Here is a 144,179-nt window from a genome sequence, read left to right as displayed (position 1 = left end):
TAGCAGAGACTGTGAAACAGTCCTTGAAATCAAGAAGGTACTGTTGGCAGCATGCTCACAACTGGGTGGTCCAGCTGTTTCTTGGCCATAGTTTGTTGGTGACCATTCATGCAGACAGCTTGTTGCTTGCCATGTCACCATAGAATAACCTTACCCTCCTATCCCCTTTCCTGTCCCGACTACAGCACTAAACAGCAATCTTCCACAAGTGCACACAGTCTTCTTTCTTCTCCTTTCCTGCTGCCCCCGCCCCTGCCCCACCCTGCCCTGCTCCCCATCTAACCTCCTGACTGCACCACTCATCTCTACTATAAGGTGAGTAGCAACATCCTTTTCATAAAATTGTCAATATACCATCCTGGATTTTGCGTTGTTAAATACAGATGAGCAGCTCATTACCTCAAAAATACTTTCTGGCTCATCTTGATAAATGGTAGGGGTTGGCAAGAGGCATGTCAGTCTTTACAAAAGAAACATTATCTGCTCTGAAGTTGTCTACATGTTCCAGTCTTGAAATTACAAATATTATGTATGTGAAATCCACTTGGCCTGGAAAATTTTACACTGATCTTCTTGAAGACCACTTTGGAAAGCAGGCAATTGGCTGGGTCACATTGACATGTATCGATCAGGCAAATATTTTAAGCGCAGGAAAAACTGATTTTCTACATTTTTGAAGATCATGAAGAAATCTGTGATAGGTAAAACAACCAAAGTAAATTATTTCTGTGTTTCATAACCATAGAAGGGATACACACTATTTTCTTACTAACAGCTACTTACCATTGATCATGTACCTCAGTGGCTGCAAGAAAACTTAAACGCAATGTGTGCTAGAATAGTCCAGTTTTTCATAAAGTCACGAATTGTGAGGAGTTTGTTACGCATATAAGGTACTCAGATAGAAGTAGCCTACTTGACGTAAGGCCATTTGTCATTAAGGTTGTCATGTAGGCTACAGTTATATATCACTTTTTCAAACTTGTTCATCTTTAATCTGAAAAGCCCATATTGCAGGAGTATAACCAGACACGCTGAGGGATTGATATTGTGTAATTTGTCATCAAATTTTGAGCAGCCTAATTTGTGTGACAATCAAATGATTGAAAACATTCTGAAAATTATTCTATGTTGCAACAAATATCTTACTGGTGTAATAAAAAATACACAGCAGGCATTCAGTCAAAAGGTAGCAAGAAGAGAGAGCTGGAAACTTTAAAAAAGTGACAAACCTTTTTAATATGTCTATTCCAGTAGTATTGCTACAGAACTGAAACACTTTCAGTATCAGTGCAGCAAACTGCGATGTGAAGAGAGCAGATTGTGGAAAGGATCAGTTTGCATGATTGATTGTCTAATAGTACTGTGTTGTGAATAATTTTCTAGTTTTGACTTCATTCATTCATACATAAATACAACTATAAAGAGAAATACATCTTTGTTTATCTTCTGATTGTTCCTATACCATTCGACTGATTGCAGTGAAGCTCATAAGCTTGAACAAATTGAGCTCATGCCTTCAAAAGTTTGTCAGGATAATGGTTTGTAGGCACGTGGTGGAAGATGTCCTGGATGTGGTAAAGTTGGAATTTATTAAAGAAAATAAAATGAAATGGCAATTATGACAGAAGCAAGGATTGTCTATGTATGTCAGCAAAGCCATTAATTATGAGTGGTCAGTAAGGAGCAGACAAATGAACAAAAAACATCATTCACTCTTCGTTGTACATTTTTTGTTTCAATCTCTCATATGCAGGATAGCTTCAATGTATTGCTCAAAGTAAGATGTGCAACGAGTGCTTTGTATTATATGTGATTCTGAATAAGAGAAGACTTGATAACAGCATTAACTATTTTCTCCTTGGGGTCACCTGCCTGCATCTACAATTGAAATGTGAGAGGAAGTCCACGGTCCTATTTCGTAAGATAAACAGAAGTATAAGAGCTTTCAGAAGATGACATAATTAAAATAAAAAGAAAAGGGATGCAAGGTAAAGTGAAGGAAGACTATCACAATTTCGTACTCACAGATCATTTACTAATAATGCAATTGTACTATCCATTAATTTATTCCATTACTATTATTCTTATAATAAAACTGGTGAGATAAGTGCCACTACGTCAGGCCACCAATTGTAAGTAGGGTTTGTAAACTATTGTTATAGAAAGAGATTTCTATAACTAATCATCTGTATTTTCTGTTTACATGAATCACAATGGGGAGCAAGTAAACCAAAAAGGAAGAAAATTTTGGAGAGAAATAAGAATTGGACCCAGGTTACGTAAAATTTTCCATAGTAAGCCGTTTTGTTTGGCATAGCAAAGATAGGATGGCTTTGCAAGTTGCTTTTTTGCTTAGGCTTGGTAGCGCCTCTTTTGATGTCGGTATATAGCTTTCCTTTATTATTCCCTTTCCTGAATTTTATTGTTGAAAATTTACCAGAATTTTCCAGTGTTGTGCATGTTGTCAGTAAAACAAAGAATTGCGACACAATAGTTTGCATATCATAATAGATTTAAAACAGGATTTGACACAGTGTAAATTACAATTAAGTGCAATAATTAGCATATGAAATTTTAGCATTTTTTGTGAAATTTTTATTTTTGCATATTCATACATGGCAGAAAAATGTCCATTGTTGATAGCAATAAAGAAAACACACTCGGCTGAGGTGGTATAGAATTGTGCAAACAAACAATTGAAGTTCAGGTGCCATGCATGTCTACTGCAAAAAGTAGGTTAGAGATGAGTGTTCCAGGTATGACAAATGATAGCGACATTCCACAGCAGAATAATCTTTACTACACAATCTTTACAATTGACAAGACAATGTCACACAGCTCCCAGAATCTCATACTGCATTCAAATGAGACATAGAAATCTACAAATACGAATTTTGACAACACGTTACAAAGCTGACAGTAACCACAGTAGTATAACTGATGGACTGCTATGACAGTTATCACCTATCATAAACATGAAATCAGATAATGTGCACACCAATTTTAGTGATACGGAACAAGATACAAATACTGAAATTGATAATTTGACACAGGATGTGAACACAGTAAAACACCAACAAAAGCGTTACATAAGATCTAAATACAATGAAACAAGAACAAAAACAAGTATTTGCGAGTCACAGTCCCACAGAAGTTCAACGACTTAGCCAAGATTTTTCACAATGAAATTGACGAACTATTGAATGATACGAAAGACAAGCAAAGCTGCTTTCTGAAGTTAACAATAATATTACAGAGTTAAAACAGAAGGTAGATTCTTTCAATGACCATCATGACTAGTAGAGCAACAGGTAAAGAAAATTGCAGATGTAAAGATGTATATCGAAGCAACACAAAATGAGTTGTGCTCGACAGTAAAAAAGTTACCCGTGTTGTTAAACAAAATAAACAAACTATGAAGGTGAACCTCTAGCTTATAACATTCTTAACTACTTGTAATAATGGGGTTGTTCAGTTACTCATAATCTGCCGCAGTCGACGTCCTGAGTACATTGATAGTCACTGTAAATTAACTACTGGAGAGTTAATACAGTTCAGTCTTGTGTTAAGTTTAATCATTTTTATTATACTTTCAAAACAAAATCAAAGTATTACTGCATTAGCCTACAATACTTAAAATACAAAAGGAGCAGCTACATGCTCATTGATCAAAAACCAAAACCAGACTGACCTACATTGCCAACATGTCTGTAATTAGTTATACTTTCTTAACAATCCCAAACAATCCTCAGCATCGTTTAAAATGATTATTTGATTAATTAACAATTAAAACTCTCGTCCTAAAACAAATGACACATTTCAATGATTACCTAGATTCTTCTATATTAACCACATGAGCGAATTCTAGTCTCTCTATTAATTGCATCATTTATGAACACTTAGGTATCAAATGTTAACGATACACTTGTTATATTTACTAACTACAGAAGAATCATACCATACAAAATGTTCCTACCAATTAACAGACTTCTACACAATAGTAACCGACTGTAAGTTATACATAGATGTAGTAGAACAAGCTATTCAGAAAAAATAAAATGAAATAGGGAGCAAGGTAAACATTAACCACTAACCTATAATCCGTGGAAGGCAGGATTGGCAATCTTTTAGAAGAAAATGTTATCAGATCTCGCAATATGCATGTAAATAAGACACAGGTTACGAAGCACACAACAACCTGTTGGTATTCATCCACAAATGAAGTCATATAGCAGATACCAGAGACAGTTGTATAGTGCAAAATATAAACTTAACCACAACTCCAACAACTGAGCAATTACAAACTGGAATTACAGGTAACTACAATAACAACATATACATGACCAAAAATGCCACATGTCTATCAACAACTTTTGCAGATGAAGGTTTGCTGAGACATCGACAGTTTTTTACATTCACTACCAAAGGAAAAAGAAAGAATCGGGTAGTATTTATCAGTGCTTTTCATCATGTATTTCCATGCAACTGGACAGAAACACAGAAAATCAGATTTGTTGTGGGATATACATGGGGTTATGTACTTTCATGGGCAACTGAAATGGCCAAACATTGCGGCACTTGCATACAATTTGAATGAGCTTTCCTCAACAAATACTGGTCTGAGGCAGATAAGACAGACTTGGACACAAGGTTTTCAACGCCACATCATTCATTGGCAAGCAAGGTAGTCGACACGAATACTTTGAACAATACCTAAGCAAGATACACTACTGGATGAACCCAATATCACAGGTAGACATATTAAAAATTTGAAAAGTCATTTACCATGGCACATCAGAGAAAAATTAGTCACAATGTCAGAGGCTGACACTGCAAGACCTGTTCTGAATAGAGCAACAGAAAATCGGACCCAACAGCATAGGTACATAAATCAGGCCATGGAACGTGATCTAAACACACAGCAGTGATGGTATGCACAACAGTACAGTTACATACTCAGAAGCAATGAATACGGGAATGGAAAATACAAAAGCTTTAAAAGAAATTTAGAAAACAGGAGTAATTTCAATACATGATCAAATCAGAATTCTCCATCACAAGGCCATACGCTCAATACAAACAAACAGTCAGCCACAGCAGTGGCCGACATGTGCCAACGACATGCCTTATGCTGTACAACAGCCAACTTATGGACAGCTAAGTAACGGCACAGCAGTTTCTACTAATAACACGAGCTCTCACAAAGAAACATCATGAGCAGCCAACAACACAAACTGGCACTCCAGATAATTGAGTCACACTAAGCTGTTGGGAAACCCCAACATGTCGTTGTTAAGCACCAGCTATTGACTTCTCTGGGTGTGGGGGCAAAGGAAAACTACAAACTGGTTTCATAAGATTTGATAAATGAGGCAATGTCAAGGATGATCTGTATCAGCATGAGTTAGACACAATGAATAATACGCAGGAAGAACAAGTACAAGCAATTATTAAGCTTAAAATATTAATATTGACACACAGTTAATTTTAGATACAGTTTCATATACAAACCTAATGTCAAAATCATTTTTTCTGTGAATCGAAGAAGGGAGGCCAATTTCCAAAATACCCTGTCCAAAATTGCAAGGTGTGAACTGCTACAGCCAGTAAGACTAAATTGCTGACACATCAGGCACTTATCCCATTACAAATTGAACATTTTACATACAAGTGCAAATTTCTTGTAATTCACAAGCTTATAGTTGTCATATTGGCACGGACACGTTTAGAACATACAAAACACAGATTGACATAGGTAATGGTAAATACCACTTTTATGTATAGATTAGATTTTTTCTGTTGATTTAATCAAAACACTTTGATAAAAGTAACAAAACACACCAGATTCAAATGTAATAGTACAATATTCGTTTCCAAATGCGAATTTTACAAATTTGATCCCAAATGAGAAGCAAACACTGATGTTAGTAACGAAATGGTAGAGCAGACACTGTGTAAATCACAGATGCAGTATGCAGATGTTTTCAGTAAGAAGCCTGGAGTAATCAAACACTATGAATATAAATTTGTTTATCCACATGAAATATTTTGTGTAATGTAATATCCTATTCCATGGGCAAAATGAGAGGCAGTAAGGGAAGAGATCAATTATATGATTAAATGGGAAATTATGTACTCCTCGTTTTCGCCCTATTGGAGTCCTGTATTGCCATTAATTAAACCAGATGGGTCTGTAAGTTTAGTTCTCGATGCTAGAGGTATCAATAAGATTTTAGTAACAGTGTGCGTGAGACCAGACATCTTGGACAAACAGCTTTTAAAGTATTACAATACAAAATATGTTGGGGGTTGGCAGGAGAGCCAACACCGGGTTACTAGAGGAGGCCAAAAGGCACGCGTTTTAGCTCACGCAGGCTGGTGCGAGGTCTGGAACAGGACAAGGAAATTAGACTTTAGAAAAAATGGACATAGCTGGTGGAATACTTAACTATAATCCATAAATGGTGAACATCGCTCTTGACTGTAGATTATTCACAATATCAATAGTAACTGAACATGGCGCCATGCTAGGCCATAGCAAATGACGTAGCTGAAGGCTATGCCATCTTCTCGGCAAATGAGAGCGTATTTAGTCAGTGAACCATCTCTAGCAAAGCCGGTTGTACAACTGGGGCGAGTGCTAGGAAGTCTCTCTACACCTGCCACCTGCCGTGTGGCGGCGCTCGGTCTGCAATCACTGATAGTGGCGGCACGCGGGTCCGACGTATACTGACGGACCGTGGCCAGTTTAAAGGCTACCACCTAGCAAGTGTGGTGTCTGGCGGTGACACCACATTCCTCCCCCGCAAATCGGCGGACGGTTGTGGCATAAGGCTTCCACCCGCCATGGGGAGGACCCCATGTTGACATATGCGACGAGGTTGGGAGCCTAACAACAGGCGAGGCTGTGCCACCCGCACCCTACCATTCAGACCGCGGGGAGCTAGGAAACGCCTGAAAACCTGCTCCAGGGTGCACGCCAACATGCGGTGTATGCGCCCGCAGAGAGACAGGAGGGGCCGAAGGGTCGACCTCCATTGGGCCAGGGCACCCGACGGGTGAAGACGACATAGGGTCTGGAGCGGGCAAGAGTTCCATGTCGGAGGACAACTGGTCACGGGAAGCGATCGGCGGCGCTTGACCCAGGGAGGCACCCGGCGGTTGCAGCGACGCGTCGACTGCGGGCGTCGCCGGCGGGTGAACAGGCAGCTGCGGCAGCAGCGTGTCGCCATTGGGTAAAATGGAAGGCAGCGTTGGTAACACCTGGGGCTGAGGTGAGCCAGTAAATGGGTCCCCAGGGCACTGACCGGACGGCACCGTCGCTAAAAGCGGACGGGGAGCGGCAGATCCCGTATGACAACAGAGGCGCAGCTGAATGATATGCCGACGCACCTCACCAGAGGCTCCCAAAACCAGATACATAGCGCGGCCGAGGCAGCAGAGAATGCGACCTTTGAGCCAATGCCGTGAACCCTGATAGTGGCGGTAGTAGACAACATCACGTGGGGCAAAAGCAGGTGTCTGCCGCTGCACGGGAACCTGATGCGTCAGATGTAGCAAAGACATCAAGGTTCGATGAGGGCGACTGTGGAGCAACTCAGCCGGCGAGCGACCATCTCGGGGCTGAGAGTGATACGAGGACAAAAAGAGCAATAACGCATCCTCCAGAGAATGTGACTCTTTCAACGTAAACATCTGTGAATTGAAAATCCTGACAAATTGTTCATGGCACCATTTGACTGCGGCAAAAACGGCGCAAACGTCAGATGTTGCATTCCATTGGCCTTGCAGAATGACTGAAATTCTGCGGACATGAATTGTGGGCCATTGTCGGAAATAATAGTCTGTGGAAGACCTTCAATGCAAAAGATAGCAGATAACACCTGGATGGTGGCAGATGATGTCCTGCAAGACATCCGGACAACAAAAGGAAAATTCCTGAATGAATCTATCACAACCAACCATCGAGCATTCCAGAATGGACCAGCAAAATCAATGTGTAAGCATTGCCAAGGGGAAGTGGCTTTTGGCCATGCAAAGAATTTCCGTGGTGGTGGTGATTGTTGTTCGGCACACACCCTGCAAGAAGAGCACATATTTGTAATCGCAGCATCGATTCCGAACTAAGTACAGTGCTGACGAGCAAGTTGTTTCGTTTTCACTATACCCCCATGTCCTTGGTGGAGAAGCTGTAAGACAGAGGACTGTAACGAACGTGGGACCACGACCCTGGACTGATCATTATCAGAACGCAACAGCAAAACACCACGTCCTACAAAAAGTCTCTCCTGGTGAGCAAAAAATCGGTGAACCAACGGATCCCCGATCCGTGACTTTGACAAGGGCCATTGCGTAGCAACAAAACGCAGAACGGTAGCAAGGACAGGGTCGGCAGCTGTGGCTGTTGCTACACGACGAAAATCAATCGGAAACGATTCGACCAATCAATGAACATGCAAGCAAGTTCGGAGGAATCGAATGCTCTATCCTCAGCAACAGGCAAACGGGACAACGCGTCGGCGTTTCCATGCTTAGCAGTGGACCGATACAAGATATCGTAGTGGTACTGCGAGAGGAAAATAGACCAGCGAATGAATTTCTGCACTGTACGTGGAGGTACAGGCTTGGTCGGATGAAAAAGCGATGTCAAAGGTTTGTGGTCTGTGATGATGGTAAAGTGACGACCATACAAGGAATCATGAAATTTTGTAACACCAAATACGAGAGCCAATGCTTCTTTCTCGATCTGTGAATAATTTCGTTGCTCAGACGAGAGCAATTTGGACGCAAAGGCAATAGGGCGATCGTGCGATCCATCTCTGTGCGCAAGCACAGCAGCGATCCCGAAATCCGATGCATCCACCATCAACAAAAGGGGCTTCCGGGGATCGAGTGGCGTAAGGCAAGTATTGGAATGCAACGCCGATTTCAACTGGCGAAAGGCGCGTTCGCATTCCGTCATCCAGACGAACGGAACACCTTTACGGCGTAAGCGATGAAGTGGAGCTGAAATGGAAGAGGCCTGTCGAACATAGCAATGATAATTGTTAATTTTTGCCAGCACACTCTGTAGCTGCTTCAAATTCTGCGGCGAAGGCAAGTCTTGTATGGCACGGAGGTGCTCGGGACTGGGATATATGCCTTGGGCATTGAGTACATGTCCCAGGTATGGTAAGTCACGAGCAGAAAACTCATATTTGTCCTTCCGCAAGCGAAGACCATTTTGTTGCAAGACCTGAAATAATGTTCTGAGATTGGCTAAATGTTCTTCTTCTGTCTTTCCGGAGATCACAATATCATCCAGATAGTTTGCTGCAGTAGGGACCGACGCACAAACAGTTTGTAGATATTGCTGAAACAATGCAGGGGCGGATGCACACCCGAATGGCAGTCGTTTGAATCGATACAAACCAAGACGCGTGTTAACCACCAAAACGCGCTGGGATTCTTCGTCCACCAGTATTTGCAAGTACGCATCTGCTAGGTCCAACTTCGAAAAATATTTACCCGGGCACAGTTTGTCAAAAAGATCCGCTGGGCGGGGTAAAGGAAACGTTGCAGTCACTAGTTGTGGATTCACTGTTGCCGTGAAGTCCACACAAAGTCTCAATTTTCCCTAAGGATTTGGCAAAATTACTAAGGGTGATGCCCAGAGAGAAGTCTGCACACGTTCAATTACACCTTGTGTTTCAAAACTGTGTAATGTTTTTCCGACCTCATCACGCAATGCGTGGGGAACATTGCGCACTCTGAAAAATTTCGGTTGAGCATTGACTTTCAGTTCCAAATGTGCTTTATAGTTCATAGCGCAACCAAGGCCCGGTGCAAAAATGTCTGCAAATTCTTCACATAGACAAGAAACACTGTCGGAAGTCACTGTCTGGTTCACTGATATGACCTGATTTACCATAGACCAGTTAAACAACTGAAATAAATCGAAACCAAACAAGTTCACTGCAGAAGAAGAACGAAGGACGTAAAATGACACAAGTTTTGTTTGTCCTTTGTATGTTTCTAGAAGGCTGCACTGTCATAACACAGGGATCTTGTGAGCTGAATAGCTAGTTAACTTAACAGATGCAGCATGCAACGGAGCTGTGCCCAGCAGTTTGTAAGTGTCTTAATTGATCAGTGAAACTGCAGCCCTGGTATCGAGCTGGAATGGTTTCACTTTGCCGTTAATGTCCAAGTCCACAAAAAGTTTATTGTCCTGCTGACGACAAGAGCGACTGTCTCATGCAACGTGAACTGACACTGGTACAAAATCACTTGTGACTTTACGGGATTTCTGACGATGTCGACCCACACTATTTGTGGGACGAACAGTCACTGTTAGAGAGAGTGGCACTGGGTGGAGTGGAATGAACTATATGAATTTCCATGGGCGAAGTTTCGCGAGCCGGAGTATCCATGGTTCGATTCCGATTCCAGCGCAAAGCAAAGGGCCTGGAACGGTTTTGAGCGTCCGATCTGAGCTTTTTCTGGCAAACACTTTGAACATGTCCTTTTTTATTACAGTAAAAGCAAATAGCTTGGCGTGACGGGCAATTCTCACGCGAATGTCTAGTAGCACACCGCGGGCATGATTTTAGCACTGCATTTGCTTGCCGGCGCGGTACAAGTGGCTGAGAGCCCGGTGGCAGCGGCGCGGCTGGGCGCGAGGTTTTGTTTACTGTTCCATGCAGCTCGTCCGGCGGGCCGGTTAACCTGACACACGGGTGGCGAAGTTTCAAATGATTCCTGAGCAAAGTCAAGTGTGTCCTGCTAATCCAATATGTCCATCACTTGTTGAAGGGAGGGATTGACTAGTTTCAAAATCTGTTCCCTTATACGAACATCAGAAACGTTCTGCGCAATTGCGTCACGTACCATAGAATCTGAATAAGGGAGTCCACATTGACACTCAAAAGCACAATCCCTAGTAAGGCCTTGCAAGGTTGCAACCCACTCCCGATTAGTCTGACCTGCCATTCGTTTTGTACGAAAGAAGGTATACCGTTGGGCAACTACATTGACTGATTGTTTGAAATATGCATCTAAGGCAGACAAAATTTCGTCATAGGACAGAGTTGCTACGTCGTGTCGGGGAAATAATTTCACTATCACAAAGTACGTGGTCACCCCGACGGAAGATAACAAAAAAGGCTGCCGCTCGTTACCTTGAATTCTGTAGGCGGCGAGATGGAATCCAAATTGGCGTGACCGCTCAGTCCAGCTTTCCAGTGCAGCATCAAAGTTGCACGAAAAGTTGGTGCAACTGCGTGTTGTGGCTTCGTTAGCGGTGGAGCGGCGGCTGCCGCATCGTTTTGCATCGCACGTTGACCCTGGACGAGCTGTCCAAGAGCATCCAGTAATGCCTGCGTCTGCTGATTCTGTAAGCGATAAAATTCGGACAGTACATCTGGAGATGGTGGCGAAGCCATCACACAAGTAAATCAGGGCAGTACAGTTACGAACGCAGTATTGTCTCGTCGCCAATGTTGTGGGTAGCAGGAGACCCAACACCGGATTACTAGAGGAAGCCAAACGGCATGCGTTTTAGCTCATGCAGGCTGGCGTGAGGTCTGGAACAGGACAAGGAAATTAGACTTTAGAAAAAATGGACGTAGCTGGTGGAATACTTAACTTTAATCCATAAATGGTGAACGTCGCTCTTGACTGTACATTATTCACAATATCAATTGTAACTGAACATGGCACCTTGCTAGGACGTAGCAAATGACGTAGCTGAAGGCTATGCTAACTATCGTCTCGGCAAATGAGAGCGTATTTTGTCAGTGAACCATCGCTAGCAAATTCGGTTGTACAACTGGGGCGAGTGCTAGGAAGTCTCTCTAGACCTGCCGTGTGGCGGCGTTCGGTCTGCAATCACTGATAGTGGCGACACGCGAGTCCAACGTATACTAACGGACCGCGGCTGATTTAAAGGCTACCATGTAGCAAGTGTGGTGTCTGGCGGTGACACCACAAAATGCTTAAGTATACTCAACCTCAAGGTGTCCTAATGGCAAACAAAGCTCCACAAAGAAAGTCGATAAGATACAGCATTTGTTTGTGGTGGCAGTAGGTATGAATTCTGTGTTCTACCTTTTGGACTGAACGTCAGTGCAGGCATGTTTATATTGGCACTCGACCAGGTCTTAGTACCAGAATTGCTTAACAAAGTCACTGTTTATGTGGACAACATGCTAATAGCCACACTCGGTTGGTTAGAACATATCAGGCTGACTGAACAGGTACTTGAACGATTTCCAGATTACGGAGTAACAGCCAATTTAAGAATGTCTAAAATTGGTAAGGAACAAGTCAAAATTTTTAGGACATGTTGTGCCAGAACAAGCTTTATTACCTGATCTGAAAAAACTTCATGCCATATGCAATTTTCCAGCTCCAAAGAATAAAAAACAACTAAAAGGTTATTTAGGGCTAGTATCCTGGCCTTGGGTATGGGATGATAAGTGTCAGTAGGAATTTAATAATATTAAGCAGGCATAAATTTATGCAAACATTATTAGCCACCCTTACACGGCTAATAACTTTTGTCTACGCACAGATACATAATCACAGGGACTGGGGGCATGCTTGTTCCAGATGTGAGAAGAAGGTGAAGAAGTACCCATGGTCATAAGTTTTGGTAGTTGAACATTATCAGAAGCAGAAAGACCATGCTCTGTGGCAGACTTGGAAATTTTAGCTGTAATATGGGCATTTAAAAAGTTTGAATATTTTTTGTGGGGTAAAAATATCAAAGTTTGCTGTGATCGTCAGTAACTGTCATTTCTTTTAACATGCAAACAGTTGCACCATAGATTAGCTAGGTGGTGTCTATATTCACAAGAATTCGCTTTCAGGATCATTTATATTAAAGGATGTTGTTGCAGATGCCTAGGTTACTACAAGATTTTGAGGAATTTAGTGAATTAACAGAGCAAGATAAAGAAATTAAAAATGTTATAAAGGCAAGGTACAACACAACCGTATGATTACCATAAGTCTTGTAAGCAAATAAAAATTATACAACAGCAAGACCGGAGATGGAGCAATGTCATGAAAAACCTTAAGCAAGATGAAGTTGGGAAGGTAAGTAAATGGTATCGGGAATACAAGGAGCAGACAAATGAACAAAAAACATCATTCACTTATCTTTTTACATGATTTTATTTCACTCTCTTCTATGTAGAAGTATGGTCGAGATGTATTGCTCAAAGTATGACATGCTACAAGTGTTGTGTATTAGATGTGATTCTGAATAAGAGAAGAGTTAATAACAGTACAGTATTAAGTATTTTTTTTTTTTTTGAAGTGAAGTGGAGCCAAGTTGGGAGGATTTCCTTCATCTTGAGAGGCACTGGTGTCCTTGGAGTCAGCTGTCTGCATCTACAATTGATATGTAAGAGAGCAAGTCCATGGTCCTATTTCGTAAGATTAACAGAAGTAAGAACTTTCAGAAGATGACAAATATACATATATATAGTGACAGAAGTGAAGGAATAATAGCACTATTTCATACACACAGTTCATTTACTAATAATGCAATTGTACTATCCTTTAATTTTTTCGATATTAATTATATGTCATTTATTATTATTACCTCTTTCTTTTCTCAGACGTAATGTCTGGTCAAAAATGGAAAGTGATGCGGACCTTGATCAAGTATGACTTCCTTTTAACTGTATGGTATATGTTATAGTGCATTTAGGAACTTTTGGGTAATTGAACATGTATCAATAATTACGGATTTCTGTAGTTGTATATATAAGTTTGGATGTAGCTGTATTGCATTGAGGTACTGGTGGATATTGTGTGGTATGACTCCTGTAGTTGATAGTATAATTGGTATAAAGTCAACTTTATCCTCATGCCACATGTCCTTGACTTCCTCAGCCAGTTGGATGTATTTTTCAATTTTTTCTCCTGTTTTCTTTTGTATATATGTTGTATTGGGTATGGATATTTCGATTAGTTGTGTTAATTTCTTCTTTTTATTGGTGAGTATGATGTCAGGTTTGTTATGTGGTGTTGTTTTATCTGTTATAATGGTTCTGTTCCAGTATAATTTGTATTCATCATTCTCCAGTACATTTTGTGGTGCATACTTATATGTGGGAACGTGTTGTTTTATAAGTTTATGTTGTAAGGTAAGCTGTTGATGTATTATTTTTGCTACATTGTCATGTCTTCTAGGGTATTCTGTAGTTGCTAGTATTGTACATCCACTTGTGATATAATCTACTGTTTCTATTTGTTGTTTGCAAAGTCTGCATTTATCTGTTGTGGTATTGGGATCTTTAATAATATGCTTGCTGTAATATCTGGTGTTTATTGTATGATCCTGTATTGCAATCATGAATCCTTCTGTCTCACTGTATATAGTGCCTTTTCTTAGCCATGTGTTGGATGCGTCTTGATTGATGTGTGGCTGTGTTAGATGATATGGGTGCTTCCCATGTTGTTTTTCTTTTTCCAATTTACTTTCTTCGTATCTGTTGATGTTATGTGATCTAAACGGTTGTAGAAATGGTTATGATATTGCAGTGGTGTAGCCGATGTATTTATATGAGTGATTGCTTTGTGTATTTTGCTAGTTTCTGCTTGTTCTATAAAGGATTTTCTTAAATTGTCTACCTGTCCATTATGTAGGTTTCTTATGTCGAGAAATCCCCTTCCTCCTTCCTTTCTGCTTAATGTGAATCTTTCTGTTGCTGAATGTATGTGATGTATTCTATATTTGTGACATTGTGATCGTGTAAGTGTACTCCAGATGAGTAGGTCAATATCGGTATAGCATAGGTATTTATAGCTTTTGTCTTGTTTCTTGCTGTCAATTCTGTTTTCAGTATTTTTGTTAGTCTTTGTCTATATTCATCTTTTAGTTCTTCCTTAATATTTGTATTATCTATCCCTACTTTTTGGTCTGTATCCTAGATATTTATAGGCTTCTGTTTTTTCCATCGCTTCTATGCAGTCGCTCTGGTTATTGAATATGTAATCTTCTTGTTTAGTGTGTTTTCCCTTGACAATGCTATTTTTCTTACATTTGTCTGTTCCAAAAGCCATATTTATATCATTGCTGAATACTTGTGTTATCTTTAGTAATTGGTTGAGTTGTTGATTTGTTGCTGCCAATAGTTTTAGATCATCCATGTGTAGCAAATGTGTGATTTTGTGTGGGTATGTTCCAGTAATATTGTATCCATAATTTGTATTATTTAGCAGGTTGGATAGTGGGTTCAGAGCAAGGCAGAACCAGAAAGGACTAAATGAGTCTCCTCGGTATATTCCACGCTTAATCTGTATTGGCTGTGATGTGATATTATTTGAATTTGTTTGGATATTAAGTGTGGTTTTCCAATTTTTCATTACTATGTTTAGGAACTGTACCAATTTAGGATCTACTTTGTATATTTCCAATATTTGTAGTAACCATGAGTGGGGTACACTATCAAAAGCTTTTTGGTAATCAATGTATGCGTAGTGTAGTGACCTTTGTTTAGTTTTAGCTTGATATGTCACCTCTGCATCTATTATCAGTTGCTCTTTACATTCTCTTGCTCCTTTACAACAGGCTTTTTGTTCTTCATTTATAATTTTGTTCTGTGTTGTATGTGTCATTAATTTCTGTGTAATGACTGAAGTTAATATTTTGTAGACTGTTGGTAGGCATGTTATGGGGCAATATTTAGTTGGGTTTGCTGTGTCTGCTTGATCTTTAGGTTTCATATAAGTTATTCCATGTGCAAGTGTATCAGGGAATGTGTATGGGTCTGCAATGTAACTGTTAAATAATTTAGTTAGATGTGAATGTGTTGAGGAGAACTTCTTTAGCCAGAAATTTGCTATTTCATCTTTTCCAGGGGCTTTCCAATTGTGAGTAGAATTAATTGCTTGGGTGACTTCATGTTGCAAAATTATCACTTCAGGCATTTGTGGTATCGTCTTGTATGTGTCTGTTTCTGCTTGTATCCACCATGCATGCCTGTTATGTTGTACCGGGTTTGACCATATGTTGCTCCAGAAGTGTTCCATGTCTGTTATGTTTGGTGGATTGTCTATTTTAATGTGTGTGTTATCTATTGTCTGGTAAAATTTCTTTTGGTTTGTGTTGAATGTTTGGTTTTGTTTCCTTCTATTTTCACTTTTTTTGTATCTTCTAAGTCGTTTGGCCAATGCTTGTAATTTCTGCTTCTTTTCATCTAATTGCTCTATCGCTTCTTGTTGTGAGATTTTACCTAACCTTTTTAGTTCTTTTTTCTGACATTTCATTTCTTATAAATTGTGTTAGCTGTCCAATGTCTTTTCTCAGTTTTTCTATTCTGATCTGTAGCCTGTGTTGCCATGCTGGTTTTGTGGGTTTCTTCTGTGTGTTGGTTAGTTCTGATCTCTGCCTAGTGTGTATATTTAGTGTAGTGAGTGCTCCTATATAAACCAGTAGTTGTAACTCTTTTATAGTTGTGTTTTCATTTATTTTGTTGTGTATGATTGTGTTGATAGTTTTTATTGTTGTTTCAACTTGTGGGTTATTTGGTGGTCTATGCAAGAATGGTCTAATGTCTGTATTTGTGTCTTTGTATTCTATATATGTCAGCTGAAATTTTTCTTCTATATCTAACATGTGTCACTTCGTGTTCTATTTGTGCTTGTTCTGGTGGCTGTCTTAAGATTTCGTTTTCCTCTGATTGTTTAATTGATGCGTGTTGTTCTTTGTTTGTTTGCTCTGGGATATTTGAGTCCATTACTGTATTTTCTTCTTCTTCTGATTGCACATTACTTTCTTCCAGTATTTGTTGTACTTGTTGTTTGATGTTTTCTAATTCTGACTTGGGTATCCTGTTATTTTTGATTATGACACGGATCTGATCAGCTAGTCATTGTTCTGTTAAAAATTTTAATTCTGGGTATCTGGTTATAAATGTTGTGTATACTTGTGATCTGTATCCAGTTGTGTTGGTTCCTAGGTTTGTTGCTTGGTAATAACAGAACATGAGGTGTCGATTAACTTCATCTGACCATCTCATCCACTATCTTTGTTTTTCTGCTAGGGTGGTTGCAGGAAGCATATCCTGCAAAACACCTCTATTTGTATTTAAATCATTTTCCAGTTGGCTAGCAGTGTTGTTACCATTGTGGGCAGGCATAGGATTGAAGCGTCGTCCCCGATCATGACGGCGCTTGTCCGAGGCTTCTTTAGTTCTGTCCTGAACCAACTAAGCAAACTAAAAGGGGGGTTAGCCCTATTAGTGGTTTGTTCTTCTCGTCGCCTTTTACGACTGGCAGAACATACCGGAGGCCTATTCTTTTCCCGGGCCTCCTCGGGGTTTATTATTACTATTATTATTATTATTATTCAACAACCACTTAAAACCCATAGCAATAGGAATGATGAGGTGGTGACACGGAAAGTTAACTCAGATGCATTTGAAGCAATTTCAGTCAAATGAAATATATCCATAACTGATTATATGTATAAGAATATTGTCCAGGTATCATAATCCACTCTCTGTTAGGAAAGTCATTGAGTGTGTGAAGATGTGGCACTGAGAAATATGATAATGATAAGTTACACATTAACTAGCAGAATAAGCCATTGCAAGCTGCTAGTGCAAATTATACTAATGACAAACAGTGACAGGTGAGAAGTATCAGCTCTGGAAAAAGCATCTCTGCTACTTCTCAGATGGTCAGTCTACTGTTATTACCTACTGCTAAACACAAAGTATTTATGTAACTTTACATACGGCCAGCACTTACTTCAAGAGGTGGATAGAATCGCATAAAAATAAAAGCAATGAAACTATTCTGGCTTTTGGAACTATTAGCTGCTACCATTAGTAGGAGAGATTGATAGACTGAAGAAAGTCTTAAAGGAATTGTAGGCCCAGTATGAAAGACAACCACATGTGGTTATGGTAAGGGTAGGCAGCGATGAAGGGGGAGACGCCAGAGAGAGTACAAGGTGAAACATAGTATACTGGCAAGCGCTGTGTCTGCTTCAGAACAGAGATGAGGGCAGAGTGAGAAGTAAGAAGGACAAGAAAAATGGATGGTGAGTGGAAAGTAGGCATAGTGAAATAAAGTGGGAGTAAATGGATGTGAAGTCTAGGAGGTTGCTGGGATCTGAGTATGTTGGATGGTGAGGTTATGAACAAAACCATATTTGTGTTTCTTGAACTGTTTTTGTGTATTACTTGGTTATTACACATTTCTTTACAGAATGACAAGAAAATTACAAAATATTTGAGAGCATCCTAAAACATTCAGGAAATGTAAAAATGTGAAATAGAGCTGTGGAATTTCCATTTGGTCATTGCCAATGATATATACTTGCAAAAATGTGTAATATTTGTTTGGCAATGGTATTATCTCACTCCTTGACACTTCCCCAATAACTGAAAACAGAGGGATGTTCTTCACTGATCATGTAAGTAACACAAAATGATGCCCTTTCAAAGGAAGTATTGCATGCTCTCATATTTTGTAGAAAATGTTCTGACATGGGATTAAGTGGTATCATAATGGAATGTTCCATCTGCGAAACTATAATTTCCGCATCTCCTTTTGATTTCTCATACACTAATATTCTGCTCCTGTGCTTGGGATTGATGCCTTTTATGAACTTAACTCATTGTAACTATACATATTATGTCTCATAATGTTGTTTCTTCAGCAGTTTCTGTGTGTCAGCTTGCTGAGTGTCTCACTTGATCCTCTTTCCTAATTTCATTTCGTTCATCTGTTTTCTCTCAGCCCGTTCATTCTCTTAGGTTGTGAATCTAAACACACTTCTCACTCATGATTTGTTTCATTTATTCACTGCTCTGTTTCTTTCCTGTCAGTTCACCACAGGCAGTATCTTCTCCACTGTTACATAACAGCATCCGGATAAATGTTAATCTTGCATAACACACTAAAATGCCACTTACTACACAGCCCACTATCTTAAACAATCCACTTCCGCTTATCATTATTTAATTTTCACTTTCCCTTGATTCACCATAATAGACTTCCAAAAATACAGTAACACAGTGAGAGAATACAAGATTTTCTGTGGTGTTATCAGTAATAATCCTGAGTAAAATTACTGGACCGATCAGAAAGTTCCTTCCCATCATAGATCATAGAATATAAATGAACCATGACAAACTTCATTTTTGTGAGAAGAGGGGTATCATCATTGTCTCGAGAAATAAAGGTACTTCTATTTGAAATGATGGTTTCTTTGGATATTCGTACCATCCATGATTATACAAGAGGGAAAGAAAAAAAAAATGGTTCAACAATAGGAGGCCAAATGTTCTGGATGTCACAAGGGGTGTAGTGCAAAGCTTCTTGTTTGTCAAGTGGCCTTTTGTATGTGTCCACTCTATATGCATATTCCACGATATATGTTGTAGCTGGAAAAGACTTAGCCACACTCAAGTATCAAAGTGAAAATCACCTTGGAGCAGTCAGTACACAGTTAGTTAGGAAGACACTGTTAGTATTCTCTTCTCTCATGTATTCTAAATTGTTCAATACACACATAGGGAGGGAACAGCATCATGTACAATGACAGTTCATCAACATCAGAGCAATTAAAAGAAGCAGACAGACATCCCTGCTGCCAGACTTCACCCAACAATGAATTGAGAAAATTACAGTTTAATTAGTGGCGTGCATGATAAGATGTCCTGTGAAATTTTACTAAATGCCTTCTATGAAACCTACTGAGAAAAGATGGTTTGGAACCCCACTCATTATGCCAATATATTGGATCTAATGGCAACAAGTAGATCTGACCCCTTTGAGGATATTCGCATCAAAAATTGTCTCAGTGACCATGATGCACTTGTGGCAACAATGATTAACAAAGAACAACTAAAAAAAGCAGAAAGATTTATATATGTCCTGTAAACTACATAAAAAATCAGTAGGAAACAGAGATTAATGCATAATAGTTTAATAAGTCACAGCTGCAAAATACTAATGTGAATTCTTTACAGACGAATTGACCTCGGTGAAGATCAGTTTGGATTCCGTACAAAGGTTGGGACATGTGAGGCAATACTTACCCTACGACTTATCTTAGAAGAAAGATTAAGGAAAGGGAAACCTACGTTTCTAGCATTTGCAGAGATGAATACACTAAGCAGATTCAGAAGGATGTAGGCTGCAGTAGGTACTTGGAGATGAAGAGGCTTGCACAGGATAGAGTAGCATGGAGAGCTGCATCAAACCAGTCTCAGGACTGAAGACCACAACAACAACAGGTGTAAAACAAAGCATAGGGCTATAGATAGTGAGATACAGAATGAAACGTATTTGGCTGTGTAGAGGGCAATGTGTGAAGCCTTCAGTGTCATAAGAGAATACTGACCTGTCATCTTTCACAGAACCCAAAGAAATTCTGGCACCAAAGTTAGTGTCGAGTCGCTAGTGAATGAGACAGGAATTGAAACTGAGGGAAGAAAAGCAAAAGCTGAAACACTTAACTCTGCAAATGTTCCTTTGCAAATGAAAAGAGGAGTGAAATAAGTATTAGTGTCAGTGATGTTGAGAAAAAGCTGAAATCATTAAGAATGAACAAGGATCCTGGGCTCAATGGAATCCCTGTTGGATTCTATACTGAATTTTCAGATTATTTCCTGCCCCCCCCCCCCCCCCCCCCCCCCCGCCCACCTGTTGCCCCACACCTCTCTTCTTACTACAATCTATTGTAGATCACTCAAACAAGTAACAGTGCCCAGTTTCTGGAAAAATGCACTTGGCACACCCACGTACAAGAAGGGAGGTAAAAATGATCTACAATACTACCAACCAGTATCCTTGACATCAATTTGTAGTAGAATCTTTGAATATATTTGAAGCTCAAACGTAATGAGATATCTTGAACAGGATGATCCCTTCAATGTAACCAGCAAGTCTTCTTTTTCTTCTGTAGTGGTCAATCCAAGGATTGGTTTGCAACAGCTACAATGACAGCTTGTCTCCATTCTGTGTGTCTTTCAGCTTTTCTCTTCATTTCTTTATAGGTGTTACATCCCACATCTTTCGCGATTTGATCCATGTACCTCAGCCGTGGTCTTCCTCTTGGTCTTTTTCCCTCGACATATCCCTCTATGATTGTGTTCAGGAGTCCTTTATGTCTTAATAGAAGGCCTGTAAATTGCACTCTCCTTTTAACAATGAAACTCAAGAAGCTTATCTTCTAACCTGCTCTTTCCAGAACCACTTCGTTTGTGACCTTGTTGATCCATTTTATTTTGAGCATGCGTCTATAGCACCACATTTCAAAAGAATTTAGCTTCTGGTCTTCCTCTGTCCCGAGAGTCGATGTTTCACACCCATAGCATGCCACACTCCACACATATGATTTCAAAAATATTTTCCTGATTTCAAAGCTGATGCTCTTAGATGTTAATATGTTTTTCTTCTTGTTAAAAGCAGCCTGTGCTTTAACTATTCTACTTTCACTTCTGCCTTGCTCCTTCCATCCCTGGTAATATTACTGCCCAGATAAGTAAATTTATCAACTTGTTCAAGCAGTTCATTGCCTACATGAACTTGGACTTTCACTTGATCTTTTTTGTCGCATGCTATTACTTTTGTTTTGCTTTATTAATTCTCATATTATATTTTTCCCCCTTAACTTTATCCATTCTATTCAGTAGAACTACAAGATCTTCATTACTTTCAGCTAGGACAGCTACATCATCGGAATATCTTATCATATCTATTCGTTTGCCATGAATTACTACACCTGTCTGTGAATTTTCCCTTACTTTTTTCGGCGCGTCTTCAATGTATAGGTTAAATATAACAGGGGATAGTGCGCAACCTTCTCGGACACCTTCCCGTATCTGCACCACTTCCTTTTTTGTCCGTCCACGGATAACTGCTGTCTCGTTTTTGTACAGGTTCCATATAATTTTTCTACCTTTATAGTCTGTTCCTACTTTTTTGAGTACCTTGTAATCCACCCACACGAATTTTAATGATAAATGAAATAGGAGCCAAATGTAAACTCCCCAAAATAATAATAATTAAATGAATTTTAAATAATATTGTAACCTCTGAACAAAATTGGCTCCCATTTATAGTCTGTGTGCAGAAATGCATTCACATTTAATGTTACCACAAAAATTCTATTCTCATTTAATGTCAAGTTCGAAACAGAAAAATTCCTAAACACCAAAATAATAAAAAAGTTTTGTAACCTTTTGAATTTTATGAGGACAGCGGCGCTGACCTTCGGCCCTGTATTCCGAATAACAAAAGCAAAAATTCTTACCTCAATAAAACTGCAAATATATCTGCTCCTAATTAGTCATTTTTCGACACAGCTTTGTGCAATGCTGGCGTATATTTTTTTCTGATTCTTGGAAGGAATGATCATGCATTGGAAATATTATTTAAATTGAAGTGAATGCTTTTCTTTAAAAAAGTCACTTTATATTATGAAAATTATTATTGGGGCATTTTTTGAACAAATTAAATTACAATTAACATACATTACTAATTATGCGCAAGGCTGCTTCTTTACCTTCTACAACAATACGCATCCTCCAGAATCCTGACCAGAGTCACGAGCAGAGCACACAGCCGACGCATGCTGACTCCCGCCGACTCACGCAGACTACACCAGACTACTACTGTCGACTCGCGCAGTCAAGCGCAGACTAGCGACAAGCAACAACTAACGATAAACTACTCTCTGGTCAGAGATTCTGTCATGGCTCGCCCATCGCCAGCAAACCATACGTCTTACATAACAATCCCATGGGGGGGGCAAAAATTTGGCAGCGATGGTGAGTCAATTGGACTTGCCATGAGCAACAAATTTTTCTTAATGAACTAGCTTTACAATCACAGAATATGTACATATATGTAAGTGCAAAACGTGAAATAAAATATAGTGCACATGCACTGAGTACAGAACATATCAGGCAATGACAAAATGTATACACAATTAGTACAAAATATATTAACAAATGACAAAAGTGCACACGCACTGTAGTTCAGAATATATCAGCAAATCACAAAAATGTATATGCAATGAATACAAATCATGTTCACAAAATTACGAAAGTGCACACGCACAAAATGTATAGAACATATCACAAAATGTATACGTAATGAGTACATATCATATTAACAAATGGCATAAAGTGCACACGCACTGTAAAACTCTTTATCATTTTTAGGACAACTAATCTTGTTAACAAATGAAATGAAGTGCACACGCACTGTACATGTCTCTATCATTTTAAAAGAATTTAAACGCATTGTATAAGTGTTTATCATTTTACAAGAACTAGGAAAGGAATGGGAAGGATTGCGTCATGGTTGTAGCACTTTAGGTTGCACGCAGTTGCACTGAAAGTCCATATCCTTCTATAGAAACACAACACCAAGTGAGACAATCTGTAGTTCTTTTCCTTGAAGTATTAATCAGTGTAGGGAAGACACTGAAATGTCGTAGTAATATTCTATGCTATCATTTTGGTAGTACACTAGGTACACCAAACAGTGGAACCATAATAACATTTCCATCACTCAAGGTGGTGGACAGCATGTCGTATCAACACCATGTTCTTGTAAAGTACACCAACATCGTATAAGTGCAAAAACCAAATATAGTGCTCCATGATCATGAGGATAGACAGGACAAACGGATATTGCAGTAATTTCTGGTGATTAGGTAAAAAGGTAAAGGACATTAAGTCACATAGTAGACTTCATTGAGAGTTACACTAGTCTAACAACTGAGTTGAGTAATTGGTGGCACTCATCGCCCAGTTACTGAACATTTCTGTACCATGTATTACAGAATAATGTTCATAAATCATCTGTCTACAGAGAACATTGGCACTCATTCCCCAGTTGCAAACCATCAGAAGTCATCAATCAAAACAGTAGCTAATGAATGGCATAGTATGAACATAATTCACTTAATTATAGTAATCATTGACACCATAGGTCATCTTATTACAGTAATCAGTGGCATTCATTGGCCAGTTACAAAGCATTTTTTTTTTTTTGTCATGCATTACTCAGAAGTCATCATTCAAAATGAGTTAATTATTGGCATAGCATTTGTACATAATTAATCTAATTATAGTAATCATTGGCACCATAGGTCATCTTATTACAGTAATCAGTCGCATTCGTTGGCCAGTTACAAAGCATTTCCTTTTTTTTATGCATTATTCAGAAGTGATCATTCAAAATGAGTTAATTATTGGCATAGCATTTATACATAATTAATCTAATTATAGTAATCATTGGCATCATAGGTCATCTTATTACACTAATCAATGGCATTCATTGGCCAGTTACAATGCATTTTTTTATGCATTACTCAGAACTGATCATTCAAAATGAGTTAATTACTGGCATAGCATTTATATGTAATTAATCTAATTATAGTAATCATTGGCATCATAGGTCATCTTATTACAGTAATCAGTCGCATTCATTGGCCGGTTACAAAGCATTTTTTTAATGCATTCTTCAGAAGTGATTATTCAAAATGAGTTAATTATGGGAACGGCATTTATAGAGTATAACAAAAATATTATTTACAGAAATTATGCGCATAGTATTTAAGCATTATTACAAAGCATCATTCAGTATTATTAGCAATGTATTGCGTTAGGATCGATAATTAATTACTGGGGGATAACAATATTTGCTTTGGAGTTTTGCTGCAAATGAAAATGTGTAACGTCATTCGTCATGAGTCAGCTGTAGCAAGTTTATAAAACAAGTAGAGTATATGTGATCACATTCATAAATGACGAAGGTTTAATGAACAACTGCTTATAGCATATTAATTTCATGAATAATTTCTCCTGCAAAATATACAAAATGGATTATTAAACTGAAAGAAGAAACGCATATTATGCTGAAAAGTAGTGAACTTCGAATTAACAGGTAGTGAAATGTGTATAAAAAATATGTATGTTCTCTAGCTGTCCTTTCCAAAACCTTCAGTCATCATACCATGCGATATAAGACATACTGTCAAAACGAACTGCAACAAATACTTAAATAACTACATAGCAATTCTTAACTAACAGTAAATATATAAACTTCATCATTATCCTCATCTGTAAAGAAAAACTTCATTATTCATATTACCATAACTCCATTATTATCATCACCTGTAAAGAAAAACTTCATTATCCATAGTAGGATATTCTTCATCATTATTCATCATCATTCATTATCATCCGCAAAAAAGTCACTTCATTATTCATTATACAACTATTCCTTATTTTTAGCATATTTCATCACTAAAACTGAGATGTGTAGTTTTGTCTGACAGCCTGCATCAATCGCCTCGTATTCTGAAAGAAAAAATTAGTTAAGACTGCTATCATACGATGTGTATAGTATATTCTTGTTAATGCTTGTTAATTCTGATCCATTTACTCTTCGTCACGAGGTATTGCATTTTCTTTCGTTCATTCCGAAGGTCAAATTCCCATTTCTGTTTAATTTATTTCTTTTACACGTTATTTCTTTCTGAAAATGATGAACAAAGATTAATGTCTTGCATTTAAATCATATACCCACTAAATAAAACTGGTTTATAGTAACATAATTGAGCATACAGCATGGCATGACAGAAAACGTAATATGTCAAAAACATCGACAGTGTTCAGAAGCAAGAATGTACCCAGTGTAACACAATGTAGCAGCAAAAAAAAAGTAAAGTAGTCACGATGTTGAGATATCATATGGCAAAAACGTTAAAGTCAACTGGTGTTTGTTATATCTTAAATATTTCATAGTGCATACAAACAAAACGGGAAAACAATCATACATGAAAAATGGAAAATATGCACGGTGTGATGTGTAACGACAAGGAGCGCGACCTGCTAACCTTACCTTGCCGGGCACTTGCCAAGAAAAAATACGATAATCATCAGTAAGTGTTCACATAGATGTAATTGCATAAGTGGTCAAAAAACATTAGGAAATCGCATTACAGTGTGATAAATCATAAAGTATGTTCATTCAATAAAAGGTTTGATGTTCAACATGTGGTAGTTCCCTTTGGTTTTTCTGGTTCTCAAAGTTTCGGCGTGTACTACATTGGGGTGAGGAATGCTGCGAATCCGATATGGACCTGCGTATAGAAGCTCAAATTTACTGCATCTACTCTTTCTTCTGTTGGATAAATAGTGCGTACGTACTAATATCTTCTGTCCAATGTGAAAGTTACGGCGTGTACAAACCTGTTTTTGCTGTCTTCTCCGGCGCTCTGCGGCACGTTTGATGTTGTTCAGGGCAATGTCAATTATTTCATGGTGTCGTAGTCGACGAGATGTAGGAAAGGTTACTAATTCTTTAATTTTGTTAGGTGGTTCAACATTTTTCAGTATAACAGACGGAGATAGCATAGATGATTCATTTGGTATGGAACTAATTACATCTTGGAATGAGAGTATGTGTGTGTCCCAACCAATATGTTTTTTATGGCAGTATATTCTACACAGTTTACGAATTCCTTTCATTAATCGTTCACAAGGGTTCGAAGAAGCATGGTACCTGGATATATAGATCGGGTAAATGTTTCTAGCTCGTAACATACGTGTCCATATAGCAGATCGAAACTGTGGTACATTGTCGGAAATTACTTTCAACACATGCCCTACATGAAATAGAAAATGTTTTACAAATGCTTTCGAAACAGTTTTAGCTGTAGCTTTGCGTAACAGAGTGAAGGTAACAAATTTTGAAGTGAGTTCAACAGCGACAAAGATGTAGCAAAAACCTGGGAATCGGACCAAAAATGTCTACAGCGGCCATATGTCTCAATTTAACGGGTACAATGGGATGTAACGGAGGAATATGTGAAGTCGTATCTGACTTAGCTTTCTGGCAGATTTTACATGACGCTAAAACTCGTCGAATACGTTTCTCCATGTTGGTAAAATAACAGTTCTGTCTCAGAATAAGAAAACTTTTTCTGGCTCCGTAATGTGCGTAACTTAAATGAGTAAAACAGATTAATTTGTTAACAAGTTCGTCAGGAATGCATAATAACCAATTGTTGCTGTCAGGATGAGAGCGGCGAAACAGAATGTCATTGCGTACAGTGTAATGGTTTCTAATGGTAACATTATTCCTATCTTGCCAAAGGTGTTTAATTTCTTTCCACACGTTGTCTTTGTTCTGCTCTTGTACTATGTCTTGTAATGACGACGAAATGAAATTTTCAAATGCAACTTGTTGAATGTACATGACGCTGAAATTTACTTTGCAGAAGTTGGTTGCGATGTCTTGCTAATTGTTGCTGAGAGAACGGGATAGTGCGTCTGCTACAATATTTTGTGTACCGGGAATGTGAACAACTGTAAAATTAAATTCTTGTAAATAAAGTTTCCATCTACTTAATCTGTCGTGTGTAAATTTAGCGGAAAGTAAAACTGTATAGCTCTATGATCTGTGTAAACGGTAGTGTGTCTTCCATAAAGAAAATGCCTAAATCTGGTAAAAGCCCATACAACACATAATGTTTCAAGTTCTGTAACAGAATAATTTCGCTCAGCAGGTGACAGAATGCGACTTGCAAAAGTGATGTTTTTAATTACTGTACAACCATCTTCTTCAATTTCCTGAAAAATATGTACACCTAAAGCGGTGTTAGAACTGTCGGTGGCAATGGAAAAATTTCTGGTAAGATCTGGGTGCGATAAAAGTGGTGCATTCAACAAGGCTTCTTTCAGGTTTACAAATTCAGAATGTGCTTGCCCATCCCAGGACCAAATAGTGTTTTTACCTGTCAATTGACATAATCTAGGGGTGTCTAAAGCAGAGTAATGAATAAATTTACGAAAAAGTTAATTAAACCCAAAAAACTGCGTAGTTGTTTCTTCGTCGTAGGAACAGTAATGTCACGTAGAGCTTGAAGTTTTTCCGGGTCAGGCGTAATGCCCTCTGCTGAAATTACATGTCCAAGAAATTTTATAGAAGTTTTACCGAAGTGCGATTTACTGACATTAACTGTGAGTCCTTGTGCACGAAAAGTTTGCAACAGTCGTTCAAGAATCAGATTGTGTTCAGACCAGTTAGCTTCTGCAATAAGAATGTCGTCTACGTACATTGTGATTCTGTCTTTAAGTTCTGTCGGAAGTATTGTATTCAAACCGCGAATAAATGCTGCTGAAGAAATAGTTAAACCGAATGGTAATTTACAAAATTGATAACAGTCACCAAATCAGAGAAATGCTGTGTACTTTCTGGAGTTCGGATGGAGCTGAATTTGCCAAAATCCCGATTTCAAATCTAATGTGGAATAAATAGCAGTACCATGAAATTTCTGTAGAAGTTCTTCTAGTGTCTGTGGGCGATCTGTTTCATTAATAATAATGTCATTGATGTGACGCGAAGTGAGCCATCCTTTTTCTTAACAATATGGAGTGGGTTTATGTAAGGACTAACTGCCGGTTCAATAATTCCTTGCTCAAGCATAGCTTGCAATTCTTTCTTAACTTGTTCTCTATGAATGTATGGAATCGGATAGTGCTTGGCTTTAAATGTGTCGTGCTGTTTAACTAGAAATTCATACATAAAACCGGACATAGTACCAGGAACGTTGTCAAAAACTGGAGCTTACTGTAAAAGAATTTTGTGTAGTTGCGTGCGTTCGTCGTCTGTATTTGCACAGCTCTCTTTAACTTTATCAGAAACCGTCTCTATAACGTCATAGTCGGCTTCGTCTGGAGTATTATAGTTGTGTACGTACGTATCTGTGAACAATGTGGAATTACAGTCTATGTTACGTGATGTGGAAATGACCTCTGTCCGATTAATTGTTTGTTCTTCCGCAGATAAAGAGTGCTGAAATTCTAAAGCTAGTTGTAAATTTTCATCATTCAACATTAAATAGGAATTTTGAAAGTCAATAATGGCATCGTGTTGTACCAGAAAATTCGTACCTAAAATAATGTCTGCCGTCAATAACGGAATAATGCAAAAATTTGAGTGAAATGTATGACCTGCAATACAAAATGATAAATGTGTCTGTAATTTTACATCTACTCCTTTACTCGATACTGCTCCTTTTACTTTCGTTTTGCCTAATGGTAACGTAGGATAGGTATTCTCTTTGTTACACTCGTTGAAAGTTTCTTCATTTATAACTGACATAGGTGATCCAGAATCTATTACTGCTGAAAATTTCGATGATCCAATTTTAACTTCGATGACAGGGTGTGAAATGGTTTTTGGAACAACTGGTCTTTCCTGCAAAAGAGTGTCTCGGATATCGTCAAAAGTAATAACATTTTCGTGAACAAGATTCTGTGTATCTGAAGTATTGCTTACGTTGCTGGAAGATGCAACCTGTACTGTATCTAGTCAAATTCTATCTGACGTGTTATTATTTTCAGGAGGATGCTGTGGCATTTCGACTATTTGAACTGTTCTGTTATTTCTGCCAGACGTATTACGCTCTGGATGTTACCTACTGTCTGGTTCATTCATGATAATATGTTGTTGCTGATGTTCTTGCTGCTGATAAGACCGACTGTTATTAAACGTACGCTGAAAATTGTGCTCATTATTTTTACGTCTGTCATGATAGTCATCTCTATACGGTGCATTGCGATACGAATTGAAATCGTGTGTTTTCTGTACATACTGATTTCCTCGTTGCTGTGTGTTACTATTTGTTGGAGCTGACGCTATACGCGTACGCGGCGAAACATTAAAGCTTGGTTGACCTTGTGCATTACATTGTTGGTTAGGTATGCTAACCGGTTGGTTTTGTTGCTGTTGTTGGGAAAAACCTCTACTGTTAGCAAAATGTGGTTCCTGTTGCTGATAATTTTGACGATTCTGATAATTAAAATTTTGGCTGTTACTAAAATTCTGGTGGTTGTCGTTCCTGAAGCGTCTGTTACCTTTACTATTGAAATTGCGTGGCTCATCGTAATTGCTGTATGTTTGTTGACTTTGGTTATTATATGAAAAATTTTTGTTTGTAAAGGAATAATCCGATTGCTGCACTTCCAAAAGCTGTAACAGGTCTCTGAATGCAGAAATATTTTCTTTCTGCTGACCCATTAAAAGTGACACTCTTAACGATTGTGGTAATTTAGAAATACATAATTGAATAAGTGCAGATTCACTGTATGGTTCACTTAAGTACTGGTTTTGTTGGACCAAATGTTCAAAAAATTGCGTGACACTGGGAAAATTTGAGTTCTCATAATTCGGTAAGCTAATTAATTTATCCTTAATTCCGCTCTGTGTCGTCTTTAACCAATACGCTGACAGAAAAGCATTCTGAAATTCTTCTACCGAATAGCATTGTCCCGCGATCGGTCTCATACGAGTTGCCGGTTCGCCTTCCAAAAAAACTGCAAATAAATTCAAGTTTGTGCGTTACAGGCCAAGTCGGTGTTAAAGCAAAGCTAAATTGTTGTATCCAATCCAAGGGGTGGATCTGTGTTCTGTCATTTTTAAATACTTTAAATTTTCTCACTGATAGAAAACGTTTGTAATCAAAATTATCGTCTCTGTACATCTGAACAGGTTCACGATTATATGAGAATCTATTTGCCTGTGACTGTTCGAAATCTAGGTCACGTACTCTCTGTAAATTAACCAAATTATGTTGGCTGTGTGAGTCTGACAAATGTTCGGAATGTGCCGTGTGCTGTGACGTGTTATTGACTTAAACATTTTTCATCTCTGTCACTTCTTGCTGTAAAGTTGACAATTTTCTACGTAATGTATTATTGGACGAATCTATCTCACTGATCGTTTGCTGTAGATTTTGAAATTCAGGTGTTTGATTAAATGAAATCGGAGAAGTATCGTCTGATTTGCTGTCATTATTACTTTCGATAACATCAATACGACTGGCCAATTCACCATATTTTTCAGTCAGTATTTTTACCTGATCATCGTTTTTAGTGTCACAAGCATTAATTTGTTTTTGTATTTTACCTGTGGTTTCGTTCAATTTTTTAACGTCAGCTTTGATGACATCGGAATCCTGTGTTAGTTTTAATTGTTCGAGTCTGTCTGTCACTGTCTGAAAGTCTACTGTGTGTGTGTCTGTTTTTGATTTAAGATCGGAAATTTCATCACGCAATTCGGTGTTCAACTGTTTAATAGTATTAATTTCGTCTGATACTGTAGCAATATTGTTGTCTACGTATGTTTTTGCTTTCGTAAACAATTTACGTTTATCTTCCTGTCTCTGTGCAGTAATTGTTTCCATGACTTGTCGCTTTACTTTATTCTGTTCCTGTATAAATTTACGGAAACGCGTTTCACTGTTTTGCAGGTGATGATTAAAACGATCGTCAATTTGACTGTTCTGTTGGTCGAATTTCGCGTCTACTTTTGCATCCAGTGTGCGCGAAAGTTCTGCTGTCATTAATTTAAACTCGTCGCGTAACTGTGTTGCTTTCTCAGAGCATTGTTTACCGACTGCACTAATTTCGTCTCTAAGTGATTCTGTTGCAGCTGTTTGCAAACCCCTTAATTCTTGAGCAACAGATCTAATTTCTTCACTACTTTTCCTAGCACAAGCCTCAATTTCCTCACGTATTTGTTCTTTAGTATCATGACATTGTGCGGCAACAGCTGTAATCTGTTCACTAAGCTGTCTGGAATTGTTGTCTAATTTTTCATTAAGGCTGTCTTGTTTTTCATTAATTTGTTGTTTGAGACTTTCATTATTTTCATTAAGTTGTTGTTTGAGACTTTCACTAAGTTGTTTGTGGTTGTTGTCTTGTCTTTTTTTTCTTTCTTTTTTTCATCTATACTCCGCGAGCCACCTTACGGTGTGTGGCGGAGGGTACTTATTGTACCACTATCTGATCCCCCCTTCCCTGTTCCATTCACGAATTGTGCGTGGGAAGAACGACTGCTTGTAAGTCTCCATATTTGCTCTGATTTCTCGGATCTTTTCGTTGTGATCATTACGCGAGATATATGTGGGCGGTAGTAATATGTTGCCCATCTCTTCCCGGAATGTGCTCTCTCGTAATTTCGATAATAAACCTCTCTGTATTGCGTAACGCCTTTCTTGAAGTGTCCGCCACTGGAGCTTGTTCAGCATCTCCGTAACGCTCTCGCGCTGACTAAATGTCCCCATGACGAATAGCGCTGCTTTTCGCTGGATCATGTCTATCTCTTCTATTAATCCAACCTGGTAAGGGTCCCATACTGATGAGCAATACTCAAGAATCGGACGAACTGTTTGGAATTGCTGTATATTTTTTTATTAAGTTGTTTGAAATTTTCACTAAATTGTACCAATAATGCCATAACTTGATCCATGCCAATATTAGATACTGTATTCTCTGTGCTGTGTGCTGGTGTACCTGCAATTGTTACGATTTGTGTAACCATTTGGTTATTCTGTGATTCTCGAAAAGGTTTCCCAATCGGATGTGCACTGTTAGTCACTACCTCGGAATCAAATAAATCTGACGTATTTTGATTACACTGTTCATTTTCGTTAGAAAAAATTTGTCTGTTCGTTACGTAAATTTTGCAAACTGGGTGTGTCAAACTGGGCAGCGTTCATTGTATCGGAACGCGCCGCGTCGTCAATTGTTAAATTAACAGAGGACACAATTGAATTTGTTTGCTCATTATCAACATTAAAATCACAATTAGTGGTCGGTACGCACTGATTGTCTGGAAATGGAGAATTGTCCTCATTACACTGAGTGTCGCAAGTACTATCGGTCAAATTATTCGAGTTGGCTATTTCGCTCATTGCACATCGCGATGTACTGTTAACAGTTTTTCGCGGCATTTTTCACAAAAAATCAAAATTAAGCACAAATGAAACAAGGACAATGCAAAACGCAGCAAACACAAATACAAGAAAGAGCAACAAATTGCCGATGATCTGTGAAAGAAAAAGTGACAAATTAGTAAATGCGTTGCGCCAGATGCAAACTACGTTTAAATAAATAAGAGCAGATATATGACTGCTTCTCAGAAGTTTCACAAAGAAATACGATCCTGGTCCGGATGTCGCAACGTGTAACCTCCCCACACGAATTTTAATGATAAATGAAAATTGAAATGGAGCCAAATGTAAACACCCCAAAATAATAATAATTAAATGAATTTTAAATAATATTGTAACCTCTGAACAAAATTGGCTCCCATTTATAGTCTGTGTGCAGAAATGCCTTCACATTTAATGTTACCACAAAAATTCTATTCTCATTTAATGTCAAGTTCGAAACAGAAAAATTCCTAAACACCAAAATAATAAAAAAGTTTTGTAACCTGATGAAATTTATGAGGACAGCGGCGCTGACCTTCGGCCCTGTATTCCGAATAACAAAAGCAAAAATTCTTACCTCAATAAAACTGCAATTATATCTGCTCTTAATTAGTCATTTTTCGACACAGCTTCGTGCAATGCTGGCGTATATTTTTTTCTGATTCTTGGAAGGAATGATCATGCATTGGAAATATTATTTAAATTGAAGTGAATGCTTTTCTTTAAAAAAGTTACTTTATATTATGAAAATTATTATTGGGGCATTTTTTTGAACAAATTAAATTACAATTAACATACATTATTAATTATGCGCAAGGCTGCCTCTTTACCTTCTACAACAATACTCTTCCTCCAGATTCCTGACCAGAGTCGCGAGCAGAGCACACAGCCGACGCATGCCGACTCCCGCCGACTCACGCAGACTACACCAGACTACTACTGTCGACTCGCGCAGTCAAGCGCAGACTAGCGACAAGCAACAACTAACGATAAACTACTATCTGGTCAGAGATTCTGTCATGTCTCGCCCATCGCCGGCAAACCATGTCTTACAATCTCAAACATCTTATCCCATTTAACATTATCAAAGGCTTTCTCTGCTTCTCTGGTTCCTCTATCTTTCCGGAATCCGAACTGGTCTTCGGAGAGTGTAGCTTCGACTTTTTGTTCTATGCGTTTTAAGGTAATTGAAGTTACTATTTTAGAGGCGTGAGTAACTAGGCTGAGCGTCCTATAATTTTCACGTAGCATTTGCTTATTTGGAATGGGGATCTTAATTTTTATCTCAAAGTCTGTAGGAATTTTACCCTGCTCGTACATGTTAAAACCAAGATTATACAACTCCTGATTCAATTTTGCTCCTCCAGATTTCAGAAGTTCTGCTGGGATATTGTCTATACCAGGCGATTTGTTGTTTTTCAATTTTTTCAGAGCTAGTTCAAACTCTTCCTTTAACATAGGTTCACCTATGTTGTGTGCATCTACTTCTGTTTCTTCTTCCATGATGTTTTCAGACTGTTCTGGTCGCTGCACAGTTTTCCTATATATTGTTTCCATCTTCTTGCAACTTCATATCATCGTCATCCAACATATTGCCATTTTCATCCATCACAGCCCTACACTTGTTTCTTCTGTCTCCAGAGAAATGTCTCACACATTTAAAGGCCTTGTCAATATTTCCCTTTCTCATGTTGTCCTCAACTGAAATACAGAGATCTGTTGATTCTGTTCCCTCTTCACAGAACTTTTTAATTTCCTTCTTTCTTCCATCATACTTAGTAGGTCATTAGTGATCCATTCCTTTCCTTTTCTCTGTCCTTTCTTTTCCTATTACTTCTTCTGCTGCTCCTAAAATACCAGTTTTTATTTTTTCCCAGCTGCTTTGGATGTCATTGTAGCCCTCTGTATTTGTTTTCTTGTGATCCACACCCTCTGCAAATTGCCAGTGTCTATCCTTAGTGGTTTAGGCAGGTCGGTGATGAGTCAGTGAATCAGTCTTCCCTATTTCATGCCCTTAGTGGCTGAATTCCCAAAAATAGTGACAGACCTATTATTTTCATTTCGAACCGAGAAGTGTAGTGGGACGAAATTAAGCGTCACCCATCCACCAATGTCAGCCCAGTTTGCAGGTGACTATAAGTTTAATTTAGTTTTGTTTATGTATTTTTCTTAATATTTGTAATAGCTGTGAATTATCTAAAAGTTTTGTATTTTTTTATGTGTTTCATGTACGGAGAGGGCGGCGCAACGAACGGAGACAGCATCTTCGTTGCCGCGACCAGAGAGGAAATTGCTGGCCGCTATACGTCGCGGGTCGACAGCCAAGGAGCAACAGAAGATCCTGGAACCGAGTTGTTGCGTCGTGCTTCTAAAAATTAAAAATGAATTTTTGTACTCTTTTTGTACGACAATGACGTCATATAGAGCGTAATCTTATTGAAAAGTCAGTCATTGGTTGTCAACGGTCAAGTTCACATCTATATGTGTGGGAAGCTAATAAAATAGTGTATGCTACTAAAGTTGAAACACGTGTTCTGAGGATTTATTTATGAAGAATTATTTGAACGGATTAATAATATATTTGACAAGATTATTGATTCTGACAGCGTTCATCGAAACTTTGAATCTCAAAAGTTTATTTAATGTGTGATTCTGATATCGATTAGATCAAGATAACGTGTGTCAATATAATTTCTGAGGAGAAACAAACGAAATTTAAATCGAAAAAGTTTATGAAAACCAATTGGCCCAAGTGATGTAATTCTTTGCATACGACTCAACTGATGTTTTACAGTTTCGTTCAAGAACCATTCTATGACAATTTAAAAAGAATATAAATCATTTTGAAGTGGGTTGTAACTGACGTAGGTGACGAAGTCTGCATATGGTCATATGTCAAATGAAAATCATTTAAACAAATCTATACGTCGTTACACTACACCGTGGCGACCTTAGAAACAGGACTTGTGTGCAACTAAGGCACACAGGTACGAAACAAAACATCAAGAGTCCTTCGGAAGTCAACGCGAGTTTTCGTGGAGCCTTCACCAGCCAGCGGCGACTTCGTGGGTGTGGGCATCTGACGGAGCGCGTCCAAGCAGTACGGTCACGCAGTTGTTCCACGAGAAGGCGCATCTGTTGGGCAGCAGCTGAACGCTGCAAACCCCGACAACCTTTTTTCTCCCTAAACTAATAGGCCCAGTACGTCAGCTGCGGGGCGTTCCTCCGGCTGGTATTAGAGGCGTTGCTGAGGGCTTCGCCTGTCTACGGCGGTGCCGGGCGTGGTTGCAGCCAGTGACGTTTCCGGTGTTCGACTCAGCGTCCTGCCGGTTGCGGAAGCGGGGTCGCAGAATCTCAGCGGCTGCATCGACGGCTGTTACATCTGCAGCCCATAGCAGCACACTGATCATCGAGAACTACAAATTACAATATTAAGTGTCCGGTGAGTTTGTTTCAAGTTGGAAGTGGAGTGTTGTATATAGGGAGTGTGCTTTTATAGGATTGTTGATTACAAGTCTGCGTGTGTAAATAGTTAATATCTTACAATAATGACGGGAAGTGAAACGTCAGACAAAGAGCAATCTATGTCCGATAGGAGCATGAGATCCCTTTTTAGGGTGATCGCTAAATTAAAACAATCTAACGGGCATTTTCTAGCTGAATTAAAACAGTCTAACGAAGAATCTGCTGCTAGATTAAAAGAGGAACTAAAACAGGAATTAAAACAGTCTAACGAAGAATCTACTGCTAGATTAAAACAGTCTAACGAAGAATCTACTGCTAGATTAAAAGAGGAACTAAAACAGGAATTAAAACAGTCTAACGAGGAATCTACCGCTAGATTAAAAGGGGAACTAGAAAAATCTGCAGACAGGTTACAGGAACATCTTAATGAAACCAGTCGAGAATTAAGTGATAAAATAGAGTCTTCTAAAGTTGAAATGCAGGAAAAATTAGTAGGACTTAGTAATAAGATTGCTGATAATTGTAAAAGGTTAGAAGAACATATCCAAGAATCGCGCGAGGAAAAAGCTCGCATGCGAAACGATATTACTGACTTAACCGAGAGACTAGATAGTGTCACTATCTTAGTTGTAAATGAAATACAGAAAAATAACGATATGTTACGAGATGAATTTTCTATGCAAACAGAAACTGTTCGTAGAGAATTATTGGAATCTATTAAAGAGGTCTCTACCAAACCTGTAGAGATTTCTTCAATAGACAATGTAGAATTAGAGACATTAACTCATCAAGTAGAAAAAGATCATACCGAAATCGAAAACATGAAATTTTTAATTACTGAAATATGCAGTAACCTTGAGACTGCCAAAGATAATAACATTGACGAAGGTACAGAGCGTTCACATCTTGAACACAGTGAAGAATCGATATTAGCTAATCGCGTATCCAATACAGAAATGCGAATACAGGAAATTACTAAACGGTTATCGGAATTAGATAATAATGCAAACATTTCAAGTAGTAGAAGCAATAACGTAATCAGAGACAACAGTCGTATCGAATTTGCTAGCTCGGACGACAACAATATGAATAAAGAAATCACGGCAAGCCAATCCGATGCAACTCCGTCTCTGCAATCTAAACAAAATCCGACTATTTCTCTCGCAGAATGTTTGGATGACATAACGACAAATTCAAATGTAGCAAGTCGATTTCCTGTATTCAAACCAGGAGGCGAACTTCACCCTATAATCTTTATAAAAGCTTTTGAAACATCATTATCTCCTAAATGGAGTAATGAAAAACGCATTCAATTTGTAATAGGACATTTAGAAGCAGAAGCTGCGGAATGGGCAGTACTGCATAGAACTGAATTTAGGGACTGGGATGATTTTGTTAAGCAGTTTAGACAAAATTATTGGTCAAGAGGAAAACAACACCACTTAACTTTAGAGTTGTTAAACCCTCCTCCATATTCTAAACGGTGGGGAGGTTATAGGAATTATTTTGAATGGCATTTAAACCGTGCTAAAGTAATTGAAGAACCAATTATTGAAAGTCATTTAATACGAGTCCTAATTAGTAGGTTACCGTATTATGTAAAGGAAAGAATGATAGAAAGAGAATGGTCACAGCCGTGCGAATTGTTAGGATATTTAGAGCAGTTAGATATACTTAATAGAGAAGGGGAAGACGAGAAGTTTAGATTTTGTAGAAATGACAATCCTCGAAATAATAATAATTCAGAACAACGAAAAGCTAACAACAACAATCATAGCCGGTTTTGTTATATAAAACGTCAATCTAAAGATAAAGAGAGCCAACAAAATCGTGGTAATAACTCTAAAGTGCGGAAATTACACAATAACGATCATGAAATAAATCATCCTCAAGTAATTAATGAAGGTCAAGTGGTAGGTGACGTTATCATAGAAAGTTCGGAAAACTAGTAAAGTCCTTTAGTACGGGTCAACTAAAGGGAACTGTTAGTCAAGATTATATAAGACCCAATTGCAATTTATCATTAAGCTGCCAAAAGGACGGTGACTGGCAACAAGATTTACTTCAGGAAGACAATCAGATAAGGGAGAATATAACTTATAAACCCGTTATTAAAGGTTATATTAAAGATACCGAAGTAAATATTTTATCTAAAGAATTGTTTCAGCTTAAAAGAAAATATTGGAATTTCCCAACCTTACCTGTAACTGGGGTGAAAATTATAGGAGTTACTGGTAAAAGAAGTCAAAATATTACTGAGGAAGTTTATTTAACTTTTGAAATTGCTAAACAATTAATTGCTCAATCTGTACTCGTCGTAGCCAACTTAAATGTGGCCATAATTTTAGGTATAGATTGGTTGTGTAAATATAAAGCTATATTAGATTTTAAAGACTCTTCCTTAACTATCCATAAGGAGGCATGCGCTTTTAAAGTGAGGTTTTCTAATAATCAAGTACCTGAAAATTGCTACGAATCCTTACAGATTAAGTACGCACCGACCATGAACCTATTAACAGATTTTAGTGATCTTGAGTATGCAGTATACCAATGTCAGGCTAGTAATAGTATCGAAACCGAAGTGAAAGAAAAATGTTATTCTACGAATTGTCTATCCGAACAAGAAAAGGAAGAGTTGGAATTTTTGTTGTTAGAATTTAGAGCCGTCTTCTCAGATGAACCGGGGAGAATTAAGGATTACGTTTGTAAACTTAAGATTAATGATCAAAAACCATTCTTTAAGAAACCTTATCCCATTCCAGTACAATTCAAAGAACCGTCTAGTAGAGAAATAAGTAAGATGCTAGAACAAAACATTATCGAACGATCATGTAGCGCTTTTAACAGTCCGTTGTGGGTAGTTAAGAAAGCTACTGGTGGGGTACGACTTGTTCTGGATGCCCGTGAATTAAATAAAATTATAGAGATGGAAAGAGACAGACCTATTCCTATGGAGGACGTACTTCTTAAGATTGCTGGTTCTCGTTATATGAGTACAATGGATCTAACCGCCGGCTACCATCAAGTAACATTACACCCGGATTCACGGCAATATACGGCTTTTCTTTTTGAAGGCAGATCATATCAGTTCCAAGTTTTACCTTTTGGACTTAATATATCAGTGTCAACTTTCATTAGGGCATTAGATTCTGCTTTGGGTCAGCAATTGTTACAAAAGATTATTTTATATGTAGATGATATTTTGGTAGCTACTAAAACGTGGGAGGAACACGTAACGATATTACGGGAATTGTTAAACCGTTTAATTGACAGAGGAATTACTTTAAAATTATCTAAGTCTTACTTCAGAAAGGAGGAAGTGAGATTTTTGGGGCATATAGTGGACAGTAAAGGTATTAGGCCAGACCCAGCACGTATTGAAGCTATTGCTCGATGCCCGAGTCCTAGAAATCGGAAACGACTGAAATCGTTCTTAGGAATGGTAGGATTTCTGAGAAGATTTCTTCCAGGGCAGGATATTGTTAACCCTAAATTACTAGATTTATTGAAAGAGAAGTCAGTATGGCTCTGGGGACAAGAGGAAGAGGAAGTTTTTAATAAGATAAAAGGAGCGTTAACCGAAGCCAAAATGTTATACCACCCAGATTTCAATCAGGACTTTTGTATGTGTACGGATGCCTCTGATTATGGTGTGTCTTGTGTAATATTCCAAGGTGATCTGACCAATGAAAAGGGATTATATCGGCCTATTGGATTCGCTAGTCGAAATTCAAATAAACATGAAAGGAATTATTTTGTATCCGAGAAGGAAGCTCTCGCAGTGGTATGGGGTTTTCAACGATTTAGAGGATTATTAATGGGAAGAAAAACAATTGTATATACTGATCATCAGGCTTTAATCTTTTTGAACAATTGTCGGTTACTTCACCGTAGGCTATTACGTTGGGTATTATGCTTGCAAGAATTTCAGTACGAAATTAGGTATATAAAAGGATCTCAGAATGTAGTTTCGGATGCTTTGTCGAGGCTTCCCGTAGGAATGGAGAATATTAATATTGCAGAAGAACCAGGAACAAATTACCATGTTTATTTCCTTTTAACTAAGGAGAACGAACGTAAGGTTAAACGGATAGTAACTGCTATTAGATGCAATCAAAGAAATGATTATCAATATAGGGACCTTATACAAAACCTTGATAATGGGGACGAAACAGTTAACACCCGGGGCGTGTGGTTATATTTTAACGACTTGTTGTATTGGAAAGCACAGAGGGAACACCAAAGATGGAAAATCTGCATTCCGAAAACTGTTGTGTACGAGTTAATTACTTATGTTCATGAAGGTTACGGGCATTTTGGAATTCATAAATGTATTAAACATCTAATGAAGTATTATTATTTCAAAAATATGTCCCGTATTGTGAGAAGTATTATTAGGGCTTGTGAAACCTGTCAAAAGGTTAAAGTTAATAACAAATCTAAGCGTTATAAATTATATGCTGTAATTCCTCGAGGTCTGTGGGATCTACTGTCATTAGATTTTTTCGGCCCTCTGCCTCGTAGTTCAGGAGGATTAACTTATGTGTTTGTTGTAATGGAATGTTGGTCCAAACATGTGAAGCTATATACTTTGAAACGAGCGAATACAGCAAGCGTTATACGCTGCCTCACCCGAAATCAGCTACAATTGAGCGCAGCCATTAACGCTATTGATCAATGGTGCGGTTTATTGGTAAATGCTGAATAATCAGTGATTAACATTAGAATTACTTTTAAATGTTAATGCATATAGTAAAGTTGCAGGAAAGGTTTAATATATATATATATATATATATATATATATATATATATATATATATATATATATATATATGTGTGTGTGTGTGTGTGTGTGTGTGTGTGTGTGTGTGTGTGTTAGTAGTAATACAGTGCCTGAAGGAGATTCGATAAGTGACTGTCTTATGTTCAAATAAATGGCTCTGAGCACTATGGGACTTATCATCTGAGGTAATCAGTCCCCTAGAACTTAGAGCTACTTAAACCTAATTAACCTAAGGACATCACACACATGACCGAGGCAGGATTCGAACCTGCGACCGTAGTGGTCGCGCGCCTCCAAACTGTAGCGCCTAGAAGCACTCAGCCTCTCCGGCCGGCGATTGTCTTATGTTAGCCGCCATCTTAGTGAAATATTGCAGCGGCAGTTTCAAACTGAATTTTTAAACAGACATAAATCTCGATCGACGTTATTGCGATAATAATTCTGTATTGGTGGCCCAGAACCCACTCAGAGGTAATAAATTTCACTTAGATTGTGAATAATCTTTAACTGTAGAGTAAACAGTATCTTACGTGATAAAAATTGTTCTATGCTTATGTATGAAGCCAGGTTATTTCGTAACAACTTTCATGAAATGCTTTTATGAGGAAATAATACGTTAGTGTTGTGCGCATGTGGTATTGTGTGTCAAAACTGTTCATTCCGCTTAAAGAAAAGTGTTGCCACCTCGAATAAGAGTAGCGGTAAATTGGACAGACGAGCTGCAACTAGTAACGAGACTGTTACGCAACGTGTGAGGTAGCGGGGGAGTCGTGGCGCCCAGGAAATATTCAGAGTTCAGAGTGGGCGGCCACCCCTCTGGCCGCTCGGCAGAGACGAGGTCGTTAGCATCCACGTGGTGGCTCACAACGGCCGGACCGCGTGGTCCATCCAGCACGTGGCTGGGAGTTCCTCGGTGACGCTGTGCGCCGGGAGGGCCAAAGATGGCGGACTTTGTGATACCTTAATGGCAGACGTTTCACAGTTCGTATGCAAATTAATAGTAACCAGATGAATTATGATACATCAAAAAGAAACAGGTGCATTACTATTATTTGCACGACGATTCTGATGGTGTAATCAGATTTTCCACTCATTTATTAGTTTTAAGTTTAGTATCTGGCGGTAAATTATACAAGTAACACAGAGCAACGAATTTCCAAAATATAAACGCTTCATCCGATTTTGTCAATCGCTGTGTCTGTAGGACGCTATTAGTGTAAACCTAAGTTGGTATGAATTACAGGCAGGTAGCTTAAATAGTACTTGAGTTATTGGAGGACAAAATGGCCGATTACTGTCGATCGCGTCAGGCCATAAGTACTCCCCAGTTACACGAAAAAAGCAGTAGCAGCATGCTTGTAAATATATTTATTCATCTATGTCTTTGTTTATATCCGATATATACTATTTATGAAGAAATAGGTTAAATATTTACTGTGTTTAGAAAGCACAGTAACATTAGGCTATTGGCCTACTTTTGTTTCTATTCCTTTGATATATGTTTATTTAATTTGTTTATGTTTACAATAATGTGTGTTAGAGCATGTTTATGGTCCAGCTGTAGGAATATTTATTTAATTTAAAGTTATTTAAATGTAACTTTAGTATTTCGAATATGTTTCGTTATGTTTGTGAGTGTACGTTGGCTTGGGGACATGGAGGGAGCGCTCTAGCCAATCACAGCGCTCGTTACTAAGAGAGGCGGATGTAGGCTGGGGAAGAGTATCATTTCCGGAGAGGACACGGGGGAGTACGGCAGAGGACACGAAGAGTGCTGGACGCACTGTAGCAAGAGAGGCTTGGAGAGAGTGGAGCGGTTTGCGCGTGGTCACCGCAGATAGAAATACTTTGGGGTGTCGACTTGTGCTCATGTGAGATTTCCGTGGCTTCTACAGTTCTACAGTAGTCTACGTAGTGTGCGTTTAGAAGTGAATATCTCGCAAGCTGTGTTGTTGTTCATAACTAACTACGTGCTGTAGGAATCTATTGTTTCCCTGTTCATCATCATCAGTTATCTGCTATATTAGCAGCTCCTTTGCCTCCCCATTTTCTGCGATCCATTGCTTCCTTCTTAAGGCTTCTGTATGTTGTACCGTCCATCATGTCATCCAGTATCTGGAATCTCTTCCTTCCTCGCTTCCTTTTCCCTTCTACATAACCTTCTAAAACTGTTTTTATCATTCCGGCATTCTTTCTTAATATATGCCTAATCAAATTTCTTTTTTTTTCTCTTTATTACATCTGTCTTTTCTCTCCCACTCTTCTTAGTACCTCTTCATTTTTTACTTTGTCCGTCCAACTTATTCTTTCAATCCTCCGCCATGTCCAGTTCTCAAAAGCCTCCAGCCTTTCTCTGTCTTTTTTCCTCACAGTCCATGTTTCAGCGCCATATAGAAGAACACTCCATACAAGACATTTTATGAGTCTCTTTCGTGTTCTCTGTCCAGACGCTGCAGCAAATTCTCTTTTCTTATAAAACGCCTTTTTTGCAATCGCTATCCTTGTTTTAATTTCTGTGGTGCACTTCTAGTCGGTGTCTATCCTGCTTCCAAGATACTTAAAATTTTGCACCTGTTCTAGTATTTTTCCATTCAGCATAATTTTTATTTCCTTATTTCCTCCTAGTGCCAATACTTTAGTTTTCTTTATCTTAATTTTCATTCCATATTTTTTTCCGTTAGTTTCAATGGTGTCCAGCAAATCCTGTAATTCTTTTTCCCCTGTGGCTAGAAGGACCATGTCAAACACACTACTCTTCTTCCAGCAATTTCTACTCCTTTGTCATCTAATGAGCGTAGCTCAATCATATTTTCCAGGTAGAGTTTGAAAAGAGTATGTGATAGACAGCATCCTTGTCTTACTCCTTTTCCTAGTCTGATCTAGTTTGTACGTTCTCCTCTCACTTTAACTGAAACTTTTTGAATAAGATATAATGATTTTATAAGTCTTCCGGTTTTCCAGTCCACTCTCTTTTCCCTCATTATAGTCGCCAGCTTGTCCCAAACCACATTTTCAAATGCCTTTTCTAGATCGATGAAGAACATATATAGGTCTCTTCCTTTTTCAATAAACCTTTCTCCCAAGATTAGTAGGAGCCCTATTGCATCTCTGGTGCCCGTATTCCGTCTAAAGCCAAACTGCTCCTCGCCAAGATTCTCCTCCATTACTAATTTTATTAATTATTCTTAACATCACTTTGGCTGCATGTGAAATGAGGCTGATTGTCCTGTGCTCGCTGCATTTCTTGGTACCTTGTTTTTTAGGTAATGGAATCATTACTGGTGTCAGAAAGTCCTCAGGCCATTCACCACTGTCATATATTTTATTACATAACCTCAACATTTCTCCCGGTATTGTATCTGTACCTACCGCTTTGCCATTTTTCATTGCAGCTATGGCAGACTTTACTTCTTCCATTATGATGGTTGGTCCTTTCCCTGTTATTCAACTTATATTTTATTTAATTGCTGGACCATCGACACCTATAAGTGTTTTTCAGAAATATGCCACATTCTCAAAATTACTTCTACTATCGTACTCATCATTTACAGTCGTTAAGATAGTACCTGCAGATTTTATTTAATTGCAATCTTTCATTTGTAAATTTATATGTTACATTCATAATTTGCAACTGCCGAGTGATAGAAACCTTCGACCATTCGATTCGTGTGTGTGTTCTTATCGTATACTGTCGACTCAGCAGTATTTGGCCTGAAATGCGGCAGCTAGGTATCGCAGCCCCTGGACAACGAAACCAGCCAAAACTTTTAGTATTTCAACATTGAGTTGGAGGGTACGTAGTTAGGGGCCACACCATCATTCATTTTCTTATTGTTTGAAAGCACGCAAACAGTACCAAAGATTGCTAAAAATCCTTACTCTTGTATTGTTGAGATTATTTAATGTGCATGTAGCTTGTTTGCTGGTCCTATAACATCACTTTTGTGCACGAACTTAGTGCCATTTACACTGCCTGACTGACAACATTCCTACACTATCTCAGGTCGAGATTTCTTTAACAAAATAAAGATTATTAGCCGGGAGAAGCAGCGATTAAATAGAACCTCATGTTACGCTAATGATAAGTAACTGGCTTTTTTGTAGTCTTGCCCAAAATTATACAATACCAATCTACCACGACACACCACAACTCCCTACATCCATCAGAGTGGAAATGTTCGGTTCTGAAAGTCACGACCATATAAATTACATTCCGGTGGTGGACTGTCTTACCGAAAGATGACGTTCGGCTGAAGGGGAAGAAACTGAGGGACAGCAAAGTGCTCGAGCTTGTCCTGATAAACGATTACTGTTCCTGTTTACTCGATTAACAAAAATGGTCCAGTAGTGCTGCATTTCATCAACACACACCCCATACTCATCTCTTCACTGTCTCTGACATGTACCCGAAAACAGCCGGCGTTTTACGAACCCGTGATGCGAATGATGTGCCAATTAACCTCCTCACTTCCTCAGAGAAGACGACGTTTCCTAGATAGCTGCGGTTTTGGCCCATCCAGTCCAACAAATCAGTAGCAAATTCATGGCGAAGGTGCAATTCGTTCCGCTTCAATATTTGTACAATTTGAACTTCGTAAGTTTGCATACGAAATCGTTCGTGCAGCACCTTGCGAACTGTTGTGTGAGGGATATTTAGCACTCGAGATTCTCGACGAATTGATGTTGATGGGCTTCTTTTGAAGGTCTCTCTGATCTCTTCTACCATTTCATGTGCGTTTTCTGCCTAATCTGACGGTTTACACCATCATGTTCTGGCCTAATCGTCTTAACTCCCTTTGAAATTTACGTAAGAAATTTCTTTGGACATCAGAGGGTGATTTCGTTTCCGCTTACCGCGCCACGCATTTGGCTTTTTCCTGAGGTGTAGTCAGTTCTTGAGTATGACTGAGCACCTGAAACAAAACAAATCGTTAAGGAAAATACCAGACAAGTGCGAGTAGAAGTTACGCTTTGAGGGTTCCACGTAAGCTTAATTATGTATGTAGATAATAAAATATAATAATGTTTGTAACCCTGTGCAGATATACATTTACAGGCGCCGGTGCCTATAACTTTGACGCACTGTAGCGTCGTTGAATGACTTTTCAGGATATGGTTTACTGTGTACAGCTTCATTTACTAAGTCCCCTCTATAACCTCTACAGATGTGTAACATGAACTGTGAATCACTTGGAGGGTATTTATTGATCACCAGTGATAGTTTGTGTAAAACTTCAGCAATCTGCTTTTCAGATTTATGCAACCTTAAAAGTTTGGGTTGAAGTACCTTATCTAAGCAATGACAGAGTCGCGGTCCCTCTATGCAAGCCATGATCAGCGCAATGCAGAGCTTCATCATTATACAGTGAATAAAACTGACGTTACTGACAGTTACAAGAAATATGCGATAGCGATTTTAAAAGTATTGTTGAACATAACTACGGTTTAGGGCCACCTCATGTCATACTGATTAATGCACTACATAGTGTAATAAACACGTTTCATTACTGAGTAAAGTAATTAACTATACGCTAGAGTAAAGTAGTTTATTGCTAGTATTTGCCAGGAAGTAGGTTAACTTATACTTGTCTGCTTTTCTAGTACATACTATTTTCTTCGTATCCTATTACAAACGTTTATCATGTTGAAGCAAAGCTTAATGCAGTACTGCCTTACGTACGCTCGGATGAGCAAACCTCCATAATTACGAAAAGGTGAGGTATAGAAGGCAATACAGGTGCTACGTCAGATACAGCAGTTCGTACGACGTCTAATCTGCTAATTGAATCATCGACGGCGCACGTTATTTGTGACTTTCTCTACCAGAAGCACATTTTACGCAACATGTAAAGTATTAGACAAGATTTGCGTTGTGATTGCATTATAAACTGAAGTCTCATTTAGTAGAAGTGCCTTAGAGGCCCTCATATCATGACATCCATCCACTTCCGTATCACTTTCATTACGCTCACAATTACGTTTTCCTCTCCGACCCGTTCCCTGTTCATTCGTTTGCTTCCTTGTAAATCCCAATAATAACTGACATGCATCTCTCCATTGCTGGCTGCACAAACCGTAGCTTTTTTACGACCTTAACATTAACTGTCCAAAGTGAAGACTGCTGACTTGCATTGATTCTAAACTTTCCTTATCTTACAGTTAATGTAATTGATTATTTGTCTTCTTTCATCCGAAATGTGATACTAATAATTCTAAAGTTTTCAGCGAGCCAAACGCTATCTACAACTTGTACAGTTATAAACAGTTCGAAGACGTGAAAAGGGGGCACTGGTAGAGAATGGAGTGAAATAGGTGTGCAGCCTGTCCGCAATGTCATTCGATCTGAACGTTGGGCAAGCAGTCAATGAAACCAAAAACAAATTTAGAAAGGAATTAAAATTCACGGGGGAGAAATAAAATCTTCGAGATTTACCGATGATACTGTAATTCTTTACTTTTTATCACAAAACGATCTTATGTGACAAAATTTTCTTTTTTCTGAAAACACGATATTCAAAGTCAAAAAAATAAAAATACCGTAGTCCAACGTTTACAAAGCAGGAATGTATATTATTAATACGTCTAACGTGAGAAGTTTCCCATCTTCCACGTTATCTTGTTTTTTAAAGCTAATGATTTACCTTTAATTATTTCTTCGCCACTCACTTCTCTTTCTCTTCCGGGCCTTTGCAGAGGAAATATGTAAGTTTCTTGTACTATCCCTTACGAAATAATTTGTGATCAGATGACATACCCTGTACCTTATATGAAATAATATTTCCTGCAGTAGATTTAATATTTATCTTCACAGAGACCCTTTTCAAAAGGTTCGAGAGGAACTTTTCCTTCCACAAATGATTCGAGCTTTATGTGTTTTATTTTGTTAATTAATCTCTGGAATTCTGGCTACTTTAATTCCTACACTGTTTCGGTGTAGGAAGTTTGTTAAACTTTCATGGTCGAGTGTCATTAAACAATGACGGCAAACAGCCAAAAGATGTGGGCGTGAAACTTTATCATATGTTTCTTTCATCGATGGCCACTATTAATGGTACGTTTTATTATTTTCAGAGTACGACGAGTTGATTGCAGGTGGTGTTAATGCCTATTATAGGACACAAAGAAAATCCCATCGCCATTGGAATGTGCCTTCTTGACGCGACTTTGATTCATTCGCATTTCGTAACGTAATTTCGCGGAGGATTGTTCCACTGCAGAATTTTCTCTACCGACAGGGCACCTTCCAATTCTCGGAGATCGCAAAGGATTTGAAATGTAAGTTGAATGGAATGGATAGCGTATTGCGTAGACGTTGTGAATATCACCAAAGTAAGACAAGGGAAATGAACCGCAGTTGGATGAAATCAAGTGATGCTGAGAGAAATAGAAATTAGATTAAGAAATGAGACACTAATAATAGGAGATGGGTTTTGCTCTTTGGACAGCAAAATAACTAATGATGGCTGAAGTAGAGAGGATATAAATTGCAAACTGCCAATATCAATTAAAAACCTTTCTTAAAATTGTAAATACGTTACCATGCAACGTAAATTTCGATGTCAGGGACTATTTTCTGAAAGTATTTGCCTGGAGTGTAGGCCTGTAGGGAATTGGAACATGAATGAGAAATAGGTCATCAGACAAGAAGAGAATAGAAGCTTCTGAGATGTGGTGCTTCAGTAGAATGTAATTCGATGAGAAGAAGCTATTTTATGTTTCCTTCAATCGAGTACGGTAATGAAAAGATATTTTCCATCCAGAGAGCTGCAGATTAATCGGCTGCTTTTGCAGTTCTTTCCCCATTCATAATTTCTGTTTGTAACTGTTTTCACCATTGGTTACTGAAAGAGTATTCGCCTTGACAAAGATGGCGTTAAGAGTTTGACAATGACAGGTGTACCGACGTTGATCATACACTATGAATCATTTGTGTATCTTTTAGTTTCGTGACTTTTTTAAGTCTTTTGACGCTACCGACTTTTTCTGAAAGTTATTTTATGTTTTGTTTTCTAGTTTAAAAAGACAGACGCATCTGATGATACTCTCACAAATCTAAGCCGGTCATAAAGTAAAGCAAAAATATTGCTTTAAAAGACTGTTTTGAATTTTAAAAATTTCAAACCTTAGATCACTGTATACTCAATGCGACTTTTTTTTATGCTACGTAATTTGCCTCTAAGATGTTTGGTTAATAACATAAAAAAGAATAATCTACAGAAGAGAAAAATTAGGAATTCGGTTTACGATTTTGGCAAAGTCTATAAGACTTTTCCTTAAATTTTGTTGCTGAAATTACGTACTGCAACGTAGGTTACCGCTCAATCTGTGGCTGATTAGCTAGCAGAAATGCTAATTTACCATCTAGGTGTTTAAGTTTTTATTAAAAAATAAAAGATAAGCTTCGCTACAGCAGTATGACCACTCTTGTAACCACACTGCGTGTTTTACATCACTATGACAACCGATGGCAGCAAATTGTGTTGTTAAAAGTAGTCCAGCTCCCTAGAATTGCATTTACTCTTTTGCTTGTTTGTAAGGAACCTGCTACGTGCGGCCCTGTAACGCTAATATGAACCTACCATGCACGTAAGCCATCACACATCAATTATTTATTGGCTGTTGCTCGTAATCTATATTGCACCACAAAAAAGCGTCCAACTCAAAATTTTCTCTTGCAACGATATCAGCGGCATTATGACCTGCAATTTCAGTGGGAATCGGGAAACTCCCGGACGCTGATAAAACTTTGGCAAATATCATCACGTATGTAATTGAAATACTGACATTTTCCTGGTGTGGGAATTACTTATGTTGGAACTTTATGACACGACGAAGTGATGTCATCTGATAATACTCTCTAAACACAAGACTTTGACATTTTCCTGTTATACTTCATGGCTTACAGAGCGAGAAATGATTATCAAGCTTCATATCTACCCTTAACAAATCTACCCTAGTTAGGTAATACAGTACAGGATTATTAAATTATCTGCAGGAGATTTTTTTTTATCCAGTAGTTAAGTTAATTTATTCATTTTCCAACTACTTTCATTCTTTCGAATATTAACTTATGTTACCACAATGTGGAAACATGTGTGATTAAGGGAGAAGAGAGTACACGAGGAAGAAGGCATAAAACTTAAAGCAACAGAAAGTCAAATTAAACTGCTTTCACAGTACAGATATTACAGGAGCATGCCAACTGATAACCGGATGAGTGAAGAATGAACAATTTCAAGGTTTAGTCAGTTAAATCTTCCATACATCATTTGAACGAAACTCTTATCGAAATCATGTAGAACGAGTCACTTTACGGGCTATATATACATGATTAGTGTTAACATTAATGAACACATTATTTTTTCAGTACATCTCATTCAACTACACATAAAACACGTTTTATTTTATTTATTTTTTAACTGGCTACCAGTTTTTAAGTATAAATTCGTCAGTTGAATAGAAGGAGTTGACCAACAGAAATGATTTTAAGTTAGATTTAAAACCTGCTTTGTTTCCAGAAAGACATTTTATGATACTGGGTTAGGAACAAAAAAAACGTATAATAAAAGCTGTTTCACCCTCTAGTGCTGTAGGTATCGACATCAATCACCTTCTCAAATTGTGGTGGATTATTTTTGACGAATAGCGAATATATTTTAGCGAATATATGTACTGTGATTGCGCAGTTAAAATGCCTTCCTTCTTGAAGAGGTACCTAAATAATGTAGGTAGAATAACACCACATATTATTCTTACCGTTTGCTGTTGTAAAATCAATGCCTTATCTATAAGTGATGGGCTAGTGCAGAAAATTGTTCCATAACGCATCACTCAGTGGGAAAATGCAAAATATGGTAGGAGCTTTCCTCATTTGTTTCCAAGATTAACAATCATACGATGAGGAAAAGTAGCTGAACTTAGTTATTTGAGAAGCTCAATAATACGCTTATTCCAGTTCAAGTTTTCACCAAAGAACTTGGGGCATTCTAAGCTATTTACTGTTCTACAATTTTTTGTATAAAGCTATTCGCTGTGCAGAACTTAATGCAATGTGTGTCTTTTTCTTTTTTTGAAACTTTATGGAGAAACACTTGATAATTCCTTGCAAAATATCATTTACACCACTTCTGTTGCTTTCTCTCCAATGACACTTATTATAACACTAGTATCGTCTGCAAATAGTATCAATTCTGTCTGTTGAATGTTAAGTGGAAAGTCATTCACATTTATAAAATATAGGAGTGTATCCAAAATTGAACTCTGTGGGATTCCCTTTGTGCTGGCTCCTCAATCACTAAAATTTTCTATTGTTTCAACATTGTTGGTATTATTGTGCACAACATTTCGCTTTCTGTTTGTTAAGTACGATTCAAACCAATTATGTATAAAAACATCAGTTCCATTGTAGTGGCAAGGCAAGGTTTGAAGAAAAAAATATGTTTATTATGCATCAAACTGGGTTTAGGGGTAAAGAAAAGTCTACAAAGAGTACCCATTGCATTTGGTAAATGTTAAGTGGAAGGTCATTCACATATATAAGAAGTAGGACTGCATCCAAAATTGAACCCTGTGGGATTCCCTTTGTGCTGTCCCCCAATCACAAAAATTTTCTATCCTTCCAACACTGAATTATTCTGCACAACATTTTGCACTCTATTTGTTAAGTATGAATCAAACCAGCTGTGTGTAAGAGCATCATTTCCATTGTAGTGGCAAGGCAAGATTGGAAGCAAAAGTTATGCTTGTTATTGCAGCAAACTGAAATTAGTGGTAAAGAAATTTGTTGATTAAATGCTTCATGTGGAGTGCTTTTGTGTACGGCTGTTGGACATCGAAAACGATAAATAAATTAAAAACTGAAGCATTTGAGACGCGATTTTGGAGTAGAAGAGAGAAAATAAAATGCGTGGATAAATTGTAGAACACTAAAGTACTGGAAATGGCAAAGGAGTCAAGAACTCTCTTAAATACAGTTAAGAAAAGGAAAGCTGAACGGGTAGGACACACTGTAAGGAAACAGCCTGTCAAACGTACAGTGGCAGGACAGGAGAAAATAGGAAGAAGGTTGAAGAAGGACGAAGGATGAGGAAGGATGAAGCGAAAAGAGGAAGATACCATGAAACGAAGCAGTTGGTTTGGAACGGACAGCAGCGGTGTTAGGAACCTTCCAATGGGAAGAAGATCTTATGATGACGATGAGCTTTAGATAGGTCATCTTCGCTTCAAACATTTGTGATGTAATCTCCAGAAAAAGCTAATTAACTAAAGTGCAATCATAGTTCTTTCAAATTAAGTTTGCACTAAGGGTATTTCGGTAGGTAGGGCGCAGCACGTTATCTCGACTGAAGTAACTGCAGGCGTCTTCCACCCTTTCTGTTAATGCATATGACATATGGAAGTTTGGGGTCTGGCACGGAGCAGTGCGCGGGTAGCCTAATGGTAAGGCGACCGCTCGCGATAAGCGGAAAATCCAGGTTCGAGTGCCGGGCCGACACAAATTTTTACAGTCGTCATTCCATTATACAGGTGGGAATACGTTTCATGTCCTCCTGTTAATGTTGTTGGGCGAAAAAGCGTAAGCGTGTTTGAGACTGTCGAACCTTTCGAGAAACAAAAGAGGAGACAGCGAAGAGGAAATAAATCGCACAACCACTAGGAGGCAGAGTCGCTTCGAAGAAGCAATCCGATCTGCAAACCTTCAAAGCTTATCACTTACTGAGTAATGTCAGGGTCGTCCTTAGTGTGTCAGAGGAAAATGTTCCGAGTGTATCAGCTGCGTTACGCTGTCAGGATCTGGAACGCTGCTTCCCCACTAGGACAATATCATGGTATCTTAGTGAAATTGCGTGCTTATGGAATATCGTCTCAGTTATGTGACTGGATTTATGGTTTCCTGTCAGAGAGGTCACAGTTTGTAGTAATTGACGGAAAGTCATCGAGTAGAACAGAAGTGATTTCTGGCGTTCCCCAGGGCAGTGTTATAAGCTCTTTCCTCTTCCTTATCTATACTAAACGATTTGGGAAACAATTTGAGCAGCCGCCTTCGGTTCTTTGCAGATGACGCTGTCGTTTATCGACTAGTAAAATCATCAGAAGATAAAAACAAACTGCAAAACGATTTAGAAGAAATATCGAAATGCTGCGAAAAGTGGCAGTTGACCTTAAATAACGAAAAGTGTGAGGTCATCCACATGAGTACTAGAAGAAACTCGTTAAACTTCGGTTACACGATAAATCAGTCTAATCTAAAAGCCGTAAATTCAACTAAGTACCTAGGTATTACAATTACCAACAGCTGAAATTGGATGGATTGGATTAGGGAAGGACGGGGAAGGAAGTCGAGCGTGCCCTTTCAAAGGAACCATCCCGGCATTTGCCTGGAGCGATTTAGGGAAACCACGGTAAGCCTAAATCAGGATAGGCGGAAGCAGGATAAAAACGTAAATTTGAAGGAACACATAGAAAATTGTGGGGAAGGCTAACCAAAGACTGCGTTTTATTGGCAGGACACTTAGAAAATGTAACAGACCTACTAAGGAGAGTGCATACCCTACGCTTGCCCGTCCTCTTTTAGAATACTGCTGCGCGGTATAGAGTCCTTACCAGATACGACTGATGGAATACGTCGAAAAAGTTCAAAGAAAGGCAGCATGTTTTGTATTATCGCGAAATATGGGAGAAAGTGTCACAGAAATGATACAAGATTTGGGCTGGACATCATTAAAAGAAAGGCGTTTTTCGTTGCGACGGAATCTTCTCACGAAATTCCAATCACCAACTTTCACCTAAGAACGCGAAAATATTTTTTTGACACCGACCTACATAGGGAGGAACGATCACCACGATAAAATATGGGAAATCAGAGCTCGTACGGAAAGATATAGGTGCTCATTCTTTCCGCGCACTAAACGAGATTGGAATAATAGAGAATTGTGAAGGTGGTTCGATGAACCCTCTGCCAGGCACTTCAATGTGATTAGCAGAGTATCCGTGTCGATGTGATGTAGACTCACAAGTATGAGCAAAAAGTTTTTAAGAAAACTAAAAATTGTGAGATTCATGTGTCCAGTAATTGGTTCTAAACGTTCTTTTCAGTCATATCAGCCCGTGGTAAAAGTTGGTATTGGTGCATTACGTGAACCATTTCTCGCATGCTAGAAAATGTGGCAAGCGTAGTAGAATTACAGCTGAGCAATAAAGCTAAATAATTTGTGGCATTCACGTCGTAAGGTTTTGACTCCGTTAGTGTCGTCTACGTATCACATATTTATATATTTCTTCGATCGAAGATGTTGAAGTAAATAATCCACAAATTGAATCAAGAGCAACTGCGAAGATGAATACTAGTAATTTAAAAGCAGATCCCCTTCGATTATTTTATACAGGACTGTCTTTTGCTCTAGACTGTACAACAATTAGGTTGCTTTCCGAAATAATATGACGTCTCCATTTTTAGCAGTCGTATAAAAACTTCCTCTCAACGAAAGACACATATGTTAAGATCGAAATGTTATGCAGAAAACTTTAACAAACAAGCAATCCACAAAATTATAAACCTATCTCATTAAAATCTATTTATTGTAGGATTTTGGAACGTATGGTCATAGATACCTTGAAGAAAAGTCTGTTGACACACATCTGACAAGAATTAAGAAAAGGCGTTCTTCAAATGGTTCAAATGGCTCTGAGCACTATGGAACTTAACTTTTGAGGTCATCAGTCCCCTAGAACTTAGAACTACTTAAACCTAACTAACCTAAGGGCACCACACACATGACCGAGGCAGGATTCGAACCTGCGACCATAGCGGTCGCGCGGTTCCAGACTGTAGCGTCTAGAACCGCTCGGCCACTGCGGCCGGCCAAAAGCATTCAGGTGAAACGCAACTGTCTATTCACCCCAACTAGTGAATGTTTTTGACTTAGTGCACCGGAATAATTCCTTCAATAACTTACAGAATCGAGTAACATTTTTATAAAGACATGGCAGTTCACAAAGAGCGACCGTGTTAATATCCTGTGAAACTGCCTTAATATCACGAGCTGTTGCCACCACTTGTTTGTCGAAAACATAGTATTCAAGGACATTCTGTGATGATTTTTGTGACTTCCAGGAATGGTGGAGAAGAGGACATGTTTCAGTCTTTGAGGTAACAGACCCTGGTCCCAAAACGATTGGGTCAAGAGTTATAAGTGAAAATCTTTCTGGTACCTCTGACAGTGGAATACATATACCTTTACTATTTTAACAAAGATTTTAGCCTAAATATCAAAAAAATGGTTCAAATGGCTCTGAGCACTATGGGACTTAACATCTATGGTCATCAGTCCCCTAGAACTTAGAACTACTTAAACCTAACTAACCTAAGCACAGCACACAACACCCAGCCATCACGAGGCAGAGAAAATCCCTGACCCCGCCGGGAATCGAACCCGGGAACCCGGGCGTGGGAAGCGAGAACGCTACCGCACGACCACGAGATGCGGGCTACTAAATATCTTTTTAAGGTACTTATTGGCTCGTAAATACTTTATAAAATCCATGACACACCAATTCTGATTTTATTTATATTTTATTCTGACAGGTTTCTGACATAAACTGTGTTCACAGCACTGTACGAAACACAAAAGAAAAATCGTGTCAAATATACGAAGGAAATGGCCTAAGAGCTCACAAGATTATTTCGAATGTAACAGCATTTTAGTTGAAACTTCCTGGCAGATTAAAACTGTGTGCCCGACCGAGACTCGAACTCGGGACCTTTGCATTTCGCGGGCAAGTGCTCTACCAACTGAGCTACCGAAGCACGACTCACGCCCGGTACTCACAGCTTTACTTCTGCCAGTACCTCGTCTCCTGTGAGTACCGGGCGTGAGTCGTGCTTCGGTAGCTCAGTTGGTAGAGTACTTGCCCGCGAAAGGCAAAGGTCCCGAGTTCGAGTCTCGGTCGGGCACACAGTTTTAATCTGCCAGGAAGTTTCATATCAGCGCACACTCCGCTGCAGAGTGAAAATCTCATTCTGGAAACATCCCCCAGGCTGTGGCTAAGCCATGTCTCCGCAATATCCTTTCTTTCAGGAGTGCTAGTTCTGCAAGGTTCGCAGGAGAGCTTCTGTAAAGTTTGGAAGGTAGGAGACGAGGTACTGCAAGAAGTAAAGCTGTGAGTACCGAGCGTGAGTCGTGCTTCTGTAGCTCAGTTGGTAAAGCACTTGCCGGCGAAAGGCAAAGGTCCCGAGTTCGAGTCTCGGTCGGGCACACAGTTTTAATCTGCCAGGAAGTTTCATGTCAGCGCACACTCCGCTGAAGAGTGAAAATCTCATTCTGGAAGCATTTTAGTTGATGATGTGTTATGAAGTATACCACAGCTAATATGCTTGTGATGCTGGTTCTCACTCGGTTAACCCCTTAAATGGTCATACCTTACTATTGATCCTCATAAATTAATGAACGTAATATTCTCTGATTGCCTTAGATGTAGGTATGTTGACTTTTGTTTAAGTGACAAATATGGTGATTGAGGGTACTTAAATTTTATTGCTCTATGTGTAGGTTTGCTAATTTCTAGCGTTGCATGTCAGCATGAAATAATTAATTACACTCTATGTTATCCTAAGCTATTATTTTTATATTTTACACTTAGCAAATTGTATTTGTGCTTCATTTTCGTAATTTTTTTTGTGAAAAAGACATCGTTGTTAAGGCACTCTTGACAGAAACATTATGACAATCCTTTGTATCCTTGAAAGTTCTCACTTATGATTTTGTGAACTTATACTGTTGATTTGGTATGCTATTAGTATATCACTTCTGAAGGATTTGATCCTAATTATGCCATGGGATATCCCACTACCGGTTCCCATCTGTTCTCATAGTTTTTCATGAATTTGACAATGCCAGTTTCTGATAACCTTTCTGTAAACGTATCAGATATTGGATTTAATAATTTCTGTGTTGCTGGATGGTACATTTTTCCATAAAAATACGTAAACTGAAATAATACCTTTAAGAAATATATGTGGGCACGGATTGGATATTTGCAGTATGTTATTTACCTAATTCTAAATGGTTCAAATGGCCCTGAGCACTATGGGACTGAGGTCATCAGTCCCCTAGAACTTAGAACTACTTAAAACTAACTAAGGACATCACACACATCTATACCCGAGGCAGGATTCGAACCTGCGACCGTAGCGATCGCGCGGTTCCACACTGAAGCGCCTAGAACCGCTCAGCCACACCGGCCGGCTACCTAATTCTGAGAAGTTTATATTTTATTGTAAAGATGGGCCCCTTTAGTCTTTACGTTAAAGAATGTTGATATCGTGCGTAAAAAAACACTTACGTAATATAATTTCAATTTTTATTACTTTGTTTTCTTCAAGATTTTTGCCTGGAATACAGTTTTGTTGCGAGATGTATGATTAGTGTTATCTTCGTCCTGGCTACAAATGTATTACCTTTGTAGTCCTTAATCTTCGTGTTGTTTACTATAAGTTTTGGCCCTCTACTGTATCGTTTTGGTTCTCTTCAGTTTGTTGCTCTTCACAGTGATATCATACTTGTAATGTTGGAAGTGAACGATACTTTTAGTATTTACATGTAATGTTAGCTGCAGATTAATTTTTCGATGTAAGTAATTTTTCTGTTGTTACACTCGAAATAATCTCGTGACCTTGTAGGTCATTTCCTTCCTGCAATTGAAACGATTTTTGTTTCGTATTTCATACAGGACCATGAACATGGTTCATGGCCGAAACCGGTCTTAATAAAATATAAATAAATTCCACATTTGTGTATCATGACTTTTTTGGGGAGAATTGTAGGGTAGACAGTTTTCAGTGGTGGTAGTATGGACCAAAACATGAAAATAAGTTTGTTAAACATGGGCTCTGAAATATATACCTGAGGAGCTATATCGTTCATCTTCTACTGAACAAGTGTTCATAGCTCTTAGGGTATGCATTTTAGAATCCTTGTTTCCTCACACCTTTGGATATGCTGTCAATATTTTGCAGTTCGTTTTGATCGTGTGTAGAATTAAACAAATTTTGAAAGAAGGAGTTTAATGTAAGATATCTAAGAGTGTTGCTCAGATGTTCCTAAATTATTTATAAATATCAAAAATAGGAAAGGGTCAGTCAAATGTCATTGGGGAACGTCAAATGTAACTTAGATTCTGCTTGATAAGCTTCCATTTGCAAATAAATAGTGTTACCCTTCTGACAAGAAATCACGTTTTCAGTCAGGGGTGCGAAAAAACGTATGGGGTGAATGAATTTCTTTCCTACACTACTTTACAAAATGTGTTTAACTAGAATAAAGAGTCATGTGGCTGTATTAATGGTTATTATTGCGTAGCTTAGTGGATGATTCACTAATAAGCTTAGGCTCCTAACTAGTTACCAAGTAATAAAGAAAACGAATGCTGTAACTTCGAAGAACCTCTCCAATTTATTGCATAATTTGGTAGTTTTGTGCTACCACTACATAGGGAAGAGAGAGTCACAGATATGGTAAGAGTACTGGCATGGTAGTGACAAAAAAATGAAGGCATTTATCTTTGCCTATAAATCTTTGTATGAAATTTCAGTCAACCACTTTCTGTTTCCAATGTCAAAATACTTTTCCGACAAACACTTATGCAGCAAGGAGGGACAATAATAGTGTAATAAGAGAAATCAGGGTTCGCAAGAATGATTTAGGTGGTCACTCCTTCCACGTGATTTTCGACAATGGAACGGAATAGATATAATTCCAACACCTGCAAGCAAGTGCGACTTGCAGAGCAGTCATGTAGCTTTAATTATATCACAGGTCAACTTGTGATGTAAAACTCATTAGGCATTGTGCAACATGAAACATGACTGAATTGCATTCACAATGCTACAAGAAAAACTATGTTCAAATTACGCGTATTCCACTTCTTTTCTTTTCTAGGACAACAGTACAAACGATGAGTTTTATTTTCAAATCCATAACTGATACATACCTCACACAGCAGTTCGCACTGCAACGGCTTGAAGAATGTTTAACACGATATTCCATACTGCAGTTCACTTCATAACTCCTTGAGGGATGTATGGCATATTCCAGCACAATAACGCAATAGCCCAAACTGCGGTTCGCACCACGCCCCCTCATGGAATGTGTGGCATAATCCAGCAGTATAATGCAGTTACCCACAATGCAGTTCGCACCATACCATCTTGTAGAATGTGTGTAAATTCCAGCAGTATAACATAACAGCCCACACTGCAGTGCACACCACAACGCCTTTTGAATTGCATGCCATATTCCAGCAGTATAACACAATACCTCACACTGAGTTCGCAGCCCAACACTCTGAGGAAAGTATGTGAATTATGACCATTCCTTCTGGGACACCTGTGTTGCAAACTGTAGATTCTGTCGCCCTTTTTTAAGCTCTTGCTATGAAACGCTTATCTTTTCATCTTACCATCTTATTTATTTATTTCACATGTTACATTACATTGTAATACCACATCTGTGAATTTTAGATTAACAAAAATAAGACAACTCAGCTCATACAAATACAAAATAAGATTACATCAAGACTTATCAGTTTACTTGGTTCAAATGGCTCTGAGTACTATGTGACTTAACATCTGAGGTCATCAGTCTCCTGGAACTTAGAACTACTTAACCCTAACTAACCTAAGGACATCACACACATCCATGCCCGAGGCAGGATTCGAGCCTGCGACCGTAGCGGTCGCGCGGTTCCGGACAGTAGCGCCTAGAACCGCTCAGACACATCGGGCGGCTGTCGTACTTTGTTACTATCCTGAAACTTTCTATGCTGATAGCGAAAAGCCCACGGCCGGTTATCAGTTTACCGAAATGTCAAATTATATTTGCTTGTACAGATCTTCATCTTATGACTCCCAATCTGTTAGCCATCTAGCATACATTCAGGGTTTTAAAGATATGTATGAAATTACAATTGGTACCAAAGAGCATCAATACCACTGAGAATCTTATTGAATTACAAAAGTTGTGAAAGTATGAATTTACGAACTAAGTCTGGTTTATTGATCGGCCGTCGTTCACGCTTTTCAGTTATTTACTTTCTGATAGTGTCCTCTCTGTCGTAAAATTACTGCAGTCTAAAAGCATGTGGTCAATATTTTGGTTGTTTCCTCCATTACAGGCGCACAGTACGTCATCAATTATTTTGCACCATTTACAAGAGAGTTTTAGTTTTCCATTACCCGGTAAGGTGACTGCAAAGTTCGCTGGCACGAAGTCGGTGAACCAAAACATCCCAAAGGTGTTCGGTAGATTCAGGACTCTGTGCAAGCCAGTCAATTCCAGAGATGTTATTGTCGCGTAACCACTAAGCCACAGGCTGCGCATTATGAGCAGATGCTTGATTCAAAATTGTTAAGGCTTTCGTGGCCACTTGTTGACAAACTGCCTATAGGCTTCTGTCTCGGGTTCTTCGGCCGACGTTCATCTAATGATTTTACTGTCGTTTCGCCAGCACGAGTGCCTGTATGCAGTATGCCAGTATGCAGTTCACCACCGGCAATGGGGGGTGAAGCTTTGACAATGCCAGCCACTCGTGCTGGCGAAACGACAGTAAAATCATTAGAAGAACGTCGGCCGAAGAACCCGAGGCAGAAGCCAATCAGCAGTTTGTCAGGTGCTTCATTTGTTGAAAGATACAATCGCCATCCCCGAATTTCTCTTCAACAGTGGGAAGCAAGATGGTGCTTAAAACATCAGTGTAGGCCTGTGCTGCGATGGTGCCACGCCAAACAACAAGGGGTGCAAGCCCCCTCCATGAAAAACACGACCACACCACAACACGACCGCCTCCGAATTTTACTGTTGGCACTACGCACGCTGGCATATGACGTTCACCAGGTATTCGCGATGTTCACACCCTGCCCTCGGATCGCCACATTGTGTACCGTTATTCGTCACTCCACACAACGTTTTTCCACTAATCTTCTTACACCAAGCGTAAGGTGTTATGTGTGGCTTATCAGCATCCGCTCGACCATGAAACTCAGGTTTTCTCATCTCCCGCCTAATTGTGGATCTGATGCAGTTTGGAATTCTTGTGTGACGGTCTGGATAGATGTCTGCCTATTCTTCATTTCGACCCTCTTCAACCGTCGGCGGTCTCTGTCAGTCAACAGACGAGGTCGACCTCTACGCTTTTGTGCTGTACGTGTCCCTTCACGTTACCACTTCACTATCACATCGGAAACAGTGGACCTAGGGACGTTTAGGACTGTGGAGATCTCGCGTACAGATCTATGACACAAGTGATACCCAGTTGCCTGACCACGTTCGAAGTCCGTGAGATCCGCGGAGCGCCCTATTCTGCTCTCTGACGATGTCTAATGACTACTGAGGTCGCAGATATGGAGTACGTGGCAGTAGTTGGCAGCAAAATGCACCTAATATGAAAAACGTATGTTTTTGAGGGTGTTCGGACACTTTTTATCACATAGTGTATGTGATGTAACAGACCAAGGAATACTCATTGAACTAAACTATACCACACCAGGCATACCACCAGAGCCAAGTGCGTTACACGTTTATAAATACTCCGAGTAATAAGTTCGTTTATTCACATGTGCGCGTTGCGCATACAGCGCAAGCTGTGGCTGCTCTACATCGCTGGCAACGGGTTCTACACAACGCTGGTGACTACTTTCAAGGACACTAACAGGTGTAACAGGTGTAACTCTTTTGCATCCGTTGTGAAAAAATAGTTGCCACTATTTATGTTCCAGCCCTCGTATTTTGCTTTAACATGGTGATGCATGCGGTAACTTCTTACGATTTTTTTGTAATATGGTGATGTATGGAGCAAATCGTTACAATTTTTCCCGGACATGGTGACGTATGAGATGATTTGTTATGGTTTGGCCGTAACATTTCGATGTATGGAGCACTTTTTTTAGAATTTTGCTGTGACATGGCGACGTACATGTAGTCTACACTGCATTATCAGCAGAAGATGAAACATTGTGTACTGCAAGATAATGTCAGTACCCCAAGATATGGTCACCATAAAGTATAGGGGAATATGGCATCAGTTATAGGCATCCTAAGACGAGTTTTTGACCAATAATGCATACAGTTTGGACCTGAGAATAACATTGTTTACTTCGGCACAAAGATAAACCTTTTCCTGTTGACAAGCGTAAGTACAAGTTAGATTAACAATAGTGCTACATGTATTTTGCAGTGGTATAGAACAAATCATTACATATTTTGATGAATAAGACAGACAACTTTGGTTTCTTTAATGTGTGGTATGAAGATCAAACTAGCTCATGGATATGTTCAAGTGCTACTTAAGCACTTATTGAGATTAACAGTGCCACTATCCTTGCCATATGGATTTTTAGTGCTACAGAACAGTAACTTACAGCAGTAGTGAATGTGTGGCGTTTGTGTTTTACATTCTAAATCTTTGTATATTTTGATAACTAATTTCTGATAAGTAATCTCATTTTGGTGTAAAGACAGAAGTGTAATTTGTAACAAGAGCTCTGTAATTATACCTACGTACTACAATACACAAACTGTATGTGTTTTGTACTTATCTTTATGTATTTTGATAAATAATTCTATTTTGGTGCAAAGATAACATTTTCAAGATATCCAACGTTCCTATCTGTGAGGAAGCTTGTTCCATTATCGTCTTTGGCCATGTTGTACTGTGTTTACAATCGTGTTTCATGTATTATGAAGTTATCCTTGCATATTATGAAACTATGTACTCGAAGTGCCACAATACATTAAACATCTCAACAAAACAGTTCTTTTAGTGTGGGTTATTGTTATAAACAGTTTGAAAATGTGGCATCGGTGTATAGATCACATGTGGTACCTAAGCACTATTGTGTTCAAGATCAGAACGTAATTAAAGAACCTATATTATCTAGTTAGTAGGTTTTTCTAGAGTAAAACATGATATGTTTTCTTCTTCCCCCATAAAATACTCGTAGTACTTGGTGAGGTGAAACATTACTGAAAAACTTCTAAGAACATCAGGTGACGATAGTTCTATCAATGTACATGCAGTAAAATATAGTCTCAAGTAAGTCAATGATCGAAATGCCAGCACATTTTACATACCGGGTCAAATATTTTAGAGACTAACTCAAGCCTCTCTACAAAAAATGGGACACCACAGATGTCAGTAACTACTGGCCAGTCTCCTTGCTTACAGCATTTTCCAGAATTGTTCAGAAAGTAATGTACTCAAGAGTGGTTAGCCATCTCAACAGAAATGGGATACTTAGTAAATCACAGTTCAGATTTCAAAAATGCTGTTCTACTGAGACAGAAACATACAATTTCACTGCCCACATAGTAGAGTCTTTAAATAATAAAATGTCACCAATAGCAATTTTCTGTGACTTATCCAAATATTTTGATTATGCAAACCATGAGATTATGTTACAGAAATTACAATTCTATGGTATAAATGGAACAGCAAATGAGTGTTTTAAGTCATATCCAAAGAGCAGGAACCAAAACGTTTCTTTACATGGCTTAAGTGATTTAAGGAAGTTTCCCACTTCATCTAACTGGAGTGAAATTATATTAGATGTGCCACACAGTTCGATCATGGGTCCCCATCTGTTCTTGATATACGTGAATCACCTCCCTTCTTGTCTGAAACAAGAAACTAATCTGTCATTGTTTGCTGATGATTCATGCATCATTATGAATCCAGTAAAAGAAACTGCAAAAGGAAATGATACAAATAATGTCTTTGGAAAAGTTATTAATTGGTTTTTTGTGAATGGGCTTGGTCTGAACATCGAAAAAGGTAGCACATCCAATTTTCTCCTGCAAGGAGTACAGTTTCTTCAATAAATATATCAACAGAAGTCAGTAGCCAGGGTAGAGCATACTAAGTTTTTTGGTGTACATATAGATGAGAGCCTTGAATGGAAAATTCATATTTTGGGTCTCCTAAAACGACTAGGTTCAGCAACTTTTGCAATCAGAATAATTGCAAATTAGTAAGCTAACATATTTTGCATACTTTCACTCTGTGATGTCATATGGAATAATATTTTGGAGAAACTCAACATGTAGGCAAAAAGTATTGACTGCTCAGTAGAAAATGCTTTGAATAATATATGGGGCTCGTAGTTGCACATCTTCTAGGCATCTGTTTAAAAGATTAGGAATTCTTACAATGGTCTCACAATACATTTAATCAGTAATGAAACTCGTTCTGAACAACTTGGACCAGTTTCAAAACAACAGTGACATTCATGATTACAATACCATAAGAAAGAAAGATTTACACTGTCCTCTACTTAATCTACCTTTGACACAGAAAAACGTAAATATATGCTGCTGCAAAACTTTTTGATAAATTACCAAATGAGATAAAGTGTCTGACAGACAGCAGTAACAGTTTCTAAAATAAACTGAAATCTTGTCTCTTTCACCACTCCTCCTATACCATAGATGAATTCTTGAACACGAATAAATAAATCTATAGTTATAATATGCGCACTTTGTTCCATTTATGGGAATGAGCTAGGCAATAAATATTTTAAGCTTAAAGGAAAGAAACTTCTTTCTTGTGTGCATTTCTTATGCACTTGACACATTATGCATTGTAACAGCGACTGTGAAATTGATCACTGGAACACTTAACATACTAATATGACAAACAGATTGCAAACTTGCCATAAATACTGTGTGCGTTATTGATGTAGTTTTTAATACATATTTTAGGTATGCCAATACTCTTAGTTTCACTCTTAACATTTTTGATGGACGTTTTAAATGTGAAAATATCATTTTGACTCTTGACATAGGCACAGTGTGTGTTTTTATCTTCTTTACTGCTAAAATTATTCTTGGTCATGTTTATTTCTGTGCATAGTGCCATTTAAGCATAAGACGAAACGTCAGCAGCTTGCTTAGCATCTTATTTAAGTAGAGCACATGTGTTTTGTAGAGTTATACATACATGTACAGGTGGAAATTATGTAAGTTGGAGACTACATGTTTTCAGAGATATTTTAGACATAAAAGTTACACATTGTGTCTATGACATAAATATTGTGTTGCTGATGGATTCTTCACATATGTGTTAGATGTGGAATTACTGTAAGTTACGCCCTTTATGTATTTTAGATGTGGAAAAAACATTGTGAGACCTGACTGACGCATTCACTGTGTGTGTGTGTGTGTGTGTGTGTGTGTGTGTGTGTGTGTTGCTGTCATATATTTTGACATACATTTTAGATGTGGAATGAAAATTGTAACACTTGACATAAAAACTGTGTGCATTGTGTGTGTGTGTGTGTGTGTGTGTGTGTGTGTGTGTGTGTGTGTGTGTGCATCCTCGTGTGTGCTTACATATTTTTGATAAATAATAGGTACAATTTGATATGAATATATTTAATTTGAGGGCTCCATAACGCCTTACATCAAGTGTGGTACAACAGATTGAACTAGGTTTGTTGACAGATGGTGAGTAACCTTAAAGTTAGATCACTAGCGCCAAGATGAAGATGTATTGTCAATATCTTTATATTCTTTCTGGTAATTAATCGAATGCTTTTGATCATGAGACAAAATTCAACTTGTTTGGATACTTCTGAGCATTGCATTAAATCTGTTCCAATAAATTTTCAGCATGGTCCCATTGTACATAATTCAGATGAAATTTACACATTTTAGATACATAATTTGGATGTCGAAATACTTACTATTAAGTAACACCCTTTACACGTTTTCAGTAAATAAGTCTTATCGTTTGGGCACTTTTGAACAGGGTGCAAAATTCAGATCGTTTGTATACTTTTGAACATGGAATCATAATGACTGGCAGAGAAGTTGTTGTTTTCATCGCCTTAGATTTTCTTGTAATTTCCCACAAGCGCAATTGAGCTAGTTCTGCATATTGCAATTTTTTGAAATTCCCGTCTCGCCTTTTTGTGTTTTTTAATTACCTGCCATGCCATATTGCAGTTTTATTGAATTTCCCATAATGCCACTAAGTATTTTTGAATTTCCTACTACTGCTATCTCATATTTTTTGGCGATTTCAGTACCGGCTATTGGTGGTTGCTTGAGCTGTTGAACAACTTTGCCACAGCCATTCAACTGTCAGTGCTTGGTTAAATGGTTAAATGATATGAAGATTGGCTATGAATTATAATGGGTGATTCATGTTAATGAATATCATGGAACCAATGTTTGCTCACACAGATCCCGTGAAGTTCTTATGTTTACTCATCATAATTCAATTCTCCAGGCTGTAGTGTCTAATTACTTGTAATCTGTTTACAAGTGAGCTCTCTGATACTTTGTTTCCCTCCAGGTGACTGCTGTTACAGAGTTATTTTCTTCTTATGGTTGTAATAGATGAAGTGGGGGACTTGTCAAAGGAAAGGTTGACCAACATTTAAATTTATTCTGATTAGTAAGGCATTCTTCTTATTTCTTTGGTGTTTTGTCCATATGTGACATTTTAATAACGCAGTAACGCTGTTGACTCGAAATAACTTTCATGTCATGTACCTTATATTAGAGATGACCACTGACGACGGTGCTGTGCACAAATATGCATAGCATGCGATTTTTGATGCAGCAATGATGACGTATCCGTGCTTGTAACTTAGCCAACTACTGTGTTTGCTTAACACTGCATCTGATGTCGTTGTAGTACGTTCATGTAGCTCTCTTACCTTAGTATGGTGTGTTGTTGTATTTTTAGATGCGCTTGACAATGGGCAGTCCCAGAACTAGTGGTTGAAATAACATCCTTCTTCAAATAGTATGGGGTTGTTTGATGTGAGGTAGCATCATGTTACCTGAGGACTTGTTTGTATGGAAGACAATGAAATGAAGTCATTGGCGATGGTTATGAGGATATTGCGATTTTCCAGCTGCTAGAAGAAGAGCACTGAGCCATTAGATGAGTGATTGTGATTTGATGATGGGTGAGAGTAGGCCCATATTTGGTTAATTGAGATCAGTAAAAGGAAAGACACTGATAGCCTAATAATGATAAACAAAATACATTACCTAATACTGATCATGATGAGATGTAACCCAGTATGAGTGGAAACATTATTTTACTTTCAAAATGTTAGGAGTTGCACTATGAATTGATTGTTTTGAAGTTGTAAGGCACATGAATTAGTTGAGATGAAGCGAGGCTAGCGAGAATATTAGTGATCAGTATTGTTTTTGAAGACAGGGAAAAGGCAGAAGCTGGAGCACTGAGAAAATGTATAAATTGTAAAGGTTCCTTGCTCTGTCACTTAGATAAATGATCACCCACTGTGAGCCACCACTTAATATACCAACATGTAGATAGAAGACAAGTGAAGGTTTTCAATGTTTTAATGACTGCAGTATTGTGGTAAATTGCTCGGACCAAGTTTGCTTCTTCGTTGAATATGAGATAGATTACTGAAATTTCAAGTGTTTAATTAATGATTTGAAATGAAAGGTGATGATAGATATTTTCCAGACCTTGATTATTTTCCTGGTACTTATTTTCACAGTGATCTGAATTTTTATAAAAGCTGTACCAACCAGCAGTCGCACATGTCAAATTGCGTTCCTCCATTTACCAGCTGTATAAGAATTGGGTGTATTGAAATGATAATGCTATAATTTTGTATGTTTATGTGTAAGTAATATTTTTTTTCTTTTTAGCTGTGTAGCTTGATTTCTATGGCTTTCAAAATATAGATGATACATGCGTCACCTATGTGTGGTGTTATGATATAAATTATTTTGTTACTAAGAACACATTTTGTTGACATACCCAGCGAGTACTATGGTACTCTTCTATCGCTTGACACTCTCTTACAGGTGGTGACTTTTTTATGTATGCTCTGAGCTCAATGATTGTTTTCTTCCTGACAGATCGAGGAATGACATCTGATTACAGCTATTTTTAGACATAATCACCGTTTCTGTCGATGCATTTTTGTAGATGCTGTGGCAGTTTTTGTATGCCCATGTCATACCAGCTCGCCGCCATCCTATTCAGAAAGTTATGAACCTGTTCTTTCACCTTGTCGTCGGAGTTGAATGGCTTTCCGGCCAAATATTCGTTTAACCTAGGGAACAGGTGATAGTCACTGGGCGCCAAGTCAGAACTATAGGGTGGGTGGGTGATTATATTTCACTGAAACTGTTGCAGGAGAGCACCGGTTTGCCAAGTGATGTGTGGGAGGACGTAGTCATGGAGAATGTGTACACCCTTGCTGAACATTCCTCTTCTCCGGTTCTGAATTGCCCGTCTGAGTTTTTTTCAGAGTCTCACAGTACCTTTCAGCATAAATATGGTCCCAGTGATTCAGCTCCGACGACGAGGTGAAAGAAGAGGTCCATAACTTTCTGAACAGCGTCTACAAGAAAGCATCGACAGAAATGGTGACTATGTCGAAAAATAGCTAAATGTTCAAGCCGTAAACAGATGTAAACCATTGTAGAAATAAACAGGTCTACGTAAAAAATAGGAGACCTTACTTTTGGGATTACTCTCGTAACCTTTAATCGTTGGCTGATGGACTGCCATGCGATTCGGTTTAGCATGGTCTTTGCATGCTACTGACTTATCATCTGCTGCACATCACTCAATGGCCCACCCAACGCCATTCTCCACATCCATAATTGGGGGCATCTTCTGTCATAATAACCCCAACAGTCCCTGTGATGTGTCAGTGTGTACGATCAAGTGTGTGTTGAGTGTGCAAGGTAAGTATCCCTCTCTTTCTTAGAAAAACGTTTTGATGCTAGGATGCTATATATTCGATATACGACTTTAAACTGAATTATAGCAAACAGTTTTTCCATCAAGTTATCGTATCTCAAACACTGACTTAAAATTATCAACGTAGTTTCCGTTTTACTTAAAATTCCAGTTTGCCATTCTTATCTTAAGGTTGTTCCTAGGCTATTTCAAGCACTGCCTTGAAATTAGCAGCAGATTTTTCTTTCTTTAGTATTTCCGACGTATCTTGATTCTTCAAAAGATAAGAATGGCGCTTGCCAAGTTGCTGGAATGTCGTACACAACATAAAAACGTAAAAGGTTTCACACAATTTATTTTTAAATGAGAGAGGAAGGGACGAAGTGCGTCTACTTTTCGAATCGAACCACTAACCAGCTGAAGCAGGTCAGGCTTTTACACCTTCCTCAACACACTACTGACTAATTGTCTCCGCTTCCCTGTACCTCTCATTCTGCAATGATATTAATTTCTCCGGACTCAGCAGTTAAAATGAAAAACATCCACAGGTACAACTTCTTCAGACATGTGTAAAATGCACCTCTTTCAGATTAAAAAAAAAAAAAAAACACTCCGTCTTCAGGCCACGGGTGGCCTACGGGGACCATCCGACCGCCGTGTCATCCACCAAGGAGGATGCGGATAGGAGGGGCGTGGGGTCAGAACACCGCTCTCCCGGTCGTTATGATGCTATTCTTGACCGAAGCCGCTACTATTCGGTCGAGTAGTTCCTCAATTAGCATCACGAGGCTGAGTGCACCCCGATAAATGGCAACAGCGCATGGTGGCCAGATGGTCACCCATCCAAGTGCCATCCACGCCCAACAGCGCTTAACTTCGGTGATCTCACGGGAACCAGTGTATCCATTGCGGCAAGGCCATTGCTCCTTTCAGATAACATCAGTAAATTAAGATAAAAAAATACTTACGTACACTAAGGTGACAAACGTCATGCGGTAGAAATATGCACATATACATTTGGCTGTAGTATAGCGTTCACGAGGTATAAAAGGACAGTGTACTGGCGGAGCTGTCATTTGTACTCAGGCGATTCGTATGGTTTCCGACGTGATTAGGGGGCGCGACGGTTATTAACAGACTCTGAAAGCCGAATGACTTCACTTAACGACCTAGAGCAGCGGCGATTGTGTAGAGTTGTCACTACTAACACACAACCAGGGCTGCGTGACATAACCTCAGAAATCAATGTGAGATCTACGACGAATGGACCAGTTACGATAGCGTGGCTAAAAGTGTTAATGGGCTATGGCAGCAGACGGCCGACCCACGTGCCCTTGGTAAAAGCACGCTTCTCCTGGGCTTTTGGGTATATCAGTTGGATCCTAGACGACTAGAAAACTGTAGCCTTGTCAGATGAGTCCCGGTTTCAGTTGGTAAGAGCTGATGGTGGGATTACAGTGTGGCCCAATTCTCACGAACCCATGGACACACGTTGTCAACAAGGCACTAGACAAGGTGGTGGTGCCCCCAAAATGGTGTGGGCTATGTTTACAAGGAATGAACTGGGTCCTCTAGTCTAACTGAACTCATCATTAACTGGAAATGGTCATGTTCGGCTACTTGGAGGCCACTTACAACCGTACTTGGCCCTCATGTCCCCAAACAATGATGCACAGTGTCACCGGGCCAGAACTGTTCGCGATTGGTTTGAAGAACATTCTGGACAATTCGAGCCTATGATTTGGCCACCTAGATCGCCCGACACGAATCCCATTGAACATTTGTTGGACATAATTGAAAGGTCAGTGCGTACACAAAATCCTGCAGCGGTAATACACTTGCAAATATGGACTGTTATAGAGACAGTTGTTGTTGTTTTGGTCTTCAGTCCAGAAACAGGTTAGATTCAGCTCTCCATGCTACTCTATTCTGTGCAACCATGTTCCATCATCCTTATGAATCTGCTTAACGTTTTCATCTCTTGGTCTCCCTCCACGCTGCCGTCCAATACTAACTGGTGATCCCTTGATGCCTCAGAGCATGTCCTACCTACCGATCCTTTCATCTAGTCAAATTGTGCCACAAATTCCTCTCCCCAATTCCGTTCAGCACTTCCTCATTAATTACGTGATCCACCCCTTTAATCTTCAACATTCTTCTATAGCACCACATTTGGAAAGCTTCTATTCTCTTCTTGTCTAAACTATTTATCATCCATGTCTCATTTTCATGGCTGCACTCCATACAAATACTACCAGAAAAGACTTCCTCACACTTAAAACTGTACTCGATGTTAAGAAACTTCTTTTCTTCAGAAACGCATTCCTTGTCATTGCCAGTCTACATTTTATATTCTCTCAACGTCGACCATCATCAGTGGTTATTTTGCTTCCCAAATAGCAAAACTCATGTACTCGTATAAGTGTCTCATTTCCTAATGTAATTCCCTCATCATCACCTGATTTAATTCAACTACATTCCATTATCCTCGATTTGCTTTTGTTGATGTTCATCTTATATCCTCCTTTCAAGACACTGTTCAGTTCAACTGCTCTTCCAGGTCCTTTGCTCTCTCCAACAGAATTACAATGTCATCGGTAGACCTATGGCGGTATGGCTCAGTATTCCTGCGGGGACTTCAAACGACTTGTTGAGTCCATGCCAGGTCGTGTGGCTGCATTATATCGAGAAAAAGGAGGCCCGATACGGTGTTAGAAGGTATCCCATGATTTTTTTCATATCAGTGCAACCAGGCACGCAAAGAATAATTTCGTTTCAAGTTGGATTTTCATGTCACACAACATTTATAAGAAACTGCCAGAAAAGGGTAATTTCTAGACAGTCGAAGACAGAATCTCAGGTTTCTCCATATACAGTGAGAGAAAGCAGATGAGCCATGACCGGGCAATCAGTTATTTACAAAGCCTCAATGAAATTTTAAACGTAAGATAAACATAGGCGTGCGTTAAAAGCTTCGCAAGAATCTGCAGAAAGGACGAAGTTCTTGTAAGTGTATACTAAGAGTAGATTCTGTTGCCTTCACTTTATAGAACGGCACTTAAAGTAATTCGTGGTTAACATTAAGTACTTGTACTATCTTCGTCTTTGACATAGTCTAATATCAGAAAATTTTTCTTGTTTAATTTGTGGAGTGCACGTTAATAAAGTATATAGTCTAAATCTTTCACCTGTTGGGTAGAAGAAATAGAGACTTACATCTTATTTTCATATAGATTTAATTTTATTTATTAATTATTTAATGTCATTGCAGAAATGAAGATCATATTAGAAAATAGGGAAGCAGTTTTACATGAATCACAGTAATTTTGTCAAACCAGCTAGCTTCTACATTGATAACTTATGACAGGGTTTAGCACAACGAAGACAATCCTTGGAAAAAAAAACACTCTTGGAGATTACAATGTGGATTCCGCAGCCGCAGCCTGTACATTGACTCTCTTTGCCAGATTTCTCTCGGCAGATGAACACAATTCTTGCCCTGGACCGATGACATCGGGGTTCCACCGTGCTAGTAGTCTCTCCCTGAGCAGAGGGAGAGTTGCACTGTTGCAAACGAATAAAACGAAAAGCAGTGGACCCTGTACCATCGTAGCTATATGGACATAGTACACGTACTGCGCTATGCCTTGTGCCTGGTGGAAGCCAATTCTAATAATCGTGCCTATGCCACTTAAAGTGACAGTCTTAGCTGACATGTAAAGAATTAGTGTCTTTGAGTCAAACGTCTCTTTACTATAAATTTTGAGCTGCCGCATGGAATTACGAGTACGTCGGTACATGTATCCCACCAGTCCAAGACAAACAATATTGTAAGCTACTGACAGAGAAATTGCGACGATGAATATTATACGACTGTGAAACAGGTAATATTCGCTCGTTCTTTCCAAAGCAATGGTTGCCACCAGTACTATGCTCCAGGGTATTAGCGAACACAACAGCTGACGGCGGAATATCTTCCTTACTTCAGCACGTTCTAGGTCGCTAGGAAGCCTAAGGTGACGAACGCATGCGTACATTTGGTAGCAGAATGAGTTGAGCCAGATACAGTTCAGAAGAGTTAGTGCGCTATCAATCTGCACCGTCGTAGATAAGTCAGGGACACCTGCCATACGATACAAGACCTCAGAAAACAAGATCTGGACCATACCTGTTATCTGAAAGGACAAGAATATCTTTCCGGGCAAGTTACGTAAATTGGGAAGGTACACGTACACTGCAGCAGTCAAAAATCGGAAGAGAATATTCACTGCTACAAATGTTATTTCTAAAGGTTCTAAGCCCTCGATTTTAAAATCCTTGTACTTCAAGGTGCCACTGTTTAGACTGTCTTTGTAGCTCAGTATTCTGTTTGTCGGCTTGTCTTTGCCCTGTATATAATATCCACAGTTTGGTGAGTACCAACCACGGTGGTCCATGGGGGCGCGACATGCCTCGAGATAACTTGTGGAAGCAAAATCGCGACACTTTAGCAGGAGAATAGCCCTGCAAACAGAGCAGACGGCGTCGGTTTCGTTGAGTTGCGGACAGGGTTGGTCGTCAGGACCACCGAAAACGCAGCGGGCATCGCGCACAGACTGAATCGTACTGAAGGGGACATCCTGACAAATGCTGATCGAGCTGACAGTCATCCAGGCGAAGAGGCAGAGGTTGACGTTGGCCCTCTGCGTGTAGGCCAGGTAGCTGGTGACGGGTATGTGGGGCGACCCCTGCGACAGGTCGTGCCACAGCTGCACACGGCACTGCTTGCGCCGCTTAATGGTTTCCGGAGGCAGGTCTTCCAGTGGGCACATGGGGTGGTCCAGGGCGTTGGCCAACAGCTGCATGCAGCCAGTGTCCACGGACAGCGTAGCGTTGCTTTTGTCCTCCAGCTGCCACTCCTCGCCTGCAAGATCAATGACAGCAGTTGGGTGGTGGTTCTCGTCGTACGCTGAATGTGCCACAAATGCGGACAACTTTCCACCATAAACGGTTATCGTATTATGCATGTCGCTACCAAACAATCCCATGTATGAGTATCTCAACAAAGCACGTCATTCTTACACTGCCAGCTGGTGTGAATTGAATAAGTGTTCTTCAGTATTCTCAGATACTTACGATGATTATATGAAGCTGGTATCTGTTCCCGAAAGAACAGTTACCACTGATGACCGTGCAGCTTCTCTAGAATAAAATGATAATTAAATAGAAACCCTTAGCTGTCGATAGGTGTTGTTGATATACATCAATGGGGACACCTGAAGATATGTGCTCTGACCAGGAGTCAAACCCGGGATGTCCAGCTTACATTGCAGATGCTCTATCCGTTTGAGCCACCGAGGGCACAGAGGATAGTGCGAATGCAGGGACGTATCCCTTGGACGCTTCCCGTGAGACCCATATTCCCAACTGTCCACAACCTACATTCGTAGTGTTCCTAATATGAGGGTCACTCCAAATGAAATGCACACTACTTTTTTAAAAATCCATCTTTTATTCTACATGTCTGAAAGTTCCACAGTGTGTAGATACATTCTTTAGGAACAATATTTTCATTTCTCTACATAATTTACATCCCTCTCAACTGTCTTACGTCATCTTGGAACCAGCGCCTATATACCCGCACGGTAAAATCCTGGACCAACCTGTTGGAGCCACTGCTTGACAGCGTGCACAAGGGAGTCATCATCTTCAAACCTTGTTCTACGAAGAGAGTCTTTCAGTTTCCCAAAGAGGTGATAGTCACATGGAGCCAGGTCAGGACTGTAGGGCGGGTGTTTCAGTGTTGTCTATCTGAGGTTTGTGATCGCTTCCATGGTTTTTTGACTGATATGTGGCCGTGCATTGTCGTGTAACAGCAAAACATACTGCTTTTTCAGATGTGGTCGAACACGACTCAGTCGAGCTTGAATTTTCTACTGTGTCGTCACATGCATCAGAAGTTATGGTGGTTCCTCTTTGCATGATGTCCACAAGCAAGAGTCCTTCGGAATCGAAAAACACCGTAGCGAAAATTTTCTACAAGAAGGTGTGGTTTTAAATTTATTTTTCTTGGGCGAATTTACATCATGCCACTCCAATGATTGCCTCTTGGTCTCTGGTGAAAAATGAGGGAGCCATTTTTCATCACATGTCACAATTCTTCCAAGAAATTCATCTCCACCACTCTCGTACTGTTCCAAAAGTTCGCTGCATAGTGTTTTTCTTGTTTCATTGTGAGCCACTGTCAACATCCTGGGAACCCACGTGGCACAAATCTTTTTTAACGGCAACACTCAGTATTGTGCAAACACTTCCTTCCCTTATCCCAACGTAGCGTGACAATTCGTTCACTGTGATGGGTCTGTCAGCAGTCACCAATTCGTTAACTCTCTGCACATTGTCTGGAGTGTGTACAGTAATAGGCCTGCCGCTGCGAGGACAATCCTCAATGTTGCCGTGCCGGCTTTCATCACCTAACCTGTTTGCCCACCGACTAACTGTACTGCGATCGACAGCAGCATCTCCATACACCTTTTTCAACCTCTTGTGGATGTTTCCCACTGTCTCGTTTTCACAGCACAGGAGTTCTATGGCAGTACGTCGCTTCTGACGAACGGCAAATGTAGCAGCCATCTTGAAGACATGCTGTGACGGCGCCACTCACGGGAACAGGTTGAACTAAGTTTGAAAACAAGAGGGAAGGATGTATCTACACACTGTAAAACTTTCACACATGCAGAATGATAACTGTATTTTTACAAAAATAGTGTGCATTTCTTTTGGAGTGACCCTCGTAGATATTTGCCCATTCAGTGGTATCTGTTCTTTCGGGAACAAATACCATCTTCACAGTTAAAGGCTACCTGGCCATTGACCTCCTTCTGTGCGAATGCGCACACTTTGGCCGAACTCTTTCGGGACTTGTCAGCTTAGGCTGGCGCGAGTAATGAGTGAATGGGCAAATACCTATTAGGAACACTACGAATGTAGGTTGTGGACTGTTGGGACTGTGGGTCTCACAGGAAGCGTGCAAGGGATAAGTCCCTGCAGTCGCACTCTCCCCTGTGCCCTCGGTGGCTCAGATGGACAGAGCGTCTGCCATGTAATCAGGAGGTCACGGGTTCGAATGCTGGTCAGGCCACACATTTTCAGCTGTCCCCATTGATGTATATCAACAACACCTGTCGGCAGCTAAGGGTTTAGATTTAATTGTCAATTCACTTGGGTTGAAGTTGTTGTTTGTTGTATTTTGTTACTATCCTGTAACTTTCTATGCTGACAGTGAAAAGGTGACCATTTTTAAATTAAATTTAATTACAGTGTGGTTATATATATGTAGACTAAAGAATCAACTTGCTTAAAATAATGAAGGGTAATCATTCAATCACTAAAAAGAAGGAAACTAATCGTCCACATACTTTGAGCTATAATTTTGTACCGCCATTTTTGCTCCATTCTTCACAGCTGCAACTGCTAGTTTCAACAATCAATTCTAATTACTCTGCAGTCCTCTTCTAAACTTTACAGCACTTATTAATTCGTACTCTTTCAATATTAATATTTGTTAACATGTCATTTAATGTTTGGAATAAATCATAAATTATTCATGTTTTGTAGTAATAAGCAACATCCTTTGTTTCGTAAATGGCCTCAAAAACTGTAGCTGGTAAGAAAATTACAAGCACAATTGGTGCACGTTCGTATTCAAATACTATCACAGAAAAGCTTGCAGAAACTCTTGAACTGACAAGGGCTGTCGAAATCACGTGTTGTTGTTGTTGTGGTCTTCAGTCCAGAGACTGGTTTGATGCAGCTCTCCATGCTACTCTATCCTGTGCAAGCTTCTTCATCTCCCAGTACCTACTGCAACTTACATCCTTCTGAATCTGTTTAGTATACTCATCTCTTGGTCTCCCTCTACGATTTTTACCCTCCACGCTTCCCTCCAATACTAAATTGGTCATCCCTTGATGTCTCAGATCATGACCTACCAACCGATCCCTTCTTCTAGTCATGTTGTGCCACAATCTCCTCTTCTCTCCAATTCTATTCAGTACCTCCTCATTAGTTATGTGATGTACCCATCGAACCTTCAGCATTCTTCGGTAGCACCACATTTCAAAAGCTTCTATTCTCTTATTGTCTAAACTATTTATCGTCCACGTTTCACTTCCATACATGGCTACACTAAATACAAATATTTTCAGAAAAGACTTCCTGACAAATCTATACTCGGTGTTAACAAATTTCTCTTCTTCAGAAACGCTTTCCTTGCCATTGCCAGTCTACATTTTATATTCTCTCTATTTCGACCACCATCAGTTATTTTGCTTCCCAAGTAGCAAAACTCATTTACTCCTTTAAGTGTCTCATTTCCTAATGTAATTCCCTCAGCATCACCCGATTTAATTTGACTACATTCCATTATCCTCGTTTTCCTTTTGTTGATGTTCATCTTATATCCTCCTTTCAAGACACTGTTCAGTTCAACTGCTCTTCCCGGTCCTTTGCTGTCTCTGACAGAATTACAATGTCATCGGCCAACCTCAATGTTTTTATTTCTTCTCCATGGATTTTAATTCCTACTCCGAATTTTTCTTTTGTTTCCTTTACTGCTTGCTCAATAAACAGATTGAATAAAGTCGGGGATAGGCTACAACCCTCTCTCACTCCCTCCCCAACCACTGCTTCCTTTTCATGCCCCTCGACCCTTTTAACTGCCATCTGATTTCTGTACAAATGGTAAATAGCCTTTCGCTCAATGTATTTGACCCCTGACATATTCAGATTTTGAAAGAGAGTATTCCAGTCAACATTGTCAAAAGCTTTCTCTAAGTCTACAAATGCTAGAAACGTAGGTTTGCCTTTTCTTAATCTATTTTCTAAGATAAGTCGTATGGTCAGTATTGCCTCACGTGTTCCAAAATTTCTACGGAATCCAAACTGATCTTCCCCGAGGTCGACTTCTACCAGTTTTTCCATTCATCTGTAAAGAATTCGTGTTAGTATTTTGCAGCTGTGACTTATTAAACTGATAGTTCGGTAATTTTCACATCTGTCAACACCTGCTTTCTTTGGGATTGGAATTATTATATTCTTCGTAAAGTCTGAGGGTGTTTCGCCTGTCTCATACATCTTCTTCACTAGATGGTAGAGTTCTGTTACTTCAGAAGCCCATAGGGAGTTGTAAATGCCCAGAGTAGTCTAATAGGGCACAGGTTAAATTATAAATTATTCGTAAAAGCGCTGCACACGAAAAAGTATGGTCGCCCTACAGTGTCCTCAGTACAAGATGAGCTTGCGTTTTTACACCACACTGAAGCTGTCAGCCATTTCGCATTTCCTATGGATATATGATTTGAGGTCCATTCTTAAGAACTACGAGGGTTGGAACTTTAATAGAAGCAAATATTTATTTACAACTTACACAAAGCAGACACATGTTTCCAAGTTCTCCTGTCCTTGTGTATAACCCCTTGCCAGCAATGTGGAAGTCGTAGGGCACATGCAGCAGCGCCAGATGTGTTGATACACCGAGTGGGGTGGTCTAATTCCTGACGAATCTCTGTGACAGTTCTGAAACGAATGCCATAAAGAGGTTCCTTCATCTCAGGAATCAAGCCCCATCGATCGACCAAATCAGTCGCAAGCTGTGCGACACGAGACCGGACATTCTCCTGCAAAATGATGGGCGGACCTGTGCAGAAAGTGTAGCCGCTTCTTTGTCTAAGCTGTTCATTTTTGAAACACAGCCTGCAATCCACCACAGTCCCAGCCTTAAGCCCTTGTGATTTCCACTTGATTCCTAACATGAAGGAAGCACTACTTGGCAATCGTTTCAGACCTGTTACAGAGATTCGGGAAGTAGACCGCTCCTCTCGAACTATCAACACAACTGGCGCTGCTAAAACTATCCAACAAATTTCCACATCACTGACAACTGGTTACACACAATTCTAGCGACTACTCTGAAGGACCGTAAAGCTTTGAAACATTTAACAAGTTTGTTTGTGTGTACATCCTCCGCAGCAAGCACATAACCACTTATTTTGTAAATAAAACTGCCTTGTCCTGCTGCTAGTTACTTTATTTATCCCAGACGCGTTTCGCCTTCTCCTGTTCTAAGGCGTCTTCTGTGGGATCTATGACGACACAGTTTTGTTAGTTTCAGATTATTAAACAGATAACTTCGTAATTTATTGTAAAAAAAAGTAATTACCTGCGATTTGCTGATCTGCATTTCCTCACATCTAGTATGGAGATCGCACTACCACTTTTATCACTGCCGTATAATCACATCTTTGTGTTCTCGCCTTCCACAAACTGTTCACCATGTTTCTCACTCTTTTTCGTGGTGGAATATTGTTCTTTTGCCACTCGATACAACTATTTCGAGGTACACTGTTTTTCACAACGTAAATATTGCGATTCCATTACGTGTTTCATCTTCTTTGGTATGATTACCTATTTGTAGCCAACCTAACGAGGTATGTGTTCGAGACTAACTTCTATTTACGATGTTTATACCGTGTGTGTGTGTGTATGAGTGAGAGAGACTTTATAACTCACATACAGTCGCTGAGTGCATCCACTTTCCGAATGGAAGGTAATCTGAGAATTGAGGTAATTACTTCTACTGCAAGGGATCGTGGCAGAAAGACAAAACTCTCAATTAAAGCCGGAAAATTTCGACTGAGAAAATAAATGACCATCAAGAGAGACGGCAGAAACAGAAGTAACAAATGAAACTGGCAAAAGAGATCAGAGCGGTTCTAGGCGCTTGTCTGGAACCGCGCTACCGTTACGGTCGCAGGTTCGAATTTTGCCTCGGGCATGAATGTGTGTGGTGTCCTTAGGTTAGTTAGGTTTAAGTAGTTCTAAATTCAAGGGGCCTGATGACCTCAGATGTTAAGTCCCATAGTGCTCGGAGCCATTTATACCATTTGAAAAGAGGTCAGAGCAATTAACAATCCAGAAGTGACATCACCTAGCGATGTCGATATTAAAATAGTACTAGGTGACGAAACCAAAGTCATTATTGTGTCGTCAGGGACTGGAAGTCGATCAGGCTGGCACAGAAACAAAAGTTCATGATCTAAACAAATGTTAATAGAGGTGATTATTTGTCAACTACGATGAATTATACCTTAGCGATTTCCGTTTAAAAATGGTACTCGATGACGAAACCAGAGTCACTATTGTGTCGTCAGCAACTCGCTATCGACCAGGTTGGCTAAAGAAACAAAGGTGTGTGATCTAAAAATTGCTTGTAGGGGGCCGACCGAAGTGGCCGTGCGGTTAAAGGCGCTGCAGTCTGGAACCGCAAGACCGCTACAGTCGCAGGTTCGAATCCTGCCTCGGGCATGGATGTTTGTGATGTCCTTAGGTTAGTTAGGCTTAACTAGTTCTAAGTTCTAGGGGACTAATGACCTCAGCAGTTGAGTCCCATAGTGCTTAGAGCCATTTGAACCATTTTGTTAATAGGGATGATTATTTATCAACTACGGTGAACTATACCTCGGTGCGGTTGCATGTATCGAGAAAAACAGATCGTAAGTTAATGTATTGGGTAAGTGCTATATGAGCTGGAAGTGACCTGATGCAGAAGATGAACTTTGATATGACGTTGGAAGGGATTTCTGAGTCCAAGGATCAACACATGGACTTTGATTCTGTATTGCCAAAATAATTTTTAAAAGCCATATAAGGCAACTGCATCAATACATTAAACGATTGCACGTATGAGAAAAAAAACACGCACCACGAAGGAATTATCCGAATGGGACAGAAATCGGTAGATGTGATATACATGTAAAGATCAGGAAAATTGGGCTATTTATTCAAGAGCAATAGCTTCACAAATTGAGCAAATCAATAACAATCTTTGCTCCTTATGTAAGCATTTATTCGTCTTGGCACTGCACTGGCTGTTAGAGTTGTTGGACTGCTCCTGAGGGATATCGTGGCAAATTTTGTCTGATTGGCGCGTTAGATCGTCAAAATTCCGAGATGGTTGGAGGGGCCTGTTGTTGTGGCTGTTTTGTTGACGGAGAATTCGTGTTTTGGGTCTTGAACGTAGTAACCCAAGAGTGTTACTTTATTGTGTTAGATCCTAGTGTATATCCACGGAAGATTCGCTTGTTCCTACAGCGATAATACGCCCTAGCGTTTTTTAGATATAGATCACGAACACTGAATGTACCACATAGCTCTCACGTATTGTTGTTCGTCGTGTCGAGTGACCACTCAACCTAGGGACTGTAATGGGACGGCTAATGTCAAAACCTGCAGAACGTGTGAACTTTGAACAAATGTAAAATTGTGTGGTTAAAGTTGATGGTGGCACCTAGCTCCTTTTTTCCTTCATTTTTGTTTTGTTTTTTAGTGCTGTCCGTCAGTGGTATTGTAAATTTTTTGCTTGTACTCGTACGCTACTCCGATTTCGGTTCTACGGCTTATATTTGAAACAAAGAGGAAAGGCGTTAAGTATATAGTAGTTGGAAAAAGTCGTCCTAAGGAAGGCAAAGATAATCAACATTTTCCATATAATTGTAACTGCGATGAAGTTGTCATAAAGAGATTAATAAAGTTACGACTGTCTAGTTGTCAAGAGGAAAACTGTTATTCTTAATTGAAACTAAATGAGAAACATACTTCGGATGTTCTATTCGAATAATTCGTTTATTACAAAAAGTTCTCTTAAACGGGAAGATACACAAAAGTGTAAAAAGTTACTTTTTTTGATCGCAACAGAAAAATAGAAGAAAGCCAGTAAAGGTGGTAAATTACATCGGTGGTCTTAGTTGTAACGTAATCGTGATACAGTATCAAACAGATACAACAGAAGATAGTAGTTTTCGCTGGATCTAACTTTCTTTACGAAACAAGTTTCCTTAAGTAAATTTACTATTGGAACTGACACACGACCGTAGAGCGAAAAGTTTTATTTTCGGTATAGAATCCATTATCAAATTTAAAGGAAATTAGCCTATGTAGACAGCACGATTTATTTATGAAAGTATACGATAGATAATTCACAGTGCAATCAGCTTTAAATGGTTATAAGTTTTGTATATCGGTGCAAATAATTCCATCCAGCTAGAGTTCAAGTTACCCACACGTTTCTCTAACGCGAGCGCTTCGGTATACATTTTCCCATACTTTGAAATTCACGCATACATATGAGAATTACTTAAGAATTAGGGAATCCCTTATGATAGCAATACAGTCAGATGCGTCAACTTTAACAGTGGTTATACGTATCTTATTTCAGTTAGACGCTACACTGAAGAGCCAAATAAACTGGTGCACCTGCCTAATATTTGGTAGCACACCCACGTGAATGCAGAAGTGCAGCAGCACGACGCGGAATGGACTCGACTAATGTCTGCAGTAGTGCTCGAAGGGACTGACACCATGAATCCTGCAGAGCTGTCCCTAAATCCGTAAGAGTACGAGGGGGTAGAGATCTCTTCTTATCAGCTTCCCAGAAATGCTGAATAATGTTCACGTGTGGGGAATTTGGTGGCCAGCGGAAGTGTTTAAACTCAGAAGTGTTCTTGGAGTCACTGTGTAGCAATTCGGGTTATGTGGGGTGTCGCAGTGCCCTATGGGATTGCCCAAGTCTGTCTGAATGCACAATGGACATGAATGGATGCAGGTGATCAGACAGGATGCTTATGTACATGTCACCTGTCAGAGTCGAATCTAAACGTATCAGGGCTCCCATATCACTCCAACTGCACACGCCCCACACCATTACAAAGCCTACACCAGCTTGAATTCATGAGGTTGTCTCCATGCCTGTACACGTGCATCCGCTCGATACAATTTGAAACGAGGCTCGCCCGACCAGGCAACATGTTTACACTTATCAACAGTCCAATATCGTTGTTGACGGTCCCAGGCTAGGAGTAAAGCTTTGTTTCGTGTATCTATCAAGGGTACACGAGTAGGCCTTCGGCTCCTAAAGTCCATATCGATGATGATTCGTTGAATGGTTCACACATTGACACTTGTTGATGGTGCAGCATCGAAATTTGCAGCAATTTGCGAAAGGGTTGCACTTCTGTCACGTTGAACGATTCTCTTCAGTCGTCGTTGGTCCCGTCCTTGGAGGATCTTTTTCCGGCCGCAGCGAAGTCAGAGATTTGATGTTTTACCGGATTCCAGATATTCAACTTGTTCTGCTGGCAGAAGAGCCAACACCATGTTAGTAGTGGAGGCCGAAATGCACGCGTTTTAGCTCACGCAGGCTGGCGTGAGGAGGGAAGAACTATACTGACGTGAGGTCTGGAACATGACGACTAATTAGAATTCAGAAAGCGGACGTAATTAGTTTGATACCTAACCTTAATCCATTAATGATGAACGTAGCTCTTGACGGTACATGAGTCACAATATTATTTGTTCAGAAGACATAGTAACTGAATATGGCGCCTTGCTAGGTCGTAGCAAATGACGTAGCTGAAGGCTATGCTAAACTGTCGTCTCTGCAAATGAGAGCGTCTGTATACAGTGAACCATCGCTACCAAAGTCGGCTGTACAACTGGGGCGAGTGCTAGGGAGTCTCTCTAGACTAGACCTGCCGTGTGGCGGTGCTCGGTCTGCAATCACTGATAGTGGCGACACGCGGGTCCGACGTATACTAACGGACCGCGGCCGATTTAAAGGCTACCACCTAGCAAGTGTGGTGTCTGGCGGTGACACCACACAAGTCACACTCGTGAAATGGTCATACTGGAAAATCCACAGTTCGTCGCTACCTCGGAGATGACGTGTGCTGTCGCTCGTGCGCCGACTGTAACACTACGTTCAGACTCACTTAAATTTTGATAACCTACCACCGCTCTAACAACTGCGCCAGACACTTGTTGTCTTTTATAGGCGTTGCCGACCGCAGCACCGTACTCTGCCTGTTTACATATCTCTGTAATTGAATACACATGCCCAGACCAGTACTTTAGCTCTTCTATGTATTTTCAAGTACCTGGTTGCACAGGGCTAAATGTAGTATATCATAAATCGTGACTGATTACTGAGGCAGCCTAGTACACTGTGTTTCGGTGGACAGAGCCCTCTTTCTCAACTCCATGCAGTCACATGAGAGTCGTTGAGAACGATCCGCACTTGTTAACACACATCCACACAGATGTTTCTCAGATTTACTGTAGTTCAGAGTAATGACATTTATATCAAAAATATTGGCAAGTTGTCTTGTGCAATTAGCTGTCTACATCTACATGCTTACTCCGCAAGCCACACACAGTAAGGTGCGATGCGTAAGGACGCTTTACCGCAGCTAGTCAGCTAGTCGTTCTACTCGCAAATAGAACGAGGAAAAAACGACTATGTATGTGCCTCCGTATCAGGCCTGATTTCTCATATCTAGTCTCCGTGGTCCCTACGCGAAATGTATGCTGACGGCAGTGGGATCGTTGCGCAGTCAGTTGCAAGCGTCGGTTCTACAAACTATTCAATTAGGGACCGAAATGTGAAACATTATTAATTAACTGTTAAATTAGAGATCGAAATTTTATTCATTAAATAAAAATGGAATCTATGGGATATATTATATACAGTTCCTGTATGAGAAATTTACAAAACAACACTAATTAGAAGAAGCCGTTTGTATATAGGGCACAAAAAAAACTATCTACACAAAATTTTAGTGCGCTTAGAAGAGATAGAAACACTTCCTTGTATGACATAAATGTCACAGGTGAACTATTTGCTTGATAGCTGTCCATGAAGATTTATTCCAGGGGTAGTCAACATTTTCACCTACTGGCCACTTTCGTATCTCTGTTACCAGTAACATTTTCTAGCCACCCACCTGTTCCATAGTAACGATTACATATGAATTAGGAAAATAACTCTACTTCGTAAAATTTATAAAGCATAGTTACAGGAACTTAAAGCATATAAAATAACATTACCAAATACACAATGCGATCAAAAGTATCCGGACACCAGGTAGAAAATGACTTACAAGTTCGTGGTGCCCTCCTTCGGTAATGCTGGAATTCAATATGGTGTTGGCCCACCCTTAGTCTTAATGATAGCTTCAGCTCTCGCAGGCATACGTTCAATCAGGTGCCGCAAGGTTTCTTGGGGAATGACAACCATTCTTCACGGAATGCTACACTGAGGAGGGGTATCGATGTCCCTCGGTGAGGCCTGGCACCAAGTCGGCGCCGGCCGGTGCGGCCGAGCTGTTCCAGGCGCTTCAGTCTGGAACCGCCGGTCGCAGGTTCGAATCCTGCCTCGGGCATAGATATGTGTGATGTCCTTAGGTTAGTTAGGTTTAAGTAGTTCGAAGTTCTAGGGGACTGATGACCTCATATGTTCAGTCCCATAGTGCTCAGAGCCATTTGAACCATTTTGAACGAAGTCGGCGTTCCAAAACATTCCGAAGGTGTTCTATAGCAATCAGGTCAGGACTCTGTGCAGGCCAGTCTATTACAGGGATGTTATTGCCTTGTAACCACTCCGTCACAGTTCATGCATTATGAATAGGTATTCGATCGTGTTGAAAGATGTAATCGCCATCCCCGAATTGCTCTTCAACAATGGGAACGAAGAAGATGCTCGAAACATATGGTGCCACGCAAAACAAAAAGGGGTGCAAGCCATTTCATCAAAAACTCGACCACACCATAACACCACCGCTTCCGACTTTTTCTGTTGGCACTACACATGCTGCCAGATGACGTTCACCGGGCGTTCGCCATACCCACACCCTGCCACCGGATCGCCGCATTGTGTACCGTGATTCGTCACTCCACACTCTTTTCCACTGTTCAATCGTCAGTGTTTACGCTCCTTACACCAAGCGAGGCGTCGTTTGGCATTTACCAACGTGATGTGTGGCTTATGAGCAGCCGCCCGACCATGAAATCCAAGTTTTATCACCTCCCACTCGCTTCCCAGCCCGGGTTCCCGGGTTCGATTCCCGGCGGGGTCAGGGATTTTCTCTGCCTCGTGATGACTGGGTGTTGTGTGATGTCCTTAGGTTAGTTAGGTTTAAGTAGTTATAAGTTCTAGGGGACTGATGTCCTCAGATGTTTAGTCCTATAGTGCTCAGAGCCGTTTGAACCATTTCACCTCCCACCTAACGGTCATAGTACTTGCAGTGGACCCTGATGCAGTTTGGAATTTGTATGTGATGGTCTGGATAGATGTCTGCCTATTACACGTTACGACCCTCTTCAACTGTCGGCAGTCTCTGTCAGTCAACAGACGAGGTCGGCCTATACGCTTTCCACTTCACTATCATATCGGAAACAGCGGACCTAGGGATGTTTAGGAGTGTGGAAATCTCGCGTACAGACGTATGACACAAGTGACACCCAATCACCTGACCACGTTCAAAGTCCGTGAGTTCCGTGGAGCACACCATTCTGCTCTCTCACGATGTCTAATGATTACAGAAGTCGCTGATATGGAGTACCTGACAGTAGGTGGCAGAACAATGCACCTAATATGATAAACTTATGTTTTTGGGGATGTCCGGATTCTTTTGATCACACAGTGTACTTCATGTCAAAGTTTTATGAAAAGTTAATTTTTTTTTTTTTCCTTTTTTTTTTTTTTGAAGTTGTGTTAAGGTCTTATGGGACCAAACTGCTAAGATCATCGGTCCCTAAGCTTACACACTACTTAATCGAACTTAAACTAACTTATGCTGAGGACGACACACACACCCATGCCCGAGGGAGGACTCGAACCTCCGACGGGGGGAGCCTCGCGGATCATGACAAGACGCCCTAGACAACGCGGCTACCGGTTGCACCAAAAGTTAATTAAAATATTTTTAAAATCCTTCCTGCCTACCGTCCATAATGAAACCTGGAACACTTGGTCGTGGGCAGTGGAGATCAGGTTGACAACCACTGAAACACTAATGATGTTCACAGATGGTGTTCATACTGCTGTGTGATGAAAATAGTTTTATAGATGCTGCCGAACTCCTACGGATTTGTCTTGGTAGGAGTAGATAAAGCATTTGGAATACAAGACTGGAATAAGCATTCCAGAAGAGCTGGTTACTGGTTTGGCTGAGGCTATAACCATTATGCATGGAGCATGTGGTTGTTCTGAGTATGTTAGACAGCCGTTAGTAAAACCTTCATGGACCCCTAGCCGTCAAACGGTGCAACTGCGACATTTTTGTCACATAGAAAAATTTTGTGAGTTGTGAATATGCTCCTATTAATACCTCTGCTTGCAGAACGCCTTTGGGTTACCTTATACAGTAGGTACTGGGAGATGAAGAAACTTACGGAGGATAGAGTAGCATACAGAGCTGCATCAAACCAGTCTCTGGACTGAAGACCACAACAACAACAACAACAACAACGACACAAAGCTACAATTTTTTTTCCTGGCCTGTCGGTAGGTGACACGCTCAGTTTGCCACGACCGGGGATTTATCTGCGTGTGCAGCTGACGCATGTGTTTTTCTGGGGGTTGTCTGTCTGGGACGCAGAGTCTCTGGATCTGAGCCTGAGCTCGCTATGGTGGAGTCGGCATGAACCGATCCCTGATAGCATCAGTGGGCTGTGTGCGACAACTTTGCTGGCTGGCCTCAGCCAATAACGTAATGCAATTTTGTAAACGTCTCTATGGGAACGCCTCAGCTGTGTAGACGTCTTCTGTTTTCTCAAGCAGCCAATGGCGCTTCGCAGCTGAAAGCTGGCAACGGGCGCTAGAGCTGCCAGCTATTCCCTTACACTGTCTCAGCTACAGCTGTGGAGGTCTGCTCGCCACATGTGGATGGCGGATGTTTACTTTGGAAAGCATGTCTGCAGTTACTGGAGAGTCGCCACTTCCCAAACACTATGGAGTTTGGCTAGGCCTGTTTCCTGCTACCTCGGTTGGTGGTCGTGGCAAAAATAAACGGGGCGTTATTTCTTGAGAGCGTTACCAAAGTGTCCACCACGGTTCGTGAAAACCCCTGTGTTTTGCTATTGAGCTGGCCGTTGTGGCCGAGCGGCTCTAGGCGCTTCAGTCTGGAACCGCGCTGCTGCTACGGTCGCAGGTTCGAATCCCGCCTCGGGCATGATGTGTAAGATGTCCTTAGGTTAGTTAGGTTTACGTAGTTCTAAGTCTAGGGGACTGACGACCTCAGATGTTAAGTCCCATAGTGCTTAGAGCCGTTTGAAACATTTCAGTTTTGCTATTGAGTTCCCTTAGCGCTCTTTCCATAAGATAGCCTAGTTTATACTGCTGCTTGCTATTCGTCGAAACCCTTTAAGTTGATCAGCATCGCAGTAATACGAAGTTAGCCAGGCAGTATAGTGGTTGGCACATTGTACTATATATATGGATCTGAGCACTATGGGACTTAACATCTGAGGTCATCAGTCCCCTAGAACTTGGAACTACTTAAACCTAACTAACCTAAGGACATCACACACATCCATGTACGAGGCAGGATTCGATCCTGCGACCGTAGCGGTCGCGCGGTTCCAGACTGAAGCGCCTAGAACCACTCGGCCTCACCGGTCGGCGCAAATTGTACTCTCATTCAAATCCACATACGAACATCCCGGCTCAGGTTCTCCAAATCACTCCAGGTAACTGCCGGGTTGGCTCCCTTGAAAGGGCACGGCCGATATGTCTCCACATCTTGACACTGCCCAACCTCGTACTCTGGTTCTAATGATCTCGATGTCGACGAGGCATTAAAACCTAATCTTCTTTTTTCCAGTAATAAGAACATTGTTGAGTTAGAAATAAAATCAGTAATAATTGGGACAGAATTTTGCGTATTTCCGTTTGTGAGAGATTTGTGTAAATGGTGTGTGTATTTTCTACGTTTGCGCATCTTTAATATTTGTCATTATCAGTTAACACTGAGTGCTAAGGATATGCTTTACACTTAGTTAACAAACAGTCCCGAAATAGTGATATGCAGACATACAGATTTAGTGAATTCAGTGTTCCTGGATACACAGTACCAAAAGTGTGCCAAGAATACCGAATTTCAGATATTGCCCTTCACCACAGACAACGCAGTGGTCGACTACCTTCACTTAACGACCGAGAGCAGCGGCGTTTGCGTAGAGTTGTCAGTGCTAACAGACAAGCAACACACAGAAATCATTGTGGGACTTACGACGAACGGTCCGTTAGAGCAGTGCGGGGAAATGTGGCGGTAATGGGCTATGGCAGCAGACGACCGTCGCGAGTACTTTTTCTAAGGACAGGACATCGCTTTCAGCTCCTCTCCTGGTCTTTTGACCATATAGGTTCGATCCTGGTCGACTGTAAAACCGTGACCTGGTCAGATGAGTGCCGATTTCGGTAGATAAGAGCTGGAGTTCGAGTCTGGCGCTGACCCAACAATGCCGTGGACACATGTTGCCAATTAACTAAAAAAACTAAAGTAAACTCCGTCAGAACAGGCCTTGGAAGATCCAACGGTACCGACCGGCTGCCGTGTCGTCCTCAGCTCACAGGCGTCACTGGATGCGGATATGGAGGGGCATCTGGTCAGCACACCGCTCCCCCGGCCGTATGTCAGTTTACGAGACCGGAGCCGCTACTTCTCAATCAAGTAGCACCTCAGTTTGCCTCACAAGGGCTGAGTGCACCCCACTCGCAGACCGGTTGGTCACCCGTCCACGTGGTAGCCCAGCCCGACAGCGCTTAACTTTGGTGATCTGACGGGAACCGGTGTTGCCGCTGCGGCAATCCGATATGTTACTTACAAAGCTACCGGTGTGGGATCCGTACCAGATAGCGTTGATAGAAGAGATAGAGAAGATCCAACGGAGAGCAGCGCGCTTTGTTACAGGATCATTTAGAAATCGCGAAAGTGTTACGGAGATGATAGATAAACTCCAGTGGAAGAGTCTGCAGGAGAGACGCTCAGTAGCTCGGTACGGGCTTTTGTTGAAGTTTCGAGAACATACCTTCACCGAGGAGTCAAGCAGTATACTGCTCCCTCCTACGTATATCTCGCGAAGAGACCATGAGGATAAAATCGGAGAGATTACAGCCCACACAGAGGCATACCGACAATCTTTCTTTCCACGAACAATACGAGACTGGAATAGAAGGGAGAACCGATAGAGGTACTCAGAGTACCCTCCGCTACACACCGTCAGGTGGCTTGCGGAGTATGGATGTAGATGTAGATGAAATAGATGAAAACACTGTGAAATCTGGTGGTGGCTACATAATTGTATGGGCTGTGTTTACATGGAATGCACTGGGTCCTGGTTATGCTCAGCTAATTGGAGACCATTTGCAGCTACGTATGGACATCATGTTCCCAAACAAAGTTGCAGTTTTTATGGAGACAATGTGCCATGTCGCCAGACTACAACTGTTGGCCCTTGGTTTAAAGAACTTTCAAGACAATTCGAGTGCATATATGGGCACCCAGATTACCCAGCATGAATCACATCGCACATTTGTGGGGCGTAACCTTGAGATCAGTTCTTTCACAAAATTCTGCAAATTCTGCACATAATTTAGCAATTATGGACGGCTACAGAGGCATAATGGCTCAATATTTCTGCAGGGGACTCCCAACGAATAGTTGTGTTCATGGCGCATCGAGTTGCTGCACTAAGATATTAGGAGGCACCCCATGACTTTCATCGCCTCAGTGCGTATAGAGAGACTTTTGACGCTTGAAGTGCTATTCTTATTGTAATACCGATTACTGGGTAAACAAAACTACTGTCGACTCCAGTAAGTGCCTCTGGGGTGATTTATAATGCTTATAGAGTTCAAAGAATTCGTTTGGTTTTAGTTAAAAGACAAATGGAATTTTGTGTCCTGTTACAGAATCTGTAATTTAAATTTTTGCTAATTTATTTGATGCACAGGGTGTCCTACTCAAACCTCCCTGACTTCAAGGCCCCAGGGGAGATAAACCACAGTAGATACGACAGTGAAAAATGCACCACATTGTACAGCATCTCAAAGAATTTTTATTCCCGCGTCAGAAGTGCAAAGTATCGTCGCCAGAGTGAAGCATGGTCGCATGAAGTGAAAATGACGACTCCACAGCAGCGCGCGGAACCAGTAGTGTGGTTTGCAGAAACAAAGTCGCCGATTACTGTGTAAAGAAATTATCGTCGTGCGTATGAATGTGATACACCTGATGTGAAAACAGTTAAGGAATGGTATAGGAAGTTTCTGGAAACAGGAGGTATTCGGAAACATCCTGGCGGTGCACGTTACGGAGTTTCAGGACATCAGACAAACGTTTCTCAGAAGCCCACATAAGTCAATTCGTCAAGCATCTAGGCAACTTGATGTACCTCGATCAACATTGCATCGTGTAGTTCACCAGCGTCTTCGTATGTGTGCTTACTGAGTGCAAATTCTGCAACATCTGACCCCGAACGACAACTCATGCCGATAACAATTTGCTGTGGATATACTGCAGCTTATTGATATGGATGCCAGCTTCCTGGAAAAATGTTTATTCTCAGATGAGGCAACCTTTCATCTATCAAGAAGGGTTAATAGGCATAATGTTCGGATTTGGGGTTTGCAAATTCGCACATTGTCATTGAACATGTTCGTGATAGCCCTAAACTAAACGTCTGGTGCTGGCCAATGCACCACAGCATTGTTGGACCGTTGTTCTTTGCGGAACAAACACTGAATGAGTCACTGTATATGGACATGCTAGAGCAGTTTGTGTACCCTCTGATACAAGACTTGCAACACAACATCATTTTTCAACAAGATGGAGCTCTGCCGCATTGGTCAACGGATGTCCACAAGTTCCTGGATAATAAATTTCCCAATCGTTGGATCGGACATGGAGGACCCATTGCCTGGCCACCACGTCCACCCGACATTACGCCACTTGGTTTGTTCATGTGAGGGTTCGTGAAGCTCCGAGTGTATGCGACCAAAGCGGACGACATTCCTGCGTTGCGACATCGTATCACTAATGCGATTGCAACAGTAACAGAGGAAACGTTACAAAGAACTCGGCAAGAAATTGAATGTAGACTCGAGATTCTTCGTGCTGCAAGTGGTTCACATGTTGAGGTGTATTCATGATAAACAAATAAATTATTTGAGATGCTCTACAATGTGGTGCATTTTTCATTGTATCTAATGTGTCTTCTCTTCCTGGGTCTTTGAAATCAGAGAGATTTGAGTGGGACACCCTGTATTTCTACATCTACGTGATTACTCTGCTATTCACAATAAAGTGCCTGGCAGAGGGTTCAATGAAACACCTTCAAGCTGTCTCTCTACCGTTCCACTCTCCAACGGCACGCGGGAAAAACGAGCACTAAATTTTTTCTGTGCGAGCCCTCATTTCTCTTATTTTACCGTGATGACCATTTCTCCCTATATAGGTGGGTGCAAACACAATGTTTTCGCAATCGGAGGAGAAAACTGGTGATTGAAATTTCATGAGAAGATCCCGTCGCAACGAAAAGCGCCTTTGTTTTAATGATTGCCACTCCCATTCACGTATCATGTCTGTTGCACTATCTCCCCTATTCCACGATAATACAAAACGAGCTGCCCTTCTTTGTACTTTTTCGGTGTCATCCGTCAGTCCCACCTGATGCAAATCCCACACCGCACAGCAGTACTCCAGAATAGGGCGGACAAGCCTAGTGTAAGCAGGCTCTTTAGTAGACCTGTTGCACCTTCTAAGTGTTCTGCCAATGAATCGCAGTCTTTGGTTTGTTCTACCACAACATTATCTATGTGATCGTTCCAATTTAGGTTATTTGTAATTATAATCCCTAAGTATTTAGTTGAATTTACAGCCCTCAGATTTGTGTGACTTATCGCGTTATCGAAATTTAGCTGATTTCTTTTAGTACTCGTGTGAATAACTTCGCACTTTTCTTTAGTCAGGGTCAATTGCCACTTTTCGCACCATACAGATATCTTATCTAAATCATTTTGCAAGTCGTTTTAATCATAAGATGACTTTGCAAGACGGCAAATGACAGCATCATCTGCAAACAATCTAAGACGGCTACTCAGATTGTCTCCTATGTCGTCAATAGAGATCAGGAACAATAGAGGGCCTGTAACACTTCCTTGGGGAACGCCGGATATTACTTCTGTTTTACTCCATGACTTTCCGTCCATTACTACGAACTGTGACCTTTCTGACAGGAAATCACGAATCCAGTCGCACAACTGGGGTGATACTCCATAGGCACGCAGTTTGATTAGAAGACGCTTGTGAGAAACGGTGTCGAAAGCCTTCTGGAAATCTAAAAATATGGAATCAATTTGACATCCCCTGTCGATAGCACTTATTACTTCATGAGTACAAAGAGCTAGTTGTGTTTCACAAGAACGATATTTTCTGAATCCGTGTTGACTATATGTCAATAAATCGTTTTCTTCGAGGTACTTCATAATGTTCGTATACAGTATATGTTCCAAAACCCTGCTGAAAATCGACGTTAGTGATATAGGCCTGTAATTGAGCGGATTACTCCTACTTCCCTTTTTGGGTATCGGTGTGACTTGAGCAATTTTCCCGTCTTTAGGTACGGATCTCTCTGTGAGCGAGTGGTTGGACATAATTGTTAAATATGGAGCTATTTTATCAGCATACTCTGAGAAGAACCTGACTGGTATACAATCTGGACCGGAGGCCTTGCCTTTATTGAGTGATTTAAGCTGCTTTGTTACACCGAGGATATCTACTTCTATGTTTCTCATCTTGGCAGTTGTTCTTGATTGGAATTCAGGAATATTTACTTCGCCTTCTTTGGTGATAGAGTTTCGGAAAACCGTGTTTAATAACTCTGCTTTGGTGGCACTGTCATCAATGACTTCACCGTTGTTATCGAGCAGTGAAGGTATTGATTGTGTCTTGCCACTGGTGTGCTTTACATATGACCAGAATCTCTTTGGGTTTTCTGCAAGATTTCGAGACGGAATTTCGTTGTGGAAATTATTAAAAGCATCTCGCATTGAAATACGCGATGTATTTCGAACTTCTGTAGAACTTGGCCAATCTTGGGGATTTTGCGTTCTTTTAAATTTGGCATGCTTTATTCGTTGCTACTGCAACAACGATCTGACCCGTTTTGTGTACCGTGAGGGGTCGGTACCATCACTTATTAATTTATGTGGTATATATCTCTCAAATGCTGTCGATACTATCTCTTTGAAAACATTCCACAACTTTTTTACACTTACATGATATTTTGCGAAAGAATAATGGATTTCTACTGCTAATGTTAAACCTCTGGTTTAGTCAGTTAATCCAGGACCCATCTCCTTAAATTCCCACCTTTTTGCAGTTTCTTCAGTTTTAATCTACAGTTCATAACCAATAGATTGTGATCAAAGTCCACATCTGCCTCTGGAAATGTCTTACAGTTGAAAACCTGGTTCCTAAATCTCTGTCTTACCATTATATAATCTATCTGATACCTTATAGTATCTCCAGGATTGTTCCATGTATACAACCCTCTTTTATGATTCTTGAACCAAGTGTTAACTATGATTAAGTTATGCTCTGTGCAAAATTCTACCAGGCGGCTTCCTCTTTCATTTCTTACCCCCAATCCATATTCACCTACTATGTTTCCTTCTCTCCCTTTTCCTACTCTCGAATTACAGTCACCCATGACTATTAAATTTTCGTCTCCCTTCACTACCTGAATAATTTCTTTTATCTCATCATACATTTCATCAATTTCTTCATCATCTGCAGAGCTACTTGGCATATAAACTTGTACTACTGCAGTAGGCGTGAGCTTCGTGTCTATCTTGGCCACAATAATGCGTTCACTGTGCTGTTTGTAGTAGCTTACCCGCACTCCTATTTTTTTTAATTCATTATTAAACCTGCTCCTGCATTACCCCTATTTCATTCTGTATTTATAAACCTGTATTCACCTGACCAAAAGTCTTGTTCCTCCTGCCACCGAACTTCACTAATTCCCACTATATCCAACTTTAACCTATCCATTTCCCTTTTTAAATTTTCTAACCTATGTCACGTCGAAATGAAGTGTAAGCTAGAGACAAATAGAGATGGAGAGCTGCCAGTCAGTCGAAAGATCGAAGATGGAAAGTACACGAGCAACTATCGCAATTATCTTACGTGGTGTAGAAAATCACGGAAGATCTAAAAGTGAATATCTACAGGTGTTTTTTGTACCTGATTCCTCGAATGACAGTAGAGTCAACAGCCTTCGGTGCATAAACGTGAAGCGCGTGTATCCCAGAATCAAACTTACCTTTGATGTAGATAGGACGTTCGTCTGGTACTCCAGGCCTGGCGGTCGTACGGTAATGAACTTCGTAAAGCGGCAGGAAACTTCGAGCTTCGTTGAACCAGACGTGGTAGTAGAAGCCGTAGAGCACGTCGGCGAGAGCGAACATTGACGACGCCTCTGGCTGTTGCTTCTCACACTGCGCGCTGAAGTCGTCGCGAAAGGCGAGGTGCTGCCCGTGGTACGACAGCAGGCGATCATTCAACAGCGGCAGCCTGTTGACGCACGAGCGGCGAGGTTGAACGTTAAAAGCAAATAAAACAAACACGGCAAATCATGTACAGTGCAAGCAAGAACGTAAAAATGTGCATGATGGAATTTTCGCTCTGCAGCGGAATGTGTACGCTTATTTGAAACTCCCTGGCAGATTAAAACTGCTTACTGGACTGCGACTAGAACCGTCGTGTTTTTTTTTTTTTTTTTTAAGTAAAGGTATTTCCTTGTGATGAGCTACAGTGATAAACATAGTGGTCCATTCATCGTGACCGGACCAAATATCTCACTAAATAAGCGTCAAACGAAAAAAACTACAAAGAACGAAATTTGTCTAGATTGAAGGGGGAAACTAGATGGCGCTATGGTTGGCCCGCTAGATCGCGCTGCCATAGGTCAAACGGGTATCAACTGCGTTTTTTAAAGTAGCAATCCCCACTTTTTATTACATATTCGTGTAGTATGTAAACAAATATGAATGTTTTAGTTGGACCACTTTTTCCGCTTTGTGATAGATGGCGCTGTAATACTCACAAACACGTGGCTCACAATTTTAGACGAACAGTTGGTAACAGGTAGGTTTCTTAAATTACAATACAGAACGTAGGTACGTTTGAACATTTTATTTCGGTTGTTCCAATGTGATACATGTACCTTTGTGAATTTATCATTTCTGAGAACGCATGCTGTTACAACGTGATTACCCGTAAATACCACATTAATGCAATCAATGCTCAAAATTATGTCCGTCAACCTCAATGCATTTGGCAATACGTGTAACGACATTCCTCTCAACAACGAGTAGTTCGCCTTCCGTAATGTTCGCACATGCATTGTCAATGCGCTGAGGCATGTTGTCAGGCGTTGTCGGTGGATCACGATAGCAAATATCCTTCAACTTATCCCACGGACAGAAATCCGGGAACGTCAGATCCGTTGAACGTGCAGGCCATGGTATGGTGCTTCGACGTCCAATCCACCGGTCATGAAATATGCTATTCAATACCGCTTCAACCGCACGCGAGCTATGTGCCGGACATCCATCGTGTTGGAAGTACATCGGGATTCTGTCATGAAGTGAAACATCCTGTAGCAACATCGGTAGAACATTACGTAGGAAATCAGCATACATTGCACCATTTAGATTGCCATCGATTAAATGGGGGCCAATTATCCTTGCTCTAATAATGCCGCACCATACATTAACCCACCAAGGTCCCTGATATTTCACTTGTCGGGGCCATCGTGGATTTTCCGGTTGCCCAATAGTGCATATTATGCATGTTTACGTTACCGCTGTTGGTGAATGATGCTTCGTCGCTAAATAGAACGCGTGCAAAAAATCTGTAATGGTCCCGTAATTTCTCTTGTTCCCAGTGGCAGAATTGTACACGACGTTCAAAGTCGTCGCCATGCAAATCCTGGTGCATAGAAATATGGTACGGGTGCAATCGATGTTGATGTTGCATACTCAACACCGACGTTTTGATTCCCGATTCGCGCGCAATTTGACTGCTACTGATGTGCGGATTAGCCGCGACTGCAGCTTTAACACCTACTTGGGCATCATCATTTGTTACAGGTCGTGGTTGACGTTTCACATGTGGCTGAACGCTTCCTGTTTCCTTAAATAACGTAACTATCCGGACGCTTAGATGATGTCCAGGGTACCGAGCAGTATACATAGCACACGCCCGTTGGGCATTTTGATTACAATAGCCATACATCAACACGGTATCGACCTTTTCCGCAGTTGGTAAACGGTCCATTTTAACACGGGTAATGTATCACGAAGCAAATGCCTTCCGCACTGGCGGAATGTTACGTGATACCACGTACTTATACGTTTGTGACTATTACAGCGCCATCTATCACGAAGCGAAAAAAGTGGTCCAACTAAAACATTCATATTTCTTTACATACTACACGAATATGTAATAATAAATGGGGGTTCCTGTTTTAAGAAATGCAGTTGATATCCGATGGACCTATGGCAGCGCCATCTAGCGGGCCAACCATAGCGCCATCTGGTTTCCCCCTTCAAAAAAATGGTTCAAATGGCTCTGAGCACTATGGGACTTAACTTCTCAGGTCATCAGTCCCCTAGAACTTAGAAATAGTTAAACCTAACTAACCTAAAGACATCACACACATCCACGCTCGAGGCAGGATTCGAACCTGCGACCGTAGAGGTCGCGCGGTTCCAGACTATAGCGCCTAGAACCGCTCAGCCACTCTGGCCGGCTTTCCCCCTTCAAGCGACGAGTTTCGTTCTTTGTAGTTTTTTGTTTGACGCTTGTTTCGTGAGATATTTGGCCCAGTCATTATCAATGGAGCACCCTGTATAACGTTAAACAAATGTTGATGTAATTTTTTATCTTTGCCAACAGGTTCTGCTATTTATCTACATAAAGCACGGAACTTTAACGAACGCCAATAGCAGCATACATTTTTCATCCACAGAAGACGTACTTGAATGTCTATGTTCTGTGTTATTCCCCCCATCTCCAGACAATCCAAGCCAAGGCACGCTCCGTCTCCTCAAGCTCCTTTCCGGCAGTACGTGGGGTCTGGACCCCTCCACCATACTCCACGCCTATAAATCCCTCATCCGCCCTATCCTCTGTTACGCCCATCCGGCCTGGATCTCTGCCCCCCCTACCTTCAGATCTTTGAACGCCATGCCCTCTGCCTCGCCTATCGCATTCGTCTCCCCTCCACCACGCGGATCCTGTACCACCTAATTCCGTTCCCCCACCTCCTACTTTTCCTCGAACAGATACGGATCCTCTACACCTCCCGTAAACTCGATCCTCCTCACCCACTTGTCTCACCTATTCTCTCCCACCCTTGTGCGCTGCCGCGCCTGTATTCCCACGTCCCACCTGCTCTCCATCTCTCCACCCTCCTTACCCTCTCCTAAGGTGGCTTCCGCCAGCTCCCCCTCCTACCAAATTTGATCCTCCCCCCTCTTCCTGTGTTTGTTCCTTTGGGCACCCTCCTTCCCTTCTCCTTCCCTCCCTCCTCCCTTTCTCCCCTCTCCTCCCCCAGGCTTCCCCTACCCCCATCCCTCTACTCCTCGCCCCATCTCCTCTGCCATTGGCATCCTGGCTCTCCCATCTCCCTCCCCCTCACCCTTCTCACCCTCTTGGCAGGTCCCTGGACTCGCACACGTTACGCGAACATTCGCGCGCCTGAGATCATCGCCATCCGTTTCTCGTGTGTGCCGTCGTGTTTTGTGTTTAGTGTTCACCGTAACACTCCATCGTTCACATGTGCCATCGACATCATCAGTGTTAGTGCGTCGTGACAACAGTTTGTAGTGTGGATTATCGTCGAGTGTGAATGGCTCCATGGTTTTGTATTTATGTGGCTACTGTTTTATTACCTGCCATTATGTAAATTACGTCTATTCCTTCTGTGATATTACACAGGGTGGTCAGAAATAGTCTGAAAAGTTTGTGATGGTGTTGCAAGGTATATTGTCGTGAGAAATAATTCTTAAAAAAAATTCGATACCTAGCGCTGTTTCCGAGATAATAGCACTGAATTTAAACAGTTAGTTACGTGATGAAATTTCAAGCTCGCCGCCAGATACAATTATCGTCAGTTGGTGTCAGCGTCGATGGTAGCACACGAAACTGCTCAACCTTTGAGTCGGTTCGATGCTTACCACCATCACATGTCCCATTTTTATATAATTTTTTTGGTTTTCGGGAAAGCAAACCAAGAACACGATCGCCAACCCCGTTTCTTGAAGCTGCACACTCAGTAACTTGACTGGATAACTTCAGTGTTAATTAACTCAGAAACAGCACAATGTGTCTTATTTTCTTTGTGACATTTATTTCTGAGTGTAACCTGCCCTGTAACACCCTTAGACGCTTTTCAGACTTTTCCTGACCACCCTGTGTACAGGGTGAGTCACTAAGTGCTGCCAGCTAGAATAAAACCGAATGTATGATAGTAGCTGAAAAGTTTGTGGGACATATGTTGCATGGGAAAACAGGGGTCACAATATGACGCTGGTTTTTTGTTGCTCGGTGGGGTCGCTTTAGAGATATGAAGCTCACCTTCGTTTTTTAAATGGGATGCTATATTTTGGCACTTGTTTCTGACGGCGGCTATCGAGACGAATCCAATAATGTGTAAACGTAAGGTCTTTGAAGGTCAAGGAAGATCAAAAATGTGGTTGTTGTTGTTGTGGTCTTCAGTCCTGAGACTGGATTGATGCAGCTCTCCATGCTACTCTATCCTGCGCAAGCTTCTTCATCTCCCAGTACATACTGCAGCCTACATCCTTCTGAATCTGTTTAGTGTATTCATCTCTTGGTCTCCCTCTAAGATTTTTACCCTCCCCGCTGCCCTCCAGTACTAAATTGGTGATCCCTTGATGCCTCAGAACATGTCCTACCAACCGGTCCCTTCTTCTTGTCAAGTTGTGCCACAAACTCCTCTTCTCCCCAATTCTATTCAATACCTCCTCATTAGTTATGTGATCTACCCATCTAATCTTCATCATTCTTCTGTAGCACCACATTTCGAAAGCTTCTATTCTCTGCATGTCTAAACTATTTATCGTCCATGTTTCACCTCCATACATGGCAACACTCCAAACAAATACATTCAGAAACGACTTCCACACACTTAAATCTATACTCGATGTTAACAAATTTCTCTTCTTCAGAAACGCTTTCCTTGCCATTGCTATCTACGTTTTATATCCTCTCTACTTCGACCATCATCAGCTATTTTGCTCCCCAAATAGCAAAATTCCTTTAATACTTTAAGTGTCTCATTTCCTAATCTAATTCCCTTAGCATCACCCGATTTAATTCGACTACATTCCATGATCCTCGTTTTGCTTTTGTTGATGTTCATCTTATATCCTCCTTTCGAGACACTGTCCATTCCGTTCAACTGCTCTTCCAAGTCCTTTGCTGTCTCTGGCAGAATTACAATGTCATCGGCGAACCTCAAAGTTTTTATTTCTTCTCCATGGATTTTAATACCTACTCCGAACTTTTCTTTTGTTTCCTTTACTGCTTGCTCAGTATACAGATTGAATAACATCGGGGAGAGGCTACAACCCTGTCTTACTCCCTTCTCAACCACTGCTTCCCTTTCATGTCCCTCGACTCTTATAACTGCCTTCTGGTTTCTGTACAAATTGTAAATAGCCTTTCCCTCCCTGTATTTTAACCCTGCCACGTTCACAATTTGAAAGAGAGTATTCCAGTCAACATTGTCAAAAGCTTTCTCTATGTCTAAAAATGCTAGAAACGTAGGTTTGCCTTTCCTTAATCTTTCTTCTAAGATAAGTCGTAGGGTCAGTATTGCCTCACGTGTATGTGGTATGAGCGACCATTTACAGAAGATGTTCGAAGTGATGACCATTGGTAACTATGCAGTGCTGCAATCTTCTTATTATGTATTGAGCGATATTCCTTATCAGTTCGGCACTTATCGAAGCACATGCTCTGACAATTCTCTCTCCTATATCATGCAAATAGTAAATATTCGCCGAATACGGCCTATCCATCCAACGTGCCATCGATATGTAAACGCCATTCGACGGTTTCACAATACATCACTAATGGGAACGACATGACTAGTATCGTCGAATCAAACGAATGTGAAAGACGTATTCCTTCGAAGAATACGTCGATATGCTTCTCATTTACAGAGACTGCCAACTAAATTCAGTGAGATCTAGAGAGTTATTCACCGAAAGATATCCCCAACGTATTCACCCTACACGTGTGTATGATGAATTGAGAACAACTGGATCAAAAATGGATCTGAGCACTATGGGACTTAACATCTGAGGACGTCAGTCCCCTAGAACTTACAACTACTTAAACCTAACTAACCTAAGGACATCACACACATCCATGCCCGAGTTAGGATTCGAACCTGCGACCGTAGCTGTGGCGCGGTTCCAGACTGAAGCGCCTAGAACCGCTCGGCCACATGCAACTGGTTCTTCAACGCATCAGGAACATATCCGGCAAAGGGTAGTTACTAACGAGGGAACGGAAATTGGTACTCTTGCAACTGTGGTTTCGAGATCCTTGTGTTCGCGTCAAATCGCAAGGGAATCTGGCATGAGCCAGAGTAGTGTTGTTCATGTTCTGCATCGCCATAAATATCAACCTTCCCATATCAGTCTGCACCAAGAATTAACTGCTACAGATTGTATGCGTCACATTGAATTCTGCCGATGGACTCAACTTCAGATTCAGAGGGATGACACATTTATTAAACTGCTTTTATTTACTCGCGAGGCTACATTCACGAACCTTAGAAATGATAATTTGCATAACATGCCTTATTGGGAAACTGAAAATCCATGTTGGCTGCGACAAGCTGCACACCGAAAACCATGGTCGGTGAATGCATGGCGTGGGATTCTGGACGACAGACTTATTTCAACGAAGGTAATCTTAATGGTAGGAAGTACACCACATTCCTGCTAGTTGTGTTACGTCTTTTATTGGAAGAAATACCTTTAAGAACAGAAAGTTGTATCAAGGCGATGGGTGTCCGGCACATTTTCGCTAATGCCTAGAAATGATTTGCAGAGAGAATTCCGAAACTTTTGGATTGCACGCGGAGGAGATGTGTCGTGGCCAGCTCGTTCGCCATACATGACGCCTCTGTATTTTTTCTTCTGGCGAATCGTAAAACACATTGTTTATAAATACGTTCCAACTACAGATGAAGATGTGCGAGAGAGAATTGTCAGAGCATGTGCTTCGGTAAGTCCCGATGTGATAAGGAATACCACCCAATCCATGAAAAGAAGATTGCAGCACTGCACTGATACCGATGGTGATCACTTCGAACACCTTCTGCAAATGGAGGATCATGCCCCCTTTGTGACCTTCGTTGACTTTCAAGAACCTTACTGTTACACATCACTGGATTCGTCTCGATAGCCGCTGTCAGAAAATAAGTACCTGACTATGGCATCCCATTAAAAAAGAAAAAAAACACAGTGGATCTACATACCTCCATAGCAGCCGCACCTAGCAACGAAAAACTAATGTCATAGTATGGCCTCCGTTGTCCCATGCAACTTTTGTCCCACAAAGTTTCCAGTTCGTATCATACTTTCGGAGTTATTCTTGGTGGCAACAGTTAGTGACTCACTGTATAGTCTGAACTGATTTTAAATGTATACAGAGTGGTCCAGAAAAATGTAGACACTCGTCGATAGTCAGTATTAACAAAACAAAATGACATTCCGTTACAATTTTTGCACGAGTGGAGGGTTATTTTACGTGTTTAAAATGACCCCCATTAGCAGCCAAGCAACGTCGATTCCTCTCTACTGTTGACCTAACTACGACTGCCAGTGTAGCCAGAGGTTTGCCCAAGATATCATTATTTAGATGAATTATAAAAACATAGGTAGTACACGAAAGCTACAGTACTCCCTCTAGTAAAAGTAGTAACACCGTTCGTTATAATAGTTTGCTCTGCTCCTCTGTTGCGTATCATGTGACCCATTTGAAGACAAAATACAATATCAAAAATTGAAGACCAAACGGAATCCCGTAATGACCAGTTGCTGTAACCATCTCCTTCAGTATCGTCCATTACTAACGTTTGTTTGCTCTATCCTAAATTAAATAATCTCAGCACTTTGTGTAACAGTTAAGCAAAAATTGATTCAGGAGTCATGAGTATGATAAAATAGTTTAGATAGTTTGACAAAATAGTTTAGATAAGTAGTTTAGACGTGAAGAGAATAGAAGCATTCGAAATATGGCGCTAAGGAAGAATGCTGAAGATCAGATGGGTAGATCACGTAATTAATGAGGAGGTACTGAATAGAATTGTGGCACAACTTGACTGGAAGGGGTCGGTTGGTAGGACACGTTCTGAGTCATCAAGGGATCTCCAATTCAGTACTGCAGGGAAGTGCGGAGGGTACAATTCATAGAGGGAGACCAAGGGATGAATACACTAAGCAGATTCAAAGGGATATAGGTTGCATTAGTTATTCGGAGATGAAGATGCTTGCACAGGATTGAGTAGCTTGGAGAGGTGCATCAAACCAGTCTCTGGACTGTAGACGACACCACAAAAAAAAAAAAAAAAAAAAAAAAAAGTGGCTCTCAGCACTATGAGACTTAACTTCCGAGGTAATAAGTCCCCTAGAACTTAGAACTACTTAAACCTAACTAACCTAAGGACAACACACACAACCATGCCCGAGGCAGGATTCGAACCTGCGACCGTAGCGGTCGCGCGGTTCCAGACTGTAGCACCTAGAACCTCTCGGCCACCCAGGCCGGCACAACACAACATTGAGTCTAACATAGGTTTCAATGTACACTGGTTTATACCTTATTATATACTTCCCAGGCGACTTCTTGTCTTCTTCCACCTTGTAATTCGCTGTCTGCTCGCTGACGTATTGCATATCCTGTATCCATCCCCTTAATTTCGTGTGTAGCATGTCCCTCATATGCTCCACGTGATTAATCCAGGTACTGAGTAGCTCATCATTCGGGTGAGTATCCTGAGAAACACAGAGAATAATTCAAATTACTGGCATAATATTCGCAACCAGCAGCCAGTCTTAACTTACACTTATAGGTAGCGCTATTACGTAACATTGAAATTGTGGCCGGCATATGGACTAACACTCAGTTTTCTACAGCCATTGCAACATGAATCCAAAATAAGTGTCTAGTGATGTCTTATTAAATACAGACAATTTTCAACCTATAACAACATATAAGAGAGTTCCAATTATTTCTAGGTAGCAACAGTATGAAGATAACACGATCTAGATTTTTTTTCCTTTTTGCTGTGCTTTCTTTTTCCTCGTTTTCCGCTTTACTTTCTTTATAAATCGAAAAAGTTATTTCAGGATGAGTACTGTAAATTTATTTTTTCCTACAGCTATGTTCCTGTTTGCCTCATGTCATCACCATCACAAATCGTTGTGCTGCTTGCTGAGCATCGTGACCCGACTACCCACACGTCTCCACCCTGGCCAGTAACCAGCTTCTCTCAGAACCTTCTGGGGAGGCAGACCAGAGATGTCCTTGATTTGATCTCTCCACCTGGTCGTTGCTCCCCCCTCCAGTCTTGTGCCCTAGACCTTTCATGATTATTTTCTCGAGACTTTCTCCATCTCTTCTCACAATGGCCATAGAACTAAAGAATTTTTTGGTTGACACGAGAAAAAGGCGCCTGGAGATACTGAGCTGGTCTATAATGTACTCATTTGTTCTTCTTTCGGTCTGTTTTATGTGCAGCATCATGCGCCAACACCAAAGCTCAAACGCTTCGATGCGCTATTAGTCTCTCGCTTTAAGAGTGCGTTTCTCGCAACTAGGAGTGTTGATATTTTCAAAAATATCGGAAAGCCGATATATTGATATTAAAAACATATCGTTACAGGCCACCGACTTATCGAAAAATGTGTCGATACATCGACGTAAAACGTGGATACGTAACAGCCTATAAATATATCGGGTGCATATGGTAAAAATACTGCCGGTTTTAGATCTCTATATTTAAGTATTGATTTATAATTTGATACTCTGTACATCAACAAGCTAGCTACCAGCTTATCACCCTTATAGCGAGAATTAAAAAGAAAACGCTGCACGTTCACGCTTGGTGATAACCACTTTGCTAACTGTATGTAAGAGGCACAATAAAAGGTGACCGATGGGTCCGTCGTTGGGTTTCGTCGCATATCGGATTTGCCCAGAACACTCCTTGTCGACTTCCCTGTTTTTTCCCATTTCTGCAAACGCCAGCGCCCTAGCAGCTGTAGTGTCAAATTTGCGTGATGAAGTTAAATGTTGCAGTTTCTGTTGGTAGCGCCGATTACCTCAGCATACCCCTCCCCCCCCCCCCCCCCAACAACACACACACACACGTCTCCGCCCAATCGCGTCATTTACATTGTGGTCGTCTATTTCAAACTGTTTTTAATAATGCCAATGTGAAGAAATAGCACACAGCTGCTGTGCTATCTCTCAACATCGGAAATCTTGTTGTTTAATTGACCCAACCATCACCTAGTGTATTCGGACTTCCTCTTTGTGCCACCTATACTTCGGTGAAGGGAGTCAAAGAGAAATACTGCAGGTGATGGGAGCTCGAAAAGTAGTAAGACTCCTTCACACAGTGAAAGTAAAATTATGTTTTACTACAATTTGGAGACAACAGCTTCATACAGTACTGGCCATTAAAATTGCTACACCACGAAGATGACGTGCTACGCACGCGAAATTTAACCGACAGGAAGAAGATGCTGTGATATGCAAATTATTAGCTTTTCAGACCATTCGCACAAGGTTGGCAGCGGTGGCGACACCTACAACGTGCTGACATGAGGAAAGTTTCCAGCCGATTTCTCATACACAAACAGCAGATGACCGGCGTTGCCCGGTGAAATGTTGTTGTGATGTCTCGTTTAAGGAGGAGAAATGCGTACCATCACGCTTCCGACTGTGATAAAGGTCGGATTGTAGACTATCGCGATTGCGGTTTATCGTACCGCGACATTGCTGCTCGCGATGGTCGCGATCCAATATGGGATTGGTAGGTTCAGGAGGGTAATACGGAATGCCGTGCTGCATCCCAACGGCCTAGTATCACTAGCAGTCGAGATGACAGGCATCTTATCCGCATGGCGGTAACGGATCGTGCAGCCACGTCTCGACCCCTCAGTCAACATATGGGGACGTTTGCAAGACAACAACCATCTGCACGAACAGTTCGACGACGCTTTCAGCAGCATAGACTATCAGCTTGGAGACCATGGCTGCGATTACCCTTGACGCTGTATAACAGACAGGAGCGGCTGTGATGGTGTACTCAGCGACGAACCTGGGTGCACGAATGGTAAAACGTCATTTTTTCGGATGAATCCAGGTTCTTTTTACTGCATCACGATGGTCGGATCCGTGTTTGGCGACATTGCGGTGAACGTACATTGGAAGCGTGTATTCGTCATCGCCATACTGGCGTATCACCCGGCGTGATGGTATGGAGTTCCATTGGTTACACGTCTCGGTGACCTCTTGTTCGTATTGACGGCACTTTGAACAGTGGGCGTTACATTTCAGATAATGTTACGACCCGTGGCTCTACGCTTCATTCGATCCCAGCGAAACCCTACATTTCAGCAGGATAATGCACGACCGCAAGTTGCAGGTCCTGTACGAGTCTTTCTGGATACAGAAAATGTTCGACTGCTGCCCTGGCCAGCACATTCTCCTGATGTCTCACCAATTGAAAACGTCTGGTCAATGTTGGCCGAGCAACTGTGTCGTCATAATACGCCAGTCACTACTCTTGATGAACTGTGGTATCGTGTTGAAGCTGCATGGGCACCTGTATCTGTACACCCAATCCAAGCTCTGTTTGACTCAATGCCCAGGCGTATCAAGGCCGTTATTATGGCCGGAGGTGGTTGTTCTGGGTACTGATTTCTCAGGATCTATGCACCCAAACTGCGTGAAAATGTATCACATATTTGTCCAATGAATACCCGTTTATCATCTGCATTTCTTCTTGGTGTAGCCATTTTAATGGCCAGTAGTGTATAGAAGGCCAGTAGTGTATAGATATCACCACTCCATATTGTCATAGCGATATCGATACAGCTGGGACAGATATGTCACCGATATATATCGAAACATAATAGGAGGTATATCGATATTTGGGCTTATCAATATTCTGCCAACAACCCTACTCGCAACATAAAACTGAAGGGAAAACACGAGTCTTCCAACGTTATTAACACGTTATTTAAAAATTTTCCCTTGAACAGAATAATGTAAGGTTGCAATTTTGTGTTACAATATAAATCGATGTATTCGTAAAGTTTTGAAAGTGTAATTTTAAGCAAGATATGTTGAGCTGTAGAAACATACCGATAGATCGACAGAGAAAAAACATCAACAAAGAGTCTGGACTGAGAACGAGAGTGTGTTTGTCGTGCCACGGGAATGAGGGTGTACTGCGTACCGTGGTCGGTGTGAAACAATTGTTTCCCTCAGTATTACGTGCACCGCGGAAGAGCAAGTAATTAGCATATGGTTCGCGTTGCTTCTTAAATGGGAAACTCCCCATCGCATCCCCCTCAGATTTAGTGGTAAGGGGGCCCAGTGTACAGACTGTAAAAAGCTGAACATAGATCAAGCACGAAAACAGAAAGAAGGTGTACTGAACTGTGAAATAAAAAGCAAAATAGAAACTGTGAACGGTCCATGCTCGAGAAGTAGTGAGGTAGCGGGCGAGTTGTGGCGCCCTCGAGTGCCAAAGATGGCGGACTTTGTGAAACCTTAATGGCAGACATTTCACAGTTCGTACAGAAATTAATAGTAGCCAGATGAACTATGATTTCTCAAAAAGAAACATGTAGATTACCATTATTTGCGCTAAGATTCTGAAGTTGTAATCAGTTTTTCAATATCTTTGTTAGTTTAAAGTTTAGTATCTGACGCTCAATTATACAAGTAACACCCAGCAACGAATTTCCAAAGTATAAAAGCTTCATCCGATTTTCTCGATCGCCATGTCTTTAGAAAGCTATTAGTGTAAACCTAAATTGGTACGAATTACAGGCATGTAACGTAAATAGTACATGAGTTATTGGAGTCAAAGTGACTGATTACTATCGATGGCGTCAGACCATAAGTACTCCACAGTTACACGAAAAAACGGTTGCAGCGCGCTTATAAGCATATTTATTCATCTATGTCTTTGTTAATATCCGACATATGCTATTCATAAAGAAACTGGTGAATTATTTACTGTGTTTTAGAAAGAACAGAGACATTAGACTTCGAGCCTACCTTTTGCTTCTTTTTTTTATATATATGTGTGTGTGGTCTTCAGTCCAGAGCCTGGTTTGATGCAGCTCTCCATGCTACTCTATCCTGTCCAAGTTTCTTCATCTCCCAGTTCCTACTGCAGCCTACGTCCTTCTGAATCTGTTTAGTGTATTCATCTCTTGGTCTCCCTCTACGATTTTTACCTTCCCCACACTGCCCTCCAATACTAAATTGGTGATCCCTTGATGCCTCAGAATATGCCCTACCAACCGATCCCTTCTTCTAGTCAAGTTGTGCCACAAATTTCTCTCCAATTCTATTCAATACCTCGTCGTCAGTTATGGGATCTACCCATCTAATCTTCATCATTCTTCTGTAGCACCACATTTCGAAAGCTTCTCTTCTCTTCTTGTCCGAACTATTTATCGTCCACGTTTCACTTCCATGCAAGGCTACACTCCATACAAATACTTTCAGAAATGACTTCCTGACACTTAAATCTATACTCGATGTTAACAAATTTCTCTTCTTCAGTAACGCTTTCCTTGCCATTGCCAGTCTACATTTTATATCCTCTCTACTTCGACCATCATCAGTTATTTTACTCCCTAAATAGCGAAACTCCTTTACTACTTTAAGTGTCTCATTTCCTAATCTAATTCCCTCAGGATCACCCGATTTAATTTGACTACATTCCATTATCCTCGTTTTGCTTTTGTTGATGTTCATCTCATATCCTCCTTTCAAGACACAGTCCATTCCGTTCAGCTGCTCCTCCGAGTCCTTTGCTGTGTCTGACAGAATTACAATGTCATCGGCCAACCTCAATGTTTTTATTTCTTTTCCATGGATTTTAATTCCTACTCTGAATTTTTCTTTTGTTTCCTTTTCTGCTTGCTCAATAAACAGATTGAATAACATCGGGGATAGGCTACAGCCCTGTTTCACTCCCTTCCCAACCCCTGCTTCCCTTTAATGCCCCTCGACTCTTATAACTGTCATCTGCCTTCTGTACAAATTGTAAATAGCCTTTCGCTCCCTGTATTTTACCCCTGCCACGTTCACAATTTGAAAGAGAGTATTCCAGTCAACATTGTCAAAAGCCTTCTCTAAGTCTACAAATGCTAGAAACGTAGGTTTGCCTTTGCTTAATCTATTTTCTAAGATAAGTCGTAGGGTCAGTATAGCCTCACGTGTTCCAACATTTCTATGGAATCCAAACTGATCTTCCCCGAGGTCGGCTTCTACCAGTTTTTCCGTTCGCCTGTAATAAATTCGTGTTATGATTTTGCAGCCGTGGCTTATTAAACTGATAGTTCGGTAATTTTCACATCTATCAACACCTGCTTTCTTTGGGATTGGAATTATTATATTCTTCGTGAAGTCTGCACTAGTAATTCAATTTCTGACTCAGCAGACTGCTAACACATTACGATGAAGACGAAAGGGTCGAATTTTTTCACCGTCCTTATCCGTTTTCAGCTGGCATTCTCTCTCTCTAACAACGCTACAAGTATCGTAGACGTACGGGAGAGTCAGAACTCTTACAGATGATTAACGTCACAATCGGACACGCAAAGATAACGACAGTGTGAATCAGACATAGGAAGCAGACTCTCAGAACTGACCACTTACGCGGCTGTGTGTGTCATTTTCTCACCCATCTTACGTGTAACAAACTGAGTTATGGAAATGTCACTTACCATGATGTCGAATGCGAACGGAACCAAAGCTGCTGATATATGCCTCACACCATGTGAGAGCAACTGGGCAACATTCCGTGAGTAGCTGGAGACGTGTTCCAGGTAGACGGGCACCTCGGCCTCCAGTTCTGGACAAGACAGACGACATTCTAATGAACTACACAACTGACCAGATTTCTGTCAGAAACACAGCTTTCACTTCCTGGCTTCATCTGTTAATATGCTACATATAGGCAAAACTGAAGTGGTACTTGTCAGCAAAGCAAAATCCCGGAAATATACACCAAATTTATTAAAAAAAACTTAGAATACAATAGCTCCATATTTAGCAATTATATACAACCACTCGCTCACAGAAAGATCCGTACCTAAAGACTGAAAAATTTCTCAAGTCACACCAATACCCAAAAAGGGATTTAGGAGTAATCGGCTGAATTACAGGCCCATATCACTAATGTCGATTTGCAGTATGGTTTTGGAACGTACACTGTATTCGAACATTATGAAGTACCTCGAAGAAAACGATTTATTGACACATAGAACGGATTCAGAAAATATCGTTCTTGTGAAACACAACTAGCTCTTTATACCCATGAAGTAATGAGTGCTATCGACAGGGGATGTCAGACTGATTCCATATTTTTAGATTTCCAGAAGGCTTTCGATACCGATCCTCACAAGCGTCTTCTAACCAAACTGCGTGCCGACGGAGTATCGCCTCAGTTGTGTGACTGGACTCGTGATTTCCTGTCAGAAAGGTCACAGTTCGTAGTTCTAGAAGGAAAGTCATCGAGAAAAACAGAAGTAATATCCAGCGTTCCACAAGGAAGTGTTATAGGCCCTCTATTGTCCGTGATCTAGATCAACGATATAGGAGACAATCTGAGTAGCCGTCTTACACTGTTTGCAGGGGATGCTGTCATTTAGCGTCTTGTAAAGTCATCAGAACACCAAAACAAATTGTAAAATTATTTAGATAAGATGGCTACATGGTGCGAAAAGTGGCAATTGAACCTGAAGTTATTCACATGAGTACTAAAAGAAATCAGCTAAATTTCGATTACGCGTTGTCACACAAATCTGAGGGCTGTAAATTTGACTAAATACTTAGGGGTTACAATTAATAATAAAATTACAAGAGAAATCAGGGCTCGCACAGAAAAACTGAAGTGCTCGTTTTTCCCGCGCGCCGTTGGAGAGTGGAACGGTAGAGAGACAGTTAGAAGGTGGTTCACTCAACCCTCTTCCAGGCACTTTATTGTGAGTAGCAGAGTAATCACGCAGGTGTAGATGTAGATGTCCACATTGTAACGTTCCTTAAAAAGTGGTATAATAGACTTGACGATTAAATTGAATGAATGTCTGATCTGTGGAGTGACTACTGAACTCGAATTGTCGTGTGGCGTGTTGTAAGTGCAAGTAGTGTTCTTAGTCTGTGTAATTGTTAGCAAAACTTAACACGAATCGGTTGGGTAATGCAACTCTCAATACCAATAAAGAAACAGCCACTGCAAAATACGTTCACCCCCTTTACCACTGAATGCTAAAGCCCTGTTAAAAAACCAATAAGTTTGGTGCCTGTACACGTAACAATTAAATTAAATGGTCTTACGTCTAAAGCAGCAACGGTGGAACGCGTATATTCTGGTCTCTCATAAAAAAGTATAAATACACTAACTACAGGCTCAGCAGTGTGCAATGCTGGCCATAATACTTGAAATGCACGTGAAATTCATTTGGCTGATAAACTAGAACATTTAAGAAATTCCAAATTCTTTGAAAAATATATGACCTGGACCGGGAGGCGTTGCTGATAATGATGGATTGCTAGTACTCACTGTATACAGCAAAATTGTATTGCAAATTAAGTTTGTCTTTTCAAAAACATCTGGCAATTGAAGTCACATTACTCACAATTGATTCACAAACAATGAGATTTAAACAGCAAGTATTATCTCACTTCATTAATCCAACGTAAATGCAAATCATCAAATTACACATAGCTCTGTTAACAAATCTTAAAAGCATTACAAAAATGAAATACCTAACTAGACGTTTACGTACATCGTGGGGTTACTCAACAATAACAAATTGTCAGCCAACTCACCTATGCTAACGCCCTGGCAAAAACAGAAATCGTAATTATTGAGAATCTTTACCTCGCATACATGAAGACTTCTGCTTCCATGTTCAACAATATCGACATACCTGCATTAATCTAACTCTTGGTGAATTCACACAGCACACCACAGAAGCTGCCCACCCCATCGTCTTTCCCTCACACACAGCTACCTACAAGTGTGCGCCCAGCTCTCTCCAGCACTACATTCTCAGACCAGAAACAGTATCTCTGGCTCTACGGTCGCGCACAGTCAGCAATCCACATTATCGAGCCTATCAGAGACATTCGTCGTTTATAGTATACTAGTTTCATTTTAATTTATTAATATTCTTATCTTATTCTGGTGCCACATACAAGTTAGCCCCAGTATACTCCTTTCAGCATTGTGTTCAACGCTAAAGACCAGATATTCATCATTTTGATTTACAGCTCCATGTATTGGCCGTGTTAGCAGCTAAAATTGTTGGAAGTGAGGTCCTTCAGTTATGCAAAACACCATTTTCTCTCAGTACCCGCCGGCCAGAGTAGCCTAGCGGTTCTAGGCGCTACAGTCTGGAACCGCGCGACCGCTACAATCGCAGGTTCGAATCCTGCCTCGGGCATGGATGTGTGTGATGTCCTTAGGTTAGTTAGGTTTAAGTAGTTCTAAGTTCTAGGGGACTAACCTCAGAAGGTAAGTCCCATACTGCTGAGAGCCATTTGAACCATCTCAGTACCCAAACATGTTACGGGACCACTGTGCCACCATCAGTGGGCTTTCGTTTTTTTTAATTCTTCAATGTGAACATTTTTTATAAATGATTATAAAATTATGTGCATCTTTAGTTCAAACAACAGATCGTTTCTTTTTGTAAATACTCACACGCGCACACACGCACACACACGCACACAGGCACACATCCACACACGCACACACACGCGCGCTCGCGCGCTAAAAAATTATACACTAAAATCTGCAAAGACGCACCATTTACACACAAAATGAATACCATATAAAAGAGAACACACACAGCTAAGAAGCGCACAGAAAACACACACACACACGCACACGCACACACACAAAGATAAAATGAAAACAAAATTCAAATTTGGCGCCGAACTCTCTGGTGAACAAATGAACAGTGACTGCGCTGGGACACACAACAAACCACAATCACACTGTGTTTTGCTGAAGTGAAGAGTGTTTTACTACGTTATTTGTGGAAAATACTTGTTATAGTTACGTGTGCATCACAACACCTCAGCATGATGCGGAGAATGGAAGTGCTTGGCACACGAAAACGTAAGTAAAAGCGAATATAGGCGCGGAAACATTGCGACAAACTAAATTACGTTCTAGAAGATAGGTTAACTTCCAGCAGAAAACTTTCTCATTAACATCGTTTGGTTGCAGATTGCAAGCTACCTCTAGTAATTAATATACAATTGATCCAGAAAATTCATGCACACCAAACGTAAAGGTATTTACAAAAAGAAACGATATGTTGTTTGAACTAAAGATGCACATAATTTTATAATCATTTAACAAAAATGCTCACATTGCAGAATAAATAAAAACGAAAAGCCACTGATGATGGCACAGTGGTGCAGCAACGTGTTTGGATACTGAGAAAAAACGGTGTTTTGCATAACTGACGGACCTCACATCCAAGAATTAAAGACGAGATTCAATCTTTAGAAAAAAGTGGAATGTATACTGCTTCATGTTACTTTTTTTGTGACAATGTATATGAAGACCAATCAGAAAAGGATAGAACTGTTAGACTGACTTAACACGAAAACATATGGAGACTGAAAAAGAGAGATTCCAACTTTGGTGAACATACTCTGAATGAATATCGTTCTGTGATATTGAAAGTCGTAGTATCATTGCCACATATACTACTACAACGCCGCGCCAACGCAAGGTTGGCAGCCCCTCGTCTGCCGAGCACAGCGCACTCTAGCGGGCTGTGCAGCTCGGCGGAACTGGAGTGTGCCTCGTTCACTTCTTAGCTAGACTTCAGCCTAGGCACACGCACTTTCATAATCGGCCCTCAGCCAGTTCTGTAATGTTTCCATTGATTCTCTGAGGAGGGCCTATCAGGCTTAGTCCCTGGGAATATGTTGTATTGATGATGAAGAGTCCCATACTTCTTTACAGAGCGTAGGGGAGCGACGCGGGAGACTAGCGCCGTCTTACTAGGCAAGGTCCTTGTGGAGGTGGTTTGCCATTGCCTTCCTCCGACCGTAATGGGGATGAATGATGATGATGAGGACGACACAACAACACCCAGTCATCTCGAGGCAGGAAAAATCCATGACCCCGCCGGGAATTGAACCCGGGACCCCGTGCTCGGGAAGCGAGAACACTACCGCGAGACCACGAGCCGCGGACATACTCGTATGTTGTATTAGTTCATGGTATTCCATGTTATAAGACTGTCAGATCGTAGCCGCAGCTGCAGTCCTACAAACTACTGAAGATAAGTAATTTCATTGTACTACGTGTTTCCTGAATAGTAATCCTTCTCTCTAACAGTGTGCCGAACCGCGTAGTATTGCAACCTGGACTCCTTCAGCTCCTATCAACTCGGCCTCCTACTTATTTGCATTTAGTAACGAGCTGAAAACACCCGCGCATTTTGTGCCTCTAAACAGTGAGACACAATAAAAGTGATCTCCTCTATAGAGCGAGTAAAGGTATAAAACTAACGTTACTTGAACTCTGTCTGTCAAAAACACCACTCACAGGATCCTTAACGATAAATTACAGTTCCTCTACTCAAACTTGCTAACGTAGCAGTGACCAGTTAATACTGTCCTCACCATAAGATATAAGGGGGGGGAGGGGGGGGGACAGTCGGACGGCCGTACTGTTGAGAATCGGTATGCTAGTCAGAAAAAATCGCCGTGAGCAATGATGCTGTCATTCCACCGACGCCACTTGAGCTGGCGTAACTTCTACGCTACGACATTCGCGATATGGGAACGCGCGCTGTCATGAAGCAGTAGGATTCCCTGTCGATGTTTCCCCCGCCGTTTCGCCTTAACCGCACACATTCTTCATTCTCCAATGGATGCCTCCTGGTATTCGTCCTTCGGCATCCAAGAGAAGAATAACAGCACGTTCGTACTGCTCGGACACAGTTGGTAATAACGTCTCCATAGTACACGCACGGAGGGAAGACGCGAATGCCATACTAATCCCTTGCCTACATGTCGGTGCTTATATACCTGCATAGGAGTCTCGCTACGTTGCGTTCACGCTGCAGCGACGCCGTCGCCCATATCCGAATGCGTGCCGGAAGCATGCGCTATCTGATATATTACAAAACGTCGCACATAAAAACGAGATCCTTCCGGGGCTTATACCTCAGGTTCTATTGCTGATAGAAATGTAGGGTCAAGTGTTTTGGACAGTCCTTGGGCTGGGGACCATTTGTATACCCCACAGAAGGCTCTTCTTAGTGTCGCTATCCAACAGTATGGGGCCAAAGTATCAATGTTACAAATTTCCTCCTGCTTAGGCAATCGGAGCGACTCAGTTGTCTTTTTGCATTTGATGCCTACGGTGAGTCTTAAGTGCCTTTTGGAAACACAATTACTTCATGGGCGTTCCCTTAGGAACCACCTCCCATCCCCCGAAATAAACCTTTTACTATCCCATTCCTTCGTACCAAAACCGAGCCGCGGATTCCAAGTAAATGGCTGAAATTCTTACGATGTATTCCCGATCTCCAAAAATTTTACTGATTTCTTTATCCGTTTACGAGATACTGAGGTTCATAGTTACCTCTCGTGTACGTGTCAAATATGCACTTAAAATCCGGTTAGAGGTGAAAATGTAGTTTATAAAGTGACGAACCACAGAGAAATAAGCTGTAAAGTATCCATAGAACCGAAAAAAAGACGTAAAATATCTTGAACTAACATTTGATTCCATCGTGATGACAAGCTATTACAGAACCAATAATGAAAGAAAGAAAAGGTTTAGGACTTTTAAAATTGATAAAAAAAAGTTATGGAGCAACAGCCCCAAATCTACTTTATGTCTACCACAGTTTTATAATACCAACCCTGGAACATGCTGCACCAATATGGATGATATGAAACGTTCAAATCGGCCGCTGTGGCCGAGGGGTTCTAGGCGCTTCAATCTGGAACCGCGCTGCTGCTGCTGTCGCAGGTTCGAATGCTGCCTCGGGCATGGATCTGTGTGACGTCCTTAGGTTAGTTAGGTTTAAGTAGTTCTAAGTTCTAGGGGACTGATGACCTCAGATGTTAAGTCCCATAGTGCTTGGAACCCTTTTTTTTCAAACATTCACACACCAAAAATATTTAACAAAATGATACGAACAGCGATAAATACTAGTCCAAGAGCCAATAGAAGATATCTATACCATGTAGCACATGTACAGCTACTAGAGCAGAGACTGATATAAGTGACAGCAAAATACGGAGAACCTAGATTAACAACAGAATCAAAAACAACGCACTCGTTAAAACAACCACCGATGCAGCTTAATTTTCCAAAACATAAATACTCGTTCCCACCAAGTGCTACTGAACAACTACGACAGAACCCAGCAAGTACAAGTTATGCCGCAGGAATTACAGGATCAATATTTGCAAGAGGATTAATATAGATTAGTTTAACATGCAAATAACCCTACTGAAGTTTTTAGGGAGGTTTTTTCCTCAGTATGGACCCAAATTCCACCTCTCAGCCAAAAGAACGGGAACTAAAATTAATATAAGGTAAAAAGCTCAAACCCTAACAAAAATAAAGAACGCAAAGAACGCAACCGCAGTATAAGAAAGGAATTACCCTTGGTTCAAACGAATTCATCGCCTGTTCGAAAATGGGTCCGCCATTCCCTTCAATAATATACACTACTGACCATTAAAATTGCTACACCACGAAGATGACGTGCTACAGACGCGAAATTTAACCGACAGGAAGAATACGCTGTGATATGCAAATGATTAGCTACTCAGAGTATTCACACAAGTTTGGCGCCGGTGGCGACACTTACAACGTACTGACATGAGGAAAGTTTCCAACCGATTTCTCAGACAAAAACAGCAGTTGACCGGCAGTCACTACTCTTGATGAACTGTGGTATCGTGTTGAAGCTGCATGGGCAGCTGTACCTGTCTGTACAGGCCAGAGGTGGTTGTTCTGGGTACTGACTTCTCAGGATCTATGCACCCAAATTGCGTGAAAATGTAATCACATGTCAGTTCTTGTATAATATATTTGTCCAATGAATACCCGTTTATCATCTGCATTTTTTCTTGGTATAGCAATTTTAATGGCCAGTAGTGTATCAGTGACACCTGACGAGGAATGACTGCTAGTTAGACACACGCTTGGTGCATGTAGTATCAGTGAGCCTGCAGTCTGTGTGTTGAATGGGGAAGGTGCCAGACCTATTTCAGTTTGACCGAGGCCACGTGGTGATGTGCAGGAGTCTCTGTAGGAGCATTTCGTAAATTGCACGACTTGTATGCTTTTCGAGCAGTTCTGTGGGGAGTGTCTTCAATACGTGTCGAAACCAAGATGAAACCACGTCCAGACGTTGTCGGGTTGGGCTGCCACCCCTCATTACAGATGTCGGCTGTCGTAGGCTGGGCGGACTGGTAAAACAGAACAATCGGCGAACTGTGACGGAACTAACATCAGACTTTCATGCTGGGCAGAGTACAGTGCAGCGACCACTTCCATCGATGGCCGTCCGCAGACGGCGACCCATGCATGTGCCAATGTTAACAACACAACGTAGACAACTACGACTGAAATGGGCTCGTGACCATCGGCACTGTTCGTTAGCACAGTGGCAGAGCTTTGCATGGCCTGATGAACCCCGATACCTCCTTCAAATGGTTCAAGGAGCACTATGTGACTTAACTTCTGAGGTCATCAGTCACCTAGAACTTAGAACTAATTAAGCCTAACTAAGGACATCACACACATCCATGCCCGAGGCAGGATTCGAACCTGCGACCGTAGCGGTCGCTCGATTCCAGACTGTAGCGCCTAGAACCGCACGGCCACTGCGGCCGGCATACCTCCTTCATCATGTCGACAGGAGGGCGCGAATTCGTCGTCTTCCAGGGGAACAGCTCCCTGACGCCTGTACTGCTGGGCAGAGACAAGTTGGTGGCCATTCCATAATACTCTCGGGAACATTAACATGGGCATCCATGATTCCAATGGTGCTCGTGCAAGGCACCATGGTGGCCAAGAAGTATCGTAGACTGGTTCAATACTGTACTGTCTGCCATCGGGTTCCCTTATATGGCAGACAGCACCGCATAACAGCCATGCTATGAGGGAAACAAACCAATAGCCAAACAGGCGAAGACACCAGGAAACACGCCGAAGATTCCAGTCGATTAATAGGAACCTTTAGTTGCAGAGGTCGCCGCGACATATCCGGCCACGGATTTATAAACTGGGTTTCTACTGGCTCCAGCTCACTATATAGGCCCGGCCGGTCGAAGGCAGACCAGTCTTCGTCCGCTGCTAATGGCAACCGCTATAGCGGAGTCTCCGAGAAGATATAACCGAAGCCGCTGTACTGCACCGCCGATCGAAGTACCAGCCGACCGAGAGGAACCACATCTCCGGCTAGATCGACGGACGCCTACATCTATTGTACAGCCAGCTATTGTATTGTAGAAGAAGTTACGTTCAATAAACTGTTGGAGAATACAACAAATACCATGTACACCCCTTCATGACGTCAGTGACATTTTTCAACAAGACAATGCGCCATGTCACAAGACGAGGAGTGTGATGGAGTGGTTTGCGGAATACAGTGGCGAGTTATAATTGATGTGCTGTCCCCCAGCTCACCAGATCTCAACCCAATGGAACACATCTGGGATATGACTGAATGTGGCGTCAGATTGCATATCGCACCCCCCCCCCCCCCCATTTTCCCGAAAATTACGGGAATTAGGTGACTTGTGTGTGCAGATGTGTGTCAACTCCCTCCAGAGACCTACCAAGGCATCATTGCTTCCATGTCACGACGCGTTGCCGCTTTTATCCGTGCTAATGTGGACACACTGGCTATTAAGTATATGCTCATAATGTTCTGCCTGATCAGTGTACAAGCGTACAGTTATACATAGCTTTTTATAATATGTATGGATACCATTGTATGTATTGTATTGTATGTTAACCGGGGACCTATAAATGACGGAGAGGCTTCGTCCCCGCCGCAACCGCAGTGGTCCACAGCCCCACGACGACTACCGCAGACCACTTCCCCCCTCCGCCACCCCACACCGAACCCAGAGTTATGGTGCGATTCGGCCCCTGGTGGATCCCCCAGGGAACGTCTCACACCAGACGAGTGTAACCCCTATGTTTCCGTGGTAGAGTAATGGTGGTGTAAGCGTACGCGGAGAACTTGTTTGCGCAGCAATCGCGGAATAAGGGGAACCAGCCCGCATTCTCCGAGGCAGATGGAAAACCGCCTAAAAACTATCCACAGACTGGCCGGTTCACCGGACTTCAACACCAATCCTCCGGGTGGATTCGTGCCGGGACCAGGCGCTACTTCCTGCCCAGAAAGTCGTGCGTTATACCGCACGGCCAACCGGGCGGGCCATGGATACCATATTAGATGAAATTTTCGCACATTGCGAATTTCTAACTCGTCATCTTCCAGCGAAGGCGCCGCGATTCGGTTGATACCTCGAAAGGTTTCGCCGCTGAAATTCACCGAGAAAACCTGCATTCCCAAAGAACTTACTTACAAATAAAGACTCACCTGTTTTGCTGATGAATTCTCCTCGTGTTTTCAGCCGAGTGGTGGCGTCGTCTTGTGGCAACGTTTCAATGAGTTTCGTACCCATCATCTTCTGGCGAAGTGTGTCAACTCCCTCCCATCTTTGCCAGAAGATGATGGGTACGAAACTCATTGAAACGTTGCCACAAGACGACGCCAACACTCGGCTGATAACCCGAGAATAATTCATCAGTGGAATACGCCAAGAAAGACTGCAATCGCATGTATCTCACCTGTTTTGTTCAAGTGCCGCTGGAGAAAATTCCATTTTTGGCGCCCGGCGCATTTTCTGCCTAGGCGTATGGCTTTTGTGATGTGCCGAAGGGTGCGCAGTAATTTGGAGAGGACAGGACGCCTCTGATCGTCCGAGGTCAGCGTTTCCACGTTCCACTCCGTGATGTTAGACCTTTAAAAACAAAACGCAATCAGCTGGTGTAACAAATGAAATCCTGAAATTTGATTGTAAGAGGGGATGTGATACGCCGGAGCCAGTTGCTTTCTCCGTTCGATTCAACCGTATCGATTGTTTCCCTCTGGCGTTGCTTATCTTTGCCATTTTGGCCGGTGGTGGTGCTGGTGGGGTGGCGGGCAGACTGGGTTTTGCCTTCGGAACGGCCGGTAAGTGTCGCTGCTCAGAGAGTGAAACTAGTGTTTGCGTGGAGTTAGCTGGATTTGACCGGTGTATGTGGCTCGGAATGCGGAAGCGGACCTGTTATTGCAAGTTCTTGAGGCGTGACTGGGTCATGGTCTTCTACACAGGACGCTGAGCAATGTGTTATTCCTTTTGGCTATTGGGGTTGAATTATATACCATGCAGCTGTCTATTGAAGAAGTAGACATTCAAGCTTTCTAGTTTTACAATCAGACTTACCCGTGTTTTCACTAGCTTCTTTCTTATGAGAGTCAATATTGTATTGGAACTGCGACGTACTGGTGTAATAATATTATGCTTTGTCTCATCGTTGCCCTTTTAAAACTAGCCTGTTTGTGCTGGGGCAGTTTTACGTATTTTGAAATTTGAAGTCTACGGATAATACTCTTAACCATTTTTAATTTGCCTTTGTCTTGATGTGATCTCTCTTTGCAGAATTTTATCTTAATATATTCTGGGGGCTGTTAACATTGTTTCTTTTCACTGTGGCTGTGTGTTTGTGCTATTCTGTTTCAGCACTGCAGCGGCCACCTAGTCCATGTCTAAATCGATGCCTGGAGTACGACGCCTTGGCCGACCAATACCAGAGGGAACGGGAGGTTCTTTTGGCCGCGGGGAAAATGGCAACCGATACGGCGGCCACTCAGTTCTTCGGGTTGCAGTGAGTGGGGATCTTGCATTCAGTTGTTTCATCTGCATTGGCCATTAAAATTGCTACACCACGAAGATGACGTGCTACAGACGCGAAATTTAACCGGCAGGAGAAGATGCTGTGATATGCAAATGATTAGCTTTTCAGAGTATTCACACAAGGTTGGTGCCGGTGGCGACACCTATAACGTGCTGCCGTGAGAAAAGTTTCCAACCGACTTCTCATACACAAACAGCAGTTGACCGGCGTTGCCTGGTGAAACGTTGTTGTGATGTCTCGTGTAAGGAGGAGAAATGCGTACCATCACGTTTCCGACTTTGACAAAGGTCGGATTGTAGACTATCGCGATTGCGGTTTATCGTACCGCGACATTGCTGCTCGCGTTGGTCAAGATCCAATATGGAATTGGTAGGTTCAGGAGGGTAATACGGAACGCCGTGCTGCATCCCAACGGCCTAGTATCACTAGCAGTCGAGATGACAGGCATCTTATCCGCATGGCTGTAACGGATCGTGCAGCCACGTCTCGATCCCTGAGTCAACAGATGGGGACGTTGGCAAAAAACAACCATCTTCACGAAAGTTCGACGATGTTTGCAGCAGCCTGGACTATCAGCTCGGAGACCATTGCTGCGACTACCCTGGACGCTGCATCACAGACAGGAGCGCCTGCGATGGTGTACTTAACGACGAACCTGGGTGCACGAATGGCAAAACGTCATTTTTTCGAAAGAATCCAGGTTCTGTTTACGGAATCATGATGGTCGCATCCGTGTTTGGCGACATCGCGGTGAACGCACATTGGAAGCGTGTATTCGTCATCGCCATACTGGCGTATCACCCGGCGTGATGGTATAGGGTGCCATTGGTTACACGTCTCGCTCACCTCTTGTTCGCATTGACGGCACTTTGAACAGTGGACGTTACATTTCAGATGTGTTACGACCCGTGGCTCTACCCTTCATTCGATCCTGTGAAACCCTACATTTCAGCAGGATAATGCACGACCGCATGTTGCATGTCCTGTAAGGGCCTTTCTGGATACAGAAAATGTTCGACTGCTGCCCTGGCCAGCACATTCTCCAGATCTCTCACCAATTGAAAACGGTTGGTCAATGGAGGCCTAGCAACTGGCTCGTCAGAAAACGTCAGTCACTACTCTTGATGAACTGTGGTACCGTGTTGAAACTGCATGGGCAGCTGTACCTGTACACGCCATCCAAACTCTGTTTGACTCAATGTCCAGACGTATCAAGGCCGTTATTACGGCCAGAGGTGGTTGTTCTGGGTACTGATTTCTCAGGATCTATGCAACCAAATTGCGTGAAAAAGTAATCACATGTCAGTTTTAATATAATATATTGGTCCTATGTATGCCCGTTTATCATCTGCATTTCTTCTTGGTGTAGCAATTTTAATGGCCAGTAGTGTATTTACCTTCAAAACCATAAAGGAAGGAGACTAGTTTTCTGAATTATACCTTATGTGCAGCGGGAGTTGAACCTATGTACATGTTAAAGATAAATACTTGATGGGAATCGGAAATCGGAAATTATGTGAATTGTCCTATTGCTATTGCCCAGGTGACCTATTTAAAAGTAACTTACTTCACCTTTATTATTCAAGTGCCCTTTGTCAAATGAAACTGATTTTACCTTTTATTATTGAAGTTGTTACAGTTAGTATAGAAGTTATGAGATGTTCTTGTTTGCAAGTAATTCAATCAGAATGGTTTTGCGTAATATATTTTTTTTCTTGTGTATCCTGTTCAAAAGAAACTTATTTCACCTTTATTTTTCAAGTGTCCTCGTTAAATGAAACTGATTTTACCTTTTATTATTGAAGAGCTTACAGTTAGTAGAGAAGTTATAAGAAATTCTTGTTTGCACCTAATTCAATTAGAAAGGTATTGTGTAATGTATTTTCTGACCTGTGAATATGATACACTTGTACAAAATTTTTGTGTAAATACTGTGCCCTTTGGGTTAAACTGTTGATCAGTAATATCTTGCAAACCCTCTGTACTTATTATTTCACTTGTCACCGGTTTGCACGTAAACACGACGTTGCAGCACGCTTAAAAGTGATGCCTCCGGATTGTTAGTGTGAAACTCTCAACGCTTTGAAAATAAAACATTCTTCATCTTTACGCTTCACGTCCACATATTTGCAGCCCTCTGACGCTAGAGGCCTCACAACTGTAGGGTGTGAGACGGCGGTGTGTGACGTAACTTTAACAGTGCGTGAGAAACAGAGTGCTGTAATCGTGTTTCGAATTCTAAGAGATCGCCCAGACACAGGGCAACCTCTCCTGACAGACCACACATGAACGCTGAAGCGATCCAGCGCCTCGAGTTCGCTCTCGTCGATCATCCTCCATATAGTCCGGACTTTGCGCCATCCTACGAGGCGTGTTTTTTATGTAAATACCGTTTTGAAATTAAAAAAAGACGTGCTAAGATATCTCAATAATTTTATTTCTACATGAAAGCCTGTACCTTAATCTACCTTTCTACATAATTTCCGTCAATATTGAGGGACTTCTCATAACGTTGTACCAGTTTTTGAATACCCTCCTCATAGAAGTCTCCCCCCGACTTGTTAAGCACTGCATCACCACTGTTTTGACTTCGTCATCGTCGTGAAGAAGCTGACCGCCCAGGTGTTTCTTCAAGTGCTGGAACAGATGGTAGTCACTGGGCGCAAGATCGGGGCTGTACGGAGGATGATCTAGAGTTTCCCATCGAAAAGATGTGATCTTTGGTCTGATTCGCCAGGTGAGGACGGGCATTGTCTTGCAGCAAAACGATGCCCTTGCTCAACTTCCATGGACTGTTGCTTTGTTTCTGGTGTGACGTAGGCCACCCACGTTCCATCGCCCGTAGCAATTTGGCTTAAGAAATCATCACCGTCGTTGTGGTACCGCTCAAGGAAAGTCAATGCACTGTCTAAACGTTTGGTTTTGTGCACATCCGTCAACATTTTCGGTACGCAACTTGCGTACAATTTTCGGCAATTGAAGTGCTCGGTCACAGTGCTATACGAAACACTACGAGAAACATTAGGAAAGTCATTCCGCAACGACGAAATCGTAGGCCTAAAGCGCCTGTTTTCTCTCACCTTATCGTCCACTTCCTGCACTAAACTTTCATTAACGACCGAAGGACGCCCACTCTGTTGTTCATCATGCACATTTGTGCGGCCATCTTTAAATGCTCTCACCCACTTTCTTACCATTCCATCACTCGTAATGTTTTCTCCGTAAACTGCACAGATATCACGATGAATATCGATCGCTTTTAGCACTAAGAAATCTTATAACAGCCCGTACTTCACAGTCGGCGGGACTCACGATTATCGGAGGCATCTTAAACACTCAGTGCACAACGTAAACAAGGAAGAATCAGACTGTAATGGCGTCAGTGCGTAGATGAAGGTACAGGCTTTGACGTAAAAATAAAATTATTGAGATATCTTAGAACGTCTTTTTTTTAAATTTCAAAACGGTACTTACTTAAAAAACACGCCTCGTATATTCATCTGTTTCAAAAAGTTGAAGAACACTTTCGCGGACTTCACTTTGTGGTGATTAAGGCGCGACGGTAACACCAAACTGGTCTCTCGTGGAGAGAAATGTGCTCGTTCCCAAGGCGAGTACGTAATAAAAAAAGCACTCCGTCTTCAGGCCACGGGTGGCCTACAGGGACCATCCGACCGCCATGTCATCCTCAGTGAAAGATGTGGATAGGAGGGATGTGGGGTCAGCACACTGCTCTCCCCGTCATTAGGGTGGTATTCTTGACCGAAGCCGCTACTATTCGGTCGAGTAGCTCATCAGTTGGCATCAGGAGGCTGAGTGCACCCCGAAAAATGGCAACAGCGCATGGCGGCCTGGATGGTCACCCATCCAAGAGCCGACCACGCCCGACACCGCTTAACTTCGGGAATCTCACGGGAACCGGTGTATACACTGCGGCAAGGCCATTGCCAAGGCGAGTACGTAGAGAAAGAAATATACAGACATGAAGAATAAAGATGTAGAATGTTACTAAATTTTCTTTTATTCAAAAACCTGCAAGAATTTTCACATAAAAAATTTGGAGACACTGTTTTTCAGCACATCCCAGTATTTTGTGGAACAGAATTGTTAAAGCTAAACCCAACTTATCCTTTCACAAATTTTAATGTTTTCCTTTTACAGGTGCCCAGGTCATAAGAGATGACTGAGAGTGAGCTCCTCCAGCGTAGCCGGCCAGAGTGGCCGAGAAGTTCTAGGCGCTACAGTCTGGAACCGCGCGACCGCTACGGTCGCAGGTTCGAATCCTGCCTCGGGCATGGATGTTTGTGATGTCCTTATATTAGTTAGGTTTAAGTAGTCCTAAGTTCTAGGGGACTGATGACCAGAGCAATTAAGTCCCATAGTGCTCAGAGCCATCTGAACCATCATCCTCCAGCGTAAATTAAGGGTGGTATGCGGGTCTGCTGACACATTTCCGAAAACTGACTGGTCTCTGTTGAAATACAGGGTGTCCGAAAAGTCTTTCCCTGATTACATAAATTCAGGCTAGAAGTAAGAAACAAATATGAAACTTGTGTCGAATTGTTTACAACTATCAAAGTTTTTTTTTCTATTTTAGGATCGCAGCACGTAGGTAGTGGATGAGGGGAAGTGCCCAAGAAGCCATGTTAACCAATCAGGAGAAGCAAAGTGCACAAAGCACTGGTCCGTAACAGGCCCGTCACAGGAGAAGCGGGTGCAGTTGGTGTGTTAGCTGCTGTTGCCATGAACCCACACATGAGTACACGGGACATTGCGAGAGCCGGTGGACTGAGTCAAAGTAGTGTCATGCGCATACTGCATCGTCACCGCTTTCACCCGTTTCATGTGTCGCTACATCAGCAATTACATGGTGATGACTTTAATCATCGAGTGCAATTCTGTCAATGGGCATTAACAGAGAATGCGTTGCAGTTCTACCTGTTTAACGATGAAGCGGGTTTCACAAACCACTGGGCAGTGAATCTACGGAACATGCATCACTGGTCCGTGGACAATCCTCGCTGGCTCAGACAGGTAGAGCGACAGCGACCGTGAACTGTAAATGTATGGTGCGGAATCATCGGCGACCACCTCATTGGTCCTCACTTCATTGCAGGGGCCTAAACAGCTGCAACATACATTGCGTTTCTACAGAATGATCTGCCAACGTTGCTCGAAAATGTCCCACTGGAAACGCGTCGACGTATGTGATATCAGCATGATGGTGCATCTGAACATTCCGCAATTAACACTAGGCTGAACCTTGACAAGATGTTCGACGGGCGTTTCATAGGACGTGGAGGACGCATAAATTGGCCAGCCCGTTCTCCTGATCTTACACCTCTGGACTTCTTTCTGTGGGGTACGTTAAAGGAGAATGCGTACCGTGATGTGCCTACAACCCCAGAGGATATGAAACAACGTACTGTGGCAGCCTGCGGCGACATTACACCAGATGTACTGCGGCGTGTACGACATTCATTACGCCAGAGATTGCAATTGTGTGCAGCAAATGATGGCCACCACATTGAACATCTATTGGCCTGACATGTCGAGACACACTCTATTCCACTCTGTAATTGAAAACGGAAACCCCGTGTGTACGTGTACCTCACCTCTCATGGCAATGTACATGTGCGTCAGTGAAAAAGACCAATAAGAAGGTGTTAGCATGTGCACGTAATGTGCTGTTCCAGTCTCTTCTGTACCTAAGGTCCATCACCGTTCCCTTTGGATCCCTACGTAATCCGGTGCTCTCCGATACCCGCGATCGAACAACGGAGGAGTGGTACTCAAGCGTTAACTTTAGGTTACAATATCTCCGGATGTTATTAACATTTTACAATGCAACAAACGGCACTGATTACGTATTTGTTTATATGTTCAGATGTGCTAACAAAACTAACGCAGTTCCATTTAAAAAAACGTAGGTTTGTGTTAAAAAACATACTTCCGTGCATTTTTTTATGGTTTGTATTAACCAATTACACTAGCCCCTCTCCTCACGTTCGGTCTGTGGAATCGATTCGTCAGTATTTGATGTGGTTTACGAAATATATCCAGCGGTAATGTTAGGTGACTCACCCTGTATATATATACCTCGTTCAAACTCAGCGAGGTGTTGATAACGGTGCCTTTGTCACCCTAAAGGCAGGATTCACTAACGTCAACTCACCATATATATATATATATATATATATATATATATATATATATATATATATATATGGCACAACTGTGACGCTGGAGGCAGTAGAGTTAGTTAAGATCTTAGAAATTAAATACCAATACTTGTAAGAATTAGCTGCCCATTGTAATTAGAGTATATCTGTAGCTCACAATCAACTAAATTGTAATCAGCTGCAGCTAATATCTAACAAACTCACAAATTAGGACCCACTAATCATATAAGGAAGTGAGTGATGCTGTATAGTTATCTTTGATGATTAACAGTCGTTAACGGGCGACCTCCAGGGAACCTGCCGCGTTTCATTTGTATAAGACTTGCACAGGAAAGTGGGGCTCATTCTGAGTTGACACCACTTAAGCCGCAAATGACGGTATTTTTGGGGTCAGTGGAATTTACGATACGGAGCGCCTGGCTCTGAGCTGCCCTTGAAGTAACTAATCTGTAAGTGTTCGTTGTGTCACTGTCATGACAAAGGCTACTGAGATTGTCGCCCCGGATGCAGTACGTTGCGCCAGAGCCATACACCGAACACGATGGTCTTCCCTCTCGGTAGTGCCACGTCACCTTCTCGAGTCCGGTCCTCTTGCAACCGTACATTCTCGTGATCACAGCTGCCAGCAGCCATGTACAGTGGCTACGTTCCTGCCAAGTCTTTCTGCAAAATCCTGAAGGAACATCCAGCTTCTCATATCCCTATTAAACAACCTCGTTCAAACTCAGTGAGGTGTTGATAACAGGCCTTAGTCACCCTAAAGGCAGGCTTCACTAACGTCAAGTCACCATGATGTGTCTCAGATGTAACTAACGCTTCTAGTGTGATAAAAGAAAAAAAATAAGTTAAATATATTTCAATTTTTTTCAATTTTAGTCTGATAATTATGTATATATTGTGTTTCATACTAGAATGTCGTGTTCCCAGTTTGGCACAGCTTTGACACAGGAAACACGAAAGCTGACGAAGACGTCTGTCATCTGGTCGGCTCCTGATCGTTGTCAGAAGGAGGCTAGTTTTCGATTACGCAAAGGCTTCTATTATTCGGAAAAGGACAAGCCGGATATACTTACGTAATCAGCGTGGTGTCACCGCCAGACACCACACTTGCTAGGTGGTAGCCTTTAAATCGGCCGCGGTCCGTTAGTATACGTCGGACACGCCTGTCGCCAGTATCAGTGATTGCAGACCGAGCGCCGCCACACGGCAGGTCTAGTGTAGAGAGACTCCCTAGCACTCGCCCCAGTTGTACAGCCGACTTTGCTAGCGATGGTTCACTGTTTACATCCGCTCTCATTTACAGAGACGACAGTTTAGCATAGCCTTCAGCTACGTCATTTGTTACGACCTAGCAAGGCGCCATATTCAGTTATTATAATCTGAACAGATAATATTGTGAATCATGTACCGTCAAGAGCGACGTTCATCATTAATGGAGTAAAGTTAAGTATGAAACTAATTACGTCCGCTTTCTGAATTCTCATTCCTTGTCATGTTCCAGACCTCCCGTCAGTATGGTTCTTCCCTCCTCACGCCCGCCTGCGTGAGTTAAATCGGCGTGCATTTCGGCCTCTAGTAACACGGTGTTGGCTCTCCTGCCAACCCAACAATCAGTATGAATTTTATAATTACCTAAGGGACCTTTAACAATGAATAATAAAAAAATTTGCATTTGCAAATGATATCATTAATAAATGGGGCAGCTATGAGTTGTATAGAAGACAAGGAGCGGCCTTCTGTCTACGACCAGGATGCCACAGTATTCCCTGCTGTAGTAAAGGCTGTTTTACGTTTATAAAAATAACATGACGTGGAGGTAGAAAAAAAATAAAGGAAAAGAATAGAATAAGAAATCTGGTAAACACTAAATATATTCAAATAACCCTCACACGCAATTAGGGCTTATTTATAAACAGTATAACTTACATAAGTAATTTTCTAACTGTATGGTGCGATCAGATTTCAGCCTGTCCTGCGTTAGCTTCTTGGTTCACGTTTTTTGTCACAAATTACAGTCATTACTTTTCTCCTTCCTTCGAGACAATTCTTGCACCAATCAACACCTTCATAACAATAACGTGCCGGTTTACAGTATCGAACATAAATTACTTGAATTTTATTAATTAATAATGTTGTCTGCATGCTGGCAAGACCGCTCACTTTTATGGCTTAAAGACGACCTTCTTTACGCTTTCACATTACAAGCAGAAGTACGATAAAATCTGAAGCTCTATAAATGTTTTTACAGCCATCTTTTATTTAGATCAAAGCGGAACGTTCAGCTTCTGTTAAATGTTTATTTGACTGCGCAAACGATTTATTAGCGTCCGCGCTAGATGCGCATCTTTACAGTTACGTAAACTATATAAAACGTCTTTCAAAGAATAGGTATCGTCTCATAAGTTGATAATTTAATATACAGATAGGTGAATGCCTTTCCAAGGGTACTCACAGCTTTCACACGACGGAAATCCCAATAATATTACTCGCTGACGACAGTATGTATCTAAAGTAAACTGATGTGCATCCTCAAAATGGCGCTAGTGGGACCACTCTTACGCGACTGGCGCGGAATTTGGATTGACGTGGTTTTTCAGATGTACAAACACGTCTACCATCTTTCGTGTACAACGCACCGCTCTTCTGGCTTTTGCGTTTATTCCGTCACTGTACTTGCATAACATTTACATAATACAGATCCATATAAAATGTGGTATGACCATAGCACGGAAGTACATTCAGCTGGCTAGATTACACTCTGCTCACCGCGCGGAGTGGCCGCGCGGTTTGAGGCGCCATGTCACGGACTGAGCGACCCGTCCCGCCGGAGGTTCGAGTCCTCCCTCGGGCATGGGTGTGTGTGTTGTTCTTAGCATAAGTTAGTTTAAGTAGTGTGTTAGTCTAGTGACCGATGACGTCAGCAGTTTGGTCCCTTAGGAATTCACATAGATTTGAACACTCTGCTGAATGTACAAGTTCTGTATTATGATTGTATGCCTTTTTCATATGCATCCTTATTGCGTTGATGTCAAGTAAGAATATTAGTGGAATTATGCTGTAAATAACACCTCAAATGCCAGCAGTGGTTTGAGAATCAACGTTAAAGTTCGAAATTAGTCACTACCAAGAAATAGCACGCAATGGTAACAAACCCCTGAATAAATAATAATCTTTTGTATTTTCAAAGAAACTAATGTCCACTAAGGTACAAAAACTAATATTGAAAAATGCATAACGCCCTGCTGTCTGTAATAATGTTTCATTTTTCTACCGGTTTCGGTTTTGAGCCATCATCAAAGGCAAGGCAGCTGGACAGCATACAAAAGTGGACAATGTGAGAATGCCAAACGGAAGACGAAGAAAAGAAAAAACCTAAAATCGATCAAAATACCCACGAAAATTGTCACAAATGTATTAGATGTCATACATGGTTTAACAGAAGTTACCACAGAAACCATAATTTCCAAGATAATATAAAATCAAAAATTGTAACAAGACAAAAATATGATGGCACATTGACACAAGTACAGCAATACAAATCAAAGAAATTCTAGGTCAAAGATGACAGTCTTGATAAAACCTAACACGTTGCCATTAAATAATTATGTGACAATAGGCTAATAAAACTTGATTGAGATTACATAAAAACGCCAATAAAATAAAATGTAAATTAACAGATGAATGTAAGATTATAAAATGTCTTACAATTCATTCAGAAAAGGTAAACATGTAAAATGCAGACTACAGATTCATACAAGAAGTAAGATTAACAAAAACTAGCGAAAAACAGGCAGGGTGCACGACACAACGCATCAGAGTAACATGCAGTAAGAGAAGAAATATTATCAAAGATTACAGTACGATTAAGAGCCATTAGTAATAGGCTATAACAGAATTTAATTTAATACCATACGAAATATTATTAGAGAAGTTTATACTATCAACTATGGGAGTAGGACATACAAATCTCAGAGTAAGATCAAAGCACGTTGGGATATAATGATGACAGGCTCTGGGACGCAAGTAGTTCACTGATGTGGTACGATGAAGACGTTGTTAATATGTAAAAGCTTAAATAATAAACTACTGTACGTGGTAGATAAATTTAATCTCTTTCACAACGTCAACTATTCAGATTTCTCATAATACCAGGCGCGTCTGAAAAGTTCGGTGAGGGGTCTCAAAAAACAAAGGAAACAAGAGTTACAAATAAAATACGTTTACAGTCTTCATAGTAAGCAACACTGGTTACATCACACTCCTGACAACGCCTGTAGAACTGTTGAAAACTGTCAGCAAACACTTCTTGTGGACTCGATCGAAGCACAGTGGTCCCGTCTTGTTGGATATCCGCAGGCTCAACTTTCTCGCTCAACGCAATGTGACCGTTCTTCAATACGTACTTATTCTCCAGATTTGGCGACATTCGACTTCTTCCTAGCAGTACTGGACACCGGAAGATCCTGAGAAAGATCCCAGCAGAAGGGTCGAAACATTGATCCTTTTAAAAGTATGACGCGGCCTAATAACCCAGAACATTATAAGTTCAGTGACAACGTCCACGAAAGCCTGCAGACTTACATTATGCCTGCTGACTTACATATGACTTCTTTTGTTTCCTCGCTTTAACTTAATGCTGAATGGCTTACGCTTCACAGGCATTTCGGGTATACAACAAGGCGTGAGCACGCTACTTCGGGAGATTCCATAAGAAGCGTTTACTGACAATTTTCAACAGCTTCACAAACGATGTCAGAGGTGTGTTGCACCTACTGATGACTACTCTGAAGCTATTCTGTTCGTAACTAACGTTTCATTAATTTTCGGAGACCATGCACCGACCTTTTCAGACGCATCTTGTACTATTACTTGAAGGGAGTAACAGAACATAAAGATGATGGGTGCAAATACTAGAGAAACTGAAGTAATAATTTCGTTGCGCGAGAATAACGGTGCATATCTTTGAGGCCACTTATGAAACTTTTAATAACATCTAAATCTACTTGTTCGTCCATACTCTGCAAACCACTGATAAGCACATGGCAGAGGGTACTTGCTCCACTACCACATATTGGGCTGTTCTCATGTTTCATTCTCGTCTATGCGAGCTGTCACTAGTCTAACTTCGCCTCTGCTATTGTTACGAGAGCCTTATCTAGGGGTCCTATTATACTGTCAGCATCTTCATCGCCAATAGTTTAAGGTCAATGAGTGATGCGATACTTTTCAGGATTTACTCCCATCTAAGCACAGTCCTGAAAATATTCAAACCTCATATCGCGCACATGCATTCTTTCACCAATGACGCACCGATTGTCGTCCATTGCACACACGAGAATCTATCTCAGTTCTGTCACGCGTAAAATAAGACCGAGCAGTTCGTAGTTTACTCAGTATTAATCACAGCCTTTCTGCGGTTCACACGATACGAAGAGCATAGTGACCGAACCGTGGGTAGTGTCACCCACGCCATCACAACAATCAGCGTTCTTCTCTCTTCGTCACTCCCTACCACTCGACTGTTGAATGTGGTGTGGACGAAAGAGACTCTGTTACGGTATAACAAAGGTATGTACAATGAAATATTTTTGTTCTTGATGCTTATACAGGGTGGACCATTGATAGTGACCGGGCCAAATATCTCACGAAGTAAGCGTCAAACAAAAAACTACAAAGAACGAAACTCCTCTAGCTTGAAGGGGGAAACTGGATGGCGCTATGACTGGCCCGATAGATGTCGCTGCCATAGGTCAAACGGATATCAGCTGTGTTTCTTTTAAAAATAGGAACTCCCAGTTTTAATTACATATTTTTGTAGTACGTAAAGAAATAGGAATGTTTTAGTTGGACCACTTTTTTCGCTTTGTGATAGACGGCGCTGTAATAGTCACAAATCCATAAGTATGTGGTATCACGTAACATTCCAACACAACGGACGGTATTTGCTTCGTGATACATTAGCCGTGTTAAAATCGACCGTTTACCTATTGCGGAAAAGGTCGATATCGTGTTGATGTATGGCTATTGTCATCAAAATGCCTAACGGGCGTGTGCTATGTGTGCTGCTCGGTATCCTGGACGACATCATCCAAGTGTCCGGACCGTTCGCCGGATAGTTAAGCTATTTAAAGAAAAAGGAAGTGTTCAGCATCATGTGAAACGTCAGCCACGACCTGCAACAAATGATGATGCCCAAGCAGGTGTTTTAGCTGGTGTCGCGGCCAATCCACACATCAGTAGAAGAGAAATTGCGCGAAAATCGGGAATCTCAAAAACGTCGGTGTTGAGAATGCTACATCAACACCGATTGCACCCGTACCATGTTTCTATTCACCAGGAATTGCATGGCGACGACTTTTAACGTCGTGTACAGTTCTGCCACTGGGCACAAGAAAAATTACAGGACGATGACAGATTTTTTGCACGTGTTCTATTTAGCGACGAAGCGTCATTTAGCAACAGCGGTAACGTAAACCGGCATAATTTGCACTATTGGGCAACCGGAAAGTTCACGATGGCTGCGATAAGTGGAACATCACCGACCTTGGCGGGTTAATGTATGGTGCGGCATTATTGGAGGAAGGATAATTGGCCCCAATTTTATCGATTTATTTATTTATTTATTTATTATTCCGTGGGGCCACATTTAGGAGAAGTCTCCATGGTCATGGAACGAGTCAATACATGAAATTATAACACGATTGTAGAAACAGATAAAATGAAATATAAGAAACATATTCAGGCGACAAGTCGTTAGTTTAAATAAAGAAAATCAAGAATGTAACACTGGAATTTGCTTAATTTTTTAGCTCTTCCAGGAGCTCCTCGACTGAATAGAAGGAGTGAGCCATGAGGAAACTCTTCAGTTTAGACTTAAAAGTGTTTGGGCTACTGCTAAGATTTTTGAGTTCTTGTGGTAGCTTATTGAAAATGGATGTAGCAGAATACTGCACTCCCTTCTGCACAAGAGTCAAGGAAGTGCATTCCACATGTAGATTTGATTTCTGCCTAGTATTAACTGAGTGAAAGCTGCTAACTCTTGGGAATAAGCTAATATTGCTAACAATAAACGACATTAAAGAAAATACATACTGTGAGGGCAATGTCAAAATTCGCAGACTATTGATTAGGGGTCGACAAGAGGTCTTCGAACTTACACCATACATAGCTCGAACAGCCCGTTTTTGAGCCAAAAATAACCTTTTTGAATCAGAAGAATTATTCCAAAAAATAATACCATATGACATAAGCGTATGAAAATATGCGAAGTATACTACTTTTCGTGTTGAAATGTCACTTATTTCAGATACTGTTCTAATGGTAAATAAAGCGGCATTTAGTTTCTGAACAAGATCCTGAACATGGGCTTTCCACAACAGCTTACTATCTATCCGTACGCCTAGGAACTTGAACTGTTCCGTCTCGCTTATAACATGCCCATTCTGTCTGATTAAAATGTCAGTTCTTGTTGAATTGTGGGTTAGAAACTGTAAAAACTGAGTCTTACTGTGATTTAGCATCAAATTATTTTCCACAAGCCACGAACTTATATCATGAACTACATTATTTGATAATGTTTCAATATTACACACAAGATCCTTCACTACCAAGGTGGTGTCATCAGCAAACATAAATATTTTTGAATCACCTGTAATACTAGAAGGCATATCATTTACATAAATAAGAAACTGCAGTGGCCCCTGCACCGACCCTTGGGGAACGCCCCATTTAACAGTGCCCCATTGGGACTGAACATCATTACCACTCTCAATATTGCGGAGGATTACCTTCTGTTTTCCGTTCTTAAAGTAGGAGGCGAACCAATTGTAAGCTACTCCCCTTACTCCATAATGTTCCAACTTCTGCAGTAATATTTTGTGGTCAACACAGTCAAAAGCCTTCGCTAAATCAAAGAAAACACCTAACGTTCGCAACCTTTTATTTAATCCGTCCAAAACCTCACAGAGAAAAGAGACTATAGCATTTTCAGTTGTTAAGCCATTTCTAAAATCAAACTGTACATTTGACAGCAAATTATGTGAATTTAAATTCTGCAGTAACCTTGTATATACAACCCTCTCGATAACTTTAGCAACCACCGATGGCATAGAAATAGGTCTATAATTGTCAACATTATCCCTGTCTCCCTTTTTATAAAGTGGCTTCACTACCGAGTACTTTAATCGGTCAGGAAACCGACCACTCCTAAAGGAAAAGTTACAGATATGGCTAAGTACTGAGCTAACATACGTGGAACAATACTTCAGTATTCTGCTAGATACCCCGTCATATCCATGAGAGTTCTTGGTCTTTAGTGATTTAATTATTAACTCAATCTCCCTCTTGTCAGTATCATGGAGGAGCATTTCAGGTAACAGTCTCGGAACACTTTTTTCTAAGAGCGCTATATGATTCCCTGTTGGGACTAGGTTTCTATTTAGTTCACCTGCTATATTCAGAAAGTGATTATTAAGTACTGTACATATATGCGACTTATCAGTAACACGGACATCCCCACTACGCACTGATTCTATATTCTCGACCTGTCTCTGCAGACCAGCCACTTCCTTTACGACTGACCACATGGTTTTAATTTTATCCTGAGACTTAGCTATTCTATCTGCATACCACATACTTTTTGCCTTCCTAATAACTTTTTTAAGCACCTTACAATACTGTTTGTAATGGGCTGCAATGTATGCTTATTTCTACGTAATGTTCTATTGATGTTACTACAAGATGTTTCACCGCATGACAGAATGGCGATGTACTTCCAACATGATGGATGTCCGGAACATAGCTCGAGTGCGGTTGAAGCGGTATTGAATAGCATATTTCATGACAGGTGGATTGGACGTCGAAGCATGGCCTGCACGTTCAACGGATCTGACGCCCCCGGATTTCTGTCCGTGGGATAAGTTGAAGGATATTTGCTATCGTGATCCACCGACAACGCCTGACAACATGCGTCAGCGCATTGTCAATGCATGTCGTTACACGTATTGCCAAATGCATTGAGGTTGACGGACATCATTTTGAGCATTTATTGCATTAATGTGGTATTTACAGGTAATCACGCTGTAACAGCCTGCGTTCTCAGAAATGATAAGTTCACAAAGGTACATGTATCACATGGGAATAACCGAAATAAAATGTTCAAACGTACCTACGCTCTGTATTTTACTTTAAAAACCTACCTGTTAGCAACTGTTCGTCTAAAATTGTGACCGATATATTTGTGTCTATTACAACGCCATCTATCACAATGCGAGAAAAGTGGTCCAACTAAAACATTCATATTTCTTTACGTAGTACACAAATATATAATGAAAAATAGGGGTTCCGTTTGACCTATGGCAGCGCCATGTAGCGGGCCAACCATAACGCCATCTGGTTTCCTCCTTCCAGCTAGACGAGTTTCGTTCTTTGTAGCTTTTTCGGTTGTCGCTTATTTCGTGAGATATTTGGCGCCGTCATGATCAATGGACCACCCTGTATACTGATGCAGTCTGAAGCGACCAATGGAAACTTGTACTAAGTCAGGGATTCAAACCGGGGTCTCCTGCTGACTAGGCAGATGCGCTGGCCACTACGCCACCCTGGCATAACGACTTTGGAACCTTAGCGCATCTGCCTCCTTCCCATTCACGCCTCAGCCCACTTGGTATTCACTCTAAACTCAAACAGCATTGCAGAGGCTCTCGAACTCTATTAGAGTAACACCTCCACATCAAACGATTCGTGGCTCCGGATTGAAGAGCAATGGATGTGAAAGGGTCGTGGTCCCCTTTCATTATCATTTTATTTGCTTTCCAGTGATACAGAACTCTCCGGCATGCGCGCGAGTGATTGAATGTGGGTGTGTTTCATTTTGCTATACGGTAATTTAGTCTGCTGCAGAGAATCAAAGGTAGTCGTACAGAATGGTAAACCTTGTACACTATTGGCCATTAAAAATTGCTACACCACGAAGATGACGTGCTACAGACGCGAAATTCAACCAACAGGATGAAGATGCTGTGCTATGCAAATGATTATCTTTTCAGAGCATTCACACAAAGTTGGCGCCGGTGGCGACGCCTACATCGTGCTGACATGAGTGAAGTTTACAACCGATTTCTCATACACAAACAGCAGTTGACCGGCGTTGCCTGGTGAAACGTTGTTGTGATGCCTCGTGTAAGGAGGAGAAATGCGTACTATCACGTTTCCGACTTTGATAAAGGTCGGATTGTAGCCTATCGCGATTGCGGTTTATCGTATCGAGACACTGCTGCTCGCGCTGGTCGAGATCCAATGACTGTTAGCGGAATATAGAATCGGTGGGTTCAGGAGGGTAATACGGAACGCCGTGCTAGATTCCAACGGCCTCGCATCACTAGCAGTCGAGATGACAGCCATCTTATCGGCGTGGCTGTAACGGATCGTGCAGCCACGTCTCGATCCCTGAGTGAAGAGATGGGGACGTTTGGAAGACAACAACCATCTGCACGAACAGTTCGACGACGTATGTAGCAGCATGGACTATCAGCTCGGAGACCGTGCCTGCGGTTACCCTTGACACTGCATCACCGACAGGAGCGCTTGCGATGATGTACTTAACGACGAACCTAGGTGCACGAATGGCAAAACGTCATTTTTTCGGATGAATCCAGGTTCTGTTTACAGCATCGTGATGGTCGCATCCGTGTTTGGTGACATCGCGGTGAACGAACATTGGAAGCGTGTATTCGTCATCGCCATACTGGCGTGATGGTATTGGGTGCATTGGTTACACGTCTCGGTCACCTCTTGTTCGCATTGACAGTACTTTGAACAGTGGACGTTACATTTCAACTGTGCTACGACCCGTGGCTCTACCCTTCATTCGATCCCTACGAAACTCTACATTTCAGCAGGATAATGCACGACCGCCTGTTGCGGGTCCTGTACGGGCCTTTCGACTGCTGCCCTGGCCAGCACATTCTCCAGATTTCTCACCAATTGAAAACGGTTGGTCAATGGTGACCGAGCAACTGGCTCCTCACAATACGCCAGTCACTACTCTTGATGAACTGTGGTACCGTGTTGAATCTGCATGGATAGCTGTACCTGTACACAGCATCCAAGCTCTGTCTGTCTCAATGCCCAGGCGTATCAAGGCCGTTATTACGGCCAGAGGTGGTTGTTCTGGATACTGATTTCTCAGGATCTATACACGCAAATTGCGTGAAAATGTAATCACATGTCAGTTCTAGTATATTTGTCCAATGAATACCTGTTTATCATCTGCATTTCTTCTTGGTGTAGCAATTTATTGCCCAGTAGTGTAGTTTTCAGGTAGGCAAAGAGGTTTGCCCCTTTGTGTGAATGTTACCGGTGTTAGGTTGGTGGCGGAAGCCTCATCTCTGGGTTTTCCTGGCCACGGGGTCGCGTGGGAGACGTTAGAGTGTGTGGACAGTCAGTCTGCTTCCAGCTCGCCGAGGGTCTGCAGCTGAAGTCTCTTCGAAGAAGGGTGAGCTGACTTAACCGCGTGGCCCTTTGTCTCATAGCAAGAGGGGAGACTTTAGATTTTGGTCTCACGTTTCATCTTATAAAGATTGATTTGCTGGGTCCCAGCAAGGAATGCAAGTCTTTTGCAGACTTTCAGTTTGATTCCTAGACTTGACTTTGATCCGTAAGAAGAACATAGCACAAAGGTGTTGCATACGTTGAAGCCCCCACGGTTCAGTCTGAATGTTTGTGTGCCTGCAACTGCGTGTGTATGCATTCTAATCTTTTCAGAATCTTGGAAATTTTTGCTTCTTTGTGAATTTTCTTTGTCTAATTACTTTATGCCCGGTGGAAACCATCCACATGGGTTACTATTGGAGTTTGTTGGTCCTCTGCCATTATTCTTTGTCTGTTCAAATGTGTCGTGTGTAAGATGTTAATTGTTCGCGACTGCATGGTTTGATGTTACTAAAATATGGCGTCTGTACGTAGAAATTGTGTCTCCACGAACCACGTGGGCACACGAGTCTGTTGTGAAACGCATAGCGTTTCACAAGCATTTGTACTTAGTTACCAGGCAACAGCAGTCTATAGAAGCATTACATTAATGTTTTAGGGAATAAATAATTTTGCCTCCAATCTTATCCAGTGTACCGATGCTACGTCTCAGTTAACTACGCCATTTACCGTGTTGTTTTCCTTGTTAGCCCATCTATAGTGTTGCCATGTGCACAGGTCCAATAATTAGTGTCCTTTTCTTATTTAAAACAAATGCTTTGGAATAGATCTTGTTTTCAGCAATGTTGCTGCAAGGTGCACATATGCACAGTGTTCGTGCTCTCTTTACATTATTCAATATTTGATTGACCAGAACACTGCGTGGATCATATTAACAATTACATTCCATTCTTATCACTTACTTCACAATGAATGTACTTTTGTGAGTTTTCTTATAAATAAATTAAGTAATTATCCAACTCAGCGCAACCTCTTATTTGTTGTGTGGCTAGCGTTGGTGGCGACCAAATCTTTTACACTGATTTCAATGTCTGATAGCATTTTCTTATTAAAAGTGCGCGTGGCTCTTTCAGCCATTGGGATACATTCAAAGTGCGCTTCACGCTACTTACACATTCTACGGAAGGCGTTCTACCTCCTACATGTTAATGACGAATATGCTGCCATGTACCCTACGGTCGCCTAAAGAGATCGATAACCCCTTAGACACTGAAGCATTACGGGGTTGCATACGTGCAAGGCGTAGCCTCCCCGGCCAGCGTCGAACAAGGACGACAGGCGGCAAAAAAATCGTCGCCAGAGGTCCTCCGAGCCAGGGACCTATTTTCTCGGGAATGTCACGTGTGCGGAACTTGATCTTCTGTGTCCCAGGTATATAGCCCGGCGCAAGCCAACAAGTCGGCAGTCGGCTGCACCGGAGCTCTGGGCCAGTTACTGCGCCGGTTCTTAGCAGCCCATCAGTCAGAGCCCGGTCGGAAGCCGTCACAGTGGGACCAACGACTTTCCATCGACACCGCAAGACGTACCTGTCGGCCAACAATGCCGAACGCTCAGCTCTGTCTTTAGCGACTATCAGTGACACAGTCTTCATGTCTCTCTACGTTTATGCAATGTTCCAGGCCTGTATCAGAAGTTGTAATAGTTTTTTGTTGAAGAGAATTTTTCCTTGGTTATTACATTTCTCTACTGTGGTCCGAATAAACACCTGTTCTTGATTACCTCATTTTTATTATTGAGCCCTTTCTTTGGGGCGACGTCGTTGTTTTCCCGGGTAGTGTGAGTGGGCGAGTTTGGTACTCAGGAGGAGCCAGGTCCGTGCAGTGTCAGAACACGCTGGGGCCGCTGGCGGAACGCATGGACATTTCACAATATATATAAATGACCTAGTAGATAGTGTCGAAAGTTCCATGCGGCTTTTTGCGGATGATGCTGTAGTATACAGACAAGTTGCAGCATTAGAAAATTGCAGTGAAATGCAGGAAGATCTGCAGCGGATAGGTACTTGGTGCAGGGAGTGGCAACTGACCATTAACATAGACAAATGTAATGTATTGCGAATACATAGAAAGAAGGATCCTTTATTTTATGATTATATGATAGCGGAACAAACACTGGTAGCCGTTACTTCTGTAAAATATCTGGGAGTATGCGTGCGGAACGATTTGAAGTGGAATGATCATATAAAATTAATTGTTTGTAAGGCGGGTGCCAGGTTTAGATTCATTGGGAGAGTCCTTTGAAAATGAAGTCCATCAACAAAGGAGGTGGCTTACAAAACATTCGTTCGACCTATACTTGAGTATTGCTCATCAGTGTGGGATCCATACCAGGTCGGGTTGACAGAGGAGATAGACAAGATCCAAAGAAGAGCGGCGCGTTTCGTCACAGGGTTATTTGGTGAGCGTGATAGCGTTACGGAGATGTTTAGCAAACTCAAGTGGCAGACTCTTCAAGAGTGGCGCTCTGCATCGCGGTGTAGCTTGCTGTCCAGGTTTCGAGAGGGTGCGTTTCTGGATGAGGTATCGAATATATTGCTTCCCCCTACTTATACCTCCCGAGGAGACCACGAATGTAAAATTAGAGAGATTCGAGCGCGCACGGAGGCTTTCCGGCAGTCGTTCTTCTTCAGAAACGCTTTCCTTGCCATTGCCAGTCTACGTTTTATATCCTCTCTACTTCGACCAGTATCAGTTATTTTGCTCCCCAAATAGCAAAACTCCTTTACTACTTTAAGTGTCTCATTTCCTAATCTAATTCCCTCAGCATCACCCGACTTAATTCGACTACATTCCGTTATCCTCGTTTTGCTTTTGTTGATGTTCATTTTATATCCCCCTTTCAAGACACTGTCCATTCCGTTCAACTGCTCTTCCAAGTCCTTTGCTGTCTCTGACAGAATTACAATGTCATCGGCGAACCTCAAAGTTTTTATTTCTTCTCCGTGGATTTTAATGCCTACTCCGAACTTTTCTTTTGTTTCCTTTACTGCTTGCTCAATATACAGATTGAATAACATCGGGGAATGGCTAATACCCTGTCTCACTCCCTTCCCAACCACTGCTTCCCTTTCATGCCCCCGACTCATAACTGCGACCTGGCTTCTGTACAAATTGTAAATAGCCTTTCGCTCCCTGTATTTTACCCCTGCCACCCTTAGAATTTGAATGAGAGTATTCCAGTCAACATTGTCAAAAGCTTTCTCTAAGACTACAAATGCTAGAAACGTAGGTTTGTCTTTCCTTAATCTTTCTTCTAAGATAAGTCGTAAGGTCAGTATTGCCTCACGTGTTCCGACATTTCTACGGATTCCAAACCGATCTTCCCCGAGGTCGACATCTACCAGTTTTTCCATTCGTCTATAAAGAATTCACGTTAGCATTTTGCAGCTGTGACTTATTAAACTGATAGTTCGGTAATTTTCGCATCTGTCAACACCTGCTTTCTTTGGGATTGATATTATAATATTCTTCTGGATGTTTGAGGGTACTTCGCCTGTCTCATACATCCTGCTCACCAGATGGTAGAGTTTTGTCATGACTGGCTCTCCCAAGGCCGTCAGTAGTTCTAATGGAATGTTGTCTTGAGGTATAGGAAAAGTGAATGGCAGTGTAAGGACAAATGTAAGAAGAGTACAAGAGTAGTAGATGTAAGATTGGTGGTTGGGGCTTTCAGTGGCGTACGTACCCCGACGCAGAGCAGGAGTCTATGCAGTCGGCAGCGACGAAGCACGCGAGGTCCTTAGCGAGCTGGTTGTTGGCCGTGGTGTCAGTGAGGCCGGCGAGAGCAGCCAGGCCGTCGTCGCATTCCTCGTACCCGAGGCTCTGGCGTCCCAGCATCCAGCTCGTTATCAGGCGAAGCATGGCACGCTCCCCGATGGACCGATACTGGAGGGTCTTGTAGGCTATCAACACATCAGTGCGGCCTGCAAAACGTTGTAACGTATTACTATCTTTACGACGTTTCTCGTCGAGCCATATGCGTTACTTGCATTTCTAGCTGCTTTTTCACACAAATAATGATAAAAATTCAGAAATTCAGGGTCGCCACCAGCCCAAGCCCTTCCTAACCATTTACAAAATAAAACGGAGCTGGAAAATATTAGTGTAATTACTTTAATAATTTAATTACAAGTACGCAAATTTCTTCAAGCAGCCAGATAAATATCACTCCGTGTCGTGCAAGATGCAAATTCCAAAATGAGATTTTCACTCTGCAGCGGAGTGTGCGCTGATATGAAACTTCCTGGCAGCTTAAAACTGTGTGCCCGACCGAGACTCGAACTCACAGTTTTAACGTGCCAGGAAATTTCATATCGGCTCACACTCCGCTGCAGAGTGAAAATCTCATTCTGGAAACATCCCCCAGGCTGTGGCTAAGCCATGTCTCCGCAGTATCCTTTCTTTCAGGAGTGCTGGTTCTGCAAGATTCGCAGGAGAGCTGCTGTAAAGTTTGGAAGGTAGGAGACGAGGTACTGGCAGAAGTAAAGCTGTGAGGACCAGGCGTGAGTCGTGCTTCGGTAGCTCAGATGGATAGTCTGCCGCCGGCAGTGCTGCGAGACGGTCACACGCCAGAGCGGGCGAGGCGCGCACGGTGTGTTTGTGTTTACTTCGGCCGCTGTCAGTGCCGTTTTCCCTTCTAGACCACCATGGCACACAACTATCGGAAGAAGACATTACGTTTCAACTTTTGTTCCGACTTCGCCCGACCCAAGGCCCTGGAGGTAGAACGATTTATTCGCGATGAAGTTAAAATATCACCAACGGATCTAATTGGTATCCACTTGTCCATAGTTAGCAGTACCGTCTACGTCAAAATGATCAACGATGCGGCGTGCGACAAGGTGCTTCAAGAGGCAAAACGTGGACTGCGCTTCTGTCATTCCCACGGCAATGTCGGACCCGTTACCGTCGATCACGCAGGTCTCGGCACACGGACGATAAGGATCTTCGAACTGCCGTTCGAACTACCTGCAGACGTCGCCATCGAGGCGCTCCGTCCCTATGGCAACGTTCTGGAACATGTTGCCGAACGATGGGTACAATTTCAAACCTATCCAGTTTTAAACGGTGGTCGACAGGTCCGCATCGAGTTGCAGAAACACGTGCCTTCCTATCTACGTATCGGAGGCTGTCGTGCCATTATAATGTACGACGGCCAACCTCGGACCTGTTCCGGTTGCGGGAAAGAAGGTCATCTACGGTCTGAATGCATTCAACGACGTGTCGCGCAGCTCCCGTTGTCGGAAGCGTCCGTCACACCCACGATGACCGCCCTGCCGGTCACTTACGGAGCGGCTCTCGCCACGTCTACAGTTTCGTCCAGTCCGTCGCCCGGTCCTTCCAAACGGCACGTCCCACCGTCCCAGTGCAGACGTCCCACCTGACAACCTTGCCGCCGAACGGGCTCCCGCACCGAACGCTGAGGAGAACAGTACTTTTTCACAACACCTGTTTGACCATTTCATTGTACCCACCGACGCCTTCGAACCAGGTCGACGCTCCTCCTTGCCGTCGTCCGACACTGAGGAACACGTGCGCAAACAACG

General features: G+C 41.3%; 1 protein-coding gene across 1 annotated transcript; it reads right to left on the bottom strand.

Moving 5' to 3' along the window:
• Positions 1-45,856: 45,856 nt before the first annotated feature.
• Positions 45,857-142,363, bottom strand: LOC124550730. Its single transcript, XM_047125451.1, has 7 exons — positions 142,319-142,363; positions 119,853-120,025; positions 109,711-109,838; positions 103,547-103,722; positions 94,941-95,191; positions 73,388-73,647; positions 45,857-45,919 (listed from the first exon to the last, which is right to left on the bottom strand). The coding sequence occupies exons 3-7, from the start codon at positions 109,711-109,713 to the stop codon at positions 45,857-45,859; spliced, it is 753 nt and encodes a 250-aa protein (XP_046981407.1). The 5' UTR covers positions 109,714-109,838; positions 119,853-120,025; positions 142,319-142,363.
• Between the last annotated feature and the right edge of the window lie 1,816 nt (positions 142,364-144,179).

This window comes from Schistocerca americana, chromosome 9 (genome assembly GCF_021461395.2).
Source record: "Schistocerca americana isolate TAMUIC-IGC-003095 chromosome 9, iqSchAmer2.1, whole genome shotgun sequence".
Classification (NCBI taxonomy): domain Eukaryota; kingdom Metazoa; phylum Arthropoda; class Insecta; order Orthoptera; family Acrididae; genus Schistocerca; species Schistocerca americana.
The sequence above is the reverse complement of the archived record's forward strand: the minus strand, read 5'-3'. Positions and strand labels throughout refer to the sequence as shown.

Excerpts from the sequence above, each read along its gene's own strand:
- LOC124550730 (XM_047125451.1), bottom strand. Across the intron at positions 95,192-103,546 it reads CCTGGGAAGTATATAATAAG|GCTGCCGCTGTTGAATGATC; the intron begins GTATAAACCAGT and ends GTGCGTCAACAG. Across the intron at positions 45,920-73,387 it reads GCCTCTTCGCCTGGATGACT|GTGCTCAGTCATACTCAAGA; the intron begins GTCAGCTCGATC and ends GTTTTGTTTCAG.